General features: G+C 42.5%; 10 protein-coding genes across 15 annotated transcripts; 4 read left to right on the top strand and 6 right to left on the bottom strand.

The window, feature by feature from the left end:
• Positions 1–1642: 1642 nt before the first annotated feature.
• On the top strand, positions 1643–5670 carry LOC125013668 (extracellular calcium-sensing receptor-like). Its single transcript, XM_047594538.1, has 9 exons — positions 1643–1767; positions 1889–2183; positions 2304–2390; positions 2591–2860; positions 3159–3353; positions 3438–3713; positions 4143–4370; positions 4484–4607; positions 4695–5670. The coding sequence occupies exons 1-9, from the start codon at positions 1658–1660 to the stop codon at positions 5603–5605; spliced, it is 2496 nt and encodes an 831-aa protein (XP_047450494.1). The 5' UTR covers positions 1643–1657; the 3' UTR covers positions 5606–5670.
• A 976-nt stretch (positions 5671–6646) lies between these two features.
• LOC125013690 (extracellular calcium-sensing receptor-like) lies at positions 6647–10788 on the top strand. The gene is made up of 9 exons (XM_047594561.1): positions 6647–6771; positions 7059–7353; positions 7474–7560; positions 7758–8027; positions 8382–8576; positions 8661–8936; positions 9348–9575; positions 9666–9789; positions 9874–10788. Exons 1-9 carry the CDS (start codon positions 6662–6664, stop codon positions 10785–10787), a joined length of 2499 nt encoding a protein of 832 aa, XP_047450517.1. The 5' UTR covers positions 6647–6661; the 3' UTR covers position 10788.
• Positions 10789–12039: 1251 nt separating this feature from the next.
• LOC125013666 (extracellular calcium-sensing receptor-like) lies at positions 12040–15969 on the top strand. The gene is made up of 9 exons (XM_047594535.1): positions 12040–12164; positions 12292–12586; positions 12734–12820; positions 12970–13239; positions 13559–13765; positions 13860–14129; positions 14402–14629; positions 14725–14848; positions 14944–15969. Exons 1-9 carry the CDS (start codon positions 12055–12057, stop codon positions 15849–15851), a joined length of 2499 nt encoding a protein of 832 aa, XP_047450491.1. The 5' UTR covers positions 12040–12054; the 3' UTR covers positions 15852–15969.
• Positions 15970–17448: 1479 nt separating this feature from the next.
• LOC125013833 (extracellular calcium-sensing receptor) lies at positions 17449–21204 on the bottom strand. The gene is made up of 11 exons (XM_047594734.1): positions 20939–21204; positions 20616–20857; positions 20390–20481; positions 20093–20272; positions 19794–19982; positions 19196–19687; positions 18874–19083; positions 18675–18798; positions 18391–18584; positions 17941–18222; positions 17449–17871 (listed from the first exon to the last, which is right to left on the bottom strand). The coding sequence occupies exons 1-11, from the start codon at positions 21202–21204 to the stop codon at positions 17449–17451; spliced, it is 2694 nt and encodes an 897-aa protein (XP_047450690.1).
• A 1637-nt stretch (positions 21205–22841) lies between these two features.
• Positions 22842–27465, bottom strand: LOC125013832 (extracellular calcium-sensing receptor-like). The gene is made up of 11 exons (XM_047594733.1): positions 27200–27465; positions 26819–27045; positions 26584–26675; positions 25526–25705; positions 25216–25404; positions 24616–25125; positions 24295–24504; positions 24096–24219; positions 23812–24005; positions 23395–23676; positions 22842–23308 (listed from the first exon to the last, which is right to left on the bottom strand). Exons 1-11 carry the CDS (start codon positions 27463–27465, stop codon positions 22886–22888), a joined length of 2697 nt encoding a protein of 898 aa, XP_047450689.1. The 3' UTR covers positions 22842–22885.
• A 3560-nt stretch (positions 27466–31025) lies between these two features.
• LOC125013831 (extracellular calcium-sensing receptor-like) lies at positions 31026–34992 on the bottom strand. Its single transcript, XM_047594732.1, has 11 exons — positions 34688–34992; positions 34273–34505; positions 34090–34172; positions 33695–33874; positions 33382–33570; positions 32791–33282; positions 32474–32683; positions 32260–32383; positions 31930–32123; positions 31544–31825; positions 31026–31448 (listed from the first exon to the last, which is right to left on the bottom strand). The coding sequence occupies exons 1-11, from the start codon at positions 34990–34992 to the stop codon at positions 31026–31028; spliced, it is 2715 nt and encodes a 904-aa protein (XP_047450688.1).
• Positions 34993–39409: 4417 nt separating this feature from the next.
• On the bottom strand, positions 39410–43540 carry LOC125013672 (extracellular calcium-sensing receptor-like). The gene is made up of 11 exons (XM_047594542.1): positions 43191–43540; positions 42871–43085; positions 42683–42774; positions 42426–42605; positions 42142–42330; positions 41525–42028; positions 41198–41407; positions 40964–41087; positions 40687–40880; positions 40307–40588; positions 39410–40080 (listed from the first exon to the last, which is right to left on the bottom strand). The coding sequence occupies exons 1-11, from the start codon at positions 43454–43456 to the stop codon at positions 39658–39660; spliced, it is 2679 nt and encodes an 892-aa protein (XP_047450498.1). The 5' UTR covers positions 43457–43540; the 3' UTR covers positions 39410–39657.
• A 1060-nt stretch (positions 43541–44600) lies between these two features.
• On the bottom strand, positions 44601–100696 carry plch1 (phospholipase C, eta 1). 5 transcript variants are annotated; one of them, XM_047594859.1, is made up of 25 exons: positions 100373–100696; positions 92591–92701; positions 76194–76340; positions 73550–73793; positions 73153–73282; positions 69071–69241; positions 68473–68566; positions 66424–66627; positions 65874–65994; positions 63188–63359; positions 61038–61145; positions 58232–58387; positions 57397–57459; positions 55388–55482; positions 53659–53756; positions 53329–53508; positions 52467–52574; positions 51880–52004; positions 51610–51694; positions 50829–50975; positions 50337–50416; positions 50113–50172; positions 49244–49631; positions 48868–48892; positions 48375–48483 (listed from the first exon to the last, which is right to left on the bottom strand). In XM_047594859.1, the coding sequence occupies exons 2-24, from the start codon at positions 92667–92669 to the stop codon at positions 48885–48887; spliced, it is 3063 nt and encodes a 1020-aa protein (XP_047450815.1). In that variant the 5' UTR covers positions 92670–92701; positions 100373–100696; the 3' UTR covers positions 48375–48483; positions 48868–48884. The 5 variants fall into 5 exon arrangements, with proteins under 5 accessions (XP_047450810.1, XP_047450813.1, XP_047450812.1 ...); XM_047594858.1 differs by having other exon boundaries at positions 48868–48895; positions 100373–100695; XM_047594854.1 differs by lacking the exon at positions 48868–48892 and having other exon boundaries at positions 44601–48483; positions 100373–100684.
• Positions 100697–102227: 1531 nt separating this feature from the next.
• c18h3orf33 (c18h3orf33 homolog (H. sapiens)) lies at positions 102228–105263 on the bottom strand. Of its 2 annotated transcripts, none has more exons than XM_047594042.1 (5): positions 105072–105263; positions 104699–104758; positions 104030–104189; positions 103003–103163; positions 102228–102841 (listed from the first exon to the last, which is right to left on the bottom strand). In XM_047594042.1, the coding sequence occupies exons 1-5, from the start codon at positions 105219–105221 to the stop codon at positions 102584–102586; spliced, it is 789 nt and encodes a 262-aa protein (XP_047449998.1). In that variant the 5' UTR covers positions 105222–105263; the 3' UTR covers positions 102228–102583. The 2 variants fall into 2 exon arrangements, with proteins under 2 accessions (XP_047449998.1, XP_047450000.1); XM_047594044.1 differs by having other exon boundaries at positions 102228–102838; positions 105072–105262.
• A 440-nt stretch (positions 105264–105703) lies between these two features.
• On the top strand, positions 105704–122217 carry LOC125013401 (mediator of RNA polymerase II transcription subunit 13-like). Its single transcript, XM_047594041.1, has 30 exons — positions 105704–106756; positions 107637–107871; positions 108500–108668; positions 110731–110876; positions 110966–111163; positions 111740–111934; positions 112046–112202; positions 112301–112408; positions 112508–113218; positions 113314–113530; positions 114202–114232; positions 114337–114458; positions 114608–114695; positions 114777–114973; positions 115061–115260; positions 115437–116326; positions 116430–116597; positions 116691–116914; positions 117042–117237; positions 117325–117712; positions 118057–118273; positions 118947–119138; positions 119248–119471; positions 119570–119712; positions 119807–119965; positions 120072–120254; positions 120343–120488; positions 120631–120795; positions 121063–121163; positions 121260–122217. The coding sequence occupies exons 1-30, from the start codon at positions 106691–106693 to the stop codon at positions 121390–121392; spliced, it is 6369 nt and encodes a 2122-aa protein (XP_047449997.1). The 5' UTR covers positions 105704–106690; the 3' UTR covers positions 121393–122217.
• The last annotated feature ends 536 nt before the right edge of the window (positions 122218–122753 follow it).

Genomic DNA, 122753 nt, shown 5'->3' with positions numbered 1-122753 from the left:
AGGGAGTATATAACATAATGATTGGCCTAAGTTTTAATAAACAATTGAACAAAGATGAAAAACTTGTGCATGTTGAGCTGTGGAGTGGCTTTGTGGAACTATTTGGAGATGGAGATAAAACAAAGTATAAACATAAATCTGTTTAAAAAGAGCTACAAAAAAAAAAAAAAACATTTCTAAACAAGTGCATGCAAAAGGAAACGTGTTAACTCAGAGGGTGATGGGGGATATAAATAAAATAGTGTTAATTGTTATATTGCAATTACTTATCACATGGACTGTGTCGCATGGTGTTTCCTTGTCGCTGAGGGAGGGATGTAAGCGCCAACCCAGGTCTCCAAGATATTTATTTTAAAGCATATTTAAAATTGTGTGTATATATATTAATGTACTGTATCCTATATGTTATATTTATATGGACATTTATATAGAATAAATTATGGTACAATTTATATAGTCCAGGGGTCTTCAGGTTTTTCAGGCCAAACTGTTGGGAAAATTAAGTAGGGACCCCCTACCAATTATATGTGTTCGTCATTAAACTCGGCCTAATGCTATTTAGAAATATGCATTATTATTATGATTTTGCATTCAGTATTAAACTATCCCTTATCCCTTTACTAAAACATGTTGGATTCATGTTAATGTATATTTAAAGAAATTTAAATAAATAAATGAATAAATAAATAAATAAATAAATAAATATGAAATGTCTAATCGACGAAAGACTTTGCGACCCCCCCGCAGTACCTCCGCCATGGCCATTGTAAAAAAAACTATAGTGTGTTGCATTTATGAAAGAGAACTGCAAAAGAGAAAAAGAAATTTTGTTTTGTTTAGCCATGGTTGGCTTACCTGCGGCTGAAAAGTTCAATAAATAGCGGGCTGAACCTGCCGGCGGGCGTCCCACATCGGCAATAGTGACGTATATTGTAAGCGACAAAAAATTAAACACATTTTATTTTAATGTTACAAGATCACCATAAATTCAAATTTAGAATTATATTTAAAAAACGAACGAACTAAAATAAAATACATTTGAATTAAATATTCGATAGCAAGGAGTATATGCGCTGCAATGCTCTGTGGGAGTTAAGTGTTTTTTTTTTTTTTGATGTTACGACCATGAGTTTGAGTGGTGTGTGGCATTCAATGTCATTCAGTTGTTGCGTAGCTCTTGCTTGTTCACTACGGAGTGAACAGTTGCCGCTTTTTTGAGGCAGTAAGCGTGAAAAAAGTGAACAATTTTGATCAGCGTCCTTACTTCGCACCGTTCGTCACGGAGAGCCGCAGCAGAGAGATGAAACAAACACTGCAGAAACCTATAGTCTTTGCGTGTCTACCTCTCTTTTCAGAATATAAAATTATACCAAATGATCATGACATCATTATTAAGCCCTGCCCCTGCTACTACTTCTACCCTGATGGGTGGTGTGCAGGAATATACAACACCTCAAAGTCAATAAAAAGGGTGATAAAGCCTTGAAGTAGCTTGTCCACACTCAGCAGTGGCGTAAACTGGAGGAAAGTCATGCAGCCATTATTACACACCAATGTCCTCTTGCTTATGTTATTGAATTCCTACTTTTCATCCTCTGCACCTCTCCCTCTAACTTCCTCATCTTGTCAGCTACAGGGAAAGTTTCATCTAAATGGGATGCGTAAGTCTGGAGATGTGATTCTAGGTGGACTGTTTCATAGCCACTTATTCTCTCACTTTCCTGACTTGTCATTTACCTCAGAGCCTCATCAGCTTTCTTGCCATGGGTAAGTCTGGAACTCCAAATCATGAATAATTTACCGTGTTTGCAGATTTGCACATTGCATATTTGCATAGCCAGTGTAAGCTGTTGTTTTACAGTAGTTAACAGTGATATATTTGTGTTAGTTTTGATGTTCTAGGATTTAAGCAGGCCCAGACCATGGTCTTTACTATTGATGAGATCAACAGAAACCCAAACCTGCTCCCTAATGTGACTCTGGGATACAGTCTGTACGATACCTGTCTCACAATGGCAATTGGATTCGGTGCAGCCCTGTCATTAGTTAATGGTCAAGAGGAGCAAATAATATTGGATGACAACTGTGTAGGAAATCCTCCAGTCGTAGGGATTGTTGGTGATTCTTCTTCTACACGTTCTATTGCCATCTCCACTGTGTTAGGTTTGTACAGAGTACCTATGGTAAGTTTTCTGCTTTATCCTCTAATGATTCATCTGAGTCATTCAGACTTGATTTCACATGTACTCAATCTTAAAATCTGAAAGAATAATTTTAGGATATATTGTCTGTGTATTTTACAGGTGAGTTATTTTGCTACATGTTCCTGCCTGACTGATCGGCAAAAGTATCCATCCTTCTTTAGGACGATCCCAAGTGATGCTTTCCAGGTGAAAATCTATCATCCAAAATTTAATACAACATGTTTTAGTGAAAAGCATAGCAATGAAATTAAGAATTATTTGTTTTTAGCAGAGTATTTTTAGTATTTAATGCCTTTGTATTGTCTCAGAAAGCAAAACATGTTTCAATGTGTAAAGTATTCATCAGATATTTAATTTTATGCACTTATTCCTTTGTGTTCTCTTAGGTTCGCGCTATGATTCAGATTCTGAAGCACTTTGGTTGGACTTGGGCAGGTCTGCTGATCAGTGATGATGATTATGGACTCCACGCAGCCAGATCCTTCCAGTCTGACCTGAGTCTGTCTGGTGAAGTTTGTCTGGCTTACATTGAGATTTTGCCCCCCGACAATGACCCCGTTGAAGCCAGGAGGATTGTGGATGTGATGAAGAAATCCACAGCTCGTGTGGTCATTGTGTTCGCACATGACAGTTACATGATTAACGTCATGGAAGAGGTTGGGCTTGAAATATGATTGAAATTGTAGATTAACATAGTTATACAACTTTTTTGTATTTGAAAGTTTTCAGTAAGCCTTCAGCCTTTTGCAGAAGGCACAATTAACGTGTAGTTGACTAAAATAACTGAACCTATTTTTTTAGCACAGTTTTGTCTTATTCATAAACATCATCCTAACCTGTTTTGAAGTTCCTGTAAATACAGATGAACTGCAACTGTATAACAGTATAATTCAGAAGACTGGACATAAATTTGGTAGCATGGTAAAACTAGTGTATTTTGTATAACATGCACAGGTGGTGAGGCAGAATGTGACAGGCCTGCAGTGGATTGCAAGTGAAGCCTGGACAGCAGCTGATGTCCTCCAGACCCCTCATTTTATGCCCTTCCTTGCTGGTACACTGGGCATTGCCATCCGTCGAGGAGAAATACCAGGGCTCAGGGACTTTCTGTTACAAACACGTCCTGATCTGTACCACAATAACAGCATGGTGAGATTTTACCTGTCAAATCACATGTTTATAGGAATAATATATTGCCATTGTTTATAGCAAATAGTTTTTAATATATTTCAGGTACATCGGTTTTGGGAATTCACATTTCAGTGCAGATTTGCACCACCTCCAGCAGGTTGGGTGGAAGGTGGGGGAGCTCTGTGCACTGGAGAGGAAGATCTAGAGCTTGTGGCGACTGAACTTTTGGACACTTCAAACCTCAGACCAGAGTATAACGTGTACAAGGCTGTCTATGCTCTGGCCTATGCTCTTGATGATATGCTGCAGTGTGAGCCAGGCAAAGGGCCTTTCAGTGGAAACAGCTGTGGGAGTTTGCAAGCACTGGAGCCGTGGCAGGTGTGATATCATGTTACACCTCACTTGTGGAGTAAATGCCCTGCTCTAGTTTCTTGCATAATACTATTTAGTCTAAAGGATTAAATGCAAAGCTATTTGATGAAGTGTAAATGTCTTTGCTAACAACAACAAACAAATTTCTCCTAACTTCGTATACCACTATTAGTGATATGACTTCATGATGGACCAAAAGTCTTGTTGAGCAACCCCCAAGTTGCTTTCCATGAGCAGCCCTTTATAGGCATCAGTCCACTGCTGTGACTGTACACAGTACTGTGTGAATAAATGGATGGGTCAAAAGTAGAAAGATAAGTTCCCCATGTAGGATGTATACAGTATAAATTATTAATACCGTTACATACTGTGTGTTGTTATGATTTTTTTCTACCATATTTGATTTATTGCTCTTTCTTATTTGTATCTCAACAGCTTCTCTACTACTTGGAAAGGGTCAACTTCACCACATCATTTGGTGACCAAGTGTCATTTGATGAGAATGGTGATGTCTTGCCAATATATGATATCATAAACTTGCTGTGGCTCCCTGATGGAAGAACTACAAATCAGAAAGTGGGTGAAGTTAAGAAGTCAGCCTTCAAAGGTGAAGAAATTACAATTGATGAAGAAAAAATATTCTGGAACTTTGAAAACAAAAAGGTTACTATTATTATTATTATTTGTATTATTATTATCATTTGCAGACCGTCCCATACATTACTCATTGTGGAAGTGTACATCAGGGTGAAATAACTGATACTTTTCCCTTTTAGCCACCCCGCTCAGTTTGCAGTGAGAGCTGTCCTCCAGGGACCCGAATAGTGAGAAAGAAAGGACAACCTGTGTGCTGTTTTGACTGTGTCCCTTGTTCTGAGGGAGAGATCAGTAATGAAACCAGTGGGTGCTCTTGTTTCAGCATCTTTATTTTTTCATTTAGGTATATTACACGCCATATGTATGTCACTATCTTGTCCTCGTTTTCAGACTCTGTGGAGTGCATCAGTTGTCCAGAGGACTTCTGGTCCAGCCCCCAGCGTGACCACTGTGTTCCTAAGAAAACAGAGTTCCTCTCCTACCAGGAACCTCTGGGTATCTGCTTGACAGTCACCTCATTACTGGGAACATTCATCTGTGCTATTGTTCTAGGGATATTTATCTACCATCGCAGTACCCCTATAGTACGCGCCAACAATTCTGAACTTAGTTTCCAGCTGTTGTTGTCTCTTAAGCTATGTTTCTTGTGTTCACTGTTATTCATTGGACGTCCCAGATTGTGGACATGCCAACTGAGACATGCAGCATTTGGGATCAGCTTTGTGTTTTGTGTATCATGTATCCTGGTCAAAACCATGGTAGTCCTGGCTGTGTTCAAGGCCTCTAAGCCAGGAGGTGAAAGCAGTCTTAAGTGGTTTGGTTTAATGCAGCAGAGAGGAACAGTTCTGATTCTTACTTTTATTCAAGCTGCGGTCTGTGCTGCCTGGCTACTCTCTTCTTCACCAACTCCACACAAAAACACACAATACCACAAGGATAAAATAGTTTATGAGTGTGTCGTTGGATCAACTGTTGGTTTTGCAGTGTTGTTGGGTTATATTGGCTTACTGGCCAGTCTCAGTTTTCTGATTGCCTTTCTAGCAAGGAATCTTCCAGACAGTTTCAATGAGGCCAAACTCATCACATTCAGCATGCTGATCTTCTGTGCTGTGTGGGTGGCCTTTGTCCCAGCTTACATCAGCTCACCAGGTAAATATGCAGATACAGTGGAGGTATTTGCCATCCTGGCCTCCAGTTTTGGCCTCTTGGTGGCGCTGTTTGGGCCCAAATGTTACATAATCCTGCTGAGACCAGAGAGGAACACGAAGAAAGCTATCATGGGTCGAGGTACCAAACCATAAAATTAAGACAAATTCACCAATTTAAGAGATTCTCTTTGTATTTTGCATTCAATATGAATCCTTTGACTGAACAAGAGACAATAAAGAAATGTTATTTATATCACTGATGATGATATGGATGATTATGATATCATTATTACTTTTTTTTCTTACATTCTATAAATTCCAAACATCTGCAGATCTTGTAGTCTTATTCCAGACCATGAATAATACTCTGGTACATGTTAAGGAATGTCATGACAACTAAAAGCTTTCACAAATAATGTACTTGGGTAAATAAATAACTTAAGATCATGTTACTACTTATAAGAGGAAGTATACCCAGTTGTGGTCATGTCAAACCCCAAAACAGCCCATCAGTCAAAGCAAACTGCAGACTACAACTGCCTTTGCACGTGTCTACCATCTAGTGGCCAGTTCAACGTGTTAAGATGTTACAGCAAATAACTGGTATCATGGTCGGCAAAGAATGCCATTCTGATAGATAGCTATACATAAACATGGCTCAAACAACGTAGCTTTAGGGAAGAAAAACATACACAGTAATGATGTTGTGCTGCAAGATTAAGCAATATACAACTTTGTCCCCAGTGTAATATACACATTTAAATCCAGTTAATGCAGTATTCAAAATAATAATACAGATAATGTGCAAATTCCAGTTATGTCACTGCGGTCAGATATGATTTAAATCTGGATCAGAAAGTTTACAAATGTTGTTTTCGTGGGATGGTATTTACATAAATTGAGAATAAATATAAAATTATACCAAATGATCATGACATCATTATTAAGCCCTGCCCCTAATACTTACGCTACCCTGATGGGTGGTTTGTAAGAATATACAACACCTCAAAGTCAATAAAAAGGGTGACAAAACATTACAGTAGCTTGTCCACACTCAACAGTGGCGTAAACTGGAGGAAAGTCATGCAGCCATTATTACACAGCAACGTCCTCTTGCTTATGTTGTTGAATTCCTACTTTTCATCCTCTGCACCTGTCCCTCTAACTTCCTCATCTTGTCAGCTACAGGGAAAGTTTCATCTAAATGGGATGCGTAAGTCTGGAGATGTGATTCTGGGTGGACTGTTTCATAGCCACTTATTCTCTTACTTTCCTGACTTGTCATTTACCTCAGAGCCTCATCAGCTTTCTTGTCATAGGTAAGTTTTGAACTGCAAAAATGTACAGTTTGGGAGTACCAATAGCTCAGAAGAATTTACTTAAGAGTTTAAAAAGAATCATGCATTTTCATTTATCCTCAAACATTTTATGTACAATCCTTGAATATTTTTTTATTTAAATGGTGGAGTGAATCATAAACATTTTGCCAAGCTTGCAGACGTGTTTTGTAGAGTTTGTAGATGTTATATTTGCATAGTAACTGTAAGTTGTTGTTTCACTGTATGTTTTTGGAATTTTCAGAGTTAAAGTGATATATTTGTGTTAGTTTTGATGTTCTAGGATTTAAGCAGGCCCAGACCATGGTCTTTACTATTGATGAGATCAACAGAAACCCAAACCTGCTCCGTAATGTGACTCTGGGATACAGTCTGTACGATACCTGTCTCACAGTCGCAATTGGATTTCGTGCAGCCCTGTCATTACTCAATGGTCAAGAGGAGCAAATCATATTAGATGACAACTGTGTAGGAAACCCTCCAGTTGTAGGGATTGTAGGTGACTCTTCCTCTACGCGTTCTATTGCCATCTCCACTGTGTTTGGTTTGTACAGAGTCCCTATGGTAAGTTTTCTGCTTAACATCATAATAAATGTCTTGAATCATTCAGATTTGATTTCAAATGTAATCAGTCTCAAACTTTGAAACAAAAACTTGAGGATATGTTGTCCGTGTCTTCTACAGGTGAGTTATTTTGCTACATGTTCCTGCCTGACTGATCGGCAAAAATATCCATCCTTCTTTAGGACGATCCCAAGTGATGCTTTCCAGGTGAAAATCTATCATCCAAAATTAAATACAACATGTTTCAGTGAAAAACATAGCAATGAAATTAAGAATTATTTGTTTTTAGCAGATATTTTTAGTATTTAATTCCATTGTATTGTCTCAGAAAGCAAAACATGGGTGACTGTATAAAGTAATCATCAGATATTTCACTGTGCACTTATTCCTCTGTGTTCTCTTAGGTTCGTGCTATGATTCAGATTCTGAAGCATTTTGGTTGGACTTGGGCAGGTCTGCTGATCAGTGATGATGATTATGGACTCCACGCAGCCAGATCCTTCCAGTCTGAGCTGAGTCTGTCTGGTGAAGTTTGTTTGGCTTACTCAGAGGTTTTACCCTGGGACAATAACGCGGCTGATGCAAAGAGGATTGTGGATATGATGAAGAAATCCACAGCTCGTGTGGTCATTGTGTTTGGACATCAAAGTAACATGATTAACCTCATGGAAGAGGTTGGGATTAATATATAATTGAATTGTACATTAATATAATTAACTTTTTTTTGTATTTGTCTGAGTGAAGGTTTAAGTCACAGTAACGCTTTCGCCCAAACACGATAAATATGTGGTTAACTGAAATAGGTGAACCTTTTCTGGGCTGATTCCAGGTTATGTTTTAGTACAGTTTTAATGTGAGATCTTCTTCATAAACATTATTCTGACATCTAGTTTTGAAGATCCTCTGCTGTTTACTGTGCAAAAACATGCACTGTGTGTAAATGAGTAGAACAAAGGAATCAACCATGTCAACAGTATAATTCAGAAGACTGGACGCTAATTGGAGTGTATTTTGTACAACTCACACAGGTGGTGAGGCAGAACGTGACAGGCCTGCAGTGGATTGCAAGTGAAGCCTGGACAGCAGCTGATGTCCTCCAGACCCCTCGGTATATGCCATACCTGGCTGGTACATTGGGCATTGCCATCCGTCGAGGAGAAATACCAGGGCTCAGGGACTTCCTGTTACATACACGTCCTGATCTGTACCACAATAACAGCATGGTGAGATTTTACCCGTCAAATCACATTGTGATATAATTAATATATTTCCATTGTTTGTAGCAAATAATTTTTAATATATTTCAGGTACATCGTTTTTGGGAATTCACATTTCAGTGCAGATTTGCACCACCTCCAGCAGGTTGGGTGGAAGGTGGGGGAGCACTTTGCACTGGAGAGGAAGATCTAGAGCTTGTGGAGACTGAGTTTTTGGACACTTCAAACCTCAGACCAGAGTATAATGTGTACAAGGCTGTTCATGCTCTGGCCTATGCTCTTGATGATATGTTGCAGTGTGAGCCAGGCAAAGGGCCCTTCAGTGGAAACAGCTGTGGGAATTTGCAAGCACTGGAGCCATGGCAGGTGTGATATCAAGTTACACCTCTAGTTTCTTGCATAACACTATTTAGTCTAAAGGATTAAATGCAAAGCTATTTGATGAATTGTAAACTACTTTGATAATGGCTGGAAAAATGTATCTCCAGAAATATCTGTTCATATACACTATTGTAAGTGATGTGTGTTTACTATAAACCAAACGTTTTGTTGCAGAGCTATATAGTAAGTAAGAAGAGAGATTCAGGTTTGCCTCCTTGTATCCATGGCTGAGGTGCTCCGAGCAAATACCTAACCCCCAAATCTCTCCCCAAGTGCAGCCCCCTAGAGGCAGCAGCCCACCGCTTTGACACTATACACGAACTAGCACACACTATGTTTAGTTATGAGTTTCTACATTCTTTGATTTGCCTATGTCTCTTTTGGGGACTCCAACAGCTTCTCTACTACTTGGAAAGGTTCAACTTTACCACATCATTTGGTGACCAAGTGTCATTTGATGAGAATGGTGATGTCTTGCCAATATATGATATCATAAACTTGCTGTGGCTCCCTGATGGAAGAACTACAAATCAGAATGTGGGTGAAGTTAAGAAGTCAGCCTTCAAAGGTGAAGAAATTACAGTTGACGAAGAAAAAATCTTCTGGAACTTTGAAAACAAAAAGGTAACATCTTGTTTTTTTAAGACTGTCCTATGCATAACTCATTGTGGAAGTGTACATCAGGGTGAAATAACTGATACTTTTCCCTTTTAGCCACCCCGCTCAGTGTGCAGTGAGAGCTGTCCTCCAGGGACCCGAATAGTGAGAAAGAAAGGACAACCTTTGTGCTGTTTTGACTGTGTCCCTTGTTCTGGGGGGAAGATCAGTAATGAAACCAGTGGGTTCTCATGTTTCAACATCTATTGTTACTTTGTGTGTATTACATCCCATATGTATCTCACTATCTTCTCCTTATGCCCAGACTCCATGGAGTGCATCAGTTGTCCAGAGGACTTCTGGTCCAGTCCCCAACGTGACCACTGTGTTCCTAAGAAAACAGAGTTCCTCTCCTACCAGGAACCTCTGGGTATCTGCTTGACAGTCACCTCATTACTGGGAACATTCATCTGTGCTATTGTTCTAGGGATATTTATCTACCATCGCAGTACCCCTATAGTACGCGCCAACAATTCTGAACTTAGTTTCCAGCTGTTGTTGTCTCTTAAGTTATGTTTCTTGTGTTCACTGTTATTCATTGGACGTCCCAGAGTGTGGACATGCCAACTGAGACATGCAGCATTTGGGATCAGCTTTGTGTTTTGTGTATCATGCATCCTGGTCAAAACCATTGTGGTCCTGGCTGTGTTCAAGGCCTCTAAGCCAGGAGGTGAAAGCAGTCTAAAGTGGTTTGGTTTGATGCAGCAGAGAGGAACAGTTCTGGTTCTTACGTCTATTCAAGCTGCTATCTGTGCTGCCTGGCTACTGTCTTCTTCTCCAACTCCTCATAAAAACACACAATACTACAAGGATAAAATAGTTTATGAGTGTATAGTTGGGTCCACTGTTGGTTTTGCAGTGTTGTTGGGTTATATTGGCTTACTGGCCACCCTCAGTTTTATAATTGCATTTCTTTCAAGAAATCTTCCAGACAGTTTCAATGAGGCCAAACTCATCACATTCAGCATGCTGATCTTCTGTGCTGTGTGGGTGGCCTTTGTCCCAGCTTACATCAGCTCACCAGGTAAATATGCGGATACAGTCGAGGTATTTGCCATCCTGGCCTCCAGTTTTGGCCTCTTGTTGGCGCTGTTTGGACCAAAATGTTACGTAATCCTGCTGAGACCAGAGAGGAACACGAAGAAAGCTATCATGGGTCGAGGTACCACCAAAGCATAAAATTAAGACAGATTCACCAATTTAAGAGATTCTCTTTGTGTTTTGTATTCACGTTGAATCACATCACTGAACTATAGAAAATGAAGAAATGTTTTCATGGGCCAAGGGGCCACCAACTCACCAAACGAGTACTCCATTTTCTTAAAATTCAATAATTGTGATTCTCTTTGTATTTTGCATTAAACAGTCATCACTTGACTAAAATAATAAAGAAAATTCATTAAACTGTCTTTAATTATTTGATTTAGAATATGTTCCAAAAAAGGATAAAAAAAAGAAACAAACATGCTAAATATTTGAGATCTAGTCCCAACCAATCCCCATCAGTTACTTAACATAAGTGCTTCCTTATTTTACAAAAGGACAACTGAAAACCAATATGAATAGACAAGCAATGTGGAAATAACCAGTCGCTATAATCGTATTAGGAGTTTATTCCATAGTTATGAGGCTTTGCGTCAAGGTAGACGATGTAAACATCCCAACACAGTGGTCCCAAATGTTATCACATAAGGAATGAAGACAGATTAAATATATGTCATAAATAAACTTATTGAAAAAGAGATTACCATAAAACAAGTAAGTAAAACAGGACTGGAGGCACACAAAGTCTCGCTGCCTAAACTATGTGCATGCACCGACCATTAATATTATTAAGCAAACTGAACAGAATGTTGATGCTACATCTCACAAATCAAAGAAAACTACCCTTTGTTTTTGTATGCTGCTTCCATCTAGTGGTCATTCTAGTGAGCTGTGGTAGTGTGGTAGAGCTTTTTGGTGGAAAATGTATATTTTACAGCTCATGTTAAGTATATGTAGGTGTCTTTTCTAAAAAGAGGTGAAACAATCTATAATGTCCCCTATGATGTAAGATTGTCACTCAGTTTGGCATTCAAATATATGTGGGTGTGTGTGTAGATGTCAATCACTACAGCGCACGACTCAAATTTTTCAGTTTCTGACATGGACTTGGAGAAATTATTCAAATCATTTCTGACTGAATGCATAATTAATATTAAATGAATTATGTTTTAGGCCCTGCCCTGATTTGCCATGATGGGTGGTGTGAAAGATTAAACAAGTCAATAAAAGAGGATGACAAAGCATGACTGAGCTCAGCAGAGGTGTAAACTGGAGAAAAGTCATGCAGTCACTTTTACACACCAGCTTGCTTATGTTGTTGTATTCCTACTTTTCTTCGGCAGCGTCCTCCCCTCCGTTGTCCTCGTCGTGTCAGCTACAGGAACAGTTTCGTCTAAATGGGATGCACAAGTCTGGAGATGTGGTTCTGGGTGGACTGTTTCAAATCCACTTCTTTTCTGTATTTCCTGACCTGTCTTTCACCTCTGAGCCACAGCAGCCTTCTTGCCATGGGTGAGTTTGTCAGGGAAACTACACCTCAACTGCTTGCAAAATGTATAGTTGTACAGTTTGTATTTGTCTCATGTTTATCCAACCTTCCTGTATTCTTCATTGAAAATTTATCTTATTTTTGTGTTAGTTTTGATATTCTGGGATTTAGGCAGGCCCAGACCATGGCCTTTGCTATTGATGAGATCAACAGAAACCCAAACCTGCTGCCTAATGTGACTCTGGGATACAGTCTGTATGATAACTGTCTGAGCCTCGGAGTTGGATTCCGTGCAGCAATGTCACTAACCAGTGGTCAAGAGGAGAAAATTATATTAGATGAGAAATGTGTAGGAAACCCTCCAGTCATAGGGATTATAGGTGAATCTTCCTCCACGCGTTCTATTGCCATCTCTACTGTGTTAGGTTTGTACAGAGTACCGATGGTAAGTTTTCTGCTTAGACACATAACAATCCTCTTGAATCGTTATTTAAATGTTTGGTTTGAAAGACAAACCTAAACAACTGTGACTGAGCCAGTAGCATCTTAGATTGTTTTTTCTTTTAAGATATATGGTTTGTGTCTTTTCCAGGTGAGTTATTTTGCCACATGCGCCTGCCTGAGTGACCGGCAAAAATATCCATCCTTCTTTAGGACGATCCCAAGTGATGCTTTCCAGGTGAAAACACAAAAATATAACAATATGATATATTGAAATAATAACATATTGGGGTTTAACATTGGTCATTGTGTAACCTATTTATCAGATATTTCAGAAAAAGTTCATCCTTCTCTATGCACGTATCCCTCTGCTCTCTGTTCTCTTAGGTTCGTGCTATGATTCAGATTCTAAAGCACTTCGGTTGGACTTGGGCAGGTCTGCTGATCAGTGATGATGATTATGGACTCCACGCAGCCAGATCCTTCCAGACTGACCTGAGTCTGTCTGGTGACGGCTGTCTGGCTTACATAGAGATTTTGCCCTGGGCCAATGATTTAACTGAACTAAAGAGGATTGTGGATGTGATGAAGAAATCCACAGCTCGTGTGGTCATAGTTTTTGCACATGAGAGTCACATGATCAACCTCATGGAAGAGGTAGGGATTCAAACACAACTAATATATAAATCTAAATAATTACACACAGTTTTTTTTTTCTTTAAAGTAACACAGGACTTATCCAGAAGTGAATATTTACTGTGCAATAATAATAATAATAATAATAATAATTCAGACTAGACCCTAATTCAGTTCAACATGGATAGAATTCATTTTAGTGACATTACAATATTACTATATATACTTTCTTTTACAAGCTGCAGCTTTTTTTTTTCTTTTTTCTTTTTTTTTTAATGTGCTGCAAATTGCTGCGCTCTCAAATTAGAAATATTTAATAAAGTTAATATTTGATTAACAGATCATCAGGCAGAATGTGACAGGCCTGCAATGGATGGCCAGTGAAGCCTGGACAGCAGCTGCTGTTCTCCAGACCCCTCACCTCATGCCGTACCTGGGTGGCACACTGGGCATTGCCATCCGTCGAGGAGAAATACCAGGGCTCAGGGACTTCATGTTACAAACACGTCCTGATCTACACCACAACAGCAGCTATGGAAATAACACGGTTTGAGTTTAACTGCAATCTTAAATCTAACTTTCCCAATAATATTCTGCCACAATTTATCACAAAACAACATTGTTCTTTGTTATTATTTCAGGTAAATCAGTTTTGGGAATTCACATTTCAGTGTAGATTTCCATCAGCAGCTGGGTTGGAAGGTGGAGAAATACTGTGCACTGGACAGGAAGACCTAGAGTTTGTGGAGACTGAACTATTGGACATTTCAGATCTAAGATCAGAGTATAATGTGTACAAGGCTGTGTATGCTCTGGCCCATGCCCTTGACGATGTGTTGCGGTGTGAGCCAGGCAAGGGGCCTTTCAGTGGAAACACCTGTGGCAGTTTGCGATCACTGGAGCCGTGGCAGGTGTGATATCAAGTTACACTTCACCTGCTGAATAAGTCACATAGTCTATAATTTGTTCCATTTATCCTGAGGATCAAACACACGAGAAAGCAGATATTTAAAAATGTGTTGACATTTATGGGAATTCAGTCTTATTAATGATTTTGCTTTAAAGCGATGTCAATGAATGCACACACAGAGTACCTATAAAATAGGTATGAGTGCTCGTACTATGAGATTACATTTTATCCGTTTTCCTCCATTGTCCTCTATCTCTTTTTGTGTTTTGACAGCTTCTGTATTACCTGGAAAAGGTCAACTTCTCAACATCATTTGGTGATCAAGTGTCATTCGATGAGAATGGTGATGCCACACCAATATATGATATCATGAACTGGTTGTGGCTCCCTGATGGAAGAACTATAGTTCAGAATGTGGGTGAGGTTAAGAAGTCAGCCTTCAAAGGTGAAGAAATTATAATCAATGAAGACAAAATCTTTTGGAACTTTGAAAACAGAAAGGTTTCCTTTTTTTCATTCCATTTATTATTCCATGTATAACTAATTGTAGCAGTGGTTCTTAGCTAATATAACCAAGGCTTATTTTCTCCCTGTAGCCACCCCGCTCAGTTTGTAGTGAGAGCTGTTCTCCAGGGACCCGACTGGTGAGAAAGAAGGGGGAACCTGAGTGCTGTTTTGACTGCATCCCTTGTTCTGAGGGAAAGATCAGCAATGAGACCAGTGAGTGTTCATAGTTTATTAGTGTTTTTTGTTTTTTTCTTACTTTGTGTATATTATATCCTATATGTGTCTTACTATCTTCTCCTTATGTCCAGACTCCATGGAGTGCATCAGTTGTCCAGAGGACTTCTGGTCCAACCCCCAGCGTGACCATTGTGTTCCCAAGAAAACAGAGTTTCTCTCCTACCAGGAACCTCTGGGTATCTGCTTGACAGTCACCTCATTACTGGGAACATTCATCTGTGCTATTGTTCTAGGGATATTTATCTACCATCGCAGTACCCCTATAGTACGCGCCAACAATTCTGAACTTAGTTTCCAGCTGTTGTTGTCTCTTAAGCTATGTTTCTTATGTTCACTGCTGTTCATTGGACGTCCTAGACTGTGGACATGCCAACTGAGACATGCAGCATTTGGGATCAGCTTTGTTCTTTCTGTCTCATGTATTCTGGTCAAAACCATAGTGGTCCTGGCTGTGTTCAAGGCCTCTAAACCAGGAGGTGAAAGCAGTCTAAAGTGGTTTGGTGCTGCACAGCAAAGAGGAACAGTTCTGGTTCTTACATCTATTCAAGGAGCAATCTGCACCGCCTGGCTTGTATCATCCTCACCAGCTCCTCACAAAAACACACAATACCACAATGATAAGATAGTTTATGAGTGTGTAGTTGGGTCCACAATTGGTTTTGCAGTATTGTTGGGATACATTGGCTTATTGGCCACCCTCAGTTTTCTGATTGCATTTCTGGCAAGAAATCTCCCAGACACCTTCAATGAGGCCAAACTCATCACATTCAGCATGCTGATCTTCTGTGCTGTGTGGGTGGCCTTTGTCCCAGCTTACATCAGCTCACCAGGCAAATATGCAGATGCGGTGGAGGTATTTGCCATCCTTGCCTCCAGTTTTGGTCTCTTGGTGGCGCTGTTTGGGCCCAAATGTTACATAATCCTGCTGAGACCAGAGAGGAACACAAAGAAAGCGATCATGGGTCGAACTGAGTCATAAAGATTGCACTTGCCCTTTCCTTTATAAAATACAACATTACATACAGAAAGTAGTTCTGATACCACTTATATATTGTGTAAGTTGAAGCACCATAACATGTCGATGATATGTGTTTTACCATTACTTTCTCTTAATAAATCCATAACATAAGAACATAAGTTCACCTCGTTCTATTATATAAAAGACCATGTGGCCTGTTTGAAGCTGATATGTCTCAAATAACCAAAATAGCATGGTACATATGGTAGTATATTTAAAGGAAACAGTTATATATCCTTTTTATTAAAAGAGGTCCATGCTGTGTCATGCTATATATAGTATACCCTACGAGTACAAGCATAAGAGCGTGATTTTTCCTTTTCTGGATTCTATGATATACAGTATATACGATTCTTTAAGAGCTGTCAGCATTATGTGTATATGTCAGCACATTCAATTGAAGGTTTTCTTTCAGCTCTGCCCACTCAGGTCAGTTTTCTTCTGTAATCAGAGAGTCAACACCAGAAGAAAGTAAGAATACTGAACACGTCCACCAGTGTACATCTGTGCACTGACTGGCCATCTTTTTTTTTCTCTGGTTGACAATGGTGTCAGAGGATCATTTTATGTAGTCGATACTCCATTTTGACATCGAAGGCCTACACACATATAACGTAGTCCAAAACAAGGCCATAAATGCAAAGCCCAGTAGTGTTATTATTCAAGTATTTATCAAGTAAAGAATAATCACCTTTGTTCCTATCATGGTGCATGTACAGATAAATTAAAAATGTGAGTTTTCCCAAATCTATGACAAAACCAAAAATTTACTAAGATAATCATGGTAAATATTAATAAAAATAACAGACTGATCTCATGTATGTGTGGTTGAGATTGTGTGCAGAGGCAGGGAATACAAATGGATAGAGTGAATATCTTGCAAGAATATGTTCAGTAGCTTGGCAGTGACAGAACACGTTGGAAGTGGGATGACAGGAATGTGGCATTAATGAGCACTGGAGTGTTTTAGTGCAACATTTTGATTCAAATCTGCACTTATTAAAAATCTGACAATGCCCCTACATTGTCCAGTAGTCTATTTAGAGGTCCAGTGACAGGATTATTACGTGGGTGTGTTTTCACTGGGGAAATTGATTATATTTCACTCTTGATTTTTCTCTGAAACTCACTTTTATTGTATCCTGGCATAATGGTTCTGCATTTCTGTCCTCTCTTTTCTTTTGTTGCTGCTCTCTGAGCTCTCATGGCAACTGTACTATAATGTGTTTGTCTGGATGAAGTCGAGTGCAGCTACAACAAAACTATGAATGGACAATGGATCAGTCTGTGATCTGAAATTTAATAGACTCCAAATTCAAGTAATTATAATAGAAACATAAGATATGCTTTAATGCTTTAATTATGTCATATTTAAATGGCCGCCAACAGAAACATCAGAGCAAACAAATAATGTGTATGGATATTGGTTTAATGTTTTTAGTAATGACAACTGATCTTTCGGTTCGTACTATCTCATAAACCTAATAAGTAAGAGTATAGATACAATATATACTCTTATAGAAGAGTAAGTATAAATGTAATTTACACCTTTAATTGCCTATCTGGCCATCAGGTGTTTCTTTGTGTTTTTCTCTGGCCTCAGAAGTATAATAAAACACTTCGGAGCAAATATACAGAACAGTAAACCGTAGCTAGAGGCCAGGATGGCAAAAATCTCTACAGCAACAGAGTATTTCCCTGGAGAGCTGACATAAGCTGGAACAAAAGCCACCCAGACGGCACAGAAAATCAGCATGCTGAAAGTGATCAGCTTGGCCTCGTTGAAGTTGTCAGGGAGTTTTCGAGCGAGGAAGGCCAGGAGGAGACACGTGCAGGCCAGCAGACCGATGTAACCCAGGACCAGAGAGAAGCCCACCACAGAATCCATGGCACACTCCAAGGTGACCTTTGACCCTTGGAAACCCAGATTACGTTGAGGCACCGGAGGACTGAGGGTCAGCCATATGGCACAGATGGTTATCTGGATAAAAATAAAGTGTAGTTGACAAATGTAAAATTACAGATATTAAAAGAACCACATTTGTATTACCTGTACACATGTAAGAAAGCAGACACTTCCTCTCTGTTGGCTTGGCCCAAACCACCTAATCAAGGCTTCAGCACCGGGCCGAGCCGAGCGGAACGCTGCCAGAACCACGATGGTCTTGACTTTGAGGCAGGAAACACAAAGCACAAAGCTGATCCCAAACACTGCCTGTTGGAACCGACAAGACCAGACGGACGGGCGACCAATGAACACCAGCGAACACAGGAAGCAGAGCTTGAGTGACAGGAGAAGCAGGAAGCTCAGCTCTGAGTTGTTGGCACGTACCTATAATGACAGTCATACAAACACAATATCAAGTGCAATCTCAGCCAAACAGGATGTTATTAATAAAGCAGGCTGTTTCAGCTCATAGGAACCGTTGCAGACCAAATGAAACTTTATGGAACTTAACTATAAATAACTACTACTGTATGCAATATCCTGGCTTCTCACCATAGGCGTCTGACTGTAGCAGAGGAACACCACGCACACAGCTGTTGTCACACAGGTGCCAGTCACAGCTGCTGTAGCCAGAGTGATGCCCAAGGTTTCATTAAAGGAAAGGAAGTCCAGCTGACGAGGGATGCAGGAAGTACGTTTAGCATTGGACCAGAACTCAGATGGACATTGCTGACAGAGAAGGGAATCTAGAGGAGAGAAGAGGCAAAACGGTTCAGCTGCTGATGAGCTTAAAGCAGAGAGATCCACGAGGCAAGATGGCTGTATCGTTTCTTCACCAGTTTTATTACTAATTTCCCCTTCAGCACACGGAAGACAGTCAAAGCAGCAGAGAGGTTCTCCTTTCCTGTTGGCCTTTCGTGTACCCGGAGGGCAGCTGTCACTGCACACTGAAGCAGGGACCTGAAGAAAGACAAAACAAATAAAGCTAACAGTGAAACTTAAACACAAATTGTGTGTTATTTTAGTATTTAATACCTGATTTGATCCTGTGCTCCACTCAATGGCTGACTCATTGAGGTGGAGATCAAGACCATCCACACGGCCAATCAAAACTAGCTTTAATGGACCCTCTGAGGTTTTCTGCCAGTTGACGAGGTCATACTTTGCTGGAATGTCGCCCCCTTGAAAATAAAACAGTTCTCCCTGTGGTGTGGTGAAGTTCACTTTGTTCAGGTGCTGCAGAATCTGTGAAATCATCAAAGTACAGACATATTATAATGCTTGTGACAAAAGTATTTGTGTGTTATTATGTTTGTAGTATTCTCCTTCCTCAGGATAGGCCGACGGTCATGCTAACCTCTATGGGTTTGAGGTTTTTTGGAGAGGAGCAGGTGGAGACATTGCTTCCACCAGGACGGTCTATGTCTGGGCAGGAGAGGAGGCTGTGAAGGGCGTGGGCCGCAGCATAAGCGGCAAGGTAGACATTATATGTCACCCTCAACTGGGAAGTGTCAATAAAAAGATTCTTCACTCCTTCAAGAGACTCTGTGCCACTGCAGGGTGGCAGAGAGGTTTTTTGAAGCAACCTGTTTGCAATTAATTGTGTTGAAGAAAGATTTGCGACCACGGGACTACAACCAAACTCCTTTTCCCAAAACTCTCTTAAGAACTCATCGTCTGGACGAAGAGACGGGTTCAGATTCCTGAGATAACTTTCAAATCCAGGTATAGGTGAACTTCTAATTGCAACGCCAAGGACACCAGTTGCCACTTTACTTGTGACAAGACTTTGGAGAAGATCACTGCTGGTGCTCCAAGCCTCACTGGCCAGAAACTGTCTGTCAGTCACCTGGTGACAGCAAGAAATCACATTCAAAATACAGTTAAAATTATTTTTAGAAATAAGATATTCTGCATTGCATCTGGGATATGGAATTTCTATTTTAGTTTCTCACATTTATCTTGGCCAGTTGCACAAACAGTTCCCTCACATCTGTGTACCAGGTAAAGATCAGGATCACATGAGCTGTCGAGGCCTGAATTGTGAGAGCTGCTCGTGTTGCATCGCTCACAATGTTTTCCCTTTGCAGAGTCTCTACAAATGCCAGACACACACCTGCCCCTTCAATCTCCTCCTGAAAAACCTGATATGTAAAAGTCAAAAAGAAAGATAGCAGGATCAGGTGATTACATAGTTTTTTATGTTATAGATACTATAAAACATTCTCAGTGATTAACAAAAAAATGGAAACACCTTTAAAGCTGTGAGGCCGTAATTGTTATTTGCTACCACCGCCCCAACCCAAGTCCACTTGAAGTGTACGGCAAGCTGGGCGAAAGCTCGTGCTTGGAAGTTATCACTTGGGATCGTTCTGAAGAAATTATGATACTGGAGCCTGTCACTGAGACACGGACAGCTGGATAAATAGCTAATCTGAAAAAACACAAAAAGTTATTTAGGTAAAAGAAAGAAACACAAAAGAAGGCAGCGCTCCTCTAAGTGTAAAAATAATAAGCACAATGCAGTGTTTATATCATATTCAAAACTTACTAAAGGTACAGAGAGAGGCCCAAGCATCCTGGAGAGTATCTGGCCTGTTGTGGAGGAGGCACCACCAATGATCAGTGGAATAGGTGGACCACCTGATGACAGCATGAATGAGATTTGGAATTACATTATTATTTAATATAAGTTTGTAACTTAAAACACAGCTTTGCATTTTCTGTTTTACATTTAGTTGCATAAATAAACACTGGATAATAAAGATACACATTACCTGCCATGTGTTTGATTTCCTCCCCGTTCCCTGCAGAATCAGCTGGAGGGTCTGTAGAGTTACAGCTGACGCTGTCTCCTCCAACTAGTGACAGCGTCGCCAGGAGAGCCCATCGCGGGAGTCCACAGCTGTCAAAAATATGGTAACCCAGCTTCACTCCTGGCAGCAGCTTTGAACTGTGATTAATCTCCTCCAATGCAAACACCATGGCATACATGTACTGTAAAGGAATGTGTTCTAAACTGAGACGACAAGAGAGAGAAGATGAGAGAAATGTTACATTTCTAAAGGACATCAAAGTTTTTTGACTGTTAAGTTTTTACCCGGTGCAAGGTTTGTGTTGAGGCAGCTGAGTGAAGTCGTAGTCCAGAGCTGGAGTTTGATGATGAAGACTAAAAAGCCCACCAATGACCACATCTCCGTCTTTGAACAGACCCTGGTTACTCGGTGTGCTCCACCGAGAACAAGCCTCTGCCTGAACACACTGCAGTCCCACCCTGAGCCCCAGCTGTCTGCCCACAAGCCCCACAAGGAGCAGGGATGGAGCTGTGATGGACCACAGAGCGAACAGCCAGGACACGCAAGACATAGATGCAGCTTTTGAGGACACTTAGAAAATATGCAGTAAGTTCGGTTTAGTCGCTCATTTAGGCAACACATCCAATATAAATAGTACCTGCAATTAAGAAAAAATAAATAAATCACAATTATGGCACAGCAAGAAACGTCTGTAAGATATAAACCAAATTAAGTTCAAAATATAAGTTTCTATAAACCAGATATAATGTGCTGTAGACGACAAGGTATTTTAATGATGACATACCCCTTCCTCCTTGGATAAGAGGAATTGAGGTTGCGTGGTTTTATGATAGCTGACAGCACATGCACACACCCCCAAAACTCCTCTCAAGAGTCACAACAAGGGAACAGTAGTGTGATAGGTAATTATTTTTGTTTCTGTATGTGGTAGTGGTGCAGGAGAAAGTTGTTTGTATCTACAAGTCAATATATTACTTTGTGACTAAATTCTATGTTGCATAAGACACTCATAATGGATAAAAAAATAATTAACAGCTCTAGAATTTAAATTATCATTTTACGAAATGCTTAGTTCGTGCACGGTGTGTCCATGAAGTTACTGTTTTGAAGACCAGGGTGCAGAGTTAATGACATGCTATAGAGTAGAAGCACAGGAATGCTTGGAAAACATTTTGCATCCCAATTTACAGTTCATTAGTTTCAGGCCACAGACTTTTTAACTTATCCATTTAGACTGGGTTGTTCATTATGTGTGTTTTAAAAACTATACAGGAATAACCATCTACTTTATGTGATCCACTTGTGCAGCAATAACAGTAACTAAATGCTTTGGGTAACTGCTGATCCATCATCTGTGTGAAGGAATTTTTATTCCATTTTTCAGTGTGATACTGCAAAGATGTTGGTGGGTCTCACATGAGCTGCTCACTTCGAGTCCTTCCACAACGCTACACTGATCGGAAAACATAGATGGACTCTAATTTGGTCTCCATTTTAACTTTTTACTTCAAAGGTGCACTCATGCATCTCACAGATATGTAATACTGGCTCGTTTTTTCTGACTAAGCAATTGCACAAGTATAATATTTCATTTCCACTGGGCTCTTCCAGGACTTCTGAAAATCTGCTCATATTTTGATTCATTTTTTTTATGTAGAAACCTTTAAGCAGAGCTGTTCTTCAGCACAGAAAAAAATTATGATAATGAGTCTGTGATACTGAGGCTGATAATCTGGATGACACAGAACAAAAGCCAGGTGCAACTGACTACAGTTATATTTATAGGACCTAATAATTTACGTTAGATTGTTTAATTAAAAGATCAACCCAGTCAGTGGCACCAGTGGATCCTTCGTCTGTAAGGCGACAAAACATCTAGAGAAGGCCACCACAATTTTATCTACTACAAAGACAAGGGCAGCAAAGCTGGAAATTGTTTTAGATTCTGTTTATTTTTATTCCACTATTAATTATTTTAAATGTTGAAATAAAACAGATCCAATCTAGATTAATCAGAAAATATTTTTTTTTTTCAATTCATCACAACCGAAAAACGGACACAGTGTATATACACATAGCATGGAATTATTTGAGCAAAATCAAAAAAAGAGAAAAAAGAAAAGAAAAGAAAAGATTATTTAGTTGATTTAACAAATTAAATAAATTCATACTGACTGATGAGGAAATAATAAATTAGATGACTTCAAATTTCAATTCACAGCATGCATTGCCTATCTGGCCATCAGGTGTTTCTTAGTGTTTTTCTCAGGCCTCAGCAGAATAATAAAACACTTTGGAGCAAATATACAGAACAGTAAACCGTAGCTAGAGGCCAGGATGGCAAAAACCTCTACAGCAACTGCATATTTTCCAGGAGAGCTGACGTAAGCAGGAACAAAAGCCACCCAGACAGTACAGAAAATCAGCATGCTGAAAGTGATCAGCTTGGCCTCGTTGAAGTTGTCAGGGAGTTTTCGAGCGAGGAAGGCCAGGAGGAGACACGTGCATGCCAGCAGACCGATGTAACCCAGGACCAGAGAGAAGCCCACCACAGAATCCATGGTGCACTTGAGGGTAACCTTCAACCCCGGGTTATCCAGGTCAGGTTGAGGCACCGGGGGACTGAGAGATAGCCAAACGGCACAGATGATCACCTTGACAGAAAAAAAAAAAAAAAACTCATGTTAATCTGTATTCAGATAATATTTTGATGTGGACTAAGTGCTCTTAAATGTTTGACCTGTACACTGGTGAAGAAGCAGACACTTCCTCTCTGTTGGCCTGGACCAAACCACTTCATCAGAGATTCAGCACCGGGCCGAGCCGAGCGGAACGCTGCCAGAACCACAATGGTCTTGACTTTGAGGCAGGAAACACAAAGTACAAAGCTGATCCCAAACGCTGCCTGCTGGAACCGACAAGACCAGACGGACGGGCGACCAATGAACACCAGCGAACACAAGAAGCAGAGCTTGAGTGACAGGAGAAGCAGGAAGCTCAGCTCTGAGTTGTTGGCACGTACCTACAATGACAGTAAATACAAGAAAAAAGAAACACAACCACAGCCGAACATGAAGTGATGAATGAAGCAGGCTGTTTTAGCTCATGGGAATGAAACCCTATTGCTCGGTTTTGATTCAGTATCCTGGCTTCTCACCACAGGTGTATGACGGTTGCGAAGGAACACCACAAACACAGCTGTTGTCACACAGGTGCCAGTCACAGCTGCTGTAGTCAGAGTGATGCCCAAGGTTTCATTAAAGGAAAGGAAATCCAGCTGACGAAGGATGCACGAAGTACGTTTAGCATTGGACCAGAACTCAGATGGACATTGCTGACAGAGAAGGGAATCTAGAGGAGAGAAGAGGGGAAATGGTTCAGCTGCTGATGAGCTTAAAGCAGAGAGATCCACGAGGCAGGATGGCTGTATCGCTTCTTCACCAGTTTTATTACTAATTTCCCCTTCAGCACACGGAAGACAGTCAAAGCAGCAGAGAGGTTCTCCTTTCCTGTTGGCTTTTCGTGTACCCGGAGGGCAGCTCTCACTGCACACTGAAGCAGGAACCTGAAGAAAGACAGAACAAATAAAGCTAACAGTGAAACTTAAACACAAGTTGTGTGTTGTTTTAGTATTTAATACCTGATTTGATCCTGTGCTCCACTCAATGGCTGACTCATTGAGGTGGAGATCAAATCCATCCACACGACCAATCAAAACTAGCTTTAATGGACCCTCAGAGGTTCTCTGCCAGTTGACGAGGTCATACTTCGCTGGAATGTCGCCCCCTTGGAAATAAAACAGTTCTCCCTGTGGTGTGGTGAAGTTCACTTTGTTCAGGTGCTGCAGAATCTGTGAAATCATCCAAATACAGAAATATTATAATGCCTGTGACAAAATTATTTGTGTGTTATTATATTTGTAGTATTCTCCTTCTCAGGATAGGCCGACGGTCATGCTGACCTCTATGGGTTGGATGTTTTTTGGAGAGGAGCAGGTGGAGACGTTGCTTCCAGCAGGACGGTCTATGTCTGGGCAGGAGAGGAGGTTGTGAAGGGCATGGGCCGCAGCATAAGCAGCAAGGTAGACGTTATATGCTATTCTTAGCTGGGAAGTGTCAGTAAAGTGACTCTGCACTTCCTCTAGAGACTCTGTGCCACTGCAGGGTGGCAGTGAAACTCTCTGAAGAGTCCCATTTACAGGCAACGACCTTAATGAAGGCGAGGAATTAGCAAAGAGAAGTTCGGCCCTGTGACTGCATCCAAACTCTGTTTCCCAGAGTTCTCTTAAAAACTCATCATCTGGACGATGAATTGGGTTCAAATGTCTCAGAAATTTGTCAAATCTACTTAAAGGGGAACTTCTAATTGCAACGCCAAGGACACCGGTTGCCACTTTACTTGTGACACGACTTTTGAGAAGATCACTGCTGGTGCTCCAAGCCTCACTGGCCAGAAACTGTCTGTCAGTCACCTGGTGACGGCAAGAACAGACACAGTCAGAGTACAATACAAATAATTGTGTAGTATATGGGACGTATTTTGATTTATTTCAGCTTCTCACATTTAACTTGGTTAGCTGCAGAAACAGTTCCCTCACATCTGTGTACCAGTTGAAGATCAGGATCACACGAGCAGTCGAGGCCTGAATTGTGAGAGCTGCTCGTGTTGCATCGCTCACAATATATTCCCTTCGGAGAGTCTCTACAAATGCCAGACACACACCTGCTTCCTGAATCTCCTCCTGAAAAACCTGACACGTGCAGATAAAAAAAAAAAAAAAAAGCACAGAGGTTACATGATTAAGTATGAATTGCATTTACATGAGTCAGTACTTTACTGACTTTTCAAAAAGACATAGCAAATTGTAACACCTTTATCGCTGAGAGGCCATAGTCGTTATTTGCTACCACTGCTCCAATCCAAGTCCACTTGAAGTGTACAGCAAGCTGGGCAAAAGCTTGTGCTTGGTAAGTGTCACTAGGGATGGTTCTGAAGAAATTTGGATACTGGAGCCTGTTACTGAGACACGGGCAGCTGGATGCATAACTAATCTGAAAACACACACATGCACACACACACAAATTATCATATTCAGAGATTTTGAAAAATAAAAGAAGGTAGTACTTAACTTGATTTGATATTATTTTTTTCGAACCATCAACACATGAAAGCAAGCACAACTTCAATTTCCAACAACAAAATAGGAAAATATAATGATCTAGTTCAAGAAGGGACAGGATGAAGCTAAGCTTAACTTGTTCTGCCCCTCTGATAATTTAAAAATTATCAAGTTCCAAATACTTATTTATTAGATAAAAACCTATTTTTTTTCTTTTTAAAAAAGTGTGATATTATTGCACATTTTTATTTCCACCTCTATATTGTTACATATTCTAACCCCACAAACTGAAATGCACATCTCCTTCAATGTAATACAGAGAAGAGTGGGGTTTTTGAATTTGAATTTTCCTCTTAAATCATATGTGGTGCCACTTTTTTCAAAAAGTCTTTGAATGATTTTTGACAAGAGGTCATTCCAAGCTATAAATAAAATTTAAAGTTTTAAAATGTAGTAGGTCTGGAAATTTCAAGGTGTGTGACTTTAAAACTGGTGATTTATATGCTCTTGATACTCACTGATATGTAGTATCCTTATTGCTCTTTTTTTTTTTTTTTTTTCGTTACAGCGTGCTAATCCTGCATGAAGTGCTTTTATAAATATTTCCCAAAACTTCTATACAGTATAACAGAAAGTGGACAATAAGTGCCTAGTAAAAAGTATATACAGTTTTCAGATCTAAAATATGTCTTGTATTGCCCTTTATTCCAACAGTTCTGGAGATCTGTAGCATATATATTTTATGTGGGGTTTCCAGCAGAGCTTACCTGAATACAGTACAATGCCTATTGTATACAATATAAAACTTACTAAAGGTACAGAGAGTGGCCCAATTATTCTGCAGAGAATCTGGCTTGTCGTGGATGAAGCACCACCAATGATCAGTGGAAGAGGTCGACCACCTGATGACATCATGAAAAGATTTTGGAATTAAATGAAGGGTTTATTGCACTGAATTACACAAAAATAAATACATTTTTATGAAACATTACATTAGTATTTTTCTGACATCAGTGAATATTAGAGACACACTACCACACATTACCTGCCTCCCCGTTCCCTGCAGAATCAGCTGGAGGGTCTGTAGAGTTACAGCTGATGCTGTCCCCTCCAACTAGTGACAGCGTCGCCAGGAGAGCCCATCGCGGGAGTCCACAGCTGTCAAAAATATGGTAACCCAGCTTCACTCCTGGCAGCAGCTTTGAACTGTGATTAATCTCCTCCAACGCAAACACCATGGCATACATGTACTGTAACAGAGTGCGTTCTAAACTGAGACGACAAGAGAGAGAAGATGAGAGAAAGGTCAAACGTTTGATCCGTGCTGTAGATGTAGAAATCAAACCAAGTATTCTCAACTATCATTGTCATTCCACAGTAATCACAGCAAAGAAACGGTAAAGTTTTTTGATGGTTAAGTTTTTACCCGGTGCAAGGTTTGTGTTGAGGCAGCTGAGTGAAGTCGTAGTCCAGAGCTGGAGTTTGATAATGAAGAGTAAAGAGCCCACCAATGACCACGTCTCCGTCTTTGAACAGACCCTGGTTACTTGGTGTGCTCCACCGAGAACAAGCCTCTGCCTGAACACACTGCAGTCCCACCCTGAGCCCCAGCTGTCTGCCCACAAGCCCCACAAGGAGCAGGGATGGAGCTGTGATGGACCACAGAGCGAACAGCCAGGACACGCAAGACATAGATGCAGCTTTTGTGGACACTTAGAAAATATGCAGTAAGTTCGGTTTGTCTGGGTAACACATTCAATATAAATAGCACCTGCAAGGAAAATCACATCATAGTCATCACAGTGATGTGGGAAACTGCTTGAAAACATTCACCTGTGGAGCAAAGTAGTCGTTTGATTATCAGTTCAAGTACATATTGCCATTCCCCATATACAGTGGGGGAAATAAGTATTTGATCCCCTGCTGAATTTGTAAGTTTGCCCACTTCCATAGAAATGATCAGACTCTGGTTTTTATGGTTGTTTACTGGTTATGGGTATAGACAGAATATCAGTCGAAAATGCATAAAAAACACACAATCTAAAAGTTATAAATTGTTATGTATTTTATTAAGGGAAATAAGTATTTGATCCCCAAGCACAACACAAGTCAGTACTTTGTAGAGAAACCTTTGTTGGCAAGCACAGCGATGAGACGTTTCTTGTAGTTGGTCACCAGGTTTGCACACAGCGCAGGAGGGATTTTGGCCCATTCATCTTTACAGACAGTCTCTAAATCCTTCAAGTTTCTTGGCTGCCTCTTGGAAACTCGGAGCTTCAGCTCCCTCCACAGGTTTTCGATCGAGTTAAGGTCTGGAGACTGACTAGGCCACTCCATGACCTTAATATGCTTCTTCTTGAGCCACTCCTTTGTTGTCCTGGCAGTATGTTTTGGGTCATTGTCATGTTGGAAAACCCACCCACGAGGCATCTTCAGTGTTCTTGCTGAGGAAAGAAGGTTTTTGTCCAAGATGTTACAGTACATGGCTGCATTCATTGGCCCCATAATGCGGTGAAGTTGCCCTGTACCCTTTGCTGAAAAACAGCCCCAAAACATGATGTTTCCACCTCCATGCTTAACCGTGGGTATGGTGTTCTTTGGGTCATACTCACGTTTTTTCATCCTCCAAACACGGCGGGTCGAGTTAATGCCAAATAGCTCAACTTTGGTTTCGTCAGACCACAGCACTTTCTCCCAAGCCTTCTCTGAGTCATTTAGATGTTCACTGGCAAACTTAAGGCGGGCCTGTACATGTGCCTTCTTGAGCAGGGGGACCTTGCGGGCACTGCAAGAGTTCAATCCATAACGGCGCAGTGTGTTGCCAACTGTTTTCTTGGTGACGGAGGTCCCAACTGCTTCCAGATCATTAACAAGCTCCTGCCGTGTTGTTTTAGGCTGCTCCCTCACCTTTCTCATCATCATCCTCACTCCATGAGGCGAGATTTTGCGGGGAGCTCCAGACCGAGGACAGTTGATGGTCCTTTTATGGGTCTTCCACTTGCGAATAATGGCACCAATAGTTGTCACCTTCTCACCAAGCCTTTTGCTGATGGTTTTGTAACCTATACCAGCCTTGTGCAGGTCTACAATCTTGTCCCTGACATCTTTTGACAGCTCTTTGGTCTTGCCCATGGTGCTGTAGAAGTTGGAATGTAAGAAACTGATTCTTAGAGCAGGTGTGCTTTATATACATGACGAGTTAAGATCAGGAGTATTGGTAATTAGTTGACTGAGCACAGCTGTGTGCCACATGCGCACCAGCCAATCTGTAGGAGCCTGAATTCTAAGTGAATTGTTGGGGATCAAATACTTATTTCCCTTAATAAAATACATAACAATTTATAACTTTTAGATTGTGTGTTTTTTATGCATTTTCGATTGATATTCTGTCTATACCCATAACCAGTAAACAACCATAAAAACCAGAGTCTGATCATTTCTATGGAAGTGGGCAAACTTACAAATTCAGCAAGGGATCAAATACTTATTTCCCCCACTGTACAACATGGATTGGCAACTAACAAAGCATCTATTCGATGACATGCCCCCTCCTCCCTGGCACAATTGAAGTTGTGGTTATTTATAACAGATGTTCGGCCTTTTTGTGAGCGAGTTAACACAACAGCGCTAACACACACCCCCACAGCTCCTCTCCAGAGTGATACTGATTGTTGTTTTTGTCAACGGAAGTAGCAGAAGTGGGCATGTATATTTTATTATTTTGTCCTGTTCTAGTTCTTGAGTATTTGATATATATTATTTAGATATTTCAACTTCTATAGCCCAATAACAATTACCCCAGACATTGACTTGGATTTAGTGGATGAGACAAACATGTAGTTGCCTCCAAGTTCACATTTAAAGCCAAACAAACAAGTTTGCTAAGAGAAGTGCGGTGTAACTGTCACAGCTACATTCAGTGTTGGTTTAACAATGGGAATATAAATGAGGAAAAACACAAAATAAGAAACTAAGGGGCTGTAGACTGCAGACATATGGCATAAACAAGCATCAGCAGTGTTTGTGTAGTTGCCTTTACAGCCAGAAGGGAGAGACAGATTTTCACAGTGTACCTTTAAAAAAAATCTTCAACTTTATTCAAGTGAGCTACTTTGAAAATGTTGCACCAAGCTGCACCAAAGAGAAACATTTTGTGATTAATATGCATGTATTCCACTACTTAAAGTCTGTCACTAATGTCCAATGTGTTTTTTATCATTAAGACACATTGTTCACTCTGCTTTTAACATTGATTGACAGAAGACTGCAGAAAATACAACATAAAAAAGTTTATTTGAGGTAGAGATTCCTTTTATCATCGATAGCATGCTCCCCATTGGTTTAGTTCCCGCTGTGTAAGAATCACACATGAACAACCATGTTCCTTATGTTCTAATGGAAACATCACACGATGATCAAATAGGATAACAGGTTTTCAGATTTATAATCAGTTTATGTCACATAAAATCTATGACATAATTATCACATAATTTAAAATCATGATAAGAAACAGAACTAAGACTGGTGCTGCTCTTCTTTTCTTGTGAAAATGAATTTATTTTTTATAGATTATTTTATTAAAAGACCAACCCGGGGGCATCAGTAGACACCTTGTTCGTAGATTTAGGATTAGCGTTATTTTTATTTTATCCTCATTCAGTCAACAAGGTCTAGATGTGCTTTAACCAGCTTTAATAATAAAAACACGGCAAGTCTCTACTGCCCGAAATATTTGTTTTATATTGGGGTGCATTTTAAAAGAAATCACTGCAATTTATTTTATTTATTTTGATTGTGAACTAATTTGCGACTGAAAATCGAACACTGTAATGAATCAGCACCTCTAAATGTTTTTTCTCTTTCCCAGTGCTCTGTTATATTAGAGATAAGCAAATAATGTCCTTATTATTTAGATAATACCTTCACATTTTTAAAGGCATACATATGAAACTCTTCATCCGTCATTGGAAATCATCATCAGTCATCAATATATTTTTTTATTTATTATATTTTTATTTAAACTTCTTGTCACATTGTTCATTACAATAAATATTGAAATAAAATTGACTCAATTTAGATTGTTTTTAAAAATGATGCTTTTTTTCGTTTTCAATTTGTCACAACAGAAAACACATGAATATCATTAAAACACAAACAAAACTACAAGATATTTGCAGAAATAAATATATAATATGTCAAAATTTAGAAAAGTCACAAAGAAATTATTATTTTTTAGTAATGGCATGCATTGCCTATCTGGCCATCAGGTGTTTCTTTGTGTTTTTGTCAGGCCTCAGCAGAATAATAAAACACTTCGGAGCAAATATACAGAACAGTAAACCGTAGCTAGAGGCCAGGATGGCAAAAATCTCTACAGCAACTGCATATTTTCCTGGAGAGCTGACGTAAGCAGGAACAAAAGCCACCCAGACGGCACAGAAAATCAGCATGCTGAAAGTGATCAGCTTGGCCTCGTTGAAGTTGTCAGGGAGTTTCCGAGCAAGAAAGGCCAAGAGGAGACTGGTGCAGGCCAGCAGACCGATGTAACCCAGGACCAGAGAGAAGCCCACCACAGAATCCATGGTGCACTTGAGGGTAACCTTTAACCCCGGGATATCCAGGTCAGGTTGAGGCACCGGGGGACTGAGAGATAGCCAAATGGCACAGATGATCACCTTGATGGAAAAAAAAAATTGCATATGTGATTTTAATGTATTAATCTGTGTTCAGCAAGATATTTTATATCAATAAGTGCTCTTAAATGTTTGACCTGTACACTGGTGAAGAAGCAGACACTTCCTCTCTGTTGGCCTGGACCAAACCACTTTATCAGAGATTCAGCACCGGGCCGAGCCGAGCGGAACGCTGCCAGAACCACGATGGTCTTGACTTGGAGGCAGGAAACACAAAGCACAAAGCTGATCCCAAACGCTGCCTGCTGGAACCGACAAGACCAGACGGACGGGCGACCAATGAACACCAGCGAACACAGGAAGCAGAGCTTGAGTGACAGGAGAAGCAGGAAGCTCAGCTCTGAGTTGTTGGCTCGTACCTAACATTGCGTTCAGAAATGAGACATTACCGACATAGTTAGATCCATATGATTATTATGCTCAGTGTATGAAAGTATTCGCCTGTGTTAAATGTTTCTCTTACCACAGGTGTTTGACGATAGTGAAGGAACACCACAAACACAGCCGTCGTCACCGTGGCACCGGAAGCAGCTACTGCAGTCAGGGTGATGCCCAGGGTTTCATTGAACGACAGGAAGTCCAGCTGGCGAAGGATGCAGGAAGTTCGCTTCTCATTGGACCAGAATTCAGATGGACACCGATCACACTGAAGGGAACCTGGGAGACGAGGTGGGAAGTAATAGGGGAAAAAAACTTCAAGGACAAATCTATATAGGAGTTGAAATAGTTGTACAAAGTTGGAAGATTTGCTGCTTTCACAGGGCTAAACCACTGAGACATGATATTTCCTCACCTGTTTTATTGCTGACCTCCCCATCAGCACACGGGATGCAGTCGAAACAGCAGACGGGCTCCCCTTTCCTGCTGGCCATCCGTGTACCAGGGGGACAGCTTTCAGTGCACACTGAAACAGGCACCTGAGCAACAAGAAATACCACATGCTCAACCATATAGTGTGCTGTGAACCAAAGCACCAAAATATCTAATTAAACTTTTCTATTTAATACCTGATTTGATCCTGTGCTCCACTCAATAGCTGACTCATTAAGGTAGAGATCAAATCCATCCACACGACCAATCAAAACTAGCTTTAATGAACCCGCTGGGGTTTTCTGCCAGTTGACGAGGTCATACTTTGCTGGAATGTCGGCTCCTTGGAAATAAAACAGTTCTCCCTGTGGTGTGGTGAAGTTCACTTTGTTCAGGTGCTGCATCAACTGAAAGTATCAATACATCTAATTTTTATATTATAATTACACCTGCTTAAAATCCCCATTAAATATGACGTGCAATTGTACAAACGTAGGTTAGTAACTGAGTGTACCTCTGTGGGTTTGATGTTTTTCGGAGAGGAGCAGGTGGACACATTGCTTCCACCCGGACGGTCTATGTCTGGGCAGGAGAGGAGGCTGTGAAGGGCGTGGGCCGCAGCATAAGCAGCAAGGTAGACGTTATATGTCACCCTCAACTGGGAAGTGTCAGTAAAAAGATTCTGCACTCCTTCCAGAGACTCTGTGCCACTGCAGGGTGGCAGAGAGTTTTTTTGAAGCAACATGTTTGCACCTAATTGTGTTGAAGAAAGATTTGCGACCACGGGACTACAACCAAACTCTTTTTCCCAAAACTCTCTTAAGAACTCATCGTCTGGACGAAGAGACGGGTTCAGATTCCTGAGATAACTTTCGAATCCAGGTATAGGTGAACTTCTAATTGCGACGCCAAGGACACCAGTTGCCACTTTACTTGTGACAAGACTTTGGAGAAGATCACTGCTGGTGCTCCAAGCCTCACTGGCCAGAAACTGTCTGTCAGTCACCTGGTGACAGCAAGAACAGACACAGTCAGAGTAAAGTTAGAATGTACAATCCTTAATGTCTCAGTTATGTGTTGCATTCCTTTTGTTTCGGCTTCTCACATTTATCTTGGCCAGTTGCACAAACAGTTCCCTCACATCTGTGTACCAGGTAAAGATCAGGATCACATGAGCTGTCGAGGCCTGAATTGTGAGAGCTGCTCGTGTTGCATCGCTCACAATGTTTTCCCTTTGCAGAGTCTCTACAAATGCCAGACACACACCTGCACCTTCAACCTCCTCCTGAAAAACCTGAATGTACAAAAGAAGAAAAAAATATATTTGGTTAAGTATTTGTATTTACATATAATTCTGTAGATGTTAAAACATTTGTACAACAAAAAAAAAATATATATATATATATATATATATACACCTTTACTGCCATGTAGCCATAATCGTTGTTCGCTATCACTGCCCCAATCCACGTCCAATTGAAGCGGATGGCAAGCTGGGCAACAGCCCGGGCCTGGTAAATATCACTGGCCATTGTCCTGAAGAAGTTAGGAAACTTTACCCTGTCACTGAGACATGGGCAACTGGCTGTGTAGCTCATCTAAAAAACAAAAATCATGCATATATAAGGTCTAAGTTCTGAAAGTCATGCGCAATAATGCAGCTGAAATCCAGTCATTATTAATAATATTTTTTCATCACTAAAGCTTTCTTGCTACAGCTCACAGTGAATTGATCCCTTGTATTGTTTTGCCATCACAAAATAATCTATTCCTTCAACTCCAAACTCCATCAAATCAAACTCACTAAAGGTACAGAGAGTGGCCCCAGGAATTTGGAAAGTATCTGGGCTGAAACGGAGGAGTCTCCACCAATGATCAAAGGAACAGGCTGATCCCCTGGTGACAACACAAGATATAGTGAAATACATTTATTTGTTAGATTAGAAGTAGTGCTTCTGTACCAAACGCATTCATATTTATTAATCATATTCAGCACCTCTCCTTTCTTCGATTTCCTCTCCATTCCGGGCAGGGATGGCTGTTGAATTACAGCTGCTGCTGTCTCCTCCAACCAGAGACAGCGCTCCCTGCATAGCCCAAGGGGGGAGGCCGCAGCTATCGAGAATATGGTAGCCCAGCTTCACACCTGGTAGCAAGGTTGCGCTGTGATTGATTTCCTCCAGCGCAAACATCATAGCATGGATGTACTGTAACGGAAGATTCTGCAAGCTGAGATCACAGGAGAGAGATGGGAAAAAAGGAGAAATGGTTGTGAAGCTGTTAACTTGCCACAATAAGCATTTATAATGTCACATAACACCATAACAAGACCATTAACAAGGCCATAATAATACATCTTATGTCTTTAAAACATAAGAATGAACATTAAACAGTGAGGTTCAGACTTTTACCCAGTGCAAGCTTTGTAGTATGACAGCTGAGTGAACTCATGGTCCAGAGCTGGAGGACTGTAACGGAGATTAAATAGCCCACCGATGACTACATCCCCGCCAAGGATTAAACCCTCCTCGCTCCGTGTACCCCAGCGAGAACAAGTCACCGCCTCAACCACCTGCAGTCCTGCTCTGAACCCCAGCTGTCTGCCCACAAGCCCCACAAAGAGCACGGACGGGGCCGAGCACGACCACACGGTGAAGAGCCAAGAGATGCATGATACACATGGAGCTGCTCTGAACACTTTAAATAAGTAGAACATAGTAGACAAGGAAGCGGCGCAGTAAATTAAAGAAGATGCAACAGTTCCTGGCTGTCTTGATGCAAGAGGAGCAAGTTAATATTTTAGACATCAGCCTGTAAAGCAAAATGAATTAATGACACATTAAATATTTGAACAGCCCACAGTGAATCTAAACTATGACTGTGACTACACCCCCTCCCGCTCTGCCCAGCATGGACGTTGTTCCCTCTATTTATAACAGCAAACAGGATGACACATTACAGAACAATGAGTGTAATTGGTGCGTTACACAGGAAGTGGAGAAAATACTACCTGGAGGGTAGTGACCACTGATTTCCCGAAAGACTTTCTGTCTATAACCAGACAGCCACGCTGTTGTTTCTGAAATGTTTCATTGTGGAGACATTTTGGACTGGAAGTTTTTAATAAGACATCAACTTATTGTTATAATATATGTTCTGGACAAAAAGCTCTGGAGGAAGTTAAATTTGTTTCATTTAAGTTTAATTTGTTCAATTTGTCTTATTACAAATTGGACTTTTGAAAACTGTTCATGCACAAATGTCAAACTTCTTTACTCTTGTTGCCCAGTCATGGCCCACTATCCCTTGGTTTCGTATTCTTAGAAAGGTGGAAAGCTTCATAAGCTTGGCTAGAGTAGAACTTGGGTGTGGGGTTCAGGTGTAGGGTCGACTTGGAAAACTCAGCAACAACTCTCATGCACTAAAGTATAAGAGGACTGGTTTAATATTATTAGAGCCTTGGTTAAATTATGTCTCTGAGAAAAATAATGAGTTCCAGGGGTGCCAGAGAAAGACATGTAGCTGCTGACGTGCAGCGCATCACATTTGTAACCAGAGGAGGGTCAACTCAGTACAGGGAGGTAATTAAATGCTGTTGTTAAAGGCTGGAGTAGCACCTATGCTCTTTCCATAAGAGATGTGAAAATTTAATTCCTGCTGTGACAAACCAGTCATTCCATGGTCTGATGAGCTCTTGGCAGCGTCATGCTATGTTAGTTGTTCCAATAAACAACAAGTAATAACCTGGAGACATGCTGTAGAGTCGTATGCCCAAATGTTCCCAGGACATGAACCCTTGTGTGAATCTGTTCTGCCAACGACTGTTTTGGACCCTCTCACCAGTTGCCATCTAAACAGACGCTAGGGTAATCTGAAGCTAGCTGTGGCATTGTTGTATATGGAGTTGTTCGCAACAGGAGGCACATTAGGCTTGCTAAGGTATCTTATTTTCACTGGGCCTAAATATGGTAAAGAAAAATTTAAACATTTGTTGAGGTGTAAACTCATGTGGTACCACTGAGACCCTCTGAGCTCGTCTGGAAGTAAAGTTGCTACATCGTAGCTTCTTGGCCTCCATACATTCTGGTTAGATTGACATATTCTGCAAAGTAGACTTGGAGGGGGGGCCCAAGTCAGTGGCACTGGCTCTTTAGTTCTTGGTCTGTCGATATTGTCGGTGTCCTTTTTCGTTTGTTTTGACATTATCTATCTGTGTCTGGTTCTTTAATTGTCTATTGTATGATTGTTTTAAAGTCTTCTCTGTCTGTGTTGTGTAGCTGCCTTGTGACTACAGTTAATGTGCATTGTCCCAATTCAATAAACTGATAATAATAATAAAAAACAATTCTCTCCTGTCCATGCATGCATCCTAACTACCTACTCTAACTAAATTATTTTATAATATAATATAATATAATATAATATAATATAATATAATATAATATAATATAATATAATATAATATAATATAATATAATATATATTTTTCTATTTTTTACACTTTATTTAAGAGCTTTGTCTTGTACCACTGAGCAAAATGACCGAAAGGCCAGAATCAAATTCTTTGTATGTAGACTCATACTTGGCCAATAAAGCTGATTCTGATTCTGATTCTGTTTAGAAGGGTTATATGGTTGGTGTCATAGTTGCTTGTTTATATGTAAGCTACACATTCATTACATAAAACTCATTTTAGCATTTATTTTATTGGCAAGGAGGGAAAAAAATGTGATTGTATTATTGGGATTTTATCTATCTACCGATGGCTTTGTCCACAAAGAACAGAGGGACAGCGGTTCGACCCTTGGATCGTCTACATGCCGTAGTATCTTGTCTCCAGACACTGAAGCTGAGTTACTACCAGTACCTATAGCACATCTGTGTTCATATGTGTGACAAGTGCAGCATAATGAAACCATTTACCATGTTTTTTCACACAGAACTTTCACTAAACAAGTGTGTACAAACTAGATTATTCATGTTTATTTCATTTTTAATAAATAAATAATAAAGTCTTGTGGTAATATCGAACTTAATTAAGACGGGTTAAGGCTGGAGACACAGATGAGCCACAGGTGTGTGTTTCATCATCTCCTCGTTGTTTGTTTCACGAGCAATTAAATCCCATTATAGACTCAGAGCGAGGTTGCACAGAGGGGAAAAGGAGGCTGTGCGCTTACTTGTTTGCTGTTTTTCAAGGTTTTGCAGCTCATAGGGGACATTGTGCAGGGCAGAATAACAAAAAGTAGAAAACAAAAAAAAGTTAACCTTTGGAACAGAGAGCGATGTGGTCACTCAGAGGAATCAAAAATTCATATTTATTACAAATGACTGTTCCAGTAACTGAATCATGGGGATCAGAGCATCAGAAGAATTGCCTGCCGTGCATGTACGTGCACATTTTCTTTTGGTCTCTTTCCGCAAACATCCCTGTGAAGAGAAGCTGTGTAGTTTGTCTGACATTGATTTCAGTCGTTGCAAGGGAAATCCATCATTTTTTTCTTTTTGGAAACATGACTATAGTGCATGGAGAATAATAACATAAATCCAGCAGAGACCTGTGCACTTGGCAGTAAACAGTAAATTAAATATTATTGTGGAGCAGGATTTCCTAAACCTAGATGAAGGCCAAGAACTCTCCCTCTCATCTGTCTGCCTCAACAAGGAGAATACAAATGAGACGGATGTTTGATTGACTAGCATCATGAGTACACTGTATCCACTTCATCTATAGAACTAACTGTAGTGATGGCCCTTTTCATATTTCCTCTAAATTCTTTTATAGTTATTACACTTTACATACCAGTTACTATTGGTTTTAAATGGCTCCTCGAAAGTGGTTTCTGTGACCAACAAATGTGCACATGGTTGGTGACAGACAGATGCGAGTAGAGGATACAGAACAGAAAACTTAAGCAACACTTGGGACGGATTTTATAGATAAGAAGGATATTAAATTTAGTTTATTTTCTCTTGATCTGTGTTTCTAGTCAAAAATAGTTGTCATTGACTATTAAAACACTCTGCTTTTTTATTAATGATTACATTTTGACAGGAATGAATATCTTGAGACTAAATAATGCAATGATAATTTTACTACACATCATTTATAATGTCATATCATATTAATATCAAAGCAGATACAGCATGGGTAGAGACACTGGGGAATAAGTGAGTTGTAAATAGCTGCAGACGTGTAGAGACATGCCTCATTAAATGGTGCAACACTTCCATCTGCTGGCCATTACTTGGTACATTCAAATTTAGTGTGCAGTAGTTTTAAGTGTTTTCAGGGCCTGATGTCACCGTTTCATCCCATGTTTAAAATGATTAGTACATTTCTATCAATAGATTTATATAGAATTAGCAGACTTGGAAAATATGATTAAATATGATTAAACTGCCATCCTGTAAATATAGCATGTATAAAAGCATGTACAATAGTATAAATAGAAATACCTTCTTATTGCTGATATATTCACTTGTTACACTGAAATGTTATGAAATTATTGTAACAATGTATTATATTGTATGTGCAGCATAGCTGTCAGTTCCATGAAGTGGCATGTGTTATATTTCCCAAATATAATGTATAAAATATAATAAAATACCCAAATAGGTCAAAGTGCTTTTCAATTGAACAATATTTAGGTGAATGTACACGCTTACTCCAGTGGACTGTAGACATGCTCAGTTCAGCACTCATAGTTCTGTGGCCTAATTACCTAAATGAATGAATAAATAAATAAATAATGAAGTACTATTCTGTTAATACTCATTAGTTTGATTAGTGAGTAAGCCATGAAACTATTGAGTTCCTGTTTCTCTTTATTATTTATTTTATGTGCGGATGCAAAGCTATGCCTCTCAAAAGAGATTAAACTCCTGACGCTCATGAAGTGCTGTACATTGTACACAAGCACTTACATTAAGTAAAGACTGAAGAAGACTGGACTTCGATAATTAAAATGTCCCAAAGATTAAAAGCACTCAAACAGCAGCAGCACATACCAACATTCCTGCTGCAATTTTCATGTAGATTGTATTGTAAGAACAGCACAGTGTGCTACACAAGCTCCATGAAAGATAATAATTTAAAAAAGAGAGGAGAGTTTTATTCAATTTTATTCAATTCAATCCAGTATTTAATCAAAAAGCACAAGACAAGAACAACAACTAATGACAGCAGAGCAACATCTGTATTAAGTACGTCAGTTAAATTAATTAAAAGCTTAACTAAGTCTGGCACATGAAGAATTATTATCATTATTTTAATGAAAGGAATTGGCATAACACATACACATGTTCAAGATCACTCTTTTACCAAATTGCTGTGCAAGCACATATAATTTGAAATCGTGTTCACATTCAAGTAAGAAAACTATCTGGCCATCAGGTGTTTCTTAGTATTTTTCTCAGGCCTCAAAAGAATAATGAAACATTTCGGGGCAAACATGCAGAGCAGTAAACCGTAGCTGGAAGTAAGAATTGCAAAAATCTCCACCGCGACAACATACTTTCCAGGAGAGCTGACATAGGCGGGAACAAAAGCCACCCAGACAGCACAGAAAATCAGCATGCTGAAAGTGATCAGCTTGGCCTCGTTGAAGTTGTCAGGGAGTTTTCGAGCGAGGAAGGCCAGGAGGAGGCACGTGCATGCCAGGAGACCGATGTAACCCAGGACCAGAGAGAAGCCCACCACCGATTCCATGGCACACTCCAACGTGACCTTTGACCCTTGGAAGCCCAGATCACGTTGAGGCACCGGGGGGCTGAAGGACAGCCATGTGGCACAGATGATGATCTGCATGAGAAGTAAAAGACATTTTTATTACTGAATATCAGGTCAACTTTAAAAAGTCACACTCTATAATTCAGCTTGCAATTTCAGATGTATTTATTCTATATGAACATATAATAAAATAAAAATTATACTTGCAGCTTTATTCCAGCACGTGCATTAATATTTTATTCGTCAGTCAGACTACTGTATAACTTTTCTTATTTAATCAATAAAACAATATACATACCTGTATGCTGGTGAAGAAGCAGACACTTCCTCTCTGTTGGCCTGGACCAAACCATTTCATCAGAGATTCAGCACCGGGCCGAGCCGAGCGGAACACAGCCAGGACCACGAGGGTTTTTACCGGGAGGCAGGAAACACAAAGCACAAAGCTGATCCCGAACGCTGCCTGCTGGAACCGACAAGACCAGATGGACGGGCGACCAATGAACACCAGCGAACACAGGAAGCAGAGCTTGAGTGACAGGAGGAGCAGGAAGCTCAGCTCTGAGTTGTTGGCTCGCACCTTGAGATGGGAAAATAAAGAATGACGAAAACGTGGAAGATTTACCGCAAACTCAAGAAGTAATTACCACAAAAAGTAATTCTAAAAAGGCTTCTCACCATGGGCGTCCGACGGTAGGAAAGAAAAACCACAAAGATAGCTGTCGTTACGACGGCGCCAGACACGGCTGCTGTAGTCAGAGTGATGCCTAAGGTTTCATTAAAGGAAAGAAAGTCCAGCTGACGGGGGACACAGGCGGTTCTTTCATCGTTGGACCAGAACTCAGATGGACACTGTTCACAATGAAGGGAACCTGGAAGGAAGAGAGGAAAAGACAGGGAGTACGACAAAAAAGGAGCTCAAAACTGACAGATTTATGAATCCGTTTTTCCTCACCTGTTTTATTGCTAATCTCCCCCTCAGCACACGGGATGCAGTCGAAACAGCAGACAGGCTCCCCTTTCCTGTTGGCCTTCCAGGTGCCTGGGGGACAGCTTTCAGTGCAAACCGAAACAGGCACCTGAACAAAAAAAGCCACTTGACATATAATACGATCTTGCGAACTGACAGGGATATTATTTTTGCTGCATATTTATTTGTAGCCTTGGGACAGTCGGTCGATCTGACTACCTGATTGGATCCTGTGCTCCACTGGATGGCTGACTCATTAAGGTGGATGTCAAATCCATCGACACGACCAATCAGAACCAGTTTTAGCGGACCCTCTGGGGTTCTCTGCCAGTTGACGAGGTCATACTTTGCTGTAATGTCGCCCCCTTGGAAGTGAAACTTTTCCCCCTGTGGTGTGGAGATGTTTACTTGGTTCAAGCTCTGCAAAAGCTGAAAGCATTAAAACGTTGAAGAAAATGTGTTCAAATAGGATTTCACAACATTCAACATTACCATAAAAACAGGCTATCACCTATGTGGGTAAGCTGCAGGGATGCTAATGTGTACCTCTATGGGTTTGATGAGTTCTGGAGAGGAGCAGGTATTTCCAGCAGGATGATCTTTGTCTGGACACGAGAGGAGGCTGTGAAGAGCGTGGGCTGCTGCATAAACTGCAAGGTAGACATTATATGCCCCTCTTAGCTGGGAGGTGTCAGTGAAGGGATTCTGCACTCCCTCCATCGACTCTGTCCCACTGCAAGGGGGTAGAAAAGCTTTCTGAGGGGCCCCCTTCATAAAAAATGAAGTGGAAACAGAATCAGGGTCCGACTCTGCCCTAAGTGACGAAGAAGAGCTGCATCCAAACTCTAATTCCCAGAATTCGCTCAAAAACTTGTCATCAGGGTGATCGACCGGATGCAAACGCCTGAGATAATTCTCAAATCCAGGTATTGCTGAACTTCGGATGGCCACACCGAGAACACCGCTAGCCACCTCAGAGATGGCAAGATCTTGGAGAAGATCGTCACTGGTGCTCCAAGCCTCACTGGCCACAAACTGCCTGCCGGTCACCTGCATTGAGAGGACATCGAAACAAAGACAACTTACGACAAGAAAATCCTCTAGCAATTTGTGTAATGATGAACCCCTTGTCCGTACGAGTCCGCATGCCATGTGCTGCTCACATTTCTCTTGACAAGTTCCAGTAGCAACTGCTTCACATCTGTGTACCAGCAAAAGATCAGAATCACTCTTGCAGTCGAGGCTTGAATGGTGAGTGCTGCCCGCTCGACGTCGCTCGCAATAGTTTGCCTTTTGACGGGCTCAATGAATTCCAAACATACTCCTTTCCCCTTAACCTCCTCTTGAAATACCTGGAGTAGTGTGGAGTTTAAAACGACAGGTGTGTTATTTGTGCAACACACGAATGACAGTGGAATGATAGAATAGAATAGAGTAGAATAGAAACCTGTATCGCCAGTTGTCCGTAATCGTTGTTTACGTGCACAGCTCCAATCCAAGTCCAGCGGAGGCGAATGGCCAGCTGTGCGATAGCCCGAGCTTGGTAAAAATCACTGGGGATTGTTCTGAAGAAGTTAGGAAACTTGGACCTGTCGCTAAGACAGGGGCAAGTAGCAAAGTGGCTGATCTGAGGGGCAAAGACACAAAATATTACACACACACTTTTCACGGAGACAACACAGCTTTATGTAAAATGTCTCTTACAATTGGAACGGAGAGAGGTCTCAGGATCCTGGACAACATTATGGCTTCTGTGGATGCAGCAACTCCAATGAGCAAGGGAACGGGCTGAGAAGCTGATGTGAAGACAAATTTTTTTATATGAGAACAAATGCTCACATCATCTGTCGTTTCGCCATGATAACTGCACACTAAATGGCATCAGTTCAAACCTGCTGTCTTTGGAGAATGAAGGGTGGATGTGTTGCAGCTGAGCGTGTCTCCTCCAACCAGTGAGATAGCACCTTGCAGAGCCCAGGGGTATCGGGTACAGCTATCAAGTATATGGTAACCTAGCGTCACTCCCGGCAGCAAGGTGTGGTTACGGTTGATTTCCTCCACAGCAAAGGCCATAGCATACATATATTTTAAAGTCTCCAGATCTAAACTGAAACAATGGGAGAATGGCATAAATGAATAAAATCACCTAGCCCAAATTATGACCTCTGACCACTATAGTGTTACCACAATACATGTTATGGTTAAGATTTACCCAGTACATGGTTCATAATGTGGCTGCTCGCTGAAGTCCTGCTCCACAGCTGAAGGAATATAATACAGATTAAAAAGCCCACCGATGATCACGTCTCCGTCCCGTAAGAGGCTCTTGTTGCCCATCGTGCCCCACCGGGAGCACACCATCGCCTCCACAACCATCTGTCGGCCCACTACACTGAGAAGCAACAGGCAGAAGGCTGAAGAGGGCCAGCGAGCGATGAGACGGGAGAACCGACACATGGATGCAGCTGGTCTGGACATTTAACACATAACTAAATAAAGCACAGCATATGCATTAAACAGAAGGAAGAAAAACAACAACAACAACAACAGAGCATTAAGTGAGTTCAATTCACAAAAAAATGGAAAGGTACCTGAAATACAACAGTCAAAATTTCCAGTTAGACAAAACCTGTTAAATCTAGCAAAACTGGGAGAAACATTATATCATCATCTCAGCTACCTTCAAAAACATATGGTTAAAATATTCTCTGATAAAGATGAGCCTTAAAAAAAAATAAAATAAAAAATTATATGCTGACTACAACATACCACCCTCCCTCTCCGCACATGTAAAGTGTTGATGTGAGCTTTTATAACAAGCGTGAAGCCCTTTTGCGAGGAAGTAAAAGTGTTGAGCCAAGCATCAGGCAACGCGAAATTATTCCTCTCTGGGGTGAAGGTGGAAAAACACGCTAGCAACTGATGAAATAAGTTAGCAGTGGTGTGTGTTTGTGTGTGTGTGTGTGTGTGTGTGTGTGTGTGTGAAACATGCTTTCTATAGATTAGTGGTTTTCAACATGTGCACCCATAGAGAGTCATAAAAATTTGTAATGTATATATATAATAAATTAAACACAAAAATATCAAGTGAGAGAATGACTGCATGAAATAAATATTTGCTCTACGTATTGATAAAAATACTGTGACTTCCGGCTATCAGTTGTTGCCCATCTTCCAGTGGCTCGTACTTGAAAAAGGTTAAGACACACTTCTAATGCATTACTATGTGACGCCATCTGAATGAAATACTCAGCGTAAGAATGTGAAACGTGGCAACGTTGTGTTAATAAGTTAAAAAGTGGGGATCAAACATTATTTTCTCTTACATTTCCACTGAGTTTTTGGATTGTGATCGATCCATAAAACTTAACAAAGTGTGTCAGTCCACGTTGGAACCAGGTTGGGGAATTGTACACTCAGAGCAACAGGTGTGCCGTTTGTGCGCTCTATTACACAGTCATTTCATGAGCAATTACATCCCATTATGTTTAAGGTGGCATGTGGAGAAAGATGAGGTTGTTTGTGACTTACGAGGAATTGAGCTTGAGCTGCGCCCCCGATTAATTATCTGCTACAACGTGACACTCGTGAGGAGAAGATGAAATAAACAAAATGACATTTGTTGAAATCAAATATTTCAGCATTTTATTGCGTTGGTAGGAAAATGCTCACAGTTTTCCAATGAGCAACAATACTAAGAAAAAAGGATGGTGTAACACTAAAAAAAAAAAATAATAATAATAATAAAAAAAAAACAATAAACAGCTGCTCTGTCACCCTTCCCTCCTTGGCTAGGCCCTGTGTATGTGTTACTCTGCTTCTTCAGTCCGTTAAGTTATACAAAATAAAATAACCAGAACCAACAAGAGATTATTTTTGCAGTCTGTATCAAAGCAATTATAAAAATAAAAACCTTTAAACCCCAAATCTTTTTTCTTTTTTTTTTTAAATTTGCAATCACACTTTCAGATTATACAAGTTATAGAGAGCAACAAGTTCAAGCACAGGAGATTATGTACTGTATTGCACCCGATGGAAACAAGCCGATGTCCCTTGTTGTATCCAATACGACACTTTGTTCTGTGCAAATGTGGTTGGGCGATGCAACATCTACCGTACAAACTGGTGCATAGTCATGCTTGACATGTTCACATGTAACATGCACAAACATACAGTTAGAACTGATTTGCTCAGACTGACTTGGATGACAAACCATGTCAATATTTACACACGACACAAATAAAGAAATACCACAGAAAAGAGAAGGAAGACTTACATTTGATATTTGAAAAGATGAATCCCATCTATTAAAAGTAGCTCTTTCATTATACTACACATTCAAATGATACAAATATTATAGACAATCCCTCTCTGTTTAAAAGCCTGTTCTATTTTTATTGTATTTATTTTTTTTATATATTTTTTTGCTTCACAGTCAGTGTACATAGTTTGGACAGTACATCACAGGGACACAGGGCAACAAGCATCTGTACAATCAGTCTAGGAAACCATCTGGAAGGACTCGATGTTCCCAAGTACATTGACACATTAAGCAGAATATACTGTAGACAATACACAGCTGACTAGACCATTCACTTTTGAATAGTGGACATTTCATACAGAAAAATCATGCTGTCAGATCCATCCATGGATTATATGTGATGTTATATTGTACAGACTATATCTTTTTCTAGAAATAGCCTGGAATAATATTTGTAATGTAACTGTTATAAGGAAAACCGCTTGGTCAACAAATGCAGGAACAGACAATGGCAAGTATTTATTATTTCCTTGATTCCTCTTAATTCCATGTCATTCTGAGAGCTACAGTCTGAGCAGGAAGTAGACCTCGGGCTCGGACGGTGAGTGGGCGTTGTTTGCAGGTGGGAGAGAGTCGTCGGTATAGTACCGATCTCCATAATGGTCCCCATTTCCGTAACGTAATGATGTGCAAGCCCCTTCTGGAAGCCCCCTGTCCTCCAGCTGACCGAGATAGCCTGCTATGTAAGAACCAGTAGAGTGTCTGTTAGTTGGGGGATTCTGTGAGGCTGGTTTATTCCGCAGGACCACACCACCGATGCTGGCAGAACTGTTGATCATCACCCCTGGCCGAGGTTTTAAAGCTTCTTGCTGTCTTTCACGTGCGCGGCTGTTGATGTGGCGCACTCGGCTTTGGCTCCGAGAGGATAGGCGGCGGGTGAGGGGTGGAGGGGAATCTTCTACGTCCCTGGAAACAACGGGAGCAGTACTTGTTGTCTGTGGCTGTGGCAGTGGCATTGGGGAGTTTGCTTCTTGATGCAATGGAAGAGTCTGGGGTCTACATTTGTCACTGTCATCCCCCTCAAGACTGACCAGCTTACGAAGCTGTTCTGTGAGTGGATCACAAGATTGTGACTGGAAAACTGTTCCCCCCATGCTGGCCATCTTCTTTTGCTTCCTCATGTGTGGAGTGATGAAACTGCGACTAATAATGTGGTACTTGCTCTGAAAGTTGCATGATATATCTTCAGAGGTCAAATCTCCCAGGGACTTGGACTTGCATGGGCTGGGAGCTGTGGAGTCTGTGTTAGGAGATTGGGAATATGTTGATAAAGGTGCTAGATTTGTGTGTGGTGAAACACCGGCTTCTGACTGTGGCTGGTGGCTAGAGTTGTTGAGGGAAACCTTTTGGTTCCATGTCTGTCTACAGGTGTATGATTGTGTTTGCCTTTGGCTGTGTGGCTGGGTGATTTGAGAAGTGGAAGACGGTGATGAGGGCATAATGTTGTCATAGTCCAGGTGGCTGTACACCACTTCACAGTCTGAAAAGGGGGAATATAGGCCTCTGTCTCTACAGACGTTTACAGATGCAGCAGATTGACCAGGGAGGCTTTCGGAAGAGGAGAAGCCATTTTGGAAACACCCTACTTCTTCCCTCTCCAACTGTTTATGCCCTAGCCTCTCTTGATGAGACCTGTTTAGGATCTGACTTCCACTATAGGTCCTCTGTTGTGTGTAGGAACTGTTGAATCCTCTGCTATTGTTATAGGCCTCAGAGTTGCTGTGAGGTATGGGGTAGCTGTTCTGACGCAAAGGACTAGGGTTGGAGGATCGAGAGTTGGCACGTGTATTGTAGACTGGAGACTGGTGGCTCTGGTGTTGATGGCGATTGGACAACTGATAAGAAGGTTGATTTATTGGGGAGTGACACTGTGAAAATGTGACGTGAGGTGAGTGTGACGGGTACTGTTGTTGAGGATCACGGAATGACTGATATGGCGGTTTTTGTTGGGAGTAGCTCGGAGTGGACTGGTTTTGGTAAATAGCATGACGTTTGGTTGGACTCGTAAGCCCGTCCCATTGGCTGCCATGTCTTGGCGATGCCAGCATCATCTCCAATGGATCCTCATCGACATTCAGCTCCACTTCAGCCGGATCATAGAGAACCGGGTTGTTTATAGGAGAGCATACGTACCTACCAGAAGTACCTGGCTCTATTACAGGTACTGGTGCAGGGAAATCATTTACTTCTTCATATATCCTCTCCTCAATTTCTTCACTTTCGCCCCACTTTCTCCCCACATCTTCCCAGCCCACATTGTGCCCTTTCCCTAAACCCTGAACCACCTTTACTGGAGAGGACCCCAAGCTGGTTGAGGGTGTGCTCTCTTTAGTGTCTGCCTGAACATGGACTGTCTGTTTCTTCAGGTTGTACACTGATACAGGTAACAGCACTTCCTCGTCCAGAATAGTGTAGACATCCTCTAACTCAGCAGTTTCTGGGCTCGTAATGAGGGCCTGGGAAATTTTATGGGGTGAACAGATTTCATGATCAGTTTTTTGAGCTACCTTTTTGAGACTAACACAGTTCTTATAAGGAGATGCTGTGTTTGTCTTGAGAGGAGACCTTAGCCCTTCCAGGGATTTAGGGGTGGCAGGAGTTACGTCTCTTTGGTGATGGGATGGGGTGATATTATGTGATAAAGTTGTGAAATTGTTTTGGTCAGCGGTGCTTTCAAACTGACCGATCAGAGCAGAAATGGAGCCACACGTGTCTTGGTCATTGCCTAAGGACACAGCGTCAATGAGTCTGGAGATGGTGCTGTCATGCAAAGAGGTGGGACTCCTCAGATCACAGTCTAAACTAACGGGGGAAAGAGGGGTCACAGAGGAAGGAGCAGAGGAAGAGGACGAGGAGATTGAAGGTGCAACTGTGAATGTTGTGCAGTTGGATGCTGTTTCTGGTGTATCTAATGTCATCTGGCTTTTCACTGGGGGCAAGAAAAAACACTTTTTCTCTGTTTCCCTGGAGATGATATTCGATTTGCTGGCATCTGTCGGGTAATTAGCATAGTCCTCTTCTTTTCTTACTTCTCCTCTTCCAATAACCAAGTAAGAAGCGTCCCCTGATTGGTCATTATTTCTGTATGTCCTCGAAGGGGAAGTGATGCCTGATTCAATGGAGAATGATGATTCGGTGAGAAAGTCAGCAGAGGAAGATCTTGGTCTGTTGAAGGGGCAAGCTCCTGTGGACACAGATAATAGAACATAAATATTAATAAAGATATATACGGTGTTAGATGCAGAACACCAAGCCATCCAACAATTAATTGACAACAAGTATCAATCCAGTCAATACAAGGCAATACACAGACAAATGGATCACCAAGTACAACTGTGAAGGGGAAGCTGGAAAATGGGGCCGTGGACCAAAAGAAAAGAAATAATCAATGTTTGCAAATATTAGATTAAGGAAAGAGATGGTCAAATGGGATTGGTTTGGTCAAATGGGATCAAATGACACAGCAATATATTTCTCAGACCACTTTTGAACAAAATACACTGGGTGGACGCAATACTGGTATGTTTTTAAACGATGCAACCTTCAGACAATAGGTATTTTAGATTACCTGCAGGAATATCCTAGTCAGTTCTCTACTACAAAGAAACACAACAAATGAAGATGGGACAGAAAAGGCACGTTAAGGTTTCATGGAGAGTATGCTGCAGTCTGTCAGTTCACATGGTTACTGTACATGAGTTTTACATAGTTGTTGCATGAGGTAAAGAAAAGGGAGAGAGAAATCAGAAAACGTCATCTATCAAATAACATGAGAAGCAGTGCAAGACAAAATGGCATTTTATCAAAAAAATAATTAGTACTTAAGTCATTAAACAACTAATTTCAAAATGTATTTCAACTATAATGGAGATATTTTGGGTGTAATTTGCATAATTATATATGTCTATATATGTCTTTCACTGGGATAAGAGAAAAATACCCACCAATGACAGTGTCTGCCCCCATGTCATGCTGTTCTTTGTCGGGTGAGCAGATGGACAGCTGCCCTTGCAGGAGCCTGTCTAAAGGCATAGAGATAGGTCTATGGACAAGTGGGGCTCTGGGCTGGAGACGTTTCTCCACACGTTCGTCCTTTACTGACACACCTGCTCCTCCTGCTCCTGCACCTGTGCAGTTGTTTTGGTCTGATATCGACGCCACTGACTCCGACAGAGCCATCTTGGTCTTCTTCCGCCCCTTTGCCGGGGCACTGGCGGTCCGACGCAGGAGGTGGTCACTGATGGAGCGCTTCCTAAGACCACTGGAGTTTGTGTCCACAGAGGACTTGGAAGAGCGGTTGAAAAACCCCCTTATGCCTCGCAACTGGTGACCCTGAGGACAGGAGGAACCAAATGGAAAGGAAGTAAGAAGGAGAAATAGATATCAGGAAAGAGAAAGGAAAATGTCTTTCTCGAAAAATAGTAAAACGGACCAGGATCATTTTTCACACATTACACTTTGAAGTGTTTATTTCCATGAAAACAATGAAAATGCACTGCATGCTTTTGTATACAGCATGTCACCTATAGGTGGCAACCTTAGTCCTTAATTACGACAGCAAACAACATGTATGAAGCAGTTGTTTGGTTATACATGCATGCTTACACTACGCATTATCACATGTTTGTTAAAAATAAGACAACAACAGATGGGAAAAAAAATAATAATTTCAAACGAAAACCCAGTGGGAAAGCAAACTGTCTCACTAAGTGGTTTAATGTCACACAAGTGTGACCAAAGACAAACTGCACATCTGCGTCATGCATTGCTTTTTTTCATGCAGCACCACACAGAGCTTAAGGCATCCGTATACCTTGTTAGATCCTAGAAAGTGCATTATGGTAAAGCTGGGGTTCAGGACTAGAGGGCTCCACTAGAAAGACAAAGGTTTGAAGGAGCAACGCTTCAGTGGACTGATGTGTTGAGAGAAACGCATTTTATTTTTTTCTGTTTACCCCCAAGTTAGTCTCCTTTGTCATCCTAGTTGACAAAAGAGACTAACTGGGGGATGCCACACCTGGGCTACTGAATGCTTACCTTCCCATAGACGTCATGCACTGACACATGCACAAAGATGGAAGCTTCCGTCAGCCCCTCCAAGTAAACATGTCTGTAACCTGGTGTTAGAGACGAAAGGGAGATGTGAGATAGGGAGGAGGGTCAAAAAAAAGTCTGTCATCAGACCAGTAATTGTGTATTAGCCTCCACGGGAGAGGGCATCAGGAGTTCACGGGCAACTCTGATGGATGCAGATAAGCCACAAGTCTTTTACTTCACAAATCAATCAAATCATGGTTCACTAAACTTAGGATAATGTTCCCCACAGCCACAGCACTGCCAGAGCCATGAGGGAAATCATGTATTTCACTATGGGGGTGTGTCTATTTGTGTTAAACAGCAGTACTGTCATGATTTTAACTTGCAGTGACAAACTGTGTCCCCTGAAGTTCATTTCATTCATTATAAACAAAAAGTTCGCATTTTCACTGACAAGAATAAGTAAAAAACACAGAAATTCTGCAAACAGACCAGGCATCAGGCTGCTAAAGGCAACAGTTCGCTGGCCAATAAAGTCCCGTCCAATCGGGTCGTGGTCCCAGACAAGGAAACGCACAAGTGCCACCTCAGCCATGTGAAGTGTAAATGACAGAGTCTCCTCCCACACTGGGTTGAAACCTGAGGACAATACACACACACATATGCACAGAATATAATTATCATCAAAAGACATAGCTGCTGTGCACAGTGCAGGACTTCCTAAAAAAAAAAAAAAAAAAAAAAAAAACAGAAACAGGAAAGATGGAACTGGCACTAGCAACATGGAAATTACTCCAGAGATCAATGATCTGTTCAGTAATCTCTTTGAGCTCCCTGAGCCTTTAACCTTTCTCAAAGAAGGCTTCCCTCCTCACCCTCCCGCCGGGTACCCTCATGTGTGGAGCCATGTTAGAGGTGACGCCACAAGATTGCTCCGTTCTGCTTCCTATGTGCCTCTAATTAATTAACCCGACTTTTGATCTCAGCAGTGCTCCAAAGCCCAGAGTGAAAAACAGCAGCTGTGGCTACAGCATAGTTTCAATCTATGGTCTGTTTTTTAGGGATGATACCACTATAAGGTCACAGAGGTGAGATTATGTTTGCATGTGCTGTTCATACATTATAATCTACAGAATGTAAAGATTAATATACAAAAATGAATAAGGCATGATACACTTTTGAGATGATATAAAGTAAAATGCAAAAGCAGGTCCATCTGAAATAGATATTCGTTAGTGAATGTAAAGTTCAAGTTGATTAACGTGTGTCTCACCGTTATCATCAACAACTCTTGTCTGTTCCTTGCAGCAGTCGACTGGTAAGCCGATGATCTCCACTTCGACGAATGGATCGATGATCTGATAGAGGAGAAAGGTCAGGAAATCGAAGTTATTTCATGACACATTCTTTGTTTATGCTGAGAGAAAGTGTAACATCTCTGAATAGTAGTACAACAGTGCAAACGTGTCTAAATGTCAGTCTGTGTGTGTGTGTTAGAGTGACAGATGGAGAATGTGCATTTTCTATGGTGTGGCATTGCTACCTCTCCACGGTCTCCCAGCATGGAGTCTGGTGGTTTGGGCAACTGCTGCCCACTAATGATCTTAAGAATGAGCTGCTTCTTGGGGTAAGCCGGAAGTGGGTCGTCGCTGAATGGGTTGAACGAGCCTGGGGGGGAATAAGAGACAGTGGAGCAGCGACTTTAATTAATGTCATCAGTCAATCCCAAAATTCACGCCCTTTCTCCGGCCCACAGTACAACGTTTTGTACATTCTCAATTAGACAGAGCAGAACATTAAGCTACATGTGGAATAAGCCTGTTTTAAAAGAAAGTTCAAAGCGGGGTTGTGCAGCTACCTCGCTAATTAGATAGCCAAAACTGAAGCAAACAACACTGTAGCAATAGTATAAAATAAGTGGGAGCGAAATATACATACACAAAAAAATCAATGAAAATATATTATCTAATATTCAAGTATTTAAGTTTGTATCACTTTCATTTAAAAAGTCCTTATCCTGTGTATGTATTTCTGAGGTCAACAGTGAATTAATAATGTAAATCACACATCACATTTTTATTTGTATGAACATACAACGATATGTAAGCTTTTTTTTTTTTGCTGCTATACCTTTGCACATCGGAGGAGGTTTGAGGACGTAACCGATGCCTCCGTTCACCATGAACTTGGCTCTGTTGAGCTGCATCATCCTCCCCTCTGTCTGGTAGTTGAGGGCCACTGAAAAAAAAAAGAAGAAAATGCTCAGTAGGCTGGTATGCATGATGCTTTTCAAGTCTTATTTATTCACTATTTATTTAAAAGTCACTTTAATATTTCTCTCAGAAAATATAAAATATAAACTGCAAAATATAAACTGTATAAATATGGACGCCGTGTCCCCACTTCCTTGCATTGGCCAAACTCATGCTATTTTCATGGGGATAGGTGCAGCGCCAACTTCCGCCAGACTTACTTGCGATTTTGTTTAATTTAATACTATGCTCTGCTCTGCCTCCACCAGTTAGAAGGAAATGTATTATTATACACTGGTAATATTAACCACCCAAAATGACGGAAACCATCCATATTTGACGTGTATTTTGGTGTTTTATTTCACCCCAAGTCCCATCCACTAACAGGGTGGAGGTGGACCTTATGACCTGTACTGCACCCAGTCACCAGGGGGAGCTCTACTTGCTTTAGCTTCAATTTTGAGGAGCAGTTCCACCTTCCATATTTATACAGTCTATGATGCAAACACACACGCAATCACGTACGGCTGTTGACGCCTAGCACACTAATTAATCCTTTACACATTATCACCAGTGAAGTGTGACATATGAGGGCCACGGATGAATAATTTCATATGCTGCATGTGTGCGCTATGCAGTGTGAGTAAGTGGCAAAATATAAGATGTCACTTTTTATTTTTATTAAAAGGTAACCGTCACACAAACGTTTGGAGGCTCGGAGCAACAGATCACTCTCTTACCCAACTGACAACCCACGTTCCAGTAGAACTGCGGGTTGAAATTAGAGGAGTCGATGCGATAGGCTGAGGGATAAATCCGCGACAGCTGTCTCTGGTTAAAAGCTAGGAACTGCTCGGTTCTGTGATGGACCAGCGATTGTGCTCTGGTCTCGCTGAATGACAGAACATCACCTGGAGTGCCTGGAGAGAAAACATGGGTTAAGCAAGAGAGATTGCCTTTTTTGTTTGTGTGTGTGTGTGTGTGTATGTGTGTGTGTGTGTGTGTGTGTGTGTGTGTGTGTGTGTGTGTGTGTGTGTGTGTGTGTTGGTGTCAGAGCGCTGGTGTTTCACCTTCATTTAGACACTCCTGTGAGGCGACCGAGTTGGTGAAAACCACCAGGTTGGACAAATCCCTGCTCAGTTTCATCGTCTTCCTCTTCCTTCCACCCCTAAAACAGTTGCCAGATGAGAAAATTGAATAAAGACGATGTAAAATATACGAGACAGGTAAAGTAAGATCTGCACACACTCAAGTACTCATTAAAGCATTTACAGTGGGAAAAAAAAACATAGCAGGATAGAGAGGATTGTCCATCAGTGGCAGCTTGGAAACCACAGGAAAGAGCATCAAAGGCAAAAAGCTTAATAGGGACCAGAGCACATGCAGTGCAGCAAGACTCACACACAGCCATGCACGCATGCCACTACACAGCCATGCACACGCAGGCTCACACAAAGACAGTCAGTCACAGAGCCACTCAGACGCACGCTTGCAGGAATCCGTATTGTGACAGAGGCCGCGCATATGTGAATATTCAAACCAGGAAATGAGAGAGACTGGAAGAACAAAGACAAAAGGAGTCTACGCAGATGGCAACTGATGTTCACTCACACGGAAAAGAGGGAAAAATGAGACAGAGGTGGACAAAGAATGTGTGCGACTGAGAACTGGGCTGCGTTCAAAACGGATGCAGATGAAAATAAGACTTTGTTTTTTTTCCCCAAACATAACCAGACAAAATCTCATTTAGGCAGACGTTCCACATTTTGCTCAGGGCCAATTTCATAAGCGATTTTAAATTCAACACATTTGTGGCAATGATATTAATACGCGTGGCTTTTTATATTAATCCAGTGAAACAATTTTCATGTCGCCATGAAGACACATTAGAGGAAAAAAAAGACGGAAGCAGTGGAATTATTCAGTGGAGGTAAATGCAGCACATTTTAAAAATTAATATTGCCCTTTAGACTATGATTACTACTTATATCTTAGATTACAGGGGCAAATATAGGATCAGCCTGTAAAATACAGTAGACCATTATAGATTAAACTACCTACAGGCAAATAATGCTGTTACCGTCATTAACCAAGTCTGTGAATGGGAGGTAATTAGCACGGAAGGTTGCTAAACACAGGGTGAAAGAACCACATGTAGAAGCGTTTTCCTTGTAGCAGAGCGTTTTTCTAACGCGATACTAAACAAATGATCGACTTCTTTTAAACCACTGGCTTTCATGAAGCCTTAAAGCTAAAATTCATAAAAGGAAATCAGAGAAACAGTCACGGCTGGTTAAAATGACCAATCTTTCCACGGGGTCGTCGTTCCATAATTGTTAAAGCCAACAATGAGCTACTGGAGCTGCATGATGACACCACATGTGGCGCCTTTTGTCATGGACCCGATTTCATTCATACGAGGTGCTTGGTCTTTTGCACTTCTGCAGAAAATCAGTGAGACTACTAAAAAAAAAAAAAAATCCAGTCTGAGCAGGTTAGCCTAATCGTGCAGCAAGGCATGCAGAGTGAAAAAAGAAATTTAAAATGTGGAGAACAGTGATACAGATTTTAATGAAAGGAAAAGGAATTAAAACCAATCCAGATTCCCTCCTTTCAGTTTCTGTCATCATTCTCATTACCCCCCAAACAAACACAAAGAAGTACTGCAGGAGCGGTTTTAGTGCTTGCATGGCGCTGCTGATGCCCCGGACCGTTTGACGTCCCCAACAGTCAGCAGCTATCAAACCTGTCACTTTGTCAGGGACTGTCAGTGTTGTGGCGAAGCGGTTCAAAGGTCACCTGTTGAACTGGCCTCCGGCTTCCCTCCCAGACCTCTCCTGGGTGTCCTCCTCCTTGTCCACGCTTTGGCACGACAGCCTGGACTTGGAGTGCCTCTGGAAAAACGGACACACGGAAAAACACACTGCAGTAACGGTTTTTCACTTGATAAAAAAGCGGAAATGTACGCCCGCCTTCTGTTGAAAATCCTGCTAAATGTGTTAAAATGTACATCACATGATGGCGATGCCGCCTACACACTCCGTGCGGCATGAGGGTTCTTCACTGGCTCGGGGGTTGCCGGCGGTGTGTCCTTAGCAAATTGCATGCATTTCATAGAGGCTGCTGTGTGCATGGCAGTGGGTGTTTTAGCTGTAGTATATGTAATTACAGCAAGAGTGTATTTCATGAAGTGTGAGTTTTTTTTAGAGAGAGGGAGAACATCTCTATTAGAGCAAAAGTGGAGATGAGGGTTGCAGTAATTACAGGTTTTGCTTGCCAACAGATTGCATGCACCCATGCATACACTCATATATATATGTGTATACACACACACGTGGGAGGGTGCATAATATGCAAAGAAGGAGGCATAAATGAATGAAGAGGAGATGTGAGTCAGTAAACCGAGGAGAGAAAAGAGGATGGTAGTGTAAGGCAAACGGATGGAAGGAACTCTGACATGGAAGTAACCTGACTCGGAAATGAGGCAGTGTCAAGAGAATGTCTTCGAAAACAACAACAAACACAACTCTGACGTCCGAACGTGACAGATATCTCAAGAGAGCACCAGGAAACAACAGCTATAAATATCTCTCTTGTGTCTTACACCATTAGAAGCTTTTTTTTTTCTTTTTTTTGAAGGACAAGAGCGGGCACGTCAAGATAGCACATGCTTCAGATCTGCATGTGTAATTCACAGCATTACATGGATTCACTTCACTGATCCGCCACGAGAATCTGTAACACTTGATTATGATCCTGCCACCTACCACGGGCCAGAAACAGCACCGCAAAATGTGCTTTGCGTTTTCTGTGCGTGAGGTTTCCATTACATTTCTAACAGCTTCTGTTTCGCTTCCCATACATGATGATTATCACACAAATGACACTCTCTGTAATGTGTAAACAGAGCAAGACTGGTCAGTGTTAAAGGTAAAGCCAATGAAATGGAACGCAGTGTAATGCAACCGCTTTATTAGGTTGTTTCTTGTATTGGTTATAAACAGTAAGGTGCATTTTAATGTTTTATTGATGGTTTACTGATGCACATAAAGACAAAACTTTCAACTCTGAAATAAATTAAAAGTTTTCATTGTTTCTTGTTAAAACCAATTAGGCCTTAATTCAGTAATTTTCAAGGCTTTTTTGTGCTGCTGCTGTACAGCTGTTTATATCACTAGCACACCAAGTATTAAAGACAATATTGTATTTAAGTTTGTACTTTTACTTTTTTGTATTTCCTGCTGTAAAATGGTAGGTTAAAAGGGACCTTGGTAATGATCCAAATGGCGAATATGAGGAAGCGCTAACAAGGACCTCGTTAGCTTAGCTTAGCATAAAGACTGGAAGCAAGGGAATCGTCTTCCTCAAGAGCTAAATTATTAACACCACACATCGTATGTGGAATTTCTGCTGCTTTTTGCTATTTTTGTATTGATTTAATATTTATTTTTCCTTCTCTTATGTCCTTAAGCTATAATCTGCTGCAAATTTCCCCACTGTGGAATAAAGTAAAGGATTGTTTATCTTAAGAATAAATATGACAGAAAAGAATACATAAATACAACAATTTGCAGGTTTACAGTGTGGTGGATTGCGCTTGTAAACAGCAGCCGTGGCTCTTGTAAATGAGCTCCGTCTCACTGGCTGCTTCTGTTGGCTTCTATTTGCTCGATGCAAATTTCCCGTGAAGGCTCTCATTCAAATATGCAACGCTCAAACCACCAGATAACTCAAATTTGAAGTAACCCAAATTTGCCATTTCATATCCCAAATCATGTATCAACCCCCCCTATTTTTTTCCCCCTTACCTTCTGTTTGAGTGTCGTGATGAAGGATCTGCTTTGGGATTTCTTCAGAACCCCTTTAGAGCTCTAGAGAAAAGGAAAACACATTCAGATGCCGCTTACATTTGTGTTTGTTTGTGTTGGTTGGGTTTACTTTTCCGGGGCGCGCGCTCATCGTTTGGTGGGAATCTAATAACAGCCACATTAACACCCTGTGAGTCACTTAAACCCTAAAGCTCGGGAGCTGGAGGGGCTGCAACAGACATCGGCCAATAAAGCGCGAGGCACAGCTGAGAAGCGGCAGAAGTGGGTGAGGGATGAGAAAAAGAGAGAATGTGGAAAAAAATAAAAAAGCCAATTTACAGTATGGAATACGCGGAGAGGAAAAGCTTTTGAGACGGAATGAGGTGAAGGGGATCACCAACAAAGCAGGAATGGAGCAAAGAGAACCGGAAAGCCTGATGCACCCACTGCATTAAAATGGCTGTCAGGAAACTGAAGCATCTAAAAATAGCACGAGAGGCAAGCCGGGAAATTAAATATTAAGTTACACTGCAGACATTTAGTTTCTCATCCCTTTTTCAGTCTGTTTTGAAATGCTCTAAAAGGAAACGCCACGTGTGCAGGTGGAAAAATCAGCAGCCCCATCACAGCTGCGTGGGAAGATGCCGTCAATTTTTCATCTGTTCAGTGGGTGTGTTCGACCTGTGACTGGTGCAGCAACTAGTCTACTTTATTTTCTTCCATCTCCCTCCATGACTAATACCGTGACCTAGTTTTATCCCTTTCTTTCCTTCCTCTGTTGAGGAGTGTAACTCTTCTCCACACGCGGCCCCTTTCATTTCCATGGGGGTTGTACCTGCCGCAGGTTCTTCTGCAGGCCCTGGTGAGTGGCTCGGAGCAGGGCTCTGATGCTGAAGCTGTCGGTGTCTTCCTTGTCTCCGATCCGGGACTCCTTCAGGAGAGAGTCCAGCTTCTTTCTGATGTGAGACTCCACCTGGTGGTGGCCGTTTCCCTGGAGGCGGGAGAAGAAAGAACACATCGTTACTGACGCAAAGCACCTGAAATCCGCCTTTCGTCCGGGCGACGTCAGCCAACTGGAGCGCGGCGAATCGCACCTGCAGTTTCAGTGCAACCGGTGCCACCTGTTGGCAAGAAGTGCAAGCAACGGCAGAAGGACTGTAGATGCATGGCATAAGGTTCGCTCCACCAACAGACTTAAAGCTGATGTAAGCAGAGAGATCGTGGTTGACAGGGGCACCTGTTCCTCTTCACATTAAAGAAGACACTGTGAGGAGGGTCAGCGTGAACAGATTTCTGGGAACACACATTTCTCACACCAAAAGACTGAACTCTTGGAGGTCACTGAGAAAGGCGAACCTGGCTCCAGGATCTGCCGCTGCGCTTTCCACAGGAGCGTAATCACCCACGGCATCCTGGTGTGGTTCAAAAAGCCGCGCCGCGGCTGACGAGAAGGCTCAGGAGAGAGTCATCGAGTCAGCGCAGAACATTATCAAAACACGGCTTCCCACGCACTCAGACACGTGCAGAAACAGATGTCTGCACAAAGACATCACACAGGACTGCTCCCACCCAGGCTACAGCCTCTTTTTACGCTGACTCTGGTCTGTGAAACTTCAATGTGCAATATCTGATAAATGTCATACATAAAAAAAGTCTACCTCACTTACACATATTTATTCCTGCTTCTGCTTTGACCTATTTATTGCTGTTGAGCTGTTGTTGTGTGTTTTTCTAATACATACTGTGTTCTCTTCTCTGCACTTCTCTACACCTTATTGTGTCTTTTTTTATACACTGTTTATTTTATAGTGTTTTTTAGGAGCTTATTTTAAGCTCTCATTGGAAGGACGATAAAACCATTCTGATTCGGATTCAGATTTTGATTGCTGCTCGTAGACAGCGGCCTATCCAGAGGATAAACTTCAATCATTTGCTCTAGTCACAATAGTTGATCCTTGAACTGTGACCGCGTTTCCATTTTGCATCATCGTTGACAAGTTTAAAGCCATTTGAAGTCATGTCTACAAGTGCAGGTCTAAACTGCTATTGTTATATCTTTCTTATACTACAGTTCACACAGGTTATGATGTTTAGAATTGCACTGACAATGCATTATCATCTCTCGCTTGTGGAAAATTGTCTCAATGAGTCACAGCTTTATCATGAAAACTTATCGCATACATCTTTTGCAAAACCAAAATTAAAGATTAGAGCAAACTCTCCCCATAAACGTGCAAAGTGCACAACATTATGTAATTTGCCTTTATCCCATGCATCACCACTGCACCACAGTGATATCACCCTATTAGCGATGCTTTAGCGGTGACTGCTGTGAATGCATGCTGCCGGTTTTAATGAGCGCAACACAAAACTTCTCCTCAGTGGAAATCTACCACCAACCCTCTCCTTTAAAAAAAAAAAAAAAAAAAAAAAAAAAAAATGGCAATGATCATCTGAAGTGGCATCTGCGGCCTCACGCCTCCAGCAAAATGTGGAAGAGAATGATTCCATATTCGGTTGCACGGCTAAACCATCTGGAAAACAACGTGATTGTTTTCCTGTTTTAAATGCGGTGGGGAGGACCGTGGCACTAGCGTGTCTCAAAATAAATGAAGACATTTAAGAATAAGGATAAAAGTGTTGCTTTTTTATGCATCTGCCAGAAGCAATAACGTTCCCTAAATGTGCTTTACACCTTGGTTCTCTCTGTCTTTATTAAAATCAAAAAACAAGTTGAAACCCTTTTCTGTAGCCCACAAGCTGTGTGTGCACTTACTGCAGCGATGGTCTTTAAAACTTCACTTGTGCACACATTACTTCACAATTACTGAAGTCATTACATCAAGCACAACAACGCCATTAAGATCCCATTATCTAACTTCACTTATGGGGCCGGTTTCTGGAGCAGGGGGTTTGATTGTGTCCACCAACAAGTGTTATTTTTCTTCCTTTTTTTCCTATATGTCTTGTTTTTTTTTTGGAATAAATTGAATAATTGATGGTTTAGAGATGAAAGAGAAGCACAATGGAAAAGAAATGGCTGCTCAGACGGGCAGCAATTAGACAAAAATGCTAAATTCAATTAGTTTTGTATCATCATTTTTAAAATAAAACTATGTTTTAAAGGTAAAATAAGCAGTCTGAAGACACCTGACCTGCAGTCAAGTGTGATAATGTGGAGACCTAAAGCCCGTACCACACAACAGTTAGTCTGGTAAAATGATAAATAATTGTGTATTCATGTATTTTTTCCAAAGAGGGAGGGGGGAGTGGAAGTCGTTTAAACAATTTCTAAGGAAAGAATTTATGTAAAGCAGATTAGTTTTGCATTTTATTTATGATACGCGTTTTAAAACAGCGTTCTGATTTATTGTCGGGTAAATATATTCATTAAAATCATATAAGTGCAGGATTTTCCCGTGTAATCCACCTTAGGAAGAAAAACAACAACAACAACAGGTGTGAGGCTGATGGCTCTGTTTGTGTCTGTGACTGCCGCTGAGTCTTTTCATGGCCGTATTTAACATCATAAAAGTCTTAATAACGAGAGCGATGAAAACTAACTGAACACATTGTAGAAACACATGTCTGTTTGGAGGATAACTTGTCTCATTCATGGCTTCATAATGCCTCTCGCTTACATTGCTGCTCTTGAGCTTGAAGTCGTCCTCAATTTCATCAGCGCTGTCATCATCCGACACCTCTCCTTCCTCGGCGTCCGCAGACAGATAGGCGGGCAGACGCTTCCCCTGGATGGAGAAAAGACAGACAAAGAGATGGGAGGAGAAAGACGAATGTATATTTGACCCGCCCCATTTATCTATTTTTTTATTTATACACACGCAGTGCCCACGCAGAATGCACCTGTAAGGAATAGAACTTTTGCAGAATTCAATGCGCATAAAACACACAGATAAATGTCTTTCTTATGCGACTCCTTTACAGGGATTTGCCGGCAGAGTTAAAGACGTTACTGCCACATATCAGTGCACAAAACATTAAATGCACACGCATGCACAATGCACAATCAGCTGCAGATTCTCAGAGAAGCTCCCCGAGCAGCTCTTCCGGCACAGTGGAAGCCCATTACTGAGACATTCTGAAGGTGTGAGTGGGAGTCAAGATTTTCTAAGCTTCTTCTTACAAAATCAATGGCAGACTCGAGGATTCCTGCTACACACAGGCTGTTATCTCCGCCCTCACTTCAAATCAAAGTGGTCTATCCCCCCCTCCCCGACTGCGTGACTGTCAAAAACCTTTCCCTTTATTGTCTTGTGACTCTCTAGTCGCTCTCGCTCCAATGGGGTACGGAGAGAGGGTGAAAGGCCGACAAAACGAGGGCAGAGAGGGGGAGGGAAGAGCCTTTATAGAAAATCAATAATGCTCTTTCACTTTCGAGACGCTGCCGACGGAGGGACAAAGCCGGGGGTCCTTCTCCCAGGGAACAACTCAGACTTTCTTCCCATTACAGATAGAGTCAATTTTATCTGATTCTTATATATATAAAAAAAATAAACAAACAAAATCCAATAAATTCTGAAAGGTTTGGCTCATCCGGGTGCTCTCGCTGTCTCCATTTCTTTGTTTGTGTGTGCGTGTGTGTGTCCTGCTGTGCTGCTGGGCAACGATTTTGGATCCGTCAAAGTGAGAAGTGATAGTGTTTCTTTTTGAGGGTGATCGTATCAACCATGTTTCACACGTCACATTGCCGGGCACCTGTCCTGCCTCTCGAGAACAGGAGATTATTGTCAGGCGGCCTCTGTGCTGGTTTAACAAAACCCACAAAGTATGCCACCTCATAGATGAATGAGATTTACTTCGTAATCTGTTGCTTGTGTGTCTTCGGATTAGTTTTGCGGCGCTTCCCTGTACGAATTCCGCTTCAATCTCTTTTGGGGAACCTTCGCCCTTTCTTTTATTCAGTCCTGTTTTTATTAAAAGCTTGCGCTTATACTAAGAATAAAGAACTGCAAAAATGCCAGTTTAAATATGTGAGTTAACAAGAGGAATTTGTGCATAAAAACACAGCCATCCACCTTTATGTCCACGGATAATAGATGCCGTTGTATCCCTCGGGAGTCCGTCTCCACTACACACCAGAATAAAAAGCTCTAACATTAGCCTAAAGGGGGCAACAGTCCACAATCCAGCACCTTTGAGTCGCTCTGCACCAATTTATCAGTCTGAATATTTGATAAGGGCAAATTAAGAACTGAAGAGGTAGCTTAAGTTGAAGTTAATGAAATTTAAAATTCTCATTATGAAAATCAAAGGGTGAATTTGCTTTCACTTTGATGGTTAGTTTTAATGAGGCATTCCAGATATTAAGGATTCGTTGTGGTTCGATATAAACTCTTAAACATCTCTTTAAATATTCATCATTGATGAATAGTAGCAGCTTCTAAAAATTAGTAAGTTTGCAGCTCCAGCTGAGTGTGGGATGTGCAGCCTCTGTTTGTGGGCTCACTGTTAAAAATCAACAGTCTGCCTCTTCTTCTTCATCGTGTGCCAACATCTCGTCCTTCCGCCATCTATGATTAATACAATGACCTACACTTGTCCTCCTTTTCCTCTGTTCTCCAGTTTTTGAGAAATAATTAGAAACCTTGCGGCGCCTTTGCTTCCCCCCATCATCAGTGTCAGTGCACATGAGGTCAAAAAAGAAAAAAAATGGACAGATAATGAATGAGCAAGTGACCATTTAGAATCAGTGACTTATTCATTCATTTAAAATCACGAACAGTCACTCAGCCTCTGATCCATTAATTGCGGATTAATGGATTATTCTTACTTTGATGAGTATCTTGCCTTGCAGGCTTTGAGGGCTGGGTAACGTTTTGGCATCTCCGGTCAGCACGTCCCCGATGTCCAGCTTATCCCCGAAGATTTCTCGCAGGTACTGCGCGATCTTCTTCTGTTGCAGGATGGTGCAGTGGTTCTCTATGGAGAGAATCACTGGGTACCTAAAAGACAAGAACGGGGGTTTGTAAATCTTGTCAACTCCCCGGAAGCAGCTGATGGCCACAAGTGAGACCGGTCCAAGGAATCACATTAAAAACTTCCATTTCTCACCTCCAACCAGCAGAACAGCGAGGAGGTAAATGATAAACACACACAGCTGCAAACACCTCTTCACCTCTGTGGCGCGGCGCGAGAGAATAGGTGAGCTGTGTGTGTGAGTGTGTGTGTTTCTGTGTTTTCATTTAGAAAAGGTGAAATGACTTGTGGCCACACAGCATCACAGCCCAAATGTCAGGTTTGTCAGACTGACAGCTCTGCCTCGGGGGACACAGCCTCACTCTCGTTTCCACCTCTGATCCCCCCCAAACACACACACACACTCATGTTTCTATCTTTGTGAGGGCCCTCCATTGACACAATGCTTTCCGTAACCCCTTACTCTAACCTTTACTATCTCAGTAAGGGTGCCTCACCCTAACAGACTCGTAGCTTTTTACCCCCAAAGCCGAGTCTTAACAGATTTCCAAAAACGGCGCCAAGGCCACACAAACGAGACAAAAAGAGACGTGTCCGGAGTCGTTTTATTTCTACAAACATCCAGCAGCAGCTCCTCTCAGGTGAAACAGTGAGGCGGCTCAATGAGCTGTGTAATGTGTGTGTGTGTGTGTGTATGGGGGACCAGACCCTTGCTCCATTTCAGTGTAGCCCAGAGGTCATTAATCATTAACAGGTGGCACTGATGATAAAATATTAGCTGAATGTAAGAGGTGAGAAGAACAACACGGGAGGCGAGGGAGAGAGAGAGAAAAATCACACACACGCACGCACACAGGGTCTCCTGTTGTTAACCTGTTCTCACTGGCAGCCTCATTATAGATAATTCATTAATATGTTGTGAGTTAATGAGAATATGCAGCCGCTCTCTAATTAGCAAGTGTGATTGTTTTTTTTACAGCAGCGACACTGAACAGACTTTTCTTTTTGGAATTTTAGGATCTTTAAAAAAGCTAAATTCATATTTTTGAATTTTTATAAATTTGTCAAATGTTATAATTAAATAAAATAAAATAAATCTTTAGCCTAAATCCTGTAAAGCCTCATCAGGTTGCCTGCTTCCTTTGGCCGAATACATTTTCTTTAATCAAGTGTAGTGATTTAAATAAAGAAAATTTACACATGGAGGAGAAAACGACAAATGACAAATGAATGCTACAATTAAACTATTATCAAAACTTTTTCCAACTTTCCAAGGTTGTTGAATCTTAGAGGTACGCTTGAGGCATTTCCAACCCCAAACGACAGGTACATAGAGAGAATCTGCAAAAACTTCCCGACAACCCATCCGCCCACCGAATGTGACGGCCCTCTGGGGTTTGTGCCGGTGTGGCCAGATGGCCAGTTACTGCATTTGGGACAAAACATTGTCTCCTTTCACTCATCTGTGAGCGAAATATGTCGTTAGTCGAACAGTATCCAGTTATCCACATTTAACATAAAGAGAGCAATGAGAGAAAAAGTTCGTTGGGCTTTGTCTGAAGGAAAATGAAAAATGCTCTTGAGCCATAAAACTATGTAATATAAGTATGTGTATAAAGTAATATTATAGGCTTAGTGACAATTTCTCACATTACTAACAACAATATCTGCGAATGAGACAGCAAAGAGATAAGTTGACAACTAAAAACTTAGTTGTTAAAGTAGACATACGGTCTTAATCTGACTATTGAAAAAGCTGCCAAATACAGTTCTCTTTCCCGTTGGATCACATAAATGGAATCTACTCCAGCACCGTGTGTGTTTGGGGGAAATACATGGTTTTACAACACAGTCGCTTCCGTATAAGAAGCGGCAATCGATGTCAAAGTGAGCCAATGTGGCAGCAGGAAGCTGCATCGCTCCTCACTTTGTTGGGCCCAGCAGAGACAAACAGAGGCTCCTCGGGGAGTGAGGGGAAACGCCGCTGAGCAGATGGCTCAGTAATAGGTGCTAATTACTGCCAGGAATCATAGTGCTCTCTGAAAAGCACAAACCTGGTTGCATAATATTTGCAACTTTGTTCTTAAAGCTCCGGTGGAAAATTCATCAATATTTCATTGTGCGAGACACTCAAGTCTGAGATTAGATTCTCAAGGAAAAATACATTAGTTCTGCAGCTTTTTTAATTAGGACGGAAAGGCCTTATACGAGTGGGGTTGTGCTATTGTATCCCCTCTCATAGTGGGCCATAAAGAAAAACAATTAAGCTATAGAGGACAATTTACACACAATAAAGGGAATCCTATGTGCGACGTGCTGTTTGTCGAGAAGCAAGAAAATAACCATAACTATGTTTCAGTCAGCTTTAGATTGGTCATTAGTGCAAGAAAAATATGTGAAAAAAAAGGCATTTCTATTTGGTATTCAAGACTGTTTTTCTCCCTAAGGAATGTACCTATGGAAGCGGTGTCTAGTTTCCATAAAACACACGAAATCACACACTCTCAAACACATGCAGCGCCATAGGGAGCTTGACTCACTGGTTATTTATGAAGGCATATTTATTGATGGTTTCTATAACAGACTTGAACGGTATCTTGGAGGTTAGAGTGTAGCCGTGTTGGACCACCGGCTCTCCGTCGGGACCATCCCAACAGTCCACTGTAAGAAAATGAGAAGAAATTATTCACAAATATGAGACATATTTATCTGTTTTTCTCCTGTGGTGGCACAGGCTCCTGTTTGTGCCTCTTCATTCTGTTCATTAAATTTAGGAAACGGCACGTTATTTGATTTGAACATCATGTTAAAGCTCTTATCCTTCAGCTTCTTCATTTGTAGGTCACATCCAATCAGAACAAGACGTTTTTTAGGACAGACATATTGATTGGTCATAGCAAAATTAACACTGGTTTTACTAATAGCACGAATATTCAAAGACAGCATGAAAAATGAGATGGCGCACCGCAGGACTCCGAAAGTGAATTTGATGCCATCACTCGTGACATTACCTACACCTGTGCTTTTCCTCGTATGCTAAGAAGCCTCACGAAGGAAAGGTCACGCATTCACATGCAAATGCGCGCTTACCTTCCACGCAGCGGCAGCCAGACTGCAGCACCCACGCGTACATGTCGGTCTTGGAGTGGGACAGGAGCTGGTCTCCGGTCAGGTAGGTGTTATGAGAGGAGGCGATGAAGTAGTTGCACAGAGGCTGCTCCATGTCTTGATTCACCTCGTGGTGCAAAGCGTTGAAAATGTCACACGCCGGGCTGCGCATGAAGCTTGTGAAACCTGAAGACGGACGGAAATTTACGGAGAGAAAATCAGAATAAAAATACATCGGTTAGCGAGTCAGAATCACCTGTTGAATTCAGACTGTGGTAGAAAGAGACCCAGGCATGCGCGGGGAGAACATTCAAACACCACACATGAAGGCCCCAGCTGGCCGCCTGATTCGAGGCCAGAAAATCTACTTGCTGTGAGGCAACAATGCGAACCACAGTACCGCTGTGCCAACCTCCCTATAAAAACCAGTGTTTTATTCATTTCGCAGTATTTTTATTCATGGCATGGCTCTGTGAACAGAAAAACCTCCCTGCTGGCGTGTTTGTAAGGTAATAAAATCTCAAAAGGCAGCAGATACGTTCTGTACAGGCGTTCATTATTTTTATGCTGTGAATCCTTATTGATTTCATTCAGCACAAGCGCAACGTGTTTTTAAGTCCAAAGTTTTTCCTGGACCGTTTTTATGTGTGTGTGTGTGTGTGTGTCAGGCTGCATCCTGCAGAGGATGTCATTGCTATAAGGTGGGGGTGTCTAGTCTGGTCTGGATTGGAAGTGCATGTTTAGGTACCATCCACACGAACGTCAGGTCTAAACGTTTCCCAGCAGAACATCTTCTCTCTGGTTTTTATGTTGTGGCTGATCGGTGTAGAGAGCTAGATAGACAGACAGGTAGTTGCCTATTTCTTGGCAGTTTCTAACTGCGACATCTACAACATCCTTTCATCAGCAGCGGGAAAAAAATACAAGGCTGGAACACAGTGCAGTGTTTCCAAAGCAGAGCTGTTTGAAACCACACCACACTAACTTTGTTAGGTGTGAGGAGGAGGAAACAGAAAGCATCCTTTCATCCACCGAGGACGGATAGAAATGGGAGAGGAATACCAAGCGCAGGAGAAGACGGAAATAAGCGAGAAAGCAGATGAGGGAGAAGAGGTAGGCAGCTAATGCGGCTCTTGGCACGGCATATTACGGCTTAGTCCAGATTTTAACAGTAGACATGAATACTAACATACTACTACTAACAGCCTCGTTACACAGCCTCGCATACTGTAAACAATGTGAATCTTCCCCGTCACTCCGCAGCAACATGTTAAGGAAAACCAGTTTGTACATAAATGTCACATCTGTGCACGGCCTACGTTTGAGCACACGGTTATTGCAGGCCTGCAGGGAGAGCGTTGGGCACACGGCCCTGGTCAGCCACACAGCGTTAGCCTTCATGCCTCACACAACGAGATTAGTCTCCCCCCTCCTCTTCCTCCTCCTCCTCCTCCTCCTCTTCCTCCTCGGCTGTCCCCGCACTCAGTCTTCTCATTTCTGTCACACCCTCATTTGCTCGTTCCCACCGCCCTCATTCCGATTTCCCAATTGTCACACTTCTCTGGCTACACTTCTCCCATTTCAAGGCCTACCTTTAGATCCAAGTGGCGTTACGTTAGAGGTAAAAGTCACGAGCACTCATGCTCATCGTTTTTTTCTTTTCAGCCATTAACTATCTGGTTTTTGTCATGAAGAATGATGATCAATCGGGGATGATAAATTAGAAAATTTGTAATTTATTTAATCTGATATGTTTTATGACAGTGGCTTATAAAGGCAATGACAGCCTGACTTGATAGTGCGGTGTTTCGTAGGGTCGTGCATGGAGGTAGTTATTATGTGCATGACGCAATAATTAAAACTTCATTTAATCATTCATTAAATCGCCAGACAATTTAACATTCAGTGTGTACATCAGTGTGAGCCTTTTTTTTTTTTATCTTCTGGCTAACGTGTCAATAATAAGCTACACAGTGACCTAAGAGGATGCAAAAAACGACAGTGGATGGTGAGACGTAACATGGATGTTACCTTCAATTCCCATGACTCTTCTTTGCTTATTCTCGTCGGATACCTCGAACTTGTCGATGATTTCTGCAACGTACTCTGAAGTGACGTTGGTCATCTACAGAGAAGATAAAGGGACACAAAATACACGTTCAAGCCTTTCGACAAAACAGTGAACGACGTCGTTTTTCTTTTCTATTGAGGAGGGTTTTATAATAAGCGTGCGTTGCAACTAAGTTTAAATGCAGCACGATGAGCAATTACACAAATGCAGAGAGAAAATGTGTGTCAGGAAACCTTAAGAAAAAAAAAAGAGCAAAGAGAATTTATATAAAAAGAAGCCAAGAGCTCCCATGACACAAACCAATTTTAGGTGTGATAGATTGGCTTAGTGGAGCAGACTCCTCAGGGCGGGCAGCTGAGACGGGAGGAGCTACATGTCATAGTAAAGAGAAGCTGAACGGGATATATATCAATTTTCCGTCTTTGGCTGGAACTCAAATTAAAGAGGCTGATTGGAGAGAGCGAGTAGTTTGGACACCTCATCATAAAAATGTGCCTGGTTCGACGTCCCGCGCTGAGGATTTGATTGGCTCTGACCTGATCCAGCGCGGCCACTCACCTTCTGCTCGTGGCGGAGGAAGTTGGCCAGCTCCTCCATGGTCAGGTGGTCCTTCCTGTCGCTGTACGCCATCATCAGCAGGAACAGGTCCCGCCTCAGAGACATCATCTTGTAGAAGACGGAGAACTCCTCGTATGTGAGCGTGCCCTGCTGGTCGTCCGTGTCTGCTTCCTGCGTGGGTGAGGGGAACATATGTCACCGATGATGCTATCAAAGAATTTTAATTATTTTATTGTAACTTTATTCAAAGAGAGAGAGATTCCAGAGATATTCAGTATTCGTATAAATGAATAAACTGGATGGTTAGGATGATTGGAGGATGGTTTAATTCTTCAAAAATTACCCAAACCTGCAGTTCCACTAATGGCCACTAGAGTGCGAAAAGTGAGTCGATCTCCCATCTTCTACTACTGCATAATCCTCACTAGGGTCACGCAGACGGATGGAAAATCAAATCACCAAAACATACACGGACCGGATCCTCCCTGGTAACGGTACATTTTATAAAAAATTGTCGCTGGTTTCCTCCTTCAACTCTATGTGACTGAATTTTCAAATAACGCATTGATTTAAATTATATAAAGGCACAAAATTATGCATGATTAAGGGCACGGCTTCTTTGAGTGACAGGTGGGTGACCTCCAAGGTCACTAGCTGTCAGCTCCACTCAAGCTCCACCTCTTTAACCATATTTGGATTAGGTGGAAACCAGGAACAGACTGGAGATGGACAGAGCTCCATAGACTCAATCAATGCCGTTTGATGGCGAAAGCTGATATTCTTCAAACAGAATGTAGAGGGCTCTGACGTTCCACTACTTTCCAGACATAACATTCAAGCTCGATTACTTGACTCGAGTGTTTGACCCAGAATCTTTGAGAAATGCCATAGCATGATATTCAAGATGACATTTTGGCTTAATCCCCTTGAACGTGCCTACTTCGTGACATTAGATCAAAATGTGAGTAGCTACTGCTCCTGTGCCGCTGCTTCGTGTCTGCTGCAAATGATGAAGGGATTTGTCCCAAGCGCTCCATTTCTGTGGCGCAAATTCGGTTTTTGGCCACTCGGCTGGGAGCTGATCATGCTCCAGCGCGGATCCGTCGTGCCAATCAAGTGATCTGGGGCGAGCCCCGCATGGTGATGTGCGCAAGGGTAACAGCGATGTGGTTGCTTGAGTCATCTGATTTTAACCACAAAATAGCTTAGATTGGAGTTGTAGGACTATCCTATTGTGTGCAGATGCATTGTCTGATTAAATGACTAAAATAATAATAGTAATTCACTCTGATTTTCAAGTCCTGTCAGTATCTCATTCATGTGTACATCTCTTGTCACGTGTCACCCTTTATCACATGTTTTCATTCTGGCAGGCACACTCAATGAATCTCATCTTTATGATAAACACATTACCTTTATGAACTATATTTCCTTTCCTAACATCAGGCCTCGCCAGATGTTGCCAGAAGAGACACACACACACACACACACTCACACACACACACAGCATGGCTCGCTGCTCCGTCCGCTCATTGGAATCCAGCTTCTTATATTACCTGGATCTCACGGGGGCCCCTTTGTCTCCACACCAAATCTAATAATACCGGCTAATGCCTCCATCACACGTCTGTAATGAGTTCGCTGTGGGCACTGGGGATTCGATCGTGGAATCCATACACAACCAGCAGGCTAAATCACAATGATAGACTTGGATTGCATGGACTGAAAACAAACAGACTTGGGGTATTTTAAGCAGCGGTACAAGCTGTTTAGGTGCTGCTTAAATGGAATGAGATAAATGGATTATAGTTTCTGTCTAATCTAAACCCAACGTGTGGATTGATTTTTGTGTTATCCCAACTAAAAAGGATAACAACGCTGAACTTCAGCTCTTAGCTAATGTGGGAGGCGTAGATAGGGGGGGCTTAAGGGAGCGAATTCATTGGGATATTTTTATCCTGAATGTAAATTTAATTTGATTAAATTGGGTTTGAATCCGGCTGGGGCCTTTCAGTGTGGAGTTGGCATGTTCTCCCGGCGTCTGCGTGGGCTCTCTCCGGGTACTCCAGCTTCCTCCCACCATCCAAGAATGTGCTCGTTAGGTTCATTGGTTTTTCTAAACGGGCCTGTCTGTGTGTGTGTGTGTGTGTGTGTGTGTGTGTGTGTCTGTGTGTGTGTGTCTGTGTGTGTGTGTTAGCCCTGCGATAGACTGGCGACGTGATTCCCCAGAGGTCAAGCGGTTACAGAGAACCAACAAGCAAATTTAATTGAAAAATTCTTTTACTTTAAGTTTTGATGAGGCGGACATAAAGTAAGGAGTTTATTGTGGCCAGTGTGTTCTCACAAGACATATCCAGAAGCTCAGATGCCCTGAATACCCATTTACTCGGCTTCTAAATTTGAGCACTGGGCGCTACAGCACTTTCTACCCAAGTTAAAAACAGATTATTAGACACGGGATATTTCTGTATTTGAGTTTTCCTTTGTGCTGTTGAAGTAAGTCAAAGTGGAACCAAGTCATCAAGCGGTAGTCAAAATCAAAATGTGATGACAGACAACCCTCGCCCCCCTTCGCTCAGGACAATGTTAATAATATCTGAACAAACAAGACGTAGTCCTGGTGGAGCGGAGTTTTGACTGTTCATGCTGGAAAGTAATGCATTGGATCTGATGGGAATAATGGAAGGGATGTAGAAAGCTGCTCCCTCCAGTTACTACAGACCACTGCAGATTGCTGTAATTTTCTTCTGCAGTCAACATGGCTGGATAAAAGTGTTAGAGCAGCAAAGGACAAGAATGTGCTGACCTTTTTCTCCACAAAACATATTTGAAAATGTTTCACCTGACTCGACATCGTCTGGTTATATTGCTGCTTTCCATTCAGATTCGGTCAAGTCAGAATTTCCAAAATTCAGTTGTTCCAGATGAACTAAGTAACAAATAAATAAAAAATAAAAATGTCAGAATGTGACAGGTAGTGTTTTGAGACTCACTTGTGGCTGTCGCAGCTTTCCTACATCTATGCTTTGCTCCATAAAATGGCACTGCTGAACATCTTTCCGAATACATTTTGTGCAGAGAAGATCACATCAATTATTAATTTAGATGCAGAACAGGTTTCTCCTGTTAATAGTTGCAGAATTAAGACGGACACTATTGCTGTGTGACCTGAGACAACTTCTTCTCCACAGAAGTTAGGTGGATTTTCTCCAAGTTCACAAGTAGAGACTCTGACTTTGTCTCTACTGCTGAAATACATCACTATCTCTTATTCTTCTCACCTCTCATCTTTTCTTATATATAATCTCCATTCAGAATCACCACTTTATCAGTTTTGCCTTTGCTACCTCAGCTTCCCAAATATGATTGTGTTATGCATGCATTGCCTTCTTATTTTTGTTTGTTTTTAGGCTTTTATCCGCTGTTGCCTTGATCTCTGCATCATCAAGAACCACATACATCCACAGCTGCAGGTTGAGTAGATGCTCATTAAGTTGTGCCTCAACATCTATCACAAGTGATCAGTGCAATCTAGTTCTAAGATCAATTAAGACACAAACAATGCTATGTCAGGATTATTAATTTCCCAATAAAGATGGTCATATGAAGGCAATCACGTCTGTGGTCAAAAAGATAAACCAAGAAAGTGAGGAAATCGTCCCATGGCTCGATCACGCTGGACAATAACTCACATTAGATAAGACAGCAGATATAAGCAGACACGGTCTGGGGATCTGTCATATTACTCAGTGTGACCACTGTGTTAAAAACTGAAGCACTCCTCTCGTCTCTTTCCAGTGGTTCGCCCCTTTCCTGCCCGACTCATGATCACATAAAATATTTCTTCCATTTATTTGAATTATAAATAAAATAAATAATTAAATGAAGCAAGCGTCAAAGGATGTGCAAGTTCCGGTCATCTTCCATTCTCTGCAATTTATTAATGTGTGTGAGACGCGAAAGTAGCTGTTTCTTTTCAGTCACTATCACTTGCTAACTCTTCAGGGGCTGCCACTTATATTGTATAGATAGTTAGAGCAAATATCTAGCATCGAAGGACTGTTTTTAACTCATATTCTGACCTGAAACATCTGCTTGACCTTCCTCCGAGGCAGATTGACATTCAGCTTGTGAAGAAGTTGGTAGATTTCATCGATGTTCAGGAAACCGTCTCCGTTCTTGTCGGCCTCCTCAAACGTTTGCTTCATCCACGTCACGCACACATTAAGGAAAACAAGTCAACTGCACAAAAACCCTGGTAAATACTTTACAGTGACTAAAATCCTTTTAGCCACTGATCTGCCTCAATGGATGAAAACATCTTCTGTTTGAGAAAACTTGAAAGATTTAGCGGTTTTAATAGAAATCCCTGGCACAAATTCACATAACGCACATTTGTTTTCATCCTGCCTAGAAAATGGATTTGTTTGCGGCCCTGACAGCAGTGACTAGTGTGTGGCATCTTGCTTTTAAGGATATTGGTCGTGCGTGCGCTGCCGCTTGGCCAGGGAGTCCTCGTCGCTGATCCCGGCCATCAGGTAGCGGAGGCCGGTGATCCAGGTTCTTGCTTCCTCTGCATTAGTCGTGACCAGGTCGAGGGACTCCATGTGGTTGCCGTGATACACCGTGAAACAGCAGGCCGGGTCGAAGCTGCCATCTGCAAGCCGGTGGAAGATGTCTGACTGGCCACCTTCTGTCACCTTGTACAGCGAATCAATGGTGACTGAAAGAATGGGGACATAAGGACAACTCTTAAAAACATTATATGCGTGCATGAATCATTAATCATTTCTGCCTCTAGTTAACGCCGAATTACCTTTTCAGCATGCATCTAAACGAAACTACATAAGTATTAGAAAATAATGTGAATAAACTGCACTTCTGCACTGGGTTGCATGGACCATTATTATGACACACATCAAGCTGACTCAATCTCACATAAAGTCCATTTCCCATAAATGCTAGAGGAGATTATATGTATAATAATCCAAGGCTTAAATGTGCGGAGTTATTGTGATCTGCTGATATCTACAGCACTTTACTGCTTTAGAAAATTACTGAGCTTTTTCAAATTAAAATTATATATTGTGCGTGCATTCTATAGCCTGTTTTTAAAGGTCCCACATGCTACACTTTTTTAACAAGCTAATATAACTCTCACATGTCTCCAGAATATGTGTTTAAAGTCTTGACTCTGAATATTCAGCGTCACTTTCTATTTTTTTTCTTTTTGCCAGGTTTAAAATGGGCTGTTTTGGTGTCTGTAACTTTAAATGCAAATGAGCTGCTGATGACCACACCTCCTCCCAGAAGAGGGCTTCGCTGTCCCTGCCAGTTACAACGACACACCGGCATAAAAAAAAAAAAAACGAAGCAGGAGAACCAATATGGCTCTTAACGAACACAGAGTACACGTTTGAAGCAGCCTATGGCGGAGCTTATCTGATGTCAAAATATGTTCTCTTTAAAGATTTACTCTTCAGAAGGATTAATGTGTTTGGGGCTTAGAGAAACACAGAAGAAAGTTCCCTCCACTGTGCTGTGACAAACGGAGTAAAGTATATATTTAAGAAAAGCGGGATAAGAGCACATATTTGCTTCTTAAAAAAAAAATAACCATAACTAAACTTATGTGAGTTGTCACTTTCTCTGCTTTCTCTGTGATGTGTGCAAATATTTCAGGCTTCAGAGAGTATCACGGTCTAATGAGATTTGAGTATGAACTCAACTATCTTTGATTGTATGTCTCTGTCAGCAAAGTGAAAGCGCCCGCAGCAAACTGTGTCCTGTTCTGATTTTACACATCTATTCTCGGTGTGATCCCTTAACCAGCTTAATTAAAAACGATTCAGTAATGACCCTCATTAACACACGGCATGTTTTCCTCAAAACCACAAGAATTTTTGTTTTTAGAGACACAATAACGTTTAATTGATTGATTGAATAAAGAATCAGCGATTATTATATTCAATAAATAATCAATTGCCGTCTTTCACGCCCCGAAATATGTTTTGTCATAATCCCTTCCAAAATTATCCTCTCCCGTTTCCCCATTACACTCAGCTCTCACATCCCGTTACATAATCTCATCTCTGGTATACTGCTTTGACAGAACGTAACAATATGGCAGCTTTGTTTTGATCCCACTCAGACAAATAGCGCATAAACACACACGCAGATTCAAAGAAAGATCCACGCAGCTGTTGTGTTTCTCGTAGTCATGTGAAAGGACGGAGGCTTATCTAATGCCGACACACGCGCCGTCATTTAGACACAAGCAAGGACAGGTCCAGTAGGCAGACACACGCTTCAGTGGGCTGGTACATAAAACCAGTAACATAAAAGAGAGATGGCGATTCTTTGAGGGGGCCATGAAATATACGATGATAATCCCCTCAGAGTCAGAGCAGTGTGGCCAACTCAGATTATAAAACTTCAGCAGACATTCCCGGACAAAATGGGACAAAAAAAAAGGAAATAGTGGCAATCTCTAAAGCAGGACATGTCTGCAAAAATAAATGCATTGATATTATTATTATTATTACTAACTGTATTTTGTGGCTTTATCCATCGTAGTGGTTATGCATTAACATTTCATAGCTGAGTTAATTGCTAAGTTCTGGAAACAATGTCAGGCTGGAGTGGTGAAGGTCTTTGACTCCTGAGTCCCATTTTTGTTTAACAACAGAAGTCATTTGGTTGAGGTTAGGAAAAGAGTTTAGTTTGGTTCAGTGGGAAAAAATAAGTGCTCATTCACCAGTCGGTGTGTGTATCGGACGGCATGTGTTGGCAAATAATCAAATATCGTATTCTGAACTGCTGCAGTGAGTAAAACAGAGAAGATAATGCTGATTTTCACAACACAAATTAAGAACCTGTGCATTTGCTGTGTTTCTGTTACCCCAAGAAATGCACAATCCCTAAATATTACAATCAAAAACTGGTAATGGAAACGTCTGCACTTTGAAAAACCTCTCCGATAAGTAAAACTTGGATGTTTACTGTCGCAGCACATGAAGGGAACCACATCAGCAAGGCAGTCTTAAAAAGAGCGTGTGTGCACGTGCGTACCTACAGATGCTTGTGTGTCTGTTTGCTCGTGTGTGCATGCGTGCATACTCACTCTTGGCCTTCTCACTCTTGCGTGAGGGCTTCCAGCGAATGCAGGAGCGATGCTCATCCAGGTAGAAGAGCCTCACCAGCCCCTTGGACCCTGCCTTCAGCTTTACCATCTGCGTCCCGGACTGCATGACACTCATGCATCGCTCCACTGCAGATAAGAACACACGCACAAACACTGGGCTTTAGCGGAGCGCTACATGGAGACACATAAAGGAACAGGTGCCTGGCTTTGTTTGTATTTAAGGTAAAGTGGCACAGAGGGGCACAGTTAGTGGAGCGGACAGCGGCCGATTTGGGTCAGAGTCCAAACTGCGACAGAGATGCCACTGTGGGAACTCACAAGGATGCTTTTCTTTTACCAACTGAGAGAAGGGGGAAATAGGCTGATCGCTATTTCACAGGGGGCCGCACAAGAAAGAAAATCTTCATCGTGCTGAAGCAGGTGGAAAGCTAGGACTCGGCCGGAGTTACGGCTGCTGCATTGGTCACTTCCCTCTGCGGATAATTTTGGTGTGATGACATTTGTCTCTGAGTTTTTCGTTACAATATGAGCATGCACAAGGTAGCATTTATAAACTGCATTTAAAAAAACACACACACACAAAGTAAAGGCATCAGTGTTGTTTCTCTGGGCAGGATGTTATTCATGTTTAAAATTGGACTGTAATGTGCAATGCGTTAGTACCCACTGCTACTCAATTATGGCTGTTTTAAAGAGTGTGGCATTTGTAAATGTCTTCGCTCATCAGCTCCAACGCGACACACCCACATACTGATTGCAAACCTGGGCTTAACATTTTCACATTATCACACCGAGCGCAGGCTGATGGCAGCTCGCTGTCTGCCCCTGCAATGCGTTGTTGTGCAGCATGCATGTGTGCACAGTGTGTACTCTGCTTCTGGCAGTTATCTATAGGCAAAGGTTTAATTAAAGGCACTTGAAGTGAACACGAGTGTGCGGGGCGAGGGGTGAAAGTGATGGCGGAGCGTCGTGGAGAGGAGAACAGAGGCGCTGAAAACGAAGTGGCTTTGTGTTTGATTGTGCCTGATTGCCAAACACCGTCCAGCATCGAGAAGGGATGAAAGACAAAACTTCAGACGTCTCTCTTTGTGTGACAGCTGATGGCAGAGATACAGGCAGGGATGACAGATGAGAGGCAGCAAGATTTTCATCCTCATTAGCAGAGTGTGCATGCTTCGGTGTGTATATGCGTGTGCACACGCTACACGCCAATCAGACATTACATTATGATCACCTCCGTAATATGGTGCAGGTCTCCTTTGTGTTTCTAAAACAGTAGTGACTCATCAAAGAATGAACATGGACCTTCTGAGGGTGTTCTGTGGCAACACAGTGTTGATAGTGGGGGGGGGTTTGGGTCCTATGGGTTGAGGGGAGGGGCCTCTGAAGATCATTCGTGTTCCAGTGCATCCCACAGATACTTGATCAGTTTAGGATCTAGTGAATTGGGAGGTCAGGTCAACACCTTTTTCATGTTTTTTTGTGTTGTTCCTAAACCGTTTCTGTTTGTTCGTCTGTGTCGGACACACAGTCACGGATGGGGATGGCTGCTGAACATCAAGGAGTGTTGCTGCTTTAAGGGTGAATACATGAATAATACCAGTTTTCCAGCAGGACACTGAATTGTCGCAAGATGGTCAATGTTATTCACTTCTCCTGTCGGTGGTTTTAATGTTGTGGCTGTTTGGTGTAAGCATTTAGCATATGTGCATTTAGCATTTGTGTAGGCATGCTACATTTCCATGATGAATTGTAATGCATATAGGCCACACTTGGTCTTTACGATACGATGGATAAATGTGCGATAAATCAGGGTAAAGTGACATACACTGAATCTGAGAATGATCAATTTAAAAAGATAAGAAGATAACAACTATAACAATAAGACATATGTCGAAAGACAGTGTGAATAATGTCTATGTCTATGTCTTGAACATCAGTTTATTTTAATATTGACTTCTCTCAGTCAGAGAACAGAAACACCGCCACAATCCGAGTGTACAAAACGGTGCGCGGTGACTCATTTACTTAATTCATTTTACACAATCACTATCTATCATTTCTCTTTGTAAATCTTTGCCAGTCATGGTATAGGAGGTGCACTTTAGCAAGTATGGTACCGACGTGAAGTCAGCTCTGATATATGCTGTGAATAATATAACAAAAAGTGCCTCGGGGCCGGCTGTGTTTTTTTCTCAACGACACTTCAGTTAATACGACGCTTGACAACGTTGAGTGCTCCAGGATCCAGGACAACCAGGCCGAAAGAACAGACCCTCCACGTATCATGGACTCTCCAAGAGAAGCACACATCCTCAAATCCTCGCCTGGTTGGAAATAATGATACTAATCTTTACCTAAAAAAAAATTTAAAAAAAACAAACAAACAAACAAAAAAAAAAACTGCTAGTTCTCCTTTTTATCTTATGTAGACACGGCCTACAACACTTCAGGCAGAGATTGTCTTCTTTAGATAAAGGTGAGTTACACTACACACTTGTTTATGAAGATGATTGATGACGGACAAACTCTAGAGGAAAAGAAACACCTGAGTTGTTGTTTCCCAGGAGAGTGTCACTTATTATAAGTGCAAGACCAAATGCATTCTTAACCAGTTTTAGCACTTAAAAGACGCTTAGTGTGTACATAGAGTGGACTATACTGTACTATAAGATAATATACAGTACATACAGTAATGTAGACACAATTCTTCGTCATTTTAGCCTTTTTCTGACTCTCAGTTTTAGCTTGATTTGCATCAAGAGTGACAGAAGGGCTTAAGGATTACAACTCTTTCCTATGTAGCTGGTTTTTTTTCCAGAGGGCCAAAAGTTTAAGAGAGAAGGCAAAGACTGAACAAAAACATCACGCACGTCATATCCAACTACACATTTGGTAACTGTGGGCATTTAACAGAAACATTAACTTTAACATTTGAATGAAATGTATTGTGTACCTCGGATAATTTACCTTGTAGTTAATAGCTCTCATGGCACATTTCCAGTGTTTCGTATCAGTAAAGAAAATGTGCTTCTTACGTATTTGCGCTACAATAATCTCAACAGATTCAAGCACATTTGCATGTGCTGCACATCAGTGGCATCCTAATGTGTGTAAAATTTAGCACTGTGCGTTCTTAAGATGTTAAGATAAGTCACGCATGTTATAAGTGCACATGTATCCTACACAATGCATAAATGCATTTTTAACATATCAAAAGGAACCTCTTGACTCTTTAGGTTTTTCCAGACACGGTAACAGTCTATTAGCTCCTCACAAGATAAAAAAATGGTCCAAACACAACTACACAAGAAGAGGAAAATGCATATTCTGATGACATGGGTGATTATCTTCAAAGACAGCGAAAGTCAGACCTCTCATGGCTCTGAAATGCATATTTGTGCATACTTGACTGAGTACACGCTCAGCGGAGTGCTTGTTAACAGCCTCTCTGTCCTGAGGACAGGCTTTACAATGGCACCATTTTTGCCCTGGATATTTGATGAGCTCTCTCTATCAGGGATACTCACTCAAGGGACTTTATTACACAGGAACACACGCAAACAAGAACAAGCATGTGAATACAAGATCTACGATTTACCTCCCAAGGTGCATGGAAAATCACAAATGCACCGATGACCACTCAACCCGCCGTGGTGATAGTACAGTGGATTCTGTGGGATTCTGAGAGTGGGTTACATAAAACCACATAGAAGTGGAATAGCTGCTAACTGCTAATTTTAGTATCGAATGCGAGAAATAATTGTGGGTCTATTCTAGAGGGATCTGGTAAGATTAGGCTTCATCAAAGATTAATGGACTGCAAAGGTCACCTTTTATAACATACAATGGACTCTACGTCTGAATTTAAATCAAGTACAAGGGATTACAGATGTGAACAACTCACAAATGGGCAAATAAAACAAGAATTTGATACTGTTACAATTTCAAAGGGGAAAAAAATGTCTGTGTATCATAGCAGTGTTAAAATTATGCCTATGTAGGAAGCCAGCAGACGCAGACTGAAATTAACATTCATTTTGAGTAATAACATCTCTCTCCACCTGATGAATGCCCTGTAAGTCTGGACTACGCTTTTATTTCTGTCAGGCCATAAAGAAAATATCAGGCTTTTTAACTTGTCTAGTATGTGCACAGCATATACTAAAGCATGCTGTATGTGCACCATATTTTTATCTGGGCTTCACACGTTTATTGAGAATTTGCTTGTTGCCCCGATTTCTTCGTGACCAGCAACCGGTCATCAGTAAATGTTCCAGGCTCTGGTCTCCTATGCAACCTTCTCGTATTCCCAAGACGAACTGATTCCGAATGAAAGAATCAGAATATTCCTAGTGTATAAGAAACCAAAATTTAATGATAATGACCCGTGCACAGGAACAGAGGGACCAAATAATAAATAATTAAAAAAAGGTCAGGTGTAAACTGTGTACTTCTATGTACAGATTATTACATGTTCTGTAGTCGGCTTCAGTTCACATTTTAATCTTAAGACATTCGTCAATGGTACAAGGTACTTAAATGATTTATATCATTATCACAAACATATCTGATCATAATGTATGAGCGGGTACTTTATAGTGTGAGAAGGCATCAGAGACGTAGAGAATAAAAGGAAAATAAATCAGAAAAAAAGGAGCCATCTTTCATTATTTATGTCTCACGCCCACTTTTGGAAACCACAGCCTTATTAACAATGAAACTCAATAGAAGTCACTGTCATATGGGGGCTTCCTCTTGCATTGATCATGGTTACAGTATCTGCTCTTGGTGCTCAGCATGCTTCCAGCAACAAATCAATTCCAAAATGAATGAAACATATTTATTAGATATAATGTGTATAAACATGTTTTTTCCGAAACGCGGTCAGGTGTACTTTACAAAGAGAAGCTAAACGTGAATACAGAAGTCTGTTTTTTTTTTTTTTTTTTTTTTATCCAGCTGAACAAAAGGGAAACACATTCGGTATTGTGTCATCATCTGTTCTCAACTCAAACTGAGTCCATCCTCGTTGCTTCTCCTTCCATGTTTACCCCACTTTCCCCAGGTCTCTGCTCATCCCTGCTATTCATTGACCTTTCTGCGGGCGCTCTCCAGTCACTTTGCTCTCCATCAGCGCGATAAGCACCACCACGAGGAGTCCTCAGAAACTCAAAGCCAGCTAAACTGAAGACCGGAAAGAGGAAAAGAGGACCCAGGAGAGGGGACTCGGCTCGTGATCTTAGATAGATGAGAACTAACGCAAAAAGCCCAGCGAGGTCTGAATCAAATGGTCGGTGCAGCGGACACCTCGACGCTTGTCATTCGTGCCGTTGCGCCTCCTCAAGCCACCTGAGCGTGACGACATAAATTTACAGTTTCGTTTAAGTTTGCAATTCCAGCATCAATCTTGCAGACATTTTAGAAAAAGGGTTGCACCAGTGTCTTTGCAGGTAGATGGGTGTCTTGTGGTTTGCAACTTTTCAAAGGATTTTACACATGGCAGCTGCACCCAAGTATGACAAACGTAACTTTATGTCTAGATAGTAGAACAGAAGAATAATTATACCATTTTTCCAACGATTATTTTTCATTTTTAGCTTTTTTTTCTGCGCTTTTGTGTGCTTATATGTGTGCATGTGCGCGCGTGCAGTGCAGACATGTAAAAGCTCATCATCTCTGTCGGCGCAGAGCAGAGAGCAGATCAAAGCTTTGTCTTGCCTCAGAGGCCTGCGTAATTCAAACATATTTTAATGGGGTAGGTGATGAAGACGCCTCTGTGATAACCTGACGAACAAAGCACGTCCTCACTTAGATCCATACAATGGGGCCCGGGACGGCAAACACACACACAACACAGAACACCTGGCTTGACGTTATCCAGAGCAGCACGTTTCATTCATCACTCCCAATCCTAACTGTCATTTTTAATCACAACATGGCGTGAGATTCCTCTGAACCATCCATGCAGACCTCTTTTTCTATCAGTGTACTACGAGTTCGGGCTAATATTTCAATTCTTGAGCGGCTCAGCGTGAGATCTCTGTTTAGATTAGGTCCGAGGGCGATGACTGGAATGGACAACAGCCGAAAGATTTATCATAATTTATTCATAACTACACAAATTGATATTCACCAGCATCTGCCTGATCCTTCATGCACTATTCATGTGACATAAGGCACCTCCACCCAACTATCCCGACCGTTGAAACAAATGCAGGAATCAAACCAAAATAAAGCGGAATGGAGGCTTGGTCTCGTCATTTAGCTAGCATTTACTTTTTCCTGCCAACGCACGTGACCTGAGGGTTTGCTTGGAGTTTAATCAAGATGTGATTTATCTTCGGTCGACTGACTGTCCACGGGACAAAATGAATGACATTTATGACATTTTTTTTTTTCCATGACGAGCGATAAAATACACAGAAATCAAAACACAAACTGGATGAATTTTCCCTGCCGCGTAATGAGCAGCGGTTCATTAAGAGGAGGCCTCCGCAAGTTCAAAGTTATGGTAGCAGAAAGTGAGCAATTTGATCATCCCGGGGATAATCCGATACATAAACATGAGTTCCTGTGCTATGAATAGCACCGTCGTGCAATACGTTCAACGTGCAAGATGTTTGTCCACAGATACACGTTTTAAAAACAAACTGCACAGCAGCAAAAACGTGAGGACGAGAGGGTTTTATGCAACATGTGTACGTTTCAAGAGGTGGAAATCTGTAACACATTGTTGTAGTTTTTATAGTGTCTGGACTTTTACACATAACACACAAACGTATACGCACAGCAAAGAGACATCAACTTACCAGTCAGCGTCAGTCTGCATTTGTGTGGCACAGCCAAGGTGCCACCAATGTGGTATATGTTATGTGCCAGGAGGGTAGCAACGGTTAAGGCAGCGTTCTTTTCAGCAGAACCGTAAATAAAAGTGGAGCGTACTTTATGAGCAGATAAGGCCGTGGGACCAAAAATTGATGAACAAATTTCCTCCATTTCCTCTAAGAAAAAAAAAATTAAAATCAAATACAAGTCCACCTCAGCGCAGATCCAGTGTGCAACACGTTCACCTACACCTGTAGCTGAAACCTCTGGGTGGAAAAAAAATAAAAAATAGTAATAATAAAAAAAAAATACTTGTGGTTTTCCTCACGTCAGATTTGACTTGCTTTCCGGGCTGACTTCAGACAGCAAGCCTCCAAACTCCAAACACCGAGCACCAAAACTCCTGCCGCTCATCTTCCTCCGTACGGCGCTCTGTCTGATCTGTGGCGGCGCCTTCATCTGACAGAGTTGTCTCTCTGCAAACGCACACACATCTCCACCTTTCTCCAGGTCATCTGTTCTCCGGTTCCCCCCATCCACCTCTCTCTGATGTCTCTCAGAGCAAATGCGGCTGTGGCAGCGCGGCCGCCGACGAGCTGCCTGGATTTTGATTGTTGCGTTGATTTAGCTCCGGTATTGTCGTGCAGGTTTTGTGGGGCGATTATGAAGTGAAGGGGAAGAGAATGGCGCGGCAGATGTGTGCGACTGTATTTCCGCTGGGTCATTCGGGTCAACCGTTGGGATGTGGGGATAAGAATGATGACATAACACTCATGATAATGCACTACCAAAAGTGAGATCTAATGGGCTGACGAGTGTGTTGATGTGTGTGTGTGTGTCGGTGTGTGTGTGTGTGTGCGTGGTACAGAAAAAGTCAGAGGCAGCACATCTGTCCATCTTACATTAAATGCTTTGCTGTTCCACTCAGGCCTCCTGAGGGCTCTTCGCCCACACTCTGAGACTGAAATATTATTTTTATCGATTGGGAAATCAAGAAGACACAATTCTTCAGCATAAAATTTTTCCGCCTACACAGATGAGGCAAAACATTATGACCACCTTCCTAATAACACTGTCTCCCTTGTGCCTCCAAAACCGTTGTGACTCATCAGAGAATGGACATGGGTCTTCTGAGGGTGTCCTGTGGTGTCTGTGGCTCTTGTTGTGTTTCATCTCACAGATACTTGATCAGTTTGGGATCTAGTGAATTTGGAGGCCAGGTCATTGCTGTGGAGTGGGGGGTCCCTGGTCTGGTCTCAGTGGATCGTAGGTACGTGTCTCCACGCGACTGACAGGTCCAAAGAACACTGAATTCTCATTTACTTCTTCTGTCAGTGGTCATAATGTAACGTCTGATCAGTGTGAGGTGATGCACGCATCGTGAAGGTAAGGAGGCAGTGATGCAGTATAAATTACCCAATGATACAGGGAGGCTTGAGTATGTCGATTTATTATTTTTTTTACCCCTTCTCTCCTTGTGTAGAGGAGTCCTGAAGTGGTGACACAATACCTCTACAACTCTGTGCCCTGAACACCTCTCATCTCAAGGCAAACGCGTTCACGTCTTCAGCTGCGCTCAAAGACAACAGTAAGGCTGGCGTTACAAAGAGGTGCCAGACCCATTGTCGAGATAATGGCAGAGTTTCAAGGCTCCTTGAATAATTGATACAAAAGCTTGAGATCGAAACGCTTGCAACCCCGGTTACAATCACAGCTCTGAAAACACGGGCTAACGCTGATGAAAGCTGGCATGGTTTCACTGTTGATCCATCTTTTGGAAGCAGGATCCCCAGTTCCAAGGCTGGGAAGATGTGGGCGAGGGGTTTAGGCACGGTTCAATACCAGTCACATGCTTGAGCCAATAAGGCTAAAACTGGTGTATAGCACCATGTCTGCTCATGAGGATGATAAGACTCTGTTTTATTATGTCTGACATTACGTTTTTTAACCATTTTTAAGCCCTTAAGTAAGGAACGGTGTGTGAGAAGGGGCATGACATGCAGCAAAGGGCTGGAATCAAACCGGCGCCACCACAGCAAATAGATCGCAGCCTTAGTTTATGGTGCTCCCGCTCCACCAGGTGAGCTATCGAGTTGCCCCCAGCCATTATCTTATATTTTTGTTACCTGGTAATAAAACTGCAATTAGGGAATGCTTTCATAAGCGTCTCTCCAGGGCGCGTCAGCAGCATAACACACAGACTAATGAAAAAATATATACGTGCTTTTCTCCCCCTCCGATCTTAAATGTCGAATTTCTCCACTAGCCGCAGAGCTTCATTTACGCTGCATTATGCAACATACAGGAGAGAAGTTCTTTCACTTTGATGCACAGGGATCTCAGGAGGAACGCAACTCCCATGATGGCTGATTTTCTCTCTGTGGTGAAATGAAGCGAATGGTGCGACCGGTCAGTGTAAAAAGCTGTGGCGCTCGGGGAGTGATGCTGTGGGTACTGATTATGCACCGATCAGCCACGACATTAAAACCATGGGAAGGAGGAGTAAATAACATCGACCATCACAAGGCCCCCGTTAACAACATTCTGCTACCAGACACAACAGGACGGCCTCAGAAAGACCCATATCTTACGAGTCACAGGTTGTTTTGGAGGCACGAGGGAGACCTACACCATATTAGGAACGTGGTCATAATGTTATGCCTCATTTGTGTATAGAATTGAATCAGAGATGTTGAATCCCAAATTAGACCTCATGTACTTCTGGATTCGGGCTTATGTCATCCAGTCTCCTTCCTGTTTCCCTGCTCGTCTCAGGACGTTCAGCACCTCATGAAATTAAATTAGTCAGGCGCGAAGCTCAGTAACAGGTGATGACTTCTGGATAAATGTGTGGGGAAATCAGGCTGTACCACGGTAGGATGAATGCCGCCTGCGCACTTGTGACAGCGCTGAACTAATGCCCTGGCAAAATCGAAATTCCATCACCTGCCCCAACAGTACGAGTGTTGACTGGCGGTGACTAGTGCACGATCGAGTGTAAGAGCCACGTGCACGCGATGACCAAATAATGAAGTGACATTTTATTGATTCGTTTTGTCTATTTGCTTGTTTCCTTAAACAACGCACAAGGTGGAGAGAAGGTAAGCAGCCCGACTCCGTTGTCAGTCAGTAGCACTCGTACCTGTGGGACAGACGGAGTCTATAATCCACCTGCATGAAAGCAGAGATAACATGCAGGCTGCACACGGAACAAAGCGCACAGCCTCGCTGATGTAACATGTCCAGTTTTAAAACCACAACACAGAGCTAATGCGAACAAATCTTCTACCCGTGTCATGCGCCTGATAAAAGTCCGACCAAGACGTCTGCTGAAAAATACCGCTCCATTAAAGGATTTAAAGTCACAGCATGTCTGTATGGTAAATGTGATCATCTGGTCAGCTGAACTCGACACAAAGACTTGAAACAAAGTGAGACGAGCTGTGCACCAGCACCAAAAAAAACACCTTTTTAGAATATTTATCATTTAAAATTTTACATATTCTAGATAAATTTAATGATGTGTTCAATTTTAATGCATGTTTGATCAATGTTATCTGTGTCCAAGAAAACAGCTATGATTTTTATTGTGTTCATATGACTAATATGTATTTCTTCTCAAACAAGACCCGAACAAAAACGCGCACAGAACTCTATTCAGGCTAATTTGCGGTTCCCTTGTGTACTGACATTTGTACCAAGAGCAAAAGAAATGTGAATGAACAATGGGTGACGAATCAGGACTGATCTTTAAAGAGCGTTGAGTCAGCAAAGTGATTCACGTTCACACCACTGACGTCACTCTTTTGGGTGAAAATGTATTTTTTCCTTCTTTTTCACGTTTTTGTAAGTTCCCTTTCGATACTTTCCAAACTCATTTACACGCTGCATTAAAAAGCATACGGAAATAACTTACTTTGATAAATATGTGGACTAAAAGAACAGTTAATCATTGGCAGTGTTTCATCACTATTACAACTTCAACGCCTCAAATTAAGCAGCTGCACAATGCCAGCAAGTCCTAGCCACAGGCACCCAGGGGATACGTTCAAATATAAATAGCTTTTAAAGCAAACTAATTACACTAAGCCTTTTTGAGAGAAGTCAAAATATTTTAGTAGTCCCTCTTATTAGCGACATGAAAGGTAAAGGAAATAAGGCAGCAAAAGGAGGGAAACCCCTCACTTGTATCTCGCAGTCACTCACTTCAGCTAATTAAGGGCACTCAAGGCAGTGCTCGAGTCGCCAGAGCTACAAATGGGTTCCCAGGTCCCCCTGGGGTGCAGAGTGTGGAGCGGAATAAAAATAAACACATGACAACTGCAGCATGATAATGCGTGCGCCAAAAATGCTACAGGGGTCTCCCCAAGTAGACGGGCTCAGCGCCGACTTCAAAGGGAGGGGAGCGAAAGCCGCATGTGCGTGTTTTATCTGCACATTCGGTATATACTGACATTGACTGTTCCTGCGATGTTAAAGCTTCGCACTTCTTCCCCCCACAAAGCCACACTGGATGACTGTGAGTAGACTGAGATACAGCACAGCCAGACTGTTGTCTGAACTGTATGATGTCAACTGCTTCAAGCTGTGACCGTCTCCCTGTTGCTTCATTTTTTTTTTTTTTTTTTTTTTTGGGCATGAGAGAGACCTGGAAGTGTCTTGGTACAAATGAACTGAGTTTCTGGGTGGCTCATTAACTGCTAAAGGAATGAAAGCAAATTAAGCACAAACTCAGTATTCATGGACAACTTGCTTTCACACACCAACAGCCCAGCCACAGACTTACACTGATAGCAGCTTAAAGAAGCCCAGTACTACAAAAACATCCAACACGCTTGAGGCGGGAACAAATGTGATGTCCCGGTGGTTAAGTCTCCGTTCAGGCAGATACGGTAACTACGCATCAGAGGCATTTTATGTCATGCAAATTATTTAAGACCAGGTGAAAATGGAAAGTGCAACAATATGACGCAGATTTGGTGGCACAACCACTACTGACTTGCCTTTGGGGAGAATTCCCATCGAAAATGGTCTGAGACAGGTAATCGACTCCATCTCAGTTCTAATTCCAGAGAACAGATTGTAATTGGTACCTATAAAAAAGCCCTAAAGGAAAGGAAAGGAAAGGAACAGAAAAGATGAGAGTGTGCTCCCTCCTGGTGTCTGCTTGTCGTTTTGACCCTGGGGCTACGGAAAGGAAGACGCAGAAAGAAATGGTTCATCGAGGGAAGACAGAGGGAATGTGCTGAGATCCATCATCATCAGTACAGGAGAGACACATGAGGAAAAACACATCATACATGGAAAAGCCATTTCCTCCATGTGGAGGAGATTAGCAGCCATGAATGCTCCTCCAAACCTTTCCCTCTCCACCATTTTCTCTCCTTTTCCACTCTCAGCAAGAGCTTGATTTTCCATGCAAATCATCAAGTGTTGCCAAAAGAGGTAGCTTTGTAGTCCACTCGGGGTTAACGGGGGCCCTCCTCCTTTAAACCTCACAGAACGCCACACGGGCAAGCCCGGGCACTGCGGGAGCGAAGACTGACAGCTTGACACATTCTGTTTTTTAAGTGCCAAGGATGCTCCATGTTTTTGACACCGACAGGAGAGAGCAAAGGGGTCGCTCTAATAGCCCAGGCCCTGCTGGGGCTTCAGTTTTGCCATCAAAGCTCGAGGCAAAGCCCTGTCACATTATGTGGTGCTCAACATGCCCCGCGCGGGTTTCAAGAGGATCCTATTTCTGCAGATGCCAACGCCAATCCAGTCCGCCCCGTCGCAGAATCGCGGCATGTGGAAATGCTATGCGCCCTGTCAGTTTCTCAGGCATCTTCTCGCCAAGGCACCGAAGTGACAGGACATATAAACATCTCGGGGATGGTTAGATTGCTGCGAACAGTGCATGTGATGCAGGGTTATAAATGATGTGGCACATCCAGATCTGTATGGACTCTGGGCAGAGGGAGTCTTTTCAGGTTGACAAATTAATATGCTTTTCTGCCCCCTAGTGACTAGCACAAGGGGGGCATTTTCAGCACCGGGGACAGTTTCCCACTGCTTCACTGCTGCTCTCCATCAAGACCTCTCACATAAACGGACAACATCGCAGAGCGGTTTGCAAATTCAAATATGAATACAATATTTTGCAAAAACGATTCAATTAAATATGACTTGTTTTGCCAGAATTACAAAAAAAAATAAAAAATAAAAAAATGCCTAACTGTTACATAATGAATTGTCATGCAAATTGAGACTCTCCAATTAATGTTTCCTTTCTCGACCATTTGTACCGGCGTGGTGGAAGAAATTTCTCCACAACAACAAGCGCAAAAAAAGAAACTGGGATTCAGGATTTTTGCAATGTAGGCACCCAAAAGAATGTGTGCGCACCACGCCAAGGAGTATTCCTCTCCACATGAGACAGAAAATCTGAAATAAGCCTGCGGCCAAAAGATCACTTACCCCTCTCCAAACTGAGATTTCTGCAAACTTCAAGCTCTGCCATTTAGGGGGGGAGTTGCTAATCCCAAGAGGTCCCTCCATGCACTTTGAACATCATTTTATTTCCTAGTTAAAGCGATGTCAAAATGCCATCAGAATGTGCCCGATTAGTCAATGTCTCCATGATGATTAAACGTTCACGAGAAGCGCGCCATGGTGATGAAGTGTCACTTATCTCTCCAAGAAAAAAAAATAACAATAATAATAATAATAACAATAATAATAAAAACAAGCTCCAGAAGCTCCTCAGTCACTGCCTTCCTGCGCGGTCTGCGGAGTGGATTCACAAACCATCAAAACCTCTCGCAACCACAGCCTCTGCGCGCACATCCTCTCCTCTCCTCTCACCAGGCGCAGCGCAGAGGCAAAACGATAAGCCGATTCCTCACGCGTTCGATGGGCTGTCGGAGAGTGGATGTTAATAAGCGAGAGCTTAGGACGGGTGTGGAATGAGCGAGAGTGAACGATAGCGCACGGAGCGGTGTCTTAAAACCCCGCCAGAGTTGACCATTTGGCCATTTCATCAGCTTTACCCAGCAGTGTGGCGGAACTCCCCCAAAATTAATTCATGCCACATCCGTGTGTTTCTTTGTTTTTTGTTTGTTTTTGTTGAGGGGGGATCTGCTGTTCCTCTGTGTAAAGCCCTTGCAGATAAACAGGCACCACTGCGAATGGATGCCAACGCTATGACCCACTTCACGCTGGTGTCTCTCTGCGTCTCCATCAGTTTAGGTATCGGTGCTTACTCGAGGACACAGCAGGGAGCAGATTTCCTGAAAGGACAGGGACGCCCCACATCCCATGAGAGACAGAGAGCAACTTAAGAGCCACCGTGTCTGCGAGGGTTCTCAGTGATGGCAATCCAAACCAAAGAGCAAATGGACTTGTTGAGTTTGTTGAGAGGATGTTTCGCCGCTCATCTGAATGGCTTCTTCAGTTCTAAGAAACCGGTGGGAAGTTGAGGTATAAATAGGAAACTCATCAGAAAGCCCATCAGAAACTTGCTTGACTTGTTCCCGTAAGAACCAGAAACTGGTGCCACTTATTGCCATTGACAGCTGGATACTTAGGTGTTTTAAGCCTTTGACAAAGGCACAGTAGGGACATCCACAGTTATTCCTCCTCCTCCTTACCATCCAATCTTGTGGGTACAGTCTGTGCTCAGCGCTGAAGGGTCTGATGACTCCTAGCTTGTGTTTCAGGGGGTGGTGGGAATCAAATAATACATGTGCTTTCGCCTGTAGAGTCCTCCATTAAACTGGAAACAGGTGGTGGTCAGGCACAGGTCGAGCAACACTTTTGAACAAAAGGGCCAACATGCATTTCTTTGGCATTTAAATGGTGTGTTTTGTGTGTGTGTCATCATAGTCAAGTCATTTCCCTAATGAAAGTTTAGTCAGTCTGGAATTCCCAGATTACTTTTGCTCATTGGTCCACATTAAAGCCATTTCATTTAGGCTTGCACAATTATGAAGTGACCGAGCGCACAGGTGGAGGACACACATACACACACACACACTGCTGCGTTCAAACGCTGAGACAGAAGCACAGGTTAAGCCATTTAATGCTGTCTGGAGGAACAAAAAGACACCCTCAGCTCATGGCTGTGTGTGTGTGTACCTGTGGCTTTCCATGATTGCACACTTTGACTATAAGCAGAGACCTCTCTCCTCATCCACACATGCCTGGTCACGGGCAGCTTCTCCCCCCTCTCCCCCCTCCTCCCCTAAAAACCCACTTCTCTGTGATTTATGTACCACGGCCAAACAAAAACCATCAGCCACTCTGTCATTCACAAAAGACTGGAAGCAACCGCGAGGAAGGAAAAGAGGCCGAGTGGGGCAAAGTCATGTGGAAAGCAACATAACAGAGGGTTGTATATTCTGAAAATTGTTCATCTGACTGACAAGAAAGGACGGACTGTCCGGGACATCAAAGGGGTGAACATGGACAGAGATCAACAGGATCTGAAGTTTGGAAAAGACACAGCAGGCGGCTCATTCTAAAGCACTATGTTCTTCTTCTTCTTCTTTTTTTTTGTTTTCTCCTCCTCAAAAACGTCACGGCAGCTTGAACATAATAAGTGGGAGCTATTAGATTACCATCAGAAATGATATTCTCATTTCATGCTCGGCTATTCATTTTCATTAATAATCCACTGAATCTGGAAAAAAAACAAAGTCATCATAGACTCCAAGAATGACATTTAAAAAGAAAAGAATACATTTACACGACAGACGCGGGGAGACAGACACTTGTGTTTACTCTCTGTTTCTATCAGTTCAGTCCATCATCTACTGTTCGGAGTCAGTGAAGCCTGTTTACTGCTGCAGGCAGACAGAGAGCGCACACATTGAGCAGCAAGCAGTCTGCAGGAACGAGATGTAGATTCTGGTCGCATTTTGTCAAGGTGAGGTTTTAAATGATCTGTCTGCTGTAGGTGTGACAGCCGCGCAGGCGGACCAGCCCATCGCAGATTTGTCATGGATTTGTCTGGCAGATCTGTGTGCGGCACGCAGCCTCTCCGCCACCGGAGCTCGTAAATCAAGATGAGAAGGCGGCGTTGCATGTCCGGATTTACTCCAGGTTTAAGGACAACGAGGGAGGGAAAAGTGACTGCTTCCCGTTCAATAATGTCCAAGCAAATAGTAAAGTGTCAGCACGCTGGAGAGGATAGGCACAGGTATTGATGCGCACACATATAAATTCCTTTGTGCATTCTCGTTGAAAAGACAATGTTTATACAAGACTTAATGTATGCAAAGAAAGGGAGAAATGGCAGATGCACAGGATTCGGTTACAGCGTCCAACCAGATAATTTCACACAGCGACTTGCAGACAGTTTTATATCCCACAATTAGGATTATTTGATTTCACAAGACTGCAACTTAACTATGCTGTCTGATAACAAATCTGAATTTCTTCAGGTGCATTTGTGGACGTGAGTCTCCCTCTAGTGTTCATTCCCATTACACACAGAAACCAGAGGGGCACATCCTCTACATTATATAATTGTCTTTGTGCGGGTGTGGGTGGGTTTTAATGTTTACCTTGAAAGATGCTGTTGTCTGTCAGGAAGTGCCGGCGGTACTGCGGCTGTCCTTTCCTGCTCACCACCCAGGAGCTCATGGTGAGAGGAGGAAGTCCAACAGCTGGATGGCCTATGAGGTAGAACAGAATTCACTTTCGTTAAATTGGTAAAAGGAAATAAATGAAATATGAGCCAAGGCATGAATGTCAAAAAGCTCGAGATGCGAAAGAAAAAAGGGAAAGAGGAGATGCGGTTACAATAATGACATGTCAAGACTGTGACAAATATTCTTCTTGTCTTATCTTCCAACTCTCTAACACACACACACACTCTTCACAGCGTTACTGATATAAGTCAACATTTAACTGAATGAAACCATAAGCAGGTTATCCGTGACTCAGACTCCACGTTTTTGTCCCTTTACCCGCAATATCTCTAAACATGTGTTCCCATTTATCTTCTTTCCATTTCTCCTCACCCTTGTTCCGGGATTCCAAATTTTCCGCTTCCACCTCCTGATTGCATTTCATCCCTACCGCTCTTACTGCCAGTTATAAGTGATTCCCCACCTGTTGCTCGTCTGTTTTCCTGTGATTTACAGCTTCCCACTACAAACTCTCTCTGTCTCTCTGTCTCTCACACACATACAGGACGTATATATAGCTCTGGAAAGGCTCGGAGCCTCCGGGACAGTTATTGGCGTCTGGTGCCGGCCTGACCTGAGGAGAGGTGACTGTCTGTTTGAACATGCAAGAGCTCAAGGGGTCAAGTATCTTGGAGGTGAAAGTACTTTCCTGTGACCCTGCCACCACCTCGCTTTAAAACAGGCCCGTGACATGTGTGGTGTTTATGACAGATCATAAGGACTGACGCTCATTCATTCTGTCAGCATAAGACCCATGCCGTATAAGTCCATGTGGGCGCAATCCAGTCATGTGTTTTAGTGCCAGTTCAGCAGCAGTTACACAGACATGTACCACCCACCTAGACCAGACCAGACACCCTACCCCACTCCACAGCAATGACATTCCTTGGTGGCAGCAGTCATCCTCAGCAGGATGCAGCCTGACACAGACACACACACAAAAACAATTTCGGATTGACTAAAAAAAACAACAACATGAAAAACTGCACAAGGTGTTGACCTGGCCCCCAAATCCACTAGATCCCAAACTAATCAATGATCTGTGGGATGATCCACAGAGGCCCCTCCCCTTGACCCATAGGAACCAAACCTAAAAACATCCTGTTGTCAGACGCCCTCAGAAGGCCCATGTCCATTCTCTGAGGAAGTGTTTTGGAGACACAAGGGAGACCTACAGAATATTGGGAACGTGGTCATAATGTTATGTCTGATCTGTCTATATACATATTGCAGTTCTAGATGAGTATACGTCTTTATATTATCATTAACATAAGAATTGCTAATTGTTTTAGGATTTAGATGGATTTAGGCGTGCACTGCTTGCAACTGCAAAAAAATAAATAAATAAATAAATTAAATAACTAAGATAAAAAACTAAAACAAATAGGCCCAAAGATCTATCTTTACCACGAGGCATGGAGACAGACACAAATGGAAAGTTAAGGCCGGCTTTAAGAACACGCATTTCAGACAACTTTTGAATTTCCTTCATGTTAAAAGCAGAAAAAGCTTCTTCAAAGCCATTAACTTCTGCTTCACCGTAAGCCTGGGATGTCTCATGGCTGCTCTGAATTCTCCAAAGAGCGAAGCCCCTTGTGTCTTTTAATTACAGAATAATGTTTCCAAATGACGGTTTGTTTTCATAACAGAGTCCAAATTAGAGGCAGGAGTCGAGCGGCAGAGGCGGATCACTGGGGACATTGTACAGGCACCTTTAATGACATGTCACGTCGCGATGCAGATACACTATGTGAAACCTCAATAAACACTCAAGTCATTCGGTTAGAAGGAGTCACCAGAATGTGCAGATCAGCAGAAGTTGTAAGCGGTGTGCAAAGCTAAATTATTTTAAGTGAAACATGCGCATGAACATGATACAAATGTAACGGAAACAGACACTTGATTTGTACTGATTTAAATCATCACGTGTCACATTCCTTGTGTACACCACTACCACCAATACCAAAAAAATAAAGGAATTGTAAGAGGTTTCAACCAAGAGTTAGATGAGAACATTTATGTCTCTCCACTAAATATGAAGTAAAAGTGTCAAAATTGCGTTGTTTCACAGCGCCCTCTTGTGGTATTCAAAACATCGCAAATTTGAACATATGGTCATTTACGTTTTTCTTTGTGATTCTATAATATGTCCGAAGGATATGTTGGTGTTCCCAACCGTCTCATCTATTGATTATGCTTTACCGTTTTACTACATTAAGTAACTGCATCATTAGCTTGCTAACTATTAGCCTTGGTGGCTAGTAGACACCAACAGTTGCCTAGCAGCAGTGTTTAACACTTGAATGGCAAGTATTTTGTGTATACGACTCATCGTTTCTGGTTAAAGGCAGCTTTAGCTTAGCTTAGCTTAGCTTAACACAGACAACAAGGGGAATCAGTGCAGCCTGGCTCTTGCACAGTGACACAATTAAAAATTCTGTGGCTCTAAGTTCAAAAAGCGTAAAGATTTCACATCGTGTGACTATATTAGCATGGAAGCCAGCTAGAAGTTTCCCTGCCCACAGTATTTTAGTGGGGGTGTTTCAGTCTGGAGTCAGTCAGTTAAAATTCATTAGGTGTCCTTTATACGTGAGATACATAAACAGTAGATAAGAGTGACAGAAATGTAGCCGTACAAGTCAACCGACCACTGTTGAGTTGCTCTGAACTATTCCTTTAATAATAATGAAACAGGTTAATAAAAACCAGAACACATTATTTATGAATGCCAAACTGTCTGTCAGTGCATGAGTGATTATTATGTTTGTGTGTCTGTGTGCACCGTCATGCTCACGCTGTGTGAGTTAGTAAAATGACTCTTCTGACTGCATGTAATTCTAGCTGGCTTCTCATCTATAGCGTGTCAGAACCTCAGGGGAATACAGTCTGTTCTCTCCTGTCTACTGGGCTCCTCACTGGCAGAGAGAGCAGCTTAAAAATAAATATTTCACTGCCAGAGCTACTCTGTTTTCGGTCATGACAGGAAGTAGGTCGAGGATGCCCCACCAGATACAAAAAAATATATACACAGTTTTTCACTCCCAGTGTACTGCACGTATACAGTGTGTTACTGTAGTTAAAGTTTAAGGTCTATTATTGTCATATTTTAACCTCCAGGTTAAATTCTAACAATTTCCAGGTTACAGTGAGGCATTACAGCATAACCTGTACCTTAAATAGTCTCCTAACAGGTTTGATTGGACCAAACTGTGTGAGGTCCTGAGGACGAAATTAAGCGAACTGACAAACGGAAAGCAATCATGTTTACCAGTTTAAAAAAGCTTGGTTTTCAAAAAAAAAAAAGAAAGAAAGAAAAAAGGGCTGCAAAATAAGAATTCCTAAGAATTAATATTATCTTGTATGTGCATGCATACTCGGCCAATAAAGCTGATTCTGATTCTGAGAAACCAAGAACAAAAACACTGCAAATACAGACAACTGCGGACATGGACTTGAAGTGAAGAACAGAGCTGAAGCTCATGAAGTTACTCTTAATGGTTTTACTCTGTGTTTCTAGACTTTCCATCTCTACTATTATTCAAATGCCACATTTCTGCTCTGAGACCTTCAGCATTTCTGTATTTCCTTGTATCAAAAGCAGTTCAGAATCATTTATTTACATGGTTTCAGCCACTGGCTCACCCCTATGGGAGACTCGTGGCAGTCTGTTCATTGAGATATAGCGGGAAAATAAACGGGAGCAGAGATTCATGCAAATTCTTCCATCCCACTCTCCCCAAACTAACACAATAAGTCCGTTTTACACATCCACATATATTACCAACATTTTAAAACTGCATTTTCAACACGGACACATCAGGAGAAGATTAACTTGCAGACCTAACTGTCGTCACAGCCCACTCTTGCAATCTAAGGCGTCACAGATGTCTCCACCAGAAATAAGTCTTTCAGTCCAATACCTCTGTTTTTCCTAAGAATTAATATTATCTTGTTCAAAATGTCACTTGTACAGCGCTAAAGTTAGCCAAACTATGTCAAAAGTTTACGCTCAAGTCAATTCATGTTCTCAAATACCTTAATTAACTTAGTGTTTAAGACAAATATAGTTGAGAGCAATGTAAATCTATTGTTAGGACTTCATTCATCTACGTGACACTCTAGTGGAGACAGGAAGCGTGGTAGGGCATCTTTCTTTTCTATATTTTATTTCTCATTGTGACTTTTGTTTTATTTTTTTTTTTAAGCTGTGGTCTTGTAGCAATTGTACAAATGTGTATTGTGATTTTTTTACTGATGTGCCACACTAAGAATGAATAATGAAATGTCCTACAAAAAAAAAAAAAGATCGTTACTTAAGCTGCAATAAACTGGAATTACCACTGTGATCTACATTTACTGTTTATCGTCGGCATGTCGCACATGAGACATGACATGAATCTCTCATTATGTTTGAGTGCGTAAAACAATGAATGGCCTTCTCATGACAGATACACAAAGACAGCAGCATCTGTCGCTCCATACTGACACATACTGCCAGAGAGCGCCCCGCTCGGACATGAATAATGAGCTGTACAATGGTCGTTCTATTTTATTTCTGTGGTCCGGGCGTCATAAATGCTGCATTTTTAAAAGTGTTTAAAAATGTGCCCTCACATGGCGCCACTAGCATGTGTGCACAGCATTTCTTTGTGCACATACCCATAAACGTGTGCATTCAAAAAGGTTGACGGCACCGCGCCAAACTGCAAACACACAAAGATCAAATTGTTTACACGCAGACTGAAGAACAGGTTTAATATCTAAGCATCTGTTTTAACTGCGAGTTAGGGATGATAGTGATCCCTAAAGGCACACCGTCCATAAACCAGATATGTTCTAGGGTCAATGAGTAGCTTTTAATTGTTTGTGAAGCAGTTATCAGGACAGAGTAAACAGTCTTGGCATGCTGATGGCTAGAGAGATGAAGACTGAGTGACTCACTAATCCACAGATACTTTAGTGTAGCCTGTAATGGCGGCATGGGAACCAGAAGTAAAAGATTTGCCTTTTAACTCTTATGAATAATGAATGTTGAATGTCATTGCAAACTGTAAATTCCACAAAATTAGGTTCCGAAGGCACTTTTTGTTTTGTCTGTAGTGCATAACTGCATGTGGGATCCTACTTTTCCCACAATTATCAAAAAGCAGTCAATCCTGCAGATCACAGTTTCTGTCTTAGTCCAAAAACAAGAAACAGTCAGTTTATAATTATATAAAGCAGAGAAAAGGCTGGAAATCGTCAAACTTCAAAGGCTACAAAGGAGACATTTTCCTCACCATTGTCGCTGAAAAATCCTTTAAATAATTTAAAGCAAATTGCAAAATCAACGCATTGCTTCAGTTCCACAAACACCCAAAGAGGCTAAGAGGAAAGAAGAGGAAAGAAGAGGAAGTTGTAACTTCTAAACCACCAGGTCAGTGCTGTGTCAGTGATCTTTTGACCTAATAACGTGACACAGTGAACCTTGAGGTTACTGAGGGGTCAGTGGTGTGTTACAGTAGGGAAGGAAGGACGTAACCAGTGCAGCCAAGTGAGCCTGTTAACAGACACAGTAGCGACATCTCGTTTGAAAAAACGCTCAGTATATTGTCTAGATTTAAGTGAAAAATAGATGTGAACGGGATCATAAATGGTCAAAATACTTTCATGCATGCATTCATACTTACTGTTCAAGTTCATCGTATTTATCTGCTTCTGCCCTTTACTTCTTTCTCTAAATTCTTTTATTCTGAAAGTCTAATTTATGTTGTAAAGCTTTTCTTTTCACTTTATTTTTTATGCTCATTTAAGTGCTTTGTCTTGTACAGCTGATTCTGATGTATTATTATTTTAATCCCAAGGATGCTACCGTATGTAGCTCACTGTTCCCCTGTCAGCTTTTTATGTTTTTTATTGCTTTTATTTGATTTGTATTGATGGGAATGAAGAAGCAATGCGCTTGGATGAAGGGATGACATGCAACATAGGCTGCAGACTGTGCCTGTGCCACTTCACTACAGTGACGACTATACCCTCAGTTTATGGGACCGAGTAGCTCAACCAGGTGAGCTACTAGGATGCTTCATCATTGGTCAGTTTTAAATGAAATTCTCACTTCAAGACCAGAAACCAGAAATTTAACATACATTTGAGGGAGGTCAGTCTTTTTAAAAACTTCGTCTGGGAGACTGTGTGTGTGGCGGGGTCGTCTTGCTTTACCGTGGAACGGTTGAGGTCGTAAGTCAAACCCTCAGATCTATTCCAAGGAGAGACACCCCTCCTGTTCCTATCCTTTACTTTTACTCTCGGGTTTTATCCTGTCTGCGTTGCATCCTCGCTGACAAAGAGTGTTCAGTGGGAGAAGATGAAGCTGATATCACATCTGCCTGAAAGAGAGTCCAGTACAACGAATGTTTCCCATTTCAGTGTTTGGTAATTTTGCTTTATAATTCAGCTTTTTACCTACACACACACATGCCGTATATACATTTACACTGTGGTAACTACAATCTAACGCCCTTCTTTTCCACCAAGAGACTTCAATTATGCATGAGGGATCACAGAACCCACAAAGACTCATGTTTCCAGTCCTACCACCCAACACCAGCAAGCCGATACACTGTCCACAATACTCCAAGTCACATGATGACAACGGAGTCACTTTACGGCGGAGGCATTCCTACACACAGACACACACACACAGGCTTCAACAGTGCATGTGGCCGTGTGATGGGAATATCTCTGTCACCGTATATGATTATTGCGACAGCGACCAAAACAAACACCTCAATAAAGAAAAACTCATTGAACAAACTGCACTACTTTAAATTTGGCCGAATTACACTAATGTCAGTTTTAGTGTTTATGCTTCACCCGTTCTGCCTGACAGCTCTCTTTCTATTAGGTGTTGGCAACACTCTGTTGGGTTTGTGAGCCACCAGAGATGGAGAGTTACCTTTGTGTGTTAGGGTGTACTTCAGTGAATGTCACGCCAGCGCTCTGTCTCTTTAAATCTCTTTGTCTTTCACACCCGGCAAACCACACTCGACCCACTCAAATCAAATCAAAAAATCCCCAAGGACCGTGCTCTCGGACGGGGGAGTGCCCCCATCTCTTTCTCTCTGGGAAGGCTACCGGCTGAGTGTAATAAAGGCCTTTGTTATGCTGCCCTACCACGAATCTCTGTTGTAAAAGCACAAAGCCAAAGAGTGGCCGAAAGTGGCCGATTTTGAATGCAGCAGAAATACCCTTAAACAATCGCACTGATTAATTATTGATTTTTGTGGCAAACAAGCCAGAAACGTGGAAATGATCAGCTCAGGAGTTCCGCTCCGCTGTGGTCGAACTGATCAAGGAACTAAAAATGTTTTGATCCTGACTTCCCGTGTCTTATCTGAAAGTGACACAATAAAGATAAGGACTGAGATGTCTTGAGTTTCTGTTTTACAGAGCTTAATTGTGTCCAGGCACACAGGTTTAACAGGTGCACAGCTGCTGCTTGGATACTGCACACAGTGTCCTAACAACGGGAGATTTAAAGTGACAGCAAACCGTGGACACACAGCCTGAAAAGTGCACAGTTCAGAATCAAGTCAGCGAAATTTAAATTTAAGTGACTTTAAAGAAAAACTAACTGAAAAGTCAAGCATCACGTGAAGCATCAGCCTTACTTACAGTGTGTCTTTCCTCTCACGTTCTGGTCCTGAAATGTTGTCGTCTCCCCCACAAGATCTAGTCACTGAAAGCAGAGCAACAGTCCTTCAGGCTCGGGGCATCCATGGCATTAGGCACTAAAGTGAATCAGTAATAATAGTCCCTGTGCTTTGCTTTTTTCAGGAAGAGAGAGGGTCCCAACAACTTCAACTGCAGTGTGGTTAAGTACCCACCACTACATGAAGCATGGTGCCTTTTCAAATGACTGCTGCTGGTGTGGGACGGGTGAATTTGGGAAAGCCTGGAGTGGAGTTCGGAGTGGACTGATTTTAATGGGACAGACCAGAGAAACGCTTTCCTTTTTTTTTTTGTAATGCTAAATCCATCTTTCTATTTAAGTTTATTGTTTACTGTTATATGCTACCGATGCAACAAGACCTCTTTATACTTTGGTTCGACTTTATGATTTGATGGTAATTACACTGTTGTGCACATTTTTATTACTTTGTCCATTATCAGCTTTATCATTGTGCCAAGCAGTTATTAAAAGATGCGAGGGTGAGAGGTTCTAAATTCTCACCAAATAAACCTCAGACTTTTGTACTTTTTAACTACTTCAAGATTATGTTTGACAAATGATTAGACATCGTATAACACAGCAGCCACACCACAAAGTGCACAGATGCTGATATGTCGAGTTAATCGGTTTATTGCACTCTTCCCTCTCAATAATCACAATCAGAATCAGAATGACTTTATTGATCCCAAGGGGCAATTACTTTTCAGTTTTCATTAATCAACACTGCGCAAAGATAACAGACGCAGGAACTGAAGAGACAAACTCGTTAATGCACTGAGACGTCTGCGCACCGAGCACGACAAACTCTCTCGTGACCGGTGGCTTCAGAAGCTTCCCCCTCGCTATTTGCCTCAGCCGTGGTTTCCCTCCCGCTCCCCCGTCGGTGACAGTTCAAAGTCTAGCAGCAACAGCCATCGGCCCAAAATGCACCTTACAATTTAAACCGACCCCACCAATCACGAGCCTCTCCGGCAGTAACAGTCCGCTAGTAACATTTGCACAACAAAAGAGGGACTAGCTGATTCATCAACCCCCCCTCCCTCCCTCCTCTATTCTCCCCTTTCCTTCACTCCCTTTCCCTTCCACTGTGACTCCTCCTCTCCTGCCTTTGTGCTCGGACCCAAAATCCCCTTCTACTCCCTGTGACCCTCCTCCCCTCCGCTCTAATCTCCTTGTGCCCGTTGGATTGACTGCGTCAGTGCTACCTCTCAGTGGACCCCTCACCCTGCACCCCACAAGACACATCACAGTCTGGCCTCATTTGCTGCACCTCCTCCTCCTCCTCCTCCTCCTCCTTGTATGGATATCAACCAAACAGAGGCAGAAGGTGTCATTTTGTACAGCAAACAATAACCAGAGCAATCACGCGATCCCAGACACAGGAAATTTGATGTGCGCTGATTGGAATGAAGCTGATCAAAGTCATTATTACTTTCTACAAGAACAGTGAAATCATTCACCATTTGTTCTCTTCTATCCCAGCGCTCAGATCCCCTAATGGCTTGGTCATATTACAGCTAAAAGGGCCCTTTTCTACAGGTACTTAAAGACCCCCCCCCATCACACACACTACATATAAGGCTCCCGTGGGGTTTGAGGGCCACCAATATAGAGTTTAGCCTTTGGTTCGCTTTATATTTCACATTCGGTGTTTCTATAGTAACTGTGGACAAGTGCCACCCCCACCTCTCCCCACATTTTGACCACCATTAACATACCCCGCCCCAGCTTGTGTTGAGTGGGGTGTCCCACACACACACACACACACACACATACATACACAGTAGTGAACAGGGCTGTGCTTAGCTGTGGTTTAATGGGTAATGAAAGCTGAGGGATTAGTATCAGGATTTGAGACAAAGCTTTTAATAACCTTTTAATTCATATTGAACTTCTAAGGAATGGAGAACACATTGAAAATAAACTGCGAACCTCTTTAACAGGGAATTAGTGTCAAACGCTGTGTTTCTTTTTGCAGAATCCGGGAAATTAAGATGTTTTTATGGCTTTAAGTCGGCAATCTGACCACCTGGATTTTCACCATTTTGCAAGTTTTGTAAAGACGATACAAGTGCACAAACTGAACTAATAGCAAGTTTTATGTCTTCATATCGTGAAAACCTTAAGCCTCATTAACTGGTCACTTCAGTGCATCAAGTCCTTTTAAAGATCCTCCTCATCAGGCTGAACAAAGCATTATCCCGGACAGCCTTGGAGGCCCTCTCCCACAGGCTGTCCTCTTTCCACAGACCTCGACCCTTCCTCTCAGCTTTCACCTCTGCTCTGTGCAGTCGTTTGTGGAGACGCCAGTAGAGGTGAGAGTCAGGCAGCACTCCATCGACGGGCGCTGTGCGAGCCAGACCCAGACGGAGGACCTCTTCGTTCAAACAGCAGCTCCACAATGACCCCTGCTGGAGAGACGGAGGTAGACGGGGGCGAAATTTATCAGTGATACATTAAGTGTTAAATTTTGACATATAAAATACAAAATTTTCAGACACAGACTAAGTGATTAATTTAAAAAAAAAAAAAAAAACAGTTACCGTTCCAGTTATTAGACTATATGACTTACCCTGCTTTGGGACACCAAACAGTTTAGTCTGTCGTCCTCTCGGCTGATGAGTTTTAGCCACACTATTTGGGCAGGAGCTAAGTTCTCCTGTAGCCATGCCCTTCCCTCCGGTGTCAGCTCCACTCCTGCAAGATGCACCAGCAATGGAGGTGCGGACACATCTGAAGAGGACAAAGAAGGAGCATTTATCATAAATGTTAGAGCAAATCATTGCTTGTAGGATACATTTGGAGTTGCAAATACTTGCATGGACAAAGTGTATATAAAGTAGGAATAGGGGTTGGTTCTGTTTTACATTTGTAGTTGCAAAATAATAGCCACATTTTTTCACTTACCAAAAAAAAAAATTCTCAAATATTAAAAAAGCATCTGTAACCTATTTTTAACTTATCATGATGCTCTAAGATTGGCCCAAATAAATACATATACTGTACCAGCTCTCTGTACATGACAGTTCTTGATACCAAGACAGTTTTGAGCCATTAGCGTTCATGCCCCCGCTGCTCTACGCATGACTTCCTGGCAATATATATGTTAAGGAGCAGATTCTTATCATGAACATCTATGAAATATCAGTAAATTGCCCTTGCCCGGACAATTGATCCAATTTCCTCTGATCTACAGGAGTCAAGCAGTCCAAAGGTTATATCTGAAACACACACTGGTTTCTTCATGTGAGTCCTTCACACCAGAATTCGCTGACACTGCATCCTATATATAACCCATAAGCCTCCTGAAAGTATTGCTCAGCGAGTGCCATGATACAGTATAGCAGCTAACAGGCTTACCTGTCACTTTCAGTCATGACAGGTTGAGAAAAATTGATCTGACTTTACAAAGTTTGTTTGGTGTAACAAGATTAAAGTGTGCACCTGTTTGATTAGCTGAGAGGAACCGTGCAGGGACTCTGAGCTGTATTGTCTAAGATGCCAAGTGACCAATTATTGAGAAGGTGTACCATTAAAAAACAAATTCCTTCTTCTGAACCATAACTATTTTGTATGTTTTAGTGAAGTCCCTACATTACCCTTTTGCTTCGAAAGCAACGGAGAGATAACTGGCACATATATCGGGACATGCTCCACTTCTAGTCCTCTCTCTGTGATGGAATGAACTTTCCCACGAAGGCTGACGTTCCTCTCAATGAAACGAGCGGGGATCTCATGCACTGCTTGAAATTTTGTGATCTGGAGGGAGAAGAATAAGGCCAATGAGTGATTTGAAAGCATGTATGATAAAAAAAAATATATATATATTGAAAACAAACTGTAACAAGGGCAACTGGTTTCGCCACTCATCCGAGCTGCTTAACAGACACTTGTCATGCGAGTTGCAGGTGGACAACTCCCACACATATTCCTATAGAAACCCAAAGTCTTTTAGAACTGAAGAATATACTTGGATGACTGGCGAACTTGTAGTTACCATTGTTTCAGTATCTTTTTCTGATAAATCGTGACCTGGTGAAACTTCACAGATAATAAAATATGCATTTAATTTTTATTGTTTTGTTGCAGTTTCATTTTTACATAAACCTCAACCTAGATCAACTTCACAGACAATAAAATATGCAATTAAAAGTGGACTGTATTTAAGAATCGAAGTAAGTTGTTGATCAAACTTTTTTAAAGGAAATAATTAGCTGAATCTGCAAACATTTGAAATTAATTCTGGCTCCAGTGTGTCTTTCTCTTACCAGTTTGATACTCCTTGCTATTACAATTACGCCAGCGATGGCCAGTCCAGTGCTAATGTTCTGTGTGAGAGATAAGAGAGCAGTGGAGAGTAAATGAACCTGTAGGCAGTGATACCATCAATCCAAGTGGACATGTGCTTGAACACTGACACTGAATATGCTACTGAGAAAAATCCCGTGGGTTCAGGTGCAGAAAGGTCAGTGTGATGAGTTACAAGGGCCTAAGTGGAGGGAATTGGTCATAGACACTTTTGCATATTTCCAGATTATGCTCCACTTGCTTTAAATATAACTAAATGAATGATTGCATCTAGGTGCATGTTGCTCTCTGCAGGTTGATGCACCAGTGCTTCCAAACAAAGAGGACGCCTACCCGCACAAGTGTTAAATTATCATCTGCGAACTGAGACACTACAGACACGACGTTATGAGTCGACTGGTTTCCTGGCCCTCTTTGTTGTCTCCTGTCGGTTTCTGTTTCTCGGGAAGGCTCCGGCATGTTGTTGACATTTTCTCGACGCATCCGACGCTCCGCCCGCTCTGGGAGGGACGTTCAAGAGCAGCAGCCGTGTGCAGAGTCTCCGCCCTGTGGTCTGGTTTGGAAATGACAAGGTGGCGTTGAAGTGCCTGAACGCACCAAGTTGATAAAATATTTGAAAAAGCACATGCAATTACATTTATTTATTTTTTTTGCTCTGTTAGTGTTAAAGTTATTAAATGGAAAAAGTGTATTTAGTGTAGTGTAGTGACACACTGGAAGTACAAATGTTGCCCGTCCACATTGCAAGTTTATTAACCTATTAAATACTAACTTTTGTATGTGCACAGTTTGACCCAAATTACTTTGTATTTGCAGTATAAATAAATACCTAAAGATAACATCTTACACAAACAATAACATTTCTGATATCTCATATTTATGATTTTTTTTTTTTAAATCGTCTGCGCACATTTCTCATTGTAAATACTAAATATTTCTCGGAGCAGTCGCATGCAGCATGTGTTGCACACACAGTGAAACATGTTTAGAAACAGACACCACTGACTGATCAGTGTGTGACAGATGCACCGACCGGAGCTTTCATCTTGTAAACTGTGAAGTCATGGAGCTACTTGAAGCCGGATGACGCCCCCCCATTACGACAAATTGGCCAATAGGAGTTGAGAGGCAGAGTTGTCCTCCTGGCCGCCATTAAAGAATTCAATCCATGAACTGAAATAATGGAAATCTGCAGGACCCATGGATCTGGCTGGGGAGAGTAGCCGATGAGTAGCCTCGCAAATTCGGCATTCCGTCCGTCTGGGGAGACGAGTTTTTACTATGACGTCGGTTTTAGTGAACAGGAGGGCTGTTAGGTGTGCCTAATTGTTTTATGTGGCTGGCAAGCTGGCGCTGGGGCTCTGGTATGTTAGCTTGTGTGCTAGCAGGCTAGGAGAGATCAGGGGGAGGGGAGAGCTCCTTTGCTTTGAAATTGTTTCAGATCAGCTAGCTGCTATTAGCATTAGCGCACCGGGGACTAAAGATTTTGGGGTGAAGTTTTTTTTTTTTTTTTTTTAGTTTTCGGGCTCGCATTTTTTTTTATTGCGCACGTAACTTTTCTGGCGTTGGGTTTAACGGTGGTCTGTCCCGGTTATATTATATTATATCATATTAGCGCTGACTCTTTGGTGTTAGGTTAGAGGAATGTAGCAGCAGGCTTGCGGCTATCCAAATCAGACAATACATTTCAAATAGGATTGATGAGTCGAAAAGCTCCAAGCTTCCAGTTGACGCTATCTGTCGTTAGCTTAGCCACCGGGCTAGCTGCGGCTATCGCCGGTTACAAGTTGTCTGTTTGACTAGCTGCGGCTAGCAAGTTGGCCATTGCTTTAACGGGACAATCACATCTGAACGCCGCCTCGCAAAACACAGCCAGCTACCCAGATCAGCTACAGCCCCCCCGAAGGTGATTGAGACGATGGACTTTAACGTTATAACGACGCAGTGAAAGGATGAGTTCGTGCTTTGTACCAAACGGGGCCAGTTTGGAGGACTGCCACTCCAACCTCTTCTGCCTGGTAAGACTCTGAGCCGTAGCTAGCGTTAGCCGTGATACCGAGAGGCCACAAAGCCATTTTGGCTAATAAGGCAACAAGCTCTGTAACGTCAGTTGCAGAGTAGAGTGAAGGCATCGGGCCTGCAACTTGCAAATCGCCATCAAGCCAACTTTCATAACAGACGCAGCACATTCCGCATGCCATCTACATTAAAGGCTCGCTTCTGAATTTGGCAGGGTCGTGTGTTTACACCGCGTTGGTTACAGAAATGTTCAACTAGCATTAGCGCTAGTAACAGGATGGTAACAGGTCAGGTCAACAGGCGAGTCATTAAAAACCTGTTTATCACACCTTATTGTTCCTTCTTTTAAATGCCGCTGCAGCATTCAATCATATACCCATTTGATTATTAAGTACAACAGCTACTGTTAATGAACTGGATCAGCTAACCTGATCTTAGACTGTCATGCAGGGTTGTTTTAAAAAGTTGCATTACTTAAAAGTAAATGAAAATGTAAAAAGTTAATGTTTTCATGCGTGGTTGTGGTAGTACACGTGCAGAGATTATCAAAGCTTTCATATTGTCTACAATCATTGTGTACAATTTTCAGCTTATTTCATTTGCAACTGACAGAAAATCAGCCTAGAGCTTCTCACAGTCATGTATTGGTGTGCGTACAGAGGAAGAAGGGCATGTGTAGGAATGCAGTCAACAACTGCCAATTGTACTTGTAGTACTATGGAACGTGACATAATTCTTTGAAAGAGTGTTTGAAGCACACGTGAGACATTTGAACTATCATGGAGAGCTTGTTCTTGACATTTTAAGACTGATATACATCATGCACACATGTGCATTAATTGGCTTGATTAATTCTTACACTGTTTTACTCTACTTCAGGCTGATTTGACTGGGATTAAATGGCGGCGATTTGTGTGGCAAGGACCCACCTCTTCGCCCATCCTTTTCCCCGTGACCGAGGAGGACCCGATCCTGTGTAGTTTCAGCCGATGCCTGGCGGCAGACGTGCTGAGCGTGTGGAGAAGGCACCACACTCCGGGTCGCAGGGAGCTCTGGCTTTTCTGGTGGGGGGACGACCCCAGTTTTGCAGAGCTCATCCACAATGAGCTTTCAAGTAAGTCGATGCAACATCTCAGCGCTTTGTGCGGGATTTGTGCATCTCACCGTGTCAGAATTTACCACACGAAAATATGTTTCATGTAAATACTGTAGCAGCATTTGGACCCCTACTCTAAATCATATCTGTATTCTTATACGATCTAGGCTGTTGGTTTTGTCTTGTTAGACTGGCACAAAACAGATTCAAAAGTTTAACCATTGATAAATAAATAAATACTTTCTAGAGAAGTGGTCCTAAAAGAGAACTGAACAGAAAGTTTAATTTATGGAAGCTGTTCATGTTTAAACATGTTTAGTGTTTGACATGGATGCCAATAACTGTCTGCAGTTATTGAATGTTAAAGACATAATTAAAGAAGACATTTATAATGAAGCAAAGTTTGTTGATACTTAGTGAAAGCCCAGAGGGTCTTTTTAAAGTTTTTAAAGCCCCGTGAAATCCTGTTAAATTTATGTTATTTATGCCTGCGCCCCATGAATCATATGTTCTAATGTTCAAAAGGGTCACAAACCAGTCCAGCGCCCCATAGTCTACATTTATCAACATTTAGTTAGCTTATATCAGGAAGGCGACCGGTTTGTTTGTCAAAAGCACCTGCCTTAATGTAACTGCCTCGTTTCAGGTGAGGAGGATGGGGAGTGGGAGAGCGGCCTGTCCTACGAGTGTCGAACGCTCCTGTTCAAAGCCATTCACAACCTGCTGGAGCGCTGCCTCATGAACCGCGGGTTCGTTCGCATCGGCAAGTGGTTTGTTAAGCCATACCAAAAGGAGGAGAAGACCATCAATAAAAGGTAAGGCCTACTACCTCATAGTAGAGATTTACTTGTTCCTGTTGTGTTCAGACAACAACACAGACATGCCACACACTGTCATCTGTTGCTGTTTCTGACAGAAATACCCTCATGGTCACTGATTTTAATTCTGGCTAATTACGCTTTGGATAATTTTAGGCGCCGAATTTTTCTGCAGGTGTTTCACAGTAAAATCATTCCAGTAAGAGGGCAGAGCTTAAAATTAGTTGTGTAGTCAGAAAAATCTATTCAGAAATCACAAAAGATAGCAAAAGTGAAAGTCCTTGCCACCTTGAAGATAAAGATGGCTTCAGAAAAGGTTGTCTCGAATTAGAAGTTTTGAGAGGGACTGAACATTAGTCTGTAGCTATGTGATGTCTGAGTGCGGGTCAGGAGGTGGAAGATGTTTTTTAGTACTATGAAATGTGAAATATTTCTTTGGAAGAGTGTTTGAAGCATGCGTGAGACATTTTAACTATCAGGGAGAGCTGCAGATATGATATTGGCATACGTTATGCACATATGCACAATACGGGAAAGACTGGCTGGGCTGACATGCATACTTTTAGGAACGTTTGGCTTACTCTCCAAAGCGATTTTTGTCTCTTCTTGTGTTTTTATCATTAATCAGTTGGAGATTTGGTGCTTGGTGCTATATTTTCTAACTATGTTATAACAGATATTTTCTTATTGGCACTAGCAGACACACAGAGGGGTTTCTACGAGCAGTATTGATGGTATTACGGCATCTGCTGCTCCGATCTAACGCTTATAAATGTTGTATACAAATCTTTACTAGATCCAGGTGGGTTTGAGTTGACAAGATTTTTCATTTCTCAAAATATTGTGGTTTCTGGAATTATACCGGATGTAGTCATGTGATGGAGATGAACACAGTTGTCTTTGCATGACACATTATCATCTGCTTTCACATGCAAAAACGTGTCATTCACCATGTTGCGTAGTTTCTATATCACTTTAGAAAGTATTTGAGAAACAGAGTAATGTGTCATGTCCACTCCTCTCATTTGTCCAATTGCACAGCAAATCTGGTCCATGCTGTTGTAGAAATACAAGCTTGAGGTGAACCACCAGCGGCATATAAATATCCGTCTGGTTCCGAATGGGGGTTCTGCGCTGTATTTCATTACCTCTTGTATATAGAGGTGGTGACATAGATTTAGTGTCTGCTCTTGAATGAGGGGCCTGGGGAACCCTAGAGTTCCCTGACAAGCTAATTTGAGCCTCTGCTTTTTTGGCTGCGTTCATCCAGGATGCACCGTCCTTTTGGTTCACTTCTCTCCGCCAGCTTTAGTCAATGGCTTCAGAGAGTTTCTCGCGGCTACATAACGGAGCTGTTGGGTAGAAAAGGAAGCGATTTATTGCTCGGTGGTGTTTAGCGTCTGCTTTTATATAAAGAGGGTCAGAGCGGCACCTCGAACAGAAGAGTCTGGCAGTCTTGCTGTCGCCTGCCCCTCTCTGGCTGGTAAACACAGCAGTCTTTGGAAAATGCTGAGTATGCACTGTGGTTTTACAGCAACCATGTCAACAAGTACTATTTTAGTGCATTTAGCCTCCTGGCTTTCCAGGCGTAGTTAGAAAATAAAGATGGATATTGTTTTAGCATTGCAGACCTATAATGATTTCCCCTGTTTGTTTGACCTAATTTAGCCTGTGGCATGCTAGAAGGTTGGATAAAAAAACCTAATTGTGGTAAAGTACAGTGAGCATTACACACACCGTCGGATTGGGAATATTGGCAGTTAATTGATGTTTCTGTGGAACCAGCGATTGTCACATAAAAGCACGATATTGATCATATAACCCAACCAAATATTCCAAGAAAAGTACTTTCGGCTTTATCTTCACCTTTCTCAGTCATGCCTTTACCTCTGAGGGCATTCCTTAACGATGAGTGATGGAGAGTGCGCTGATTATTACTCACCCTCAGGGGTTTACATTATCTTTGGGTGCTCAAGTCAGATTTATCTTTATCTCGCTGTGCTTTGGCTTGCAGACTAAACGTTACAATGCATTTTTTTGTCTTTGACTCACCTTTCAGCGAGCACCTTTCTTGCGCATTCACCTTCTTCGTGCATGGCGACAGCAACGTGTGCACGAGCGTGGAGATCGCTCAGCATCAGCCTCTGCAGCGACTGAGCGAGGAGCATCTTAGCCTCGCGCAGCAGAGCTCCAGCCCCTTGCAAGGTGGGATCGCACGCACATTAGCGATAAATCCTCAGATGTATTTTTTATGTCGTGCGTTACCCTAAATAAATACTGCATTTGCCTTGCAGTCATCCTGAGCCCGTATGGTTTGAATGGGACCCTCACGGGCCAGGCTTTTAAGATGTCAGACCACCCTACTCAGAAGCTCATAGAGGAGTGGAGGCAGTTTTATCCCATCAGCCCCAATCCCAAGGAGGTCCAGGAGGACAAGATGGAAGATTCAGACTGGGAGGATGACTCCCTGGCAGCGGTGGAGGTCCTTGTCGGTAAGACGATGTCAAATTTTGTGGCTAATGAATCTATGGAATTGTTAAACTTGATAGGTTTGGTTCTGTAATGTTTATATTTTTCTGACTTTAAAGACAGACGGCTGCATTTAATCTTCTCACAGTATTTGTTGTTGGTTGCACAAATATAAAAGCGGGGATGAGAGGTTAATGCTCGGCTACAGTGGGTTAAAAAAGAATAAGAAATATTAACTTTTCCTCTCAAAATAAAACACTAAGTATATGTGTATACATATATATATATATATATATACCTATATATATATATATATATATATATATAAACTGTTGCAGAAATTAGACATTTAAATAATCTCTCAACAATTTAGCATGTTATAAAATTGCAGAAAACGTCATATCAAAAAATACTTAAGTAAATATAAGTCGTTCGGCTTTAGGACAACTTAGAGAGGCTTGACGGTTGGAATGGTGAACATATGACTCAGCCCCATCAAACCCCCATGGCTGTAGAAATTGACATTGTACGGTTTGTTTAATTCTGTGCATATGATTTTTTAATCAAATAAATAATTAAATGAATGCGTTTGGTTCCAGCGGGAGTAAGGATGGTTTACCCTTCCTGCCTGGTGCTCCTCCCCCTGTCGGACCTCCCAGCCATGGTCCCTCAGGGCTCAGCCAACACCTCAGGAAGCCTGTGTGGTGCACAGCAGGGCCAGGCTGCTCACAGAGACCCCGCCATGTCCTCTGTCACTCTGACTCCTCCAACGTCACCGGAGGAGGCTCAGACTGGTGAGACTGATGTGGAGCTGCACATTGACCAGAATGAAACATTTCTGCATTCATCAGCCTTTTTTATTTCTGTGAGACGCTGCCTACTAACAGTATTGCATTACCTCATAGATTACCAGCCTGCCCAGAGGTGGCTCAAGCTGTCCTCTGCATCCGATGGCTACAGCTCCAACAACACTCTTCATGGGGGTAAAATCCCTCGCAGGCTGGCCAGCCAGATGGTGGAATCTGTGTGGCAGGAGTACAACATAAATCGTACAGGGAACAAGTATGTTTAGTGTCCTCTCTTCCTCAAAATGAGCATTTCCAGTCAAAGTTGCACCTCCGTGCTGACATAAAATGCCCGTCTTCCCTTTTATTCACTAGGAGGAAGTTTACTACCTTGACAAATGGGACCTGTGAGGAGGAGACAGACAAAACTGGATTCTGGGATTTTGTGGAGCCGGCTCACAGGCTGCACTGCAATTGCTCAAGGTACGTTGAGTGGAACTCATTCATCAGAGATTTGTTGTAATTAAGAGAGTATCTTGTAAGCATTATTTGTTTGCTTTTTTTTTTTTTTTTTTTACATAGACACAAGAATCAGAAACAGCGATCCAGCAGCACCTCAGGACACCCGCCCTCATCAGGACAGCCTGCCCAGCCGGCCCCCAAGCACAAGCTGGGCGAGAAACTGGAGAAGGGGGAGAAGCAGCAGAAGAGGCCGCAGACGCCTTTTCACCACCGCAGCTCTGTGAGCGAGGAGCAGTCCCTGGAGCCGCAGACCCAGAGGCTTTGCCTGAGATCACAGGAGGAGGGCTCGTATCCCAGCCTGCACCACGTGGACACGGTGCCGCCCAAAGCCCCCACGCTGCACGCTCACGGCCCCCCCGCCGACCTCGTGGGGTCTCCGCCTCCCCCTCCTCTCAGCCCGCATCCCTGCGATCACGCGGAAGGTGACATGACTCCGGGTGGCATGAAGAACTCCTCCACGCCCATTCACCAACCGTTCTACCCGCCGTCAGTGGAGCCCTGTCTGATGCCGCGAAAGAGTTCATCCGAGGAGCCTCAGCTGGACAGCATGCCCATGCCTTTGCCCTTCCCATCAAACTACAACGAGACCTTGGAGCCCACTGTCTTTCTAGGCTCAGCCATCAACCCAGGTGAAGACTCCACCCACAACCCCTGGAAATATTTCAACCTGCCCAAGAAGAAGGCGTCTAACTTCCTGACGCCTCTTCTACCTGTGGATAAAATACGAGATGATTCTGGTGGAGGAACAGAAAGTGTAGTCTCAGTCACTGAGTGCGTATTTTATATTTCATCTCCAAGTGATTGGAACGATTTAAATAATGCCAATGCTAAGTAATGCATCTCTTTAACAATCGCTCTCCTCTCAGGTTGATGTCAGGCTCCTCGCAGCTCTTGAAGGTGTCCCAAGAGCTGGTTAGGACCTACGCCCAGCGGAGAAACAGCCATCTATCCTCCACTGCAGGAGACGGAGACCTGAGTGAGGAGCCAGACCCTTACGCCTTCGTGGAGGGAGACGAAGAGTTCAGCTTTACCGAGAAGAAGGACAAGCCTGGAGCTGAGAAGGACGGAAACAAGAAACACAAGGTGGGGTGTTGACATGGATGGATATCTGGTTTACAACAGTAAAATCTACCTTTGTTTCCTGGAAATGTGGGATAATTGTGTGCTTGAATTAAATCAATTGTGGATTGTCTTGAAGTAATGTATTTGAAATCAGGAATAATCTCTCAGTTCTGTGCTCTTTACGACATAGTTCTGCTGCTTCATATGCATGCCAATATTTAGGGCACTTAGAGTATGCACCCTCAAAAAATATCCTGTAAGATATTATATAAGACCTATAATATTAATGAAGAAAGAAGATTGCACTTGAATGTAACTTAGAGAGTTTTCTCTTTGAACAAACCAATAATTTGATCAAAGCTCAAAACATTTGGAATTGTTACAGTAGAAAAAGCATCAAGTGTCTTAATTAATAGCTACATTCCACATAGAGGAAGTCTGGCTTTTACCCATTCAGTTCTGACCGAGCCTCATTAATCTACCTTTGTTTCATCTAATGTGAGTTGTCAACTTGTCTGCAGTTAAATAGGACAAACACAACTGATGCTACAAGGGATCAGACTTCACAGATTGCCTTGGCTGGATTATTTTAGGAATACATTTCATAACCGGAGTCCTGTGTGGAATTAAAATGGTTTATTTAGAAGTGATCACACAGTAATACCTGTTCTCATTTTCTTCTTTTGACCCAGTCGGATGAAGGAACCGGAGGTTCTGCAGACGGTGAGAATCCCTTCCTTTTGTCGATTTTGCTTTTACACCTAACTAAATAAATTATTTCGCGTATCTTAATCGAGGCCTTCTCTCCAATTTGTTTTGCGGTGCAGATGGTCAGGGTCCATCAGGGAGCAAACCTCCAGCCTCTACCAGCCTCATCCACGAGAATGACTTGGCTGTATCCTACAGCGACCTGGATAAAATCTTCAACTCGGATGAAGATGAGCTCACGGTCAGTTATGTTAGCCCAGAGGAGGTGCCTCTCATACTTGTGTTCTGATATATTTGGGAGCTGCAGCTGATGCGGTCCAGTATATCCTGTTGAAACACTGAAACAGGAGATAGTTTGAGCATATTGTGTTGTTTTTACCTGTTGCGCAGCCTGGAGCCAAAAGAGCTGGAGTCGGTGCAGAGGATAAGTTTGGCTGTAAAGACACTAAAGCCGCATTGGATCCTTTGTCCTGCATAAGTAAGGAGACTTAAGAATCGTGCATTGTTGGCTTTACACACATGTCGTTTCAAGAGGAGTAAGAATGTCGTATTTCTCTAGGCTCAGCAGACCTGCACCAGATGTTTCCCACTCCTCCCTCCCTGGAGCAGCAGGGTTACTCTCCCATTAACTCCGGCAGCAAGGATAGCCTGGAAGCAGGGGCAGGCCTCACCCTGTTGGACGGCAGCCAGCTTAACAACCACTTCAAGATGGAGGTGGAGGAGGGTTTCTGCAGCCCAAAGCCATCAGAAATAAAGGCATGACACATCATAGTTGAGAGGACATGGAAAGTTAAGTTTAATTGTCCGTCTTTATCACTAATTGACCATCGTGTCTGCTTGCAGGACTTCTCCTTTGTGTACAAGCCAGAGACGTGTCAGACGATCATCGGCTGTTCGATGTACGCCCCCCTGAAGACGCTACCCAGCCAGTGTCTGGTGCCTATCAAACTGCCAGAAGACTGTGTGTACACACCGAGCTGGACCATGGGCAAAATGGAACTGATACCCCCGGTGTCAGGCGTCAGTCTCCTCACCAAAGACAGGTACGTGCATTCAGAGTTAACCGTGCAAGTTTGAGAACATGGTATGTGTCACAATCAGCCATGTGTGAAAGTTAACATAAACTTCAGACTATCTGTGGGAATTATTGTGCTAATTATTATTTATTTGAATGTACCAGTCTGTGCTAAATTTATAATTGTTTGTCTTTGTGTAACAGTAACGTCCCCAGTGTGGAGCCAGACTACAGCCAGACCTACACCCCTCAGACCCACACCCCCTTCATGTCCAGCAGCGCTCCTCCCAGCAACAGCGGCACAGGCATCCTGCCCTCCCCAGCCACGCCGCGCTTCTCCGTGCCCACGCCTCGGACGCCGCGCACTCCACGGACTCCCCGCGGCCCCTCCAGCGTCCAGGGCTCCCTCAAGTACGACAACTCCGACCTGTACTCCCCGGCCTCCACGCCCTCCACCTGCCGGCCCCTCAGCTCCGTCGAGCCGGCCACCGTGACATCCATCCCCGAGGCCCACAGCCTCTACGTCACTCTCATACTTTCTGAGTCGGTCATGAACCTCTTCAAGGACTGCAACTTCGACAGCTGCTGCGTGTGCGTCTGCAACATGAACATCCGAGGGGCGGACGTAGGCGTGTACCTCAAGGACAACGGCGAGGCCCAGTACCCCTGCACTTGCGGCTTCAGCGCGGTCGCCAACCGGCGCTTCGGTCAGTCGGCCGGGCTCTTCCTGGAGGACGAGCTGGACGTGGTGGTGCGGGGCTCGGACGCCAGTCGGGACACGGAGCGGAGTTTCGAAGAGCTGCGAGCGACCACGACACACAAGGCAGGCAGCTTGAAGGAGAAACCTCCAGATGAGTTGATCCTCCTGCTGCAGGACCAGTGCACCAACCCGTTCGCTCCACTGGCCGGCGTGGAATACCCCAAGCAGAGTTCAGCCCTGAGTTCGTTCCTGAGGGTCGAAGAGAGAGACTGTTATAATGACTGCTACATGGCCCTGGAGCACGGCCGGCAGTTCATGGACAATATGTCGGGAGGCAAAGTTGATGAAACACTAGTGAAAAGCACCTGTCTACATCAGTGGCCAAAATGCAAATGTAGGGATTCTCGCGTTACTGCTCCCACAAAGCCGATTGTCCTGTTTTCATTCTTAACATCAGACATAGTAAACTTAAGACTTGTTTGTTTTTCTTCTTGCAGCAGCAGACATGAGCAAGCTGTTCTCTCAGGACGTCCTGCGGGTGTTGCTGTCCCTCCAGCCTGTGCTGCAGGACACCATTCAGAAGAAGAGGAGTGTGCGGTCCTGGGGCGTTCAGGGACCGCTCACTTGGCAGCAGTTCCACAAAATGGCTGGGAGGGGTTCATATGGTACGCACAAAGATTGATTTTTGGATTGTCGCGTTCGTTGATCGCTTAGTTTTTATGTAAAACAAATAATCTTTCGTCGTCTTTTCACCACAGGTACAGATGAGTCTCCCGAGCCTCTGCCCATCCCCACGTTCTTGGTTGGTTATGAGTATGATTTTGTGGTGCTGTCCCCTTTTGGGCTGCCCTACTGGGAGAAGCTTCTCCTGGATCCCTTTGGCTCCCAGAGAGATGTGGGATATGTCGTCATCTGTCCAGAAAACGAAGCTCTGCTCCGTGGGGCCAAGACCTTTTTCAAAGATCTGAGCGCTATGTATGAGGTATGCTCCTGGCAGTCTATAGAGTTCTTCCCTCTTGTACCGACATGCCCACAAAGACAGTTTAATGCTTGACAGAAAAGATTTCATTTTTTTTTTTTTTTTTCATTCGCCCCCCTTTTCCCGACAGGCATGCCAGCTGGGGCAGCACAGGCCCATCTGCAAGAGTCACCCAGAGGGTGTATTGAAGGTCGGCAGCACAGAAGGCAGGAGCATGACGGAGCAGCCCCTTAGTGACTGGTTCCTTAAGATGGCTGCCAGAGATGGAAACAATGAAGCCTTTAATAAGCTCAAACTCTTTGCTCAAGTGTGCCGTTACGATCTAGGTAACATGTTCGCTCATGATGTTAAAAATCAAAGCGTGACCACGTGACTCAGAAAGAAAATAATCCGAATTTTTCTGTCTATTTCAGCACCGTATCTGTCGGAGCAGTCTTTGGACAGCTCTCTGTTGTCCCAGCGCAGCCCCAGCACGGCCTCCTCCTCCCAGACCTCCAACTCTTCCAGCACCACCTCAGGACTCCAGAGCACCAACACTACCAGCTCCAGCACCAGCTCTGCCCAGGTCAACAGCACCCCTCCCTCCTCCTCCTCCTCGTCCTCCTCCTCCTCCTCAGGCTCCCAGACTATCGGGGGAATGGCCACGGCCAAGCCGAGCTCCTACTCGCCATTTGGGTCCGCAGGCTTGCAGGGCAGCACTTCTCAGAACGGACCCCAGACGAACCAACAGGGCGCAGGGGGGCTGGCGGAAAACGGACCGTCTGCAAACCAGCCTCAAGGGCCCACAGAGGCACCAGAGAGGTGGGTTACTACCGTCTTTATATCTGCTTATAAGAATCAGTCGTTTATCACACTTGTTATGTGAACACTACGTTGTTTAAAGACCAAATGTTCTTAATTGAAATTCATTTTAAAATTTGTTACTGACATCTTTGGGGATGCTGTGTAAGGCAACTGGGAAAGTTTTTCTTCAAGAGCTCACATGTTTGTGACATTATTATCTACCTGAACTGTACAATCTGCTGCTATATTCATTTCTCTGGATTTACATACCTACATTTCCCACAGTAGCGCACGACTGCGTTTGCTTATTGTCTTGCTCATCATTAGCAGCTTAGCTAATTTATTTATTCTTTTCTTAACAGCACAATGGAGAGAGACAAAGTGGGTAAGCCCACGGACGGAGAGTCGCACGCTGTTTCTTACCCACCCGCCATAGTGGTGTACATCGTGGACCCCTTCAGCTACGAGGACGCAGACAGAGAGGTCCACTCCAGCACATACACACTGGGCCTGCTGCGCTGCTACATGGAGATGCTCCAGTTCCTGCCCGCTCGCATCAGAAACGCTGTCTCAGTACAGGTACAGGAGTCGTCATTTCTCTGAATTTTATGATTGAAGGCTGATATGTTTATATTTGGAGGACAAAAGAACTGCTGGTACGAAGTTGTCTTTCTCTGAATGTCCTCTTCAGTTTAAGCTGATGTGCTGACACTAGTAGTCGTCTCGCTGCCACGCCTGTGATAACGCACGCCTGTATTGACACATCAATATGCCAGAGGGAATTTTGAAAGTCGAGGCGTGAATGTGCTCGTAGTTCCGCTATTAGACTTCAGTACAGCAGTGGTAAAATATCTCTGATAACTTTCTTAGTTTTAACTGTGTTTAACTCGGTGTGGTCATTACATGTTTACATACTTCTCCACTTCTTATTTCTCCGCTATTTGTTTCTATAGTAATTTCCACCGGTAAAAAAGTATTGGCTTTAGAAAATTTGGGCTTAAGATGAAGCTAGATATTTTCACTGAAAACAATTTTAAATTATCTTTTATGTGATGCCAGTTTTCCATCAACTTTTCAAATGCAAACCAATCACTAATATTGTAAAATGAGCAAAGACCCAGTGTGTGGTTGTGAAGTGTGTGTGATCTTTATCGTATTAAGGGTTAAATCTGCAACTACTCCAGAATCAACATTATTAGTTCAATAAATGTTTAAACATCCAGTTTAAACAAGGAATTAATGTTTTTTTCAGATTGTTCCCTACCAGTATCTGCTGCAGCCAGTGCACAGCGGCGAGCGCCACGTCTACAGCCAGCACCTCAAGTCGCTGGGCTTCTCTGTTTTCACTCAGTGCCGCCGGCCGCTGCCCAACTCCACCAACTTCAAGGCTCTGACGGGCTTCGGCCCCGGCCTTGCCATCGACATGGCGCTCAAGAACCCTGAGGTAAGTTCCTTTCTGGTCGCGTACCCGCTGTGACTTCTGGCTGAAGCCGCCTGCTAAGTGTTGTTTCACCTTCTGATGTCGCTCCAACGCGTGTTTTCTCTCCACGCAGAGGCCCGAATGTCTGCGCCTGTACACGCCGCCCTTTATTTTGGCCCCGGTGAAAGACAAGCAGACGGAGCTCGGGGAGACGTTTGGAGAGGCATCGCAGAAGTACAACGTCCTGTTTGTCGGCTACTGTCTGTCCCATGACCAGCGCTGGCTGCTGGCCTCCTGCACCGACCAACACGGAGAACTGCTGGAGACCTGCATCATTAGCATCGATGTTCCCAACAGGTTTGTGCCTTCACATTTACACAAAAAAAAACCTTCGTACTTCTGGTTCACCAGTCCGAATACTAATAAATGCTTGTACTTTTAATTTGTCCTCGCAGGGCTCGCAGGAAAAAGGGCTCAGCCAGACGACTCGGTTTGCAGAAGCTGTGGGACTGGTGCCTCGGCCTGGTGCAGGTGACATCGCTGCCGTGGAGGGTTGTCATTGGACGTCTCGGCAGGATGGGCCACGGCGAGCTGAGAGGTACGCCCACTCCGGGCCGTATTTACAGAGTGAGGAATGAACTCGATGACGTGAGCAAACTCACTAATGTGCTCTTATCTTCTCGACGTTTCAGACTGGAGCATTCTGCTGAGCAGGAGAAACTTACAGTCCCTCAGTAAACGTCTGAAAGAGACGTGTAGGATGTGTGGCATCTCTGCTGCCGACACTCCCGGCATCCTCAGCGCCTGTCTGGTTGCCATGGAGCCGCAGGGGTCCTTTGTCATCATGCCAGGTAAAAAAAAAAAATCTTGTTACTTGGTTTTTGGTTCCAAAAAATATTTAAAAGTTTATTAACTGTACTTGTAGTTGACTTTCTCCTCTTCATCTTGTCTCTGCAGACTCCGTGTCGACAGGCTCCGTGTTTGGTCGCAGCACCACGCTCAACATGCAAACGTCGCAGCTGAGCACTCCTCAGGACACATCCTGCACTCACATCCTGGTGTTCCCCACCTCGGCCATGGTGCAGGTCAACACTAACACTTCAGAGCCCATCGACATCAACTTCAACCCCATAAATCCTGGTGCGTTTCACAGCTGATCAAAGAGACGCCCTCGCTTCAGTGTCGTCCTAAAGTCGAGCCTCAGTCACACGGTTTGTTTTCTCTGCAGATGGATCTGACGGAATGGGCATCTTTGACTTGTTTGACAACGACATGGTGGATCCAGACCTCATCAACATCCTGCCCAACTCCCCCACGACCTCCCCCGTTCACTCTCCTGGCTCCCACTACCACCAGGGGGGAGACGGAAGCAAGGTTTGTCACGCTTTTCATAAAACTGAAGGATTAAACTAAATTGTAAAACATGAATTACATAAATAAATTACATAAAGTACACGTTGTGGAAGAGACGCGTGGTGATGATCTGTTCATTTGTTTCATCCATGTTCTCCTGTAGGGCCAGAGTGCAGATCGCATGGAGTCCCACGAGGAGGCTCTGAACATCCTGCAGCAGCCGATGGCTTTGGGTTACTTCGTCTCCACAGCAAAGGCTGGACCACTGCCCGACTGGTTCTGGTCGGCCTGCCCTCAAGCCAAGAACCAGTGCCCACTCTTCCTCAAGGTAAAGATTAGATGCCAGACGCAAATACAAATATTTGTTTTTGTTAATCCACCAGTTAGTTTGCCTGTAAAATGTCCAAAAGTGCAGATTAGTCGCAGCTACGACTATTAATATTGTTTTCATTGGAAGTTGATGTTGCACGAAAATCTGAATAGTTTCTGGTTAGTTCTTAATCATTTTTTATCAGACACACACGTATTATCATTTAGATTTGGTAACTAAATGAATCCAAAGATTTAACTCGTGTCTCCATCTGTCTTTTCCCAGGCCTCTCTGCACCTGCACGTGTCTTCTGTCCAATCAGACGAGCTCCTGCACAGTAAACACTCCCACCCCTTGGACTCTAACCACACCTCTGATGTGCTCAGGTAGGAACGGGAACTAAACTGTGCATTTTAAAATACAGGAAGTGGCGTTCGTTTCATCGCTGCACGGTATTAACACATCTGCCTTCCGCACCACAGATTTGTTCTAGAGCAATACAACGCCCTCTCCTGGCTGACGTGCGACCCTGCGACCCAGGACCGGCGCTCCTGTCTGCCTGTTCACTTCGTGGTGCTCACCCAGATGTACAACTTTATCATGAACATGCTTTGAACTCTAACGGGATCTAACTGCTGAGATTTGATTCGAGGGATCGCTCAGACGAATTATGGATTTTCTGCTACGAGGGATCCCAGACACTCGAAAAAGGACCTCACACTCCATCAGGGCAAATGTGGAGGAAGAACCTCCCTCCTCTTCCTCCTCCTCCCTCTCTCCCTGATGTATCTCACAGATCTCTGACTGGATGTTTCCAATCAGTCAATCAGATGCCAAGAATCCATTTTAGCATTTTGGATGATCAAGGGACGTTTCATAAAGGAAGAATAAATTGTCTTTTTAATGACTGTAGATTGCAATCTATGAAATTTTATCTTAATGAAATGCCTGCATATATTATTTATTGTAAGTTTTTAAATGTGGAATTTTTAATGCTTAATATCTTTTATATATTACAAAATCCTAGAGGGTGTGTACATCTCACTGTAAAGGAATTGGTTTAAAAAGTGTAATTTTCTCAATTACAACACGGAAAAACCCGTTCAAGTGAATTTGCTGTAGATTGCTTTTAGAATATTATTTTTTCAAAAGGGTACAGACCTTTCTATTGCCATGCTGTAAAAATGAAGTAAAAAGCTGGCCTGGGCATTTGTGTCCCACCCAATGAGTGGATGAGACTTACCTCTCTGTCTGCTTTGGCTCCAGAGTCTCTCGCACAGTAACTCAATGAGCTCTGAAGAGGAATTAAAAGGTACATTGTCAGATTATATATTTTATATAACAGATTTAGGTAATCGTGTGTGTATATGTGTACATATAATTGTGTGCCGCTACTGATGGTGCAGCTTCTGTTTTAGGAATAAAGTGCGTCTACCTTACCGTCTGTTCCAGTTTGTCTTTGCGTGAGCAGGTTCTGATGATCCAGAGAATTGGCATTAAATGTAAAGAACATCCTACAGTTCCCATAATGCAACGTGGCAATTATTAGATTTTAACATAGGAACTATATATTAAACATAGTGATATCTTCCTTTATTCTAAGGACATTCAAGAGATGATGCAGTACACTGATCAGCCACATCATTATGACCACTGACAGGAGGAAGTCGATAACATCGACTATCTTGTGACTTTCTGCCGGGAAACGTTTGGACCTGGCATTCGTGTGGATGTTACGTAGATGTGTACCATCCACTCAGACCAGGCATCCCACCCCAGACCCCATAGCAACGACACAGACACACACACACACACACACACACACACACACACACACAAACCGTTCAGGAACAGCTAAAGAAACGTGAAAAACCCGAATAAATGGTTTGAGGAGAACACCGTTACGTTCAAGGTTGACTGTTCTCCAAATTCTTAAGCTCTCAATCAAATCAAGCATCTGTGGGATGTGCTTGACA

This window comes from Mugil cephalus, chromosome 9 (genome assembly GCF_022458985.1).
Source record: "Mugil cephalus isolate CIBA_MC_2020 chromosome 9, CIBA_Mcephalus_1.1, whole genome shotgun sequence".
Classification (NCBI taxonomy): Eukaryota; Metazoa; Chordata; class Actinopteri; order Mugiliformes; family Mugilidae; genus Mugil; species Mugil cephalus.
The sequence above is the reverse complement of the archived record's forward strand: the minus strand, read 5'-3'. Positions and strand labels throughout refer to the sequence as shown.

Coding starts and splice junctions, on each gene's coding strand:
- LOC125013668 (XM_047594538.1), top strand. CDS start 1,658: ATGCGTAAGTCTGGAGATGTGATTCTAGGTGGACTGTTTCATAGCCAC. Junction 2,184..2,303: donor GTTTGTACAGAGTACCTATG/GTAAGTTTTCTG, acceptor TGTATTTTACAG/GTGAGTTATTTTGCTACATG. Junction 4,608..4,694: donor AGAGATCAGTAATGAAACCA/GTGGGTGCTCTT, acceptor CCTCGTTTTCAG/ACTCTGTGGAGTGCATCAGT.
- LOC125013690 (XM_047594561.1), top strand. CDS start 6,662: ATGCGTAAGTCTGGAGATGTGATTCTGGGTGGACTGTTTCATAGCCAC. Junction 7,561..7,757: donor TCCCAAGTGATGCTTTCCAG/GTGAAAATCTAT, acceptor GTGTTCTCTTAG/GTTCGTGCTATGATTCAGAT. Junction 9,790..9,873: donor GAAGATCAGTAATGAAACCA/GTGGGTTCTCAT, acceptor CCTTATGCCCAG/ACTCCATGGAGTGCATCAGT.
- LOC125013666 (XM_047594535.1), top strand. CDS start 12,055: ATGCACAAGTCTGGAGATGTGGTTCTGGGTGGACTGTTTCAAATCCAC. Junction 13,240..13,558: donor TGATCAACCTCATGGAAGAG/GTAGGGATTCAA, acceptor TTTGATTAACAG/ATCATCAGGCAGAATGTGAC. Junction 14,130..14,401: donor GATCACTGGAGCCGTGGCAG/GTGTGATATCAA, acceptor GTGTTTTGACAG/CTTCTGTATTACCTGGAAAA.
- LOC125013833 (XM_047594734.1), bottom strand. CDS start 21,204: ATGTCTTGCGTGTCCTGGCTGTTCGCTCTGTGGTCCATCACAGCTCCA. Junction 19,983..20,092: donor ACGGCCTCACAGCTTTAAAG/GTGTTTCCATTT, acceptor TTTACATATCAG/GTTTTTCAGGAGGAGATTGA. Junction 18,585..18,674: donor GGAAATTAGTAATAAAACTG/GTGAAGAAACGA, acceptor TCTCTCCTCTAG/ATTCCCTTCTCTGTCAGCAA.
- LOC125013832 (XM_047594733.1), bottom strand. CDS start 27,465: ATGTCTTGCGTGTCCTGGCTGTTCGCTCTGTGGTCCATCACAGCTCCA. Junction 24,006..24,095: donor GGAAATTAGTAATAAAACTG/GTGAAGAAGCGA, acceptor TCTCTCCTCTAG/ATTCCCTTCTCTGTCAGCAA. Junction 23,309..23,394: donor GCTTCTTCACCAGTGTACAG/GTCAAACATTTA, acceptor TTTTCTGTCAAG/GTGATCATCTGTGCCGTTTG.
- LOC125013831 (XM_047594732.1), bottom strand. CDS start 34,992: ATGTTCTACTTATTTAAAGTGTTCAGAGCAGCTCCATGTGTATCATGC. Junction 34,506..34,687: donor TACTACAAAGCTTGCACTGG/GTAAAAGTCTGA, acceptor CTGTGATCTCAG/CTTGCAGAATCTTCCGTTAC. Junction 32,124..32,259: donor GGAGGTCAGCAATAAAACAG/GTGAGGAAATAT, acceptor CTCGTCTCCCAG/GTTCCCTTCAGTGTGATCGG.
- LOC125013672 (XM_047594542.1), bottom strand. CDS start 43,456: ATGTCCAGACCAGCTGCATCCATGTGTCGGTTCTCCCGTCTCATCGCT. Junction 42,606..42,682: donor GACCTCTCTCCGTTCCAATT/GTAAGAGACATT, acceptor TTTGCCCCTCAG/ATCAGCCACTTTGCTACTTG. Junction 40,589..40,686: donor CCTACCGTCGGACGCCCATG/GTGAGAAGCCTT, acceptor TCCCATCTCAAG/GTGCGAGCCAACAACTCAGA.
- plch1 (XM_047594854.1), bottom strand. CDS start 92,669: ATGAGCTCCTGGGTGGTGAGCAGGAAAGGACAGCCGCAGTACCGCCGG. Junction 73,283..73,549: donor CGGCAGCGCACGCACGACCA/ATATCCTTAAAA, acceptor TGTGTGCGTGAC/GTGGATGAAGCAAACGTTTG. Junction 61,146..63,187: donor AAGGCAAGATACTCATCAAA/GTAAGAATAATC, acceptor TTCTCCATCCAG/GGGAAGCGTCTGCCCGCCTA.
- c18h3orf33 (XM_047594042.1), bottom strand. CDS start 105,221: ATGCGTCGAGAAAATGTCAACAACATGCCGGAGCCTTCCCGAGAAACA. Junction 104,759..105,071: donor ATAATTTAACACTTGTGCGG/GTAGGCGTCCTC, acceptor TCTCTCACACAG/AACATTAGCACTGGACTGGC. Junction 102,842..103,002: donor GTTTGGTGTCCCAAAGCAGG/GTAAGTCATATA, acceptor CCGTCTCTCCAG/CAGGGGTCATTGTGGAGCTG.
- LOC125013401 (XM_047594041.1), top strand. CDS start 106,691: ATGAGTTCGTGCTTTGTACCAAACGGGGCCAGTTTGGAGGACTGCCAC. Junction 118,274..118,946: donor GAAACGCTGTCTCAGTACAG/GTACAGGAGTCG, acceptor TGTTTTTTTCAG/ATTGTTCCCTACCAGTATCT. Junction 119,139..119,247: donor TGGCGCTCAAGAACCCTGAG/GTAAGTTCCTTT, acceptor CTCTCCACGCAG/AGGCCCGAATGTCTGCGCCT.